Genomic DNA, 117,402 nt, shown 5'->3' on the forward strand with positions numbered 1-117,402 from the left:
GATGGCTCTTGGATAACATAAAATGCACCAGCTAAAGAAACAAAACGTCATTAAAAGAGGACGCTAGCTATTTACAATCGGACTTCCATACAGTTGAATGCATCATAAGATATAGATACAAAAAAAGAAAGGTCAAAATTGAAGCAGCCGGGGCCGAGATATCAGGATTTTTAGTCACTGGTATGAGTCAAGCTCCAAAAACACTGGATCCTACATTTCCCATGATGCAACCAGTAGCATCATTTTGTTTGACCCTTCCTGCCTTGTAAATGCCCATGTCTCATAAACTCCATGAGTGAGTTTGTAAGACATGGGTTAGTAACTTCTTGTCCAAGCCAAAGCCAAGATGACATCACTATGACATCATCAGGTTTATATCTTCACAAAAGTAAAAACCATCATGACGACAAAACTAGACCTATTATACTTAAGTGAACCTCTCCAAATAATGGACCTGAGCTTCATCTAAAATTGAATGGCAATATTTTTATTAAGTTAGGAAATCAACACATTTAAGAAATTTAATTATATACACTGGTTCTACTGTATGGATTAAAAAAAAGACAAAAATAAGCTTGACACACCAAGCTAATACATGTTATAGACTTTGCATTTCACATACCCATAAATAATGATCTTGGTTCAAATTATAATTACAAGTTTATGTCATCCTCATGACTGAGTGGATGATGTGCCGTAACCTCCCAGTATGTATTTGTTCACCTCAGAGAAAGAAAAAAAAAAATCAAAAACACTGTCACTGAACTGTTGTTCTGGTCTTAAATATCATAAAACTACGCTATAAAATACATAAAGCATATCTACCATGTGTTCCATGGGAAACAAAGAAAAGGCAATGGTATAAGAAATCATTTCTCATGAAATATTGGTAAGCCTTAAAATAAACTTTCAAGCGATTTCAGTAAGGTCATTTACAACAGGTAAAAGAGGCAGGGTTTTACCATTAAAGCAGTCAAATAATACTAACATTTGCTACTTTGTTCAAAATATACAGAAAATAACCGGTGCAAAACGCTTCAGTTGGAGCCGCTAGTGGCATGCACCACAGTAAACAACTATACTGAGATTCACAGGGTAACATGGGTATGTTTGACAAGTGCGTAGTTACAGTAGTCGCCACTGTAACACAGTAGTCCAGTGTTTGTGACCTGTAGAGAATGGATGCACAGCTTTGATTACAGTGGCATGAGAATCTTCCTCAGTGCTCCTCCTTGTCGCGGCCTTTCTTCTCCTTCTCGTCCTGCAGGGCGGTGCCCAGCTTCTTGATCAGCACCGACAGCACTTTGTCCAGCGGGTCCATCACTCCCCTCTGCAGCCACTTGGGAATTGTAGTCCTGGCGTGGTGGAAGCCGAGTTTCTGCAGGATGTAGTCCACACCCACTGGGTCGATCTTACGTCCTGTCCAGGAGATGAGCCTGATGATAGGAGATTTTTAGTTGAGTCAGTAATTAATGTATTTCAGAGAGTAGAAGATAATTATTTGAGGATTATTTCAACTAGGTGGAACTAAGATGGAGAAGTGTTTTAAAACAACAAAAACTTGTTATTTTCAAATAATTTCAGTCCAAATGTCCTTAGCACATAGGTACTTGTTTTTCCATTTTCTGTTACTTTATACCCCAATACATATTAGAGGAAACTATTGGCATTTTTATTTGACATCTGTAGTTATTATGTACAAAACCAGTGATGTGCTTATAAAATACAGTTTATTGCTTTCAGTTGATTCTAACTAAGGAGTAATAAAATTTAAATTAAATGCAGGTTACACATCCATGCATGCTTCTAATAATAATTCCATCATATATTAAGTAGAATATAGTAGCGTAGAATATGATAGCGGCAGGAGCCATTTTTCTGCATGTACTTTTACATTTGAAATTTTTAATATTAGTTTTACTGCTACTTAAGCAACATTTTGAATTCAGAACTTTTACTGGTAATGGATTTAAGATGTGGTATTTCTACTTTTTCTTAAAAAAAAAAAGCAAATACTTCTTGTATTAATACTTCTTCCTCAACTTTTCACTGAATAGCTGTCAGACTGCAGTTTGTCAAAACCTTAGTAGACCCTCCAGTGAGGGTTTGAATGCAACATAAAAAAAAAATCACAAACACAAACAACTTAAATGAGATTTCAGTGTGTCCATTCCACTCTAAGTGGAAAGGTTTTAGTGTAGGATTGCTTTCTTTCTTCCCTTTTTTTTATTTTTTTTATTTTAAAAAACTTAATAGTCTTATAAATTGATGCAAGACAGATATTTACAGATTTGCATGTCATGTCTGTGCATCGTTGTAGAAGCTGGTGTGACCATCAGGTCATGAAGAATGACGCTTTTCCAGTGTCGTAAATGCTCTTTTCTATTTTCTCCTCTGTTGGTTTTGAATGAGAATTATTCACGAATGAGCATTCTGACTCAGTTTGACTTCGTCATATGAAAGGGTGTGCGTCAGCTAACACGAAAAAAAAAACAAACAAAAAAAAAACCACACACTCCACATCCACGTCTGTGGTGCGGTGGAGCGTAGCTGACCTGAGAGTGGGCTCCAAGTGCCACGTGTTGCACATGAACTCCCTCCAGTCCACCGTGGTGTAGTTGATCCCGTCGTCGATTTCCTTGTCCTTGTCTGTGGAGCTTTCGTCGTGCAGGGCCGTGGGGCTCTTCTGGCCTGGCCGAGCCGCGAACATCCGCGGGGCGAAAAGGGCTGAGGACACACGGGGAGGGGAGAGAAGCAATAAGGCTGCCGCTCTGCTACCCTCATGTTTTCTTTTTAACTAGACAAACACATTCTTCAACAACAACAACATCCTGAAGTAGAGCACAATAAAAATTCATTAATATCCCTGAAAACGCTGTCGGCACCTTCACAGTATAGATCTAGACTCCATTCACATTCAAATACCCATCTGTCCTACTTCACTTAATCAGGATTAATCAAACACTGATGAAAATCTTCACCGCTCGCCTCTCTGCTCCTTCTACTCAGCTGCAAAATCAACAGAACAAAGTCGTGGCACTATTTTAATTGTCATGAAAAATGCGTGGTTGCTGGCATGAAGAGTGGTAATTTGTTCCCCTGTGACAATAGAAAACCCATTAAAATGCTGCCTGCATTGGGCTCCCTGACCTCCCCACTGTGTGTGAAAATAACACTCAGCTGCCTGCGTTTCATGCTGCTCTCCAAAATGTGTCCAACAGCATACAAACAGCTTTGCAGGTACAGTGGCAGACAGATGTGGTCCATCTTGTTATTTTTCTTTGAATAGTAGGATGAGTCATTTTCTTGACGTGCAGCACAATACCTTGTTTGGCACTTTGAAGGCTATTTTCACTCTTGAATAATAGAGTTGTTGTTGCTACACCTGTTGTAGATGACTCATGAGTTTGTTGATAGTTGAAATGGATCAACATTGTTTGCTGACTGCCTTGTGTGATTGCTGTAAAGACACAAACCTTTCTCCTTCTCCTTCAGGTAAGCTGACACCAGGTCATGAAGGAACATGATGAGCTCAGCGTCCATGGTGACACAGATGTGGTCGGTGAATTCTGTCACAACGCTGCACTCCACCTTGGGTTTGCTGTTGGAGTCTGGATCAAATAAAAACAAAAGACTCAAATTAGCGTCTCGCGGTTGTTTATCTCCACCTACCTGTCGAGGTGCGGCAAATATAGTGACGAGCTCCCGTTCACGAGTTACACAGTTGAAAAAATGGTGTGAAAAAAAGTGTTTTTACAGAACAATATAATGTCACAGGGAAGTTGACCTTAGAGCTGATGTCATCACTTCATTTTAACCTCTTAGACGTTTATGTGAAATTGTGTCATGATGAATATATATATTGTTGAGTTGTCGCCAAAACTGTGTTTTGTGAGGTCACCTTGAACTTCAACCTTTAACCACCAAATTCCAAGTAGTTCATGCTTGAGTCCAAGTGAATACTGCACCAAATTTGAAGAAGTTCCCTTCATCCAAATGGGACGGACGGACGGACAACTTAAAAACATAATGTTTCTGGCTCTGGCTGTCGCTGGTGCGGAGTCATTGCTTCTTTTAATTGATTTGATTTAATCATTTTATTTCGAATGTGTGAAAGAAGAAAAAAACAAACATAAAAAAGAAAAGCACAATGGTCTCACTGAAAACAGTGAACTTACACCTAACACAAAACATGATGCAATGCAATGTCAACCATATCCGAAAGGGAGTGGGAAGAAGTCAACACTTCCCACCCCTACTTCATAAATCAAAACTTGCTAGAATAATAGCTTCCTCATATATATGAAAACATAATCTATATAATAATTATTTCCTATATTAATGCACATAATTCAATTACTAGTTCATACCATCAGCAATTACATTTGAAAGATTGTATTCCAAAAACTTTTCTGGTTGTCCCTTTTTTTCTTTTTACTTTTACTGAGATTATTTATTTGTCAAATGTTGCTTCCTAAATTTCAGCCAGCCAAATGTCATCCAGGCTTTATCTGTTCATGCCCTAGGCTGTTATTTGAGAAATTATTTCAATATCAGCTCTTATATGATAATTTGCAGTATTTCTGTAACATGTCTTTATTTAACAAATTTCTGCATTAAAATGTCCAAAAATGACTAGACCTATAATTTTGTTGAATTGTGTACTTCTGTTTCCATCAGCTAGGGAAATCTGTGATTTTTCATGGTAACGATTTGTTTTATTTGTTCGTCTGTCAATGGTGCCACATTTTTACAATACATTTTTTAGATCTCGGTCGTGTTTAATTATATATTTTAACCGAGTGAAGGCTTTTGTCATTGGACGTCTGGATCATGAGTTCATCAGAGAAACAAGCACTCGGCTGAAACTGCTATATTCAGTGCTTTTAATGGTTATAATCACCAGGTCTGTTTGTTCTGGAGAGGAGGAGATCTCTGCGGATAATTCGGACCTGACTGCAACAATGGCAATGATGGTGACACCAGCTCCCACAATGCCACACTACTTCCCAATGTCACAAAACTCAATCTTTTGCTATTGTTTTGATCCTCGCCGAAAACTACTTATAGTGCGTTTAAAACCAGACAATGTTTTTGAAGAGATGCATGTTTTAAAAATGGTGGATATCCGACTTTGGACATTTCACCATCAGAACAAACTTTCTTTGAACAAATAAAATATTACTGTGCAGTGAATGCGATATGATGATGCTGGGGTCATGTTAGTGAAGGGCACCATATTTACTGACTTACATGATAAAACTATTTAGTTTAAGCTTTAAAACAGTGCATGAAAAGACCTGAGCAGATGACTTATTGGTTTGATGCACCGTTACAATATTGTGTGAAGTACCTGTTAGAGAAGGTTCATCTGGATCTTGTACGTGGATAGACTTGAAGTCCAGCTGCATTCTGGGAAGAGCAAAGATAGTCTCTGTTTCGTGGTTGTAGCTGGAGGAGCTGCGGAAGCTGCTCAGCAGACTGGAGCTCTTGGCAGCCACTCCGCTCTCTTGGTTGTTGGCTTCCACGTTCCTGAGCAAGTTCAGCTCTGAAGCGGGAGATAAGTCGTGTCAAACCTCTTTTGAATTTAAGGTCATGTTCACACTTCTCTGCTTCGTTAAATACTATCTGCACCTATTTTACATTTAAGATAACAAGCAGCGGTGGCAGGGCAGACACAAAGTAGCTCTTTCGGAAAAAATGCTGTCTGTCGTTTTTTAGTCAGAGCTGTTTGAAGATGAGAAAAGTCTGAAGTTTGAAGCCAGCCATTTACACTCAGTTGGCAGTTTATTAGGAACATGTAGGTAAAACTAATGCAGTCTAACACAGCACCCCCATAACAAATCCTACCTTCATTAAAGTTATAATGTTCAGCTTTTGTTGATACTCTTAAAAGACTGAACTTGTACTTACAGAGTTCTTTCCAATATGTCTTCCACCGCATTTATATGATTTAGGGTGGTGTATATTTACTGCATCTTTTTTTATCCCCCATCTCTTCATTTTACTAAAGACTTGAAAAAAATGTGAACTTATCCTTTAATACAGTTTATTTTTCAGCTGCCGTGGCAAACCCCGACCTAAACATGATCCAAATGAGCTCCACACAGTGAGATTCACAGATTTTACATCTGGGTAAAGAGGACTCTGGTCCCAGCTCAATGCTCACATTTGACAGATACTATGAGTTAAGGTGTTGGAATAAATATGGTGTAGCCCTGAGTGTGATTACATTAGGACATAATAAAATAATATTAATAAATAATAAATAAATAATTGGTTACCTTCGTTCCTCATGGCAGTAACGTAGTTGAACCATTCTTTGACAGTGGCAACACCATGTGGAGGATTCTCGTGCCGCCGGCGGGTTATTTTGGTTATGGTGGCCATTGGGCTTTCGAGTGCACCACATGGTTTTGTTACCATAGTGTTATGACCGAGATGGAAATCCAGTGTCTGAACAATGTAGGTAGAATCATCTTTGGAACCTGCATATAACAAAAACAAATGTCTGTTATTAAAAAGTGATTACAGTGTAAACTATTCATAATGATGATTTGTGGTTTGTTTGGTGGCTATTTTTCAGTTGAATATTTAGTCTGAATAATTCCCCTAAAATAATGCACGTCTCTGAAATCAACGTTTTGTTCTCACCGTCCTCCCAGATCTTCTGAGCCTCTGTCCAGAAGGCGATGTTGGGCTCTTCCAGGTGGAACAGAGCCCACGATTTGGAGCGGAAGTTAGGCCCGTGGAAGCAGGCCAGGGTCATGTGATTGCCATGGAGGCTCATTGAACCGCCCAGCTGCACAGCGTCCTCGGGCAGAGGCATCTGGAAGAGGGAGATGTGGCAGCCGGCGATTACCTTCAGCACCCCGGGCCAGTGGCGGTGATGGGCCGCATCCATGTCTGCGTGACAGAGACGGTGCGGAGACACAAAATGAGAAGCGGGGAGGATGTAGGCAGATAAATCAATTCTGACTGGAGAGTGAGGCGTGTTGCTGGTGCTAACCGAATCAGACTTTGTGTATTATATCGTTGTTATCCTTATATAGCCTTCCATCTTTTTAAATCTATGCTGCTCGAGCTTCTTGTTGTTTTTTAATCATCTAATGAGCATGTTTGATTGCATTCAGTTGCCGAACAACCTTGTCAACTGTTTGAAAAAGTGGTATACAAATTAAACTTATTAGAATTACAAATCATTTTCACTTCCTACAACCAGCGGGGCTGCCGAAGACACTCACTGTGCATACCTCATTACGCATTAAATATTTCACGCAGCAGTATGGAAAGAGGTGTGCTTACAAAGCTCAGCAGCTCCTTTCTCAGTGTTGATGACAGGCGTTTTTGGGGGCAGGTAGGGCCCAGGGCCCCAGGTGGAAAGGGCGCGCTTGCTGGTGTCGAACTGCTGAGTGAAAAACTCCTGCAGCTTCATGCCGATCTTGATGAGGTCTGGTGTGGTAGAGCGTGAAATGATCACCTGGAAAATGTCCCACTGCAAGTCCCCGTGGACAAAGATCTCACTGGAAGGAGAGGGAGGGGTGGAGGGGTGGGGGTGGAGAACAGGGAAACCAAGTGATTGAGTAGATGGTTAAAATTGCAGGAAAGAAAGGAGGGCAAATGAAGCAGAGAGACATTATGTGGCTTAAATAAAACTGCATCACAAATGGCCATGAACACCACATCTAATCTGGTGTAATTTCACCATTCTGGTATTCACACATAAACACATGCATTCCAGTCCAGGCATCAATTTGTTATGCTGCCTGCCATGCATTGTCATTTGTCCATTTCTCTTCATAAACTCTGATGTTTTTCTGTGTTTTGTGTGGTTTCTATCTCCACCCTTAAATAACTTGTGTAACTCTAATGGAGAGGACACCTGCTCTTTCTAGTACTCCCAATGCAGATATAGAGTTTAAATAGATTGATAGACAAAATATGACTAATGTGAGATTTCCATCTATGACAATCCACCAAGTGACCCACTAATACATTTGGTAATATGCTTAAGCTCAAGTGTTGTGCTGCTTGATAAACTTCAGCTGACATCATTTCATACCTCTTCTCTGATAGGCTGGTGTCAACAGTGCACAGGTTGACCTTCCACTCGTCCTGCAGCTGCAGGTCAGCGTTACTGAACACTCCCATCAGGATACTGGAGCCCATGTAGTCCACTCGCGCCTCCGTAGAGCCCATGGTGATCTGGATCTTATGGCTGGGTTGTTGGTTAGGGTGTTCAGAGATGTGGGCTAGAAAACAGACGGTAAGTGGTTAACACTGCGGCATTGAGTGACTGCTTATACAGTAAAATCTCAGACGGAATGACAGTAAAACTTTTGGGGAGAATGTTGAAAAGGGGAATAGGGTTTATTCAAAATGAACTAGCAGTATATTTAGGATCAGAACATATAGTGGATTGCAAAACTATTTCCCCCTTGTAAGTTTAAAAAAAAAAAAAAATAATATCACATTTAAATAAAACAAAATTTCTAAGATTTTAAATTGAAATAAACAAAAGATTTAAATAGTAAAGGGTCTCCAATTGCACCCCTTTTTGTCTAATACTGTGTATTATAGACTCTGTGGAGGTTGCACAGTAAAAGTAAAAAGACAAACATATTCACACTCATGTCTTTTGTCATGCAGATATGACTCATTCTGAAATGACATGGTTATTTTAGCAGTTTTGCTTCAATTGTTTAAATTCCATTAACCTCATTATGAATCTTTAGCTCACTTCAGTGTCAAGGACTGTCCTGGGCAAAAAATCTAATATATCATTTTCAATAAGCTTGACAAAAAACTGTAAAACTGCTGTTAACAGAGTGCAAACACTCTGCTACATAAAGTAAAACTGTATTGAAAAAAAAAAAGCATTTTAATTACAGTAACATGAACCCAAACCCACATGTATATTTCAATAGAAATACTGACTTTTAAATATATTCTTTTTACAAATGTGTGCAACATGTAAATGTGCCCTGTATTTGATTATTTAAACACCAAATGCAAAATATTAGTGCAAAAAGTGAGAGTAAAATGTGAAAGTGTTTATTATGTCTCTACATTATCCCAGTGCTGTGCAAGCACTCTGCACCTAACTCTGGCTCGGCTCCATATCCACAGTTTTTAGTCTGCTAGAACAAGAGCTGCTAACGAGTTGCAGAAAAACACCAGATGTCTGAGAAGTCGGTGCTTTGTTTACTTACAGACCATCTCCAGGGTGTTCACGTCTATATTGCCACCCACCACCCCGCCCTTGGAGTCGAGTTTGGAGCGGCCGAGGCCAACAGACATGCTGATCTCTCGGTCCCGGTTGCTGCCGACAGACAGTCGGCCCTGACTCTTCAGCCCACTGGTTGTCCAGCTGCAGGGGCAAACACAAACTGTGAGCGCTCCTGAAACGCTGCTGAATAATGTAGAATTGCTCTCTATCAAACATACATGACTCATTGCAAGGACTTGCCCAGATATAAACACAGGTAACTGAAAAGGAAAAGACCAGACAACCTCAAGCACTGAGTGTTAATATGTGGTTATGTATTTCAGCCAGTATGTCATTATGTATGTGTTATTGTTAAACCATTTGTTAAAGTCTAAGTATGGCTTTTAGGTTGACCTTTTTTCTTCCTTCCTTGTTTTAGACAAAAACTCCACCTGAGCGTAAATGATGTTTTGTCGGAAGAATATTCTGAAGTCATAAATAATGTAATTAGAGCTGAAGAGGCAGGACACGTGTGTGTTGCTCAGGGAGCCACACATTTCCAGAGTGGATGTTTTTTTTAAACTTTATGATGACAGAGCTCATAAAAACAGTACTGCCTTAGTTATGAGGGTGTTGAGTGTGTCACTGATTCAGCAGGATTTTCCTGCACTTTCTACCTCAACTGTAGAGACAAAAGTTTTAATGACTGCATATTGTGGTGACCAGTAAAATACAAGTGAACACGACATGAATTGAGCTCATAAGAGTGGGGCGATAAATTGCCATAAAAGCTAGAAAATCAGATGTTGAATGGATGTCCTGCAAGAGATAAAAGTCTAAATTGCAGGAGACACTCCAGAGACATGTTTGTACGACACTGTAGAAATGTAAATGTAAATAAATGATGCTCACAATGTTGAGCATTGGTTGCTCTGATTATACGCTTTGATTTTCACCTGTACTTCCTCCACAGACACACACCACACACACACCAAAGCAGTGTTTTTCTAGCTAGTGTTTCTAGCTAGCGTTCTATATATATGTGTGTATATATATATATATATATATATATATATATATATATATATATATATATATATATATATATATATATATAGTGATCAATCTTCACAAAAAGAACAGATTCTAGGTCTTTCTTCTTTCACAGCCTTCCTGACTGACACGACTCCCTCCTGGACTCATTTGCCAGAATTTTTACTTCCATGTTTAAGTTTGAGGCCAATTTTCAGCAACACCCAGAGGATTTATCTCATACAAGCCCTGAGAGAGGAAATGATATATGTCTAAATATTTATAAACTATGGCATCATCTGTTCTGTGTTAGCAGAGAAGGAACTGAATATTTGTTTTCATCAGGGATGAACTGGGTAAAACAGGGTTACTTCGTATCAGTTTATCTGCCATAAAAATAACAACTAATATATTTTGTAAATACTTATTAAAATAAAATATAAAATATCTCTGGACAAATAAGCAAAACCTCTGAAAAAATTCTGAATGCTCGGCCATAACACGCTTATTCACCCACTTGCCAAGAGTTAGATGAGAAGACTGATGCCACTCTTATGTCTGATTACAGCTGTTTTCAGTCTCTATGCTAAGCTAAGCTAACCGTCTCATAGCCATACCTTCACATTTATTGTACAGACATTAGCAAAGTATCCATCTTCTTATCCAACGGTCAACAATAAAGAAAATCAGTGCTTTTCCACAAAATGTCAGTGTTAAAATCATTTCAGTTACATCTCTGACATGGAGGGGAAAGTATCTACAGGAAAAGGTGCTACAGTTACTTACGTATTGTTTCCCATCACGTTGCTCATGTTCATTTGGACGGTGAGCTGTTTCAAGTTGATGGCAAACACCACCAGCGTCTCCCACGGCGCCCCCTGCTGACCTGCTGCTTTCCCATTTTTACCGAATGAAGGAGTGGATGTTTTTGTCACCGAATCTGGACAAGAAAGAATAAAGAAAAGTCAGTTTGGAGCATTTCGTAATTTCTCACTTTTCATTTGTTGATTTTGGACATTGCTGTTAAAAGGTATCAGAGGTACGCAAACAGGTGGATTCAGAAACTGTGCCTTAAAATGAGCCGATAAGACTTTTATCATTTTGTGATGTTGCAAAGAAACAGTTGTGTTTATGGATATCAAGATAAGACAGTGTAAAATATGGGACCTTTAACATCTGAATTGTGCTTCTCTATCAAGACTCACTCTGACTTTACAGCACAAGGCATTTTTACATCACAGTCTGTATTTTGAGGAGTGCTGGTAATCACCTCTCCTAGGAGCCGAAGAATCAGACACACTCCTGGTGCGACCGGGTGCGGGAGACTTGAGGTGGCCCACGCCACCCGGGGACATGTTGCTTCCAGTGGAGTGCTCTGAAAAGACGTTGGGGGACTGGGGCATGTGCTGAGTCCCGGTGCTGCCATCCCATGTCCTCCAGTAAGCTTTCCGGCTGGACTCAGGGGACAGATGTTGGGTGACGTTTTCGGCCGAGTCGGGGGTGGCGGGGCCGGAGGCTGAAACAAGGTAAAGGTTGAGAGATGTAAGTAAAGGACAGCCTGGGAAATGTCAACACGGAGCAGGAGGAGGAATTGTTGTCCGAAGGAAGGTCAGCATGATGGGATATTAAATATGAACACTAGCGCAACCGGCGGAGGTTTGTAGACAGAGAAAGGCTGCCGTGTTTAAAAAAATCATGAATTTACTTGCAGTGAAAACTTTTCCTTCCATTATTTTGGCAATATTTGCTATTTTACTTGCTGTCATGTTAGCATTATTCAGGTTTTTACAAAGATTTAGCACTACTTTCATACAAAAGTCAACAATGGACAGACAGAAAGCCGTCACTTTGGAACGAAAAAGCAGCTAAGACTAATTGAAGAAATAGGGAGCAAGGTCGGAAGCATAGAAAAGATCCCTGTTCATTGTTCCGGATGTTACATAAAAGCTGAAATTTACAACTAAAGAGCTGAAAAAAAAAAAAAAACAGCAGAGTGGTATAAACATACCATACTTATGCAACACTCAACCAACCAACCAACCAACCAACAGAGAACAAAAACCATTGAGCAGTCACCTGGCAGGTTGATTGTCTGGTCTCCAAGGAAGAGGCGCCTGGCGATACTTCGCCGGTACCAGGCTCTGGGGAATGCCAGGATCTCGCTCAGTCGTCTCATATCGTACTTGAAGGAAGCTGAGCCAATGTCGCACACAGCTAGGGGGGAGAAGATTGCATTTGTTCATGTATGAGACAGTGGTCGAAAAATTCCTGAAGCTCTTAAGTTGAAACTGAAGTTCCTGATGAAATGCTGAGAGCGCTGAGCTCTGACATGTTGATTTTCTATCTTATAAGACTTTTAGGCCTGTGACATCATCATCATCAACCTAATTGATGCAAATGAGCATCAGCTGACATACCTGCTTTTTATTTGCTGTTGTTTCCTAACAACTCCACCTGCTCCTGATCATGGTTTTACAGTGAAACTCTACTCTTACACAAACCTAATAAAATAACTTTAACAAATCTATATTGTAATACACATTTAAATAAACTCATTTGTGAATTTGCCTTGCATTCCCATCTTTTGCTGTGGTTTCATCAAATTCCCTGACTTCCCCTGCTGGAAATAAACCTTTATAAATTCAATTCATATTTTCCAGAATGTCCTAATGCAGCAAGAAAATGAACCCTGCATAGACTAAACAGGAACAGTAATATAATCTAATGTATGAGGCCATCTTCACCCAGGGCTGACGATGTACCTGAGATGTTGATGAGGGTGGTGTCCATTTTGCCACCTTTGGCAGGAATGAAGCTTTCAATGAATGTGGGGCATCCAGTTCGCCTCATCCTGGACAAGCTGACCTTCACAAACTCCAGGTTGATGCTCAGAGAGTCTTTTCTTCCTGTTACGGAGGACGGCTCCTCGTCTACTGTTCCTTCAGGAAAAAGAGCGATAATGATGATGATCATTAAACTTTAGTCTAAGTGTCCTTTCACACATTAACAACTAGTGGAATGAGGGTACTGGATATTTTATAGTAGGCTGTCATGGTTATTCCCTTCTACACTAGACCTAGCATATGTTTGTACATGTTTATTTAACACACCGTGTATCCACAGAGTAATAGCATAATAAGTCTTCTTCAGCGGTAACATTAGACATCCTGTATCATTATCACATGAGAGAATTACAGCAAGTTTTCCCTCTTCCCATACCTAATGGCCCTGGGCCCGGAGGCAACCCTGTGACAGCAGATTTCTGCTTCCCGGCGCCGTAGGGGTGGAAGACGTAGAGGGAGAAGTCAGACATGCAGGCAGTGAAGCTGAGGCCCGAGGAGTTACTTGGGGGGCCTGTGAGGTCGGACTGGCTGCTGCTGTGGCGGCTCCTGCCCAGAGGGCTCCCCAGCAACGGAGATGCTGGAAGGAGGCAGATGAGAGAGGATGAGGTAAGACGGAGCAGTCGCATACAGTAGGAATAAATTAACTAAAAATATGACTGTCAACAATGGGAGTGAGTCTGACTCCTATCAGTATTCTGTTTTTGACACAAATGATAAAGTCTGCAGCAAAGTTAATGCATCACTTACATATTAATGGAATACTGTAATATTAATACACAGCCATTTCCCTTTTGGCTATAGAGCAAACTGTACTGTATTTACTGTACATGTGACAGGTCTAAATAAAAAATTAAGACTTGAGACACACTGAGGGAAAAAAAATAAATAAAAAAACATGGCAGAACTTGCGTTGAGCATTCTGGTGTAAAGACAGACTGGAGAGCAAAGTAATGAATGCAAGGGAACAAGCTGTTTAAAACCACACAGGTCTCAGACAAGGCACAGAGTGACTGTTAACAGATACGCTAACAGTCTGTGACAGACTGTAAAAGACTGCTAATAATTCAAATCTTTTGTTCTGCAAACATTAGAGCAGCATTATGCTACTAAAACAAAATGCCAAGTCGTTTTCAGACCTTTGCTGGGAGGCGGTTTGGGGATGTGTTGCCCTGGCGGTGTGGAGGAAGGTGGGTGTGATCCATCGGTGGGGTGGGCTCCTGTTGGGGTCTCCAATTCTCCACGGTTAGAGGAGAAGACCAGGTCTAAAGAGGGTAGCTTGAGCATACACTCCACCCTGGACATGGGCAGGCAGCTGAAGCGGATCTGAGAAGGCTGGAGACACAAATGATAACTGATGTTTTAGCTGGAAACAAACAGGGACTGAAGATACTGAATAAATATGCTGAAAGATAACAACTACAAACAAATATCATCCATATCCATTTTTTGTGGAAAGATTCAGATGTTAATGACCTGCAATAGTTACAGTCAAGGTCAAGAGGAAGCAGTTACACAGCACATCAGACTCATTCGATGTAGATCACTCACAGATTTTAATGGAAATGTCAGAAAATAACCGTGTTTTGGGAAAAGGAATGTCAAGCTACAACACACACTAAGATATACGGTCCCTATTAGTTGTAAGGACTCTCTGTATTTTCTCTGATGAAGGTGTAACTGGAAACAACAAATAGGATTTAACTATTTTATTTTTTAACTGTCTTTTTTATGGAAAAGGTGACATGTATTTTGAGGGACCAAAAGCGTAACCAGAAGAAAAATGTACATTATACAAGATGTAAAACAGCGATCCATCAATAGGACTGCATAAATGATGGAAAATATGTGTATCAATTTCCCAAACAGTTTTTTTGGTTACTGTTATTATCTAATGATGCGAATGAGAACAATTAAAGTTTTAATGGGATAAAGTTGCTCTGGAGAAAGTGAGCTTTAAGAATAACAGTCAGGTGTTCAGTACCTGGACTCTGACATAGACGACCACGTCCACAGGGAAGGAAGAGTAGGCCGACGTGGAGGAGGAGACCAGGGAGGTGGTGGATTCCTCCAGCTGTTCCACCGTATCGAACTGACCCATGTCCTCCTCCTGGGAAGCTACAGCTGATTGAGGAACACAAAAACACAAGTGAAGACATCCACAGAGAGTTTTCAATAAATGTCAGTAAGTATGTGCTATACGAGAAGTATCCTTAAAGGTCAGTGAATGCCACAAACCGACCTGCACAGTTCCTCTCCACAGGAGTGATGGGAATGGTCTCTAGTGCTTTTTCCAGGAAGTCCAGCAGACAGGGGCTGATGACCATCTCCTCTGGCAGAGTCTGGAGGGCCACCCAGGCATACAGCTTGGCTGTCTTTACCCCTCCACTGCCCTTACCTTTGGCTGCAGAGACACATGGGAGTTAAAGTCATTTGTAGTTCCTTTTCGTAAACTTTAAATTAACTGGAATCACATTAACAGTCGTTTCTTAAAACTGTCTTTGGTGTCTTCCCCTCTGTGGTTGCATATCAATATGCATGAGCCCATTTGATCAAAGGTGCCCTCTGGATTCATGCCTTAAAATAAAGGATGAAATCACATGCATTTGATTCGCTGGGTCCACGTGTGCATGTAAATCATCAGATCGGAGAAGACGTGGCACTCTAGTTTCGGTGATTACGGAGGGTGCTAGGGCATGCAATTAAAAATGAGGGAATGCTCAGTACCTGATGGAATAGGTGGGGGCGGGGGAGGTAGGAGCGAGTTAGTCTTGCTTTGGACTGCATTGGGAGGGTTGGGAGGGCCGATATCTTTCATACCATACAGCTTCGACTCTTTGGAGAGAGTGCGGGGGAGAGAGGATCCACGTGAGGCATTGGGTGACTCCGTCTTCAGGGTCTTGGAGTTGTAATGCAGCTGGGGGAAAGAATGAATCATTTAAAGCACAAAAAATAAACAATCCTGAGCAGAAACTTGGGGACAATTTGGATGCTGAGGGAGAAGCTGACCTTAACGTCTACTCCTGGAATGTAGAATACTGTTGTCTCCATGTCATTAGACTTGGTCTGCAGAGAGGAGGGACATTTCTTTCCGGCTAAGAGATGGGTGGTGGAGGTGTAGGTGGGCTGCAGCTTCTTCTTCTTGGGGGGAGACTCCTGGTCCAGACTCCTGAGGCTGCGCTCACAGCTCCTACAAAACCCACAGGGAGAAGAGTCTTGTCATATGAAGAAAGAAGGTGGGCTTATGCCTTATTCCGTTTGGTTAGCTGAATATAGAAAGCTGTACTATCCACCGAGAACAAGCTGTCACCGCTGTTCCAGGCCCCACATAAAACTTTATCTTGCAAATCATTCAAGTGGATTCCATGTAGATTTTGATTTGACTTTTTATGAGTCGTTATTTCAAAAATGACTCACAGCAGGAAACCTCAAGCAGACTTTAAATTATATTGTGTAATTTTCAGAATGAGCAACATGCATTTGATCGCACCTCCTGAAGGAAATGTCCTCGTGCTCGGGCTGCTGAGTAGTCGGGTGAAGGACACACTTCCCGCTGTCAATCTCCACACGGACGTCCAGCTCAAAGTCAATGTTTCTTTCAGTTGCCGGGCCGCTGAAGCTGCGGTTGGCCGCCGTGCTCGGCCAGCGCTCGCTGAACAGCTGACTCACAGCAGAAAAGCCCGAAGACTTCCTGTGAGACGCTTGGCTGAGAACAAACGGTAAACAGGACTGTTTATTGATTTCTGAAGACATAAATCATAAACACAAAGCTTTCATGTAGATATAATGTGAGATTAATGGTGCTTCCCGTCATCTAACATTATCACAATAATGCCTGACTCGAATAAAAACAACTCACAACGGCCTTCGATAGCTCTGCGGTCTCTCGCGTTCAAATTCGTCCTCCTTCTCGGAGTCTTCGGAGGAGGAAGAGGACAGGTCGTCGCGCCTCATGTCGTCGTGCTGGAAGGGAATTGTGGGTGAGAAGACAGCAGGGGTGCCGGGGGCACTGAAAGCTGAGTGCTGGCCCTCAGAAACGGATGAAGAATGAAGATGAAGGTGATGATGAAGATGGGATGGCTCGTCAATGGTGACTGACAACAGGTCCACCTCTGTCTCCTCAGGAAACTTCAGAGAAGGGCAGAAAGTCAAACTCACACAGGGAGACAGGTTTTATGTCTGCATAAAGCTCTTCCTGCTTAGAGACATCGATCCAACAATCTTGCTAATGCAGCTGATGTCTTAAGTAGGAAGGCAGCCAAGGAATCATAACTTTAAAGAAGATAGTGTTCTGTAGACTGGACCGTGTTTTTCTTTTTCTTTAATTTATTACCGTTTAGTGTTTACTTCAGTTTTATGACCACATGTCCAGGGACAGAACACTACCAGCTTACAACTGTTCTCAGAGGAGCTGAGAGGTCATGCACTTTCTGAGAAAAGGAATGAAAGAGAGACAGAGTGTGACAAAGAGGAAGATGAGGAGAAGACGTGACATCCCGACAGGAGAAAAGGTGAAGCACATTCTCAAGTGGGTGAACATGGAAAAATGCCCAAGAGAATCTGCTAGTAGACAAGTTTGCTGCCCTAAAAGCCCAGCTGTCAATAGTAAAAACAGATCCCCTAGACAGGTATCGACAGAGGCCGTCTGCTGCTGAGCATTGATAAAAGTCTACCGGTTGAAGATGTTTGACAAAAGCAAACAACATCTGAGACTAGTAAAGACTGGTGACCAGTCTGAGAGTCAGCTCAACAACATTATTTGTCTTGATTTGTTTGGTTATTTCTGTGCCTTTTAGTTGTGAAAATCACTCGCACTTTATCAGTCTAATCACAAGTCTGTTAATAAGTCAGTGGCCGAGGGAAGTAAGTGGGTGGTTAAGGCCAAATGACCACAGAGGGATTGACAAGTGAAGTAAACTCATTGATACAGCCTTCAACAGAGTCTGCCTGGGTCTGTCATCATTAAAGGACGATTGAAGGAAATGAGAAAGATTTGATTATTTACACCAAGCAGGAAAATACCACTGCAGATGGATTCAACATTCAATCTCGGCACAGGGCAAATAAAACCTTCAAAGATGAATTAACAATAAATTTTGAATTATTCAATAAAAAGATATGCATTTCCTCTAAAACTTTTCTGGGTTAAAATCAGTTTTGTGTGAAGTCAGTCCAAAGGTCTGAAGTGGATTCTGGTCACCGATTAGTTTGCAATATTTTAAAAGGAATAGTTTGTGTTTCCTGGAGCCTCTGCTTTGATTTTGGGTCTGTCTCCGTGCCAACACTTGCAGTATTAGTGAGCAGTCAAGTGGCTACTTGTGTGACGTATTTCCAGTAATTGGCACAGAGGCCAAGTGCCTGTTAAGACCGTAAGCGTGTGGAGGTTTATCAGAACACACTGGGACACACTTGATTAATGAGGAAATCCCATCACTATCTTCTTCTCTCTCTCTCTCTCTCTCTCTCTCTCTCTACATGTATTTATATCACAGTGCTGCTTGTCATTAACTTTGTTTCTTCTCTCTTGTAGTTTGCACTTCTCCTCTCCGTCTCTCTCTCTCTGTCTCTCTCTCTCTGTCCTCATTCTGCAGGTATCTATGACTCTGGAGCTGCAGGATCTGGATCTGCTGCTACTACTCAACACTCATCACCATCAGTATTAATTTCATTCTTATTCTTATTAACTGCTACTGCTGCTGCTGTTATTGTAAAAAAAAAACATTACTACACCTACATGTATCTCTGTTATTGTTATCATTATAACAACCAGTCTGACAGTGCTTGAATACAATAGTATATAAAGCTATTCCTAGTGCTGCTCATGGTGGGAGCTGTTGGATTTCTCTCTATAATACTGAATGGTCTTGACCTTACTTTCTAAAGTACCTTGTGATAATTTATATTATAAAAAATAAAAATAGAAATATTATAATATAAATATAAAAATATAATATAAAAATATTAACTAAAAAATATTCTAGTTATCTAGAAGCACACTGAACTACTGTACATGAAAGAGACATAACATACAATTTATCCCATTTCTCAAAGTCTTTGATAAAAGACCATCTTCTATTGTTGTTAACAGTGTATGAATTATTATTGTTGTCTGTCTCAGAGGAATAGCTTGGTATGGTTAGAATTTCTGCCATGTTTTTGGTGCTTGGACCATACGTTTGGAATAATAATTTTTATTCTGAATCCAACATGTCTTCAACTTCCACTTCTTCATGTCTGTTGATTAATGTCAGTCCTAAAACCAGCTTATAGGCACACTACCACCAACAACCGGACTGGTGTTGTGCAGTAGACTGTGGTGAACTGTGGGAAATGTTTAGCTCTGAATACTGCTTCAAAGCAGCGTTAGCGAAACGGAAACACACACTCAAGTGCTCAAGACAACAAGTGTGGATATTGGGACAGACCATTTGTTACCTTCAGACAGTGCCAGGCTAGCTGTTTCCCCCTGTTTCCAGTCCTTATTTTACGCTAAGCTAACTGGCTGCTGGCTTTAGCTTCACATTTAACAGTCATATAAGATAATGCTAACTCCTGACAACAAGGCAAATAAGCTTATAAATAAAATGTCAAATTATTTGATTAAGCCTTAGAAGAAAGTTTAGACTCATCTAATGATGTCATATGGAGCAATTTGGCATCAATAAAGCTAAAGCTAAATTGTCATATACAATTGTAATTACCTTGAACAAATTTGACAATTGCTAAGAGGACTGTGATCATCTTTTATGGCAGGTGACACTGTTTAAGTCAAACTGTCAAGGAGGAAACATTTTTCCATTCTGCTTGTGTTATTTATATCAAATATTCATAACTTGTTTATATTACTGATATTAGACGTGGTCCCTCAATATGTGAGAGGGCCTATTGTTCTGACAAACAGCAGCTGACAGACTGTGGTTCAGAGGCTTACCATGCATAGTTGTTAGAAATCAGTCCATTTATTAAGGTTGAAGAAAAGCTGATTTGGATTTTTATGCTGTTTCAAGACAGGATGAGAATTTGCCATAGGAACATTTCAACCATAAACTCACATCTACAGACGAGTCCTTTGGTTGTAAAAGCCCACTGATTTCTTAAAACATGCTTCCTCTGAGGTTATTCAAATAAAATCAGGGACAAACTGTTATTTCACATGTTTCTGTAGCTGATTGAACATCACTGATGTTTTATCAACAGAGAAATAATAAAGACTGTGGAACTGTAATTTTCGTTGCCACATTTGATGATCTCTGTACTCCAGGAATAAATCATAATGCAACTAGGGACACAAAGTGCAAGATAACAGTAAGCGATTCTGCAAATTAGCACAATGCTGGTCAATATAACAATGTTGTATATCTATATAGCAGAAGCTAGTATTTCATCATCCTGTGTTGAATTTGCATATTCAAAATCCTATCAGTGCCTTCAAGGTAATCACAGAGGAGAAGAGGAAACAGAAGTAGTATTTATTGGTGTTGGTTAAGTATTTTAATTTGTTAAATTGAAATTCTTTGAACCATATACCTTGAATACCTCTCCTGGACTGACTGGTGAATTTGCAGAGTCCAAGGCCTGATTATTAATCTTCAATTGAACAAAAGAGTTATTAAAAAAGGAGCTCAGCCAACGAATAACAAAATTCCTCAGAGCACAATGGTCACTCGCTTTGAGCCGCCTTCAGAATGTGTAACCCGGGATCATATGACATCATATGAGCTATGGCATCATGTAAATATCATGTGGTATGGAGATCCAGTACAGTCACAAACACACTTAGAAATGGAAGATGAGATGATGATATTCAAACTGTCAACATAAAATGGCAAAACACTAAAATAAATGTATCTATATTTTATCATTGTCTTAAATATTGATTTGATTAGAACAAATGTGTCAACAACACAATTTACAGAGATAATATATTATAGATTTCTCTGTTCTGTGAGCGTATGAGATAGGGAAGATATGTCTGCAGTCTGTAAAAGTCTGTAAAGAGAAGTTTACCGTGTCCTGGATGTTGAAGGTGACCCGAGGTCCAGGAGAGGAAGCATCCACACGGATATCTGGTAAATCATCCACATCCCCTATTCTGGAACTACGGACACAGGGAAAAGGACATGCACGAGATGCACAAATAAGTCATGTTTTAAGCTACACTGGAACAATATAAATTTGCTTACAGTTAGCTTGAGCATAAACTTTTTCTTTGTTATTCATCAGATTCGTTTCCAGTTGTTTTGACTTATTCATTTTACGCCAGAGTTATTGGTTTCCATTACTAAAGGTCTTGCAATGTTTAAAGTGATCTAATATCATTACTACATTAATTTAGTAGATATTTGCATAATTACTATAAACAAACGAAATCAACACTTGCTCTCCTCTACACTTCTTCTAATTTGTGAGAAGGTTACTGGGTAATGTGTTTCAAAAACACATAACACCAACAGAAGTGGGATCTGAGACAGAGGTTACTCGGTCTTGTTTGTTACCAGTAAATACTAGACGAAGCAGCCTTAATGGTTTCAATGATAATATGATACCAGGGAAAGGGGCCACTCCTGCCATCGTTTGTTACCTTTGTCTGTCCATCCTTTTTAGAGGTGGTCTGCCCGCTGCTGCCGAGATGCTTTTGGAGCGGTTGTAGCTTGGTTTGTAGCCAAGACCCCACTTATCCTTTAGAGAGGCCGCCTGGAGAGGAACAAAAAGTCAAAAACAGGTCCCATAAAAAATATACGAGGCCCACATTCTGTCATTATTTTGTATTATTTTACGCTGACTGTGCTCAAACTGCTGAGGCACATACATTGCTAATTGCGGATGGTAAACAGATGAGCATTTACCCTCATGCTGGAGCGACGCAGTTTCTTTCGCACGTCTCTCCTGATGTCGTTGACGGCCACAGACTCCAGCTGCTGATAGCGCTGGATCTCCTGGTTGATGGTGCCTTCGCTGGCTCCCAACTTCCTGTAGTTATGAAAAGAGGACAGAGATACTTTCAACAGAATAGCAATGAAAAGCAATCAGATGAACAAGTGAATGAAAACAAATCTTACTTGAGGTCGTCGATGACCTTGGCCTGTTCATTCAGCTCTCTGATGTCCACCACCCTCTTGGTGAACTTCCTCCCTCTAGCATCAATAACCTGGTTTCCCATCACCATCTGCCTTCTGGGGTCAATGGTCTCCTGTAAGGTCAGAGCAATGTTACACGCCCAAACACATTAATCTGACAAAACAAACCAGCTGAACAAACCCCAAAACGATTTTGTCTGAAAAATTACCAGGCAGCTGTTGGAAATAACAACACTTCCTTCCCAAACCTGTGATTAGAGGTTAATTGTTTCTATTTTTATGATTCAATCAAAAGAGAGCATAGACACCATGGGTGATAAACAGCAGACACCACCACCACCATCACCATTTCATTTAAAGTAAAAGAGGAAAAACTACAGCTCTACACAGGAGTTGCATATCAGAAATGTATTTCTTGTCACCCGTCATTGAAGCTTAATGAGGAGGGCAGTGAAAGCAAATGCTAAGCAACACTCTTCTCTACTACCGTGCTTTCTAGCTAAAGCATAAAACAGCATTGCCCAGCATTTTGGAATCCACAACCTTCACCTATTAAAAAGGTAGGTGACTGAGATTTAATGCCACCTTGCAAGTGATTTTTTCATCCCAGAGAAGAGTTTAACACGGTGTGTTGCTACATACACAGGCCCAGGAGAGAGGTCTTTGGGCCCTGGCATTGCCTGCTTGGAGGCGTGGCGATGCACAGTTTAAGAAGTCAGCTGGGACAGATACACTCTGAGGCCTGGGACTGAGGCCCAGGATGTGGTTTACCAGACGCTTCTTTAAGGTCAGCCGAGGGCTGAACAGGCTCTCTGGACTCTGTAAACAACGGCAGGGACAGACTGATGGACAGGTGGAAGAGTGGATGACTTTACCATCTGAAGCTTTGGAGTAAGACTGGTAGGACTTCTTCAAATGTACTGATGAAATATTAAAAATGTATCATTTTCAAAATCTTTGTAAAAATACGCTTACTCACTTTCTTCCTGAGAGTTTGATGAGAGATCAATATCATTCTAATAGCTGTACACTAAATATGAAGATACCACAAATGGTTGGTTAGCTTAGCTTAGCAAAAAGACTAGAAACAGTGGGAAACACCTAGCCTGGCTATTTCCAAAGGTTATAAAAATCTGCACCTCTACAGCTCTTTTGTTTAATCCACACAAACACAGAAGAGTAAAAACCACGAGGAGGATTATGTGCAGGAATATTTCTCAGGCAGGCAGTGACTTTCTAGAGTGTCGCTGTAACTGTGAGGTTGCCAGAAATGAAACAGTCCAACACATAACACCCTGTAGGACCACAAATTGTCAGTTTAAAGGTGCAGGTAGGTGGATATTGTGACCTTCAGACAGAGCCAGGCTGTTTCCCCCCCATTTCCAGTGTCTTTGCTAAGCTAAGCTAACTGGTTGCTGGCTGTAGCCTGATATTTAACAGACATTTAACAACATTGAGACATTGGCAAAAAAGCAAATAGATGTATTCCTCTAAATGTCAAACTATTCCTAGAACTTGTGACAACCATCGTTTCAACAACAGTTGAAGTTCACAACTTATGTTCTGTGTCTTTCTTTTATACTTGCAAGTCTAAATCTTCTCTTCTCAGAAATTCCTTATTATAATCATGAAACAGAAACTCCAATCTAACTGCTGACACTTGCATATTTCTCTTAACATTACATTAAAGTGATATAGTGATATAACAGCAACAGGACTAACTAAATCTAGCTCCAGCTCCCTCTTCCTACCACAGGGTAAATGCAAGGATGTACATACACCCTTTAATAACTAACCATGTGGATTGTGGGTGACATGGTGTCAGCCTCGTCCTCGTCTGAAAGGTCCGCCATGTTGACGGAGTTCAGGTCAGCGATGTCGTCGACGTCCTCCTCGCCCGTCAGTGAAGTCAGTGTGTTGCCTAGAGCATTGAGGCGCTTGCCGATGTTGGGATCCATGTGAACGTCAATACCGCACATTTTCCAGAGCACATTGAGAGTCCATGTACCAGCGCTACTGCTCTCTGTTTTGTGGAGGAAGATGCCAGGAGGGAGAGGAAAGGGAGCATAGCAGAGGATGCGGATGAAATTAATGCAAAAGGAAATTTTAGTCATTTTACAGTCATTTTATGCTTATTGTGCAGCTCTGGGGTGTGATCCATATTTTATGGACAATAGCTTAGTTAAAAGAACTTGCCTGCAGAAGGTTGCCCTGTAGTCCTGGAGCATACTTCATACGTACCATCAGGGACGACACCTGTATAAAGAATACATGCAGAAACCATCCAGTCAATATATCTGAGACGCTGCATGAATGGAAAGACACAGGAATTCCGTTTCTACCTACTGAAGCCAGGTAATCAATCACATTATAACAAGCCCATATAGAACAGTTATAAATCATTCTTATCTCTGAAAAAAAAAGACTCAATTCATCTTTGTGTGAAAGTTTAAAAATGCTACCTGCAACACTCAAATTAAATTAACCATCTATGCGCTTAATTTCAAACTTAAATATAACGTGTCACTCACAAGCGTTCATGACCAGATCCCCTCGCACTTCAGGCTTCCAGTCATCCCAGGAGGTCTCGAAGCCCTCCGCGAAGCGGATGCAGAAATTCTTAAAGTGGCCTTTGCTCACCAGGGACTCAGAGGAGCAGGCGGTGATCAGTGTGCTCTCAATGGTCAGGACCAGAGCTGAGCCGGCGTCAAAATCTATGCTGTGGTTGGCCTGGTGGAGGGGCAGGGAGAGGGGTTACATGTGCGTCAAGGTGAAGTACATGGAAAAAGAACCCACTTCCATGTGTTCAGAAAAGGCAGATTTAGTTGGTAACATTTCATTCTGCTGTGCTGAAGAAACCACCATCAAATAAATAAAATTGCAATAATTTTTGTGTGCAGTTAAAAGTAATACTTTGGTTGATTATTTCTAATCAAAACATTGTAGTTTTGCTAAATAATTACGTTTTCTGCTAAATCTGAAAACGACAGACTGTTAACAAGGCCTAGCCCTGGAAATATACCTACAAGTAAAATGTTACCAAGCTTTTCAGTTTGTTAGATTGTGTTTAATTGCAGGATTCGAAGCAATTTGTCCATATTACCTGAATTTCCGGATTAACTCTGCACCGTTCCTAAAATAGCAGCCTGATAATGATCTCAGTCATAACTGGAGGCAGGTAATTGCCTACCCCCTGACTCTCTAATTATTTACTATTATGACTTGGATCAAAATCAGACCACAGTTTTGGGCCAGTTACTGCAGGAATCCAGGTAATTTTCAAATGTCCACATGCTGAGGAGACACTACAGAGCCTGCCATGTGCACCACTGCACTGTCGTTCTCCATCTAGTGTTAGGTATAAAGTTTTATACAATGTCATGACAGTCTCTGGAAGATCAGCCTGAAAAATCGCCCATGTTAACAACAGATAAGCGTCAATCTGGACACCAACTGGCATAACCTCTTTTTTTAGTCATTACACACCCCAAAACACCTCAGACACCAGCTCAAGCTTCATTAGTTGTTATGCCAGCTTTGTGAAGGAAATTTGATTTTTTTTTTTACAAAGTGGTGTGACCTGTTTTTATTTATTTCATACAGAAGAGCGCTTGTGATGCAGTGTGTTTGTGGCATGAGAAGAGTATTGATCACAGTAAGTCATTGTCCCACAACAAGCCATCACAAGAGATGTAAGAAATTGTCGGTTACTTTTCGTGCACTTTTATGGCGGCCAACTGATGGGCTGGCCCCAGCTTCAGAGTTGGTGCCCTCCGTAACTGGTACTTGTCCTCTCTATGGAAATAAGTGTGACATAACAGCTGGTATTTCTCGTCTCGATGGACATGCTGTTAGTATAACAACACAACCGATATGGATCGTTCATTAATATCCAGTGTTTCCCCTAAAAATGTTCTATTAGTGTGTGGAGGGTGTGTTATGATTATTCAAAAAAAAAAAAAAAGAAAAAAAAAAAAGGTGACAGCACCGTGTTCATTGGAAGCCGTATACCAAAGTCTGTCAGATACTAAAGCAGCAGAGAGTACAGGGATGGACTGAACATGAATCACAGATCTAGATCTAAATCTAATCTATGTTGGACATATCTATCGTTTGCCTGGCATCAAAATATGTCATTGTTGAGGTCAATGATGTGTGGTGGAGCAGATTAGAAGGAAGGTTTGCATGTCTAGTGGCCGGCCTGCCTACCAACAGCTACAGCAGGGGAAACACTGATATCAGAGCTGATAACAAAAGAATTGCTCTTCTTAGGAAAATGAAGAACACAGGAAACTGTGCTTCTGAAGGCTTCTGATGAAAGACAAAATGAACATCATGAAACTGGTAATAGCAAATGCTGCCAAGTGCCAGTGGACATGAAAAGAACATGAATTAATACTTTGACTTTTGACTTTAACTAGAATGAGATTCCGAATAAGAGCAAGTGGGGAAAAAAAACTATTTAAAACACTTAAAAATAACTTGCTTTTTTTTTTTTTTTAAAGAAGCAAACCATGGCTTATATGTTGAATTGTAAAAATACTGCTAAAGATTGGATGAGGTAAGATCAAATATGACTGTTCAAAAGATTTTAAAATTTGCAACATCAACATCAAAATGCATATGGAAGTATTCAAATTTTTACTTGAAGCAGACCAATTGTAAACCTGCTGTTGTTTACATATCAGCGAGTACAATTATATGAATGTTCACATCTACACCCAGAAGTTCAAATGTAAACATGTTACATTTCTACAGTATTGACTTTGGAAAATCAAAGCCAAACATAGATGTGTACCTGGGATGTGTTGGTGATGGGCAGGCAGATGCCCAGGTCGTTCACAGTCAGCTGCAGGAAGAGAGTGCTGAAGGCCTGTGCCGAGGTCTGCTGGATGCCTGGCAACTTGTCCACCACCTCTTTTGTGGCCATGTGGATGTCCTTGTTGAGAGCCATGCGCTGCTCATTCCAGTTGTCATACGCTGCCTTGTAATTCAGCCAGAAGAGCACAGCTGCAGGAGGGCACACAGGAGGGTAGACAAAACACAGAGTTCAGGCTCAGAGATGTCAGTGGTTGGTTTTTGTTGTGTGCGAAAATCAGATGCAATTCCATCAACATTTTTTTCTTTTCTTTTTTCTTTTTTTTTTCAGCCAGTGTTGAATGGGAAGAATACTTGATAGAAACTATATTGTCAAAATACAAAACCTCCACGTTACTGCTGTGTCGCTGAACAAACAAGTCCAGTGGGAAATGGTCACAACTTTCATCACACACAACAAAAAACAGCTGATCAGAATAACATTTTATGTCACATTGGACGGAGTAGATCTTTCTATTTTAGTTTGGGGGATGGATAATTATTTAAGAACGTAAAAAGGGAGCATCCATGGTAAAACAGACTTCAATACAAAACTATAGCAACAGTATTTCAAAAAGGTACATAGGACTGGTTTTAACATTTGATATTAGTCGTAATGTCGACAAAAAGTGAAACTGAACCTCTGTCAAATGCCACTGGCTGGGCAAAAACAATTGGTCTGTTGAGCGTGATGAGGACGGCCTCCTTGTCAGAGGAGCCACTGATCTCCTCCTGCAGAGCGTTCCGGAGACCGATCCGAGTACGGAAATACGCCACCTGGTGGAAGTCTGAGCCGGCCTCTTCGTACACCTGTAAAGTGAGAGAAGAAAGTGGGGTCAGAGAGCCATTTGCTATAGATAAAACTGTGGATTCTGTGTCCGCATGTGGGGTAAGACAACCCTGCCTGAAGGCACTTATTTGACCAGTTGTAAGGCCGATTTATACCTGGTGCTTCACTATCTGTCCGAGGGCCAGGTTGAGATCTACTTGACATTTGCCAAACAGTTTGAGGTAGCTGCTGCTGCCGCCGGGCTGAGCCTTGCACTGGATCCTGTTGGATAGCTCCAGCTCGATCAGGCCTGTCTCAAAGCGCACAGCTCGCATGGAAGGAGTGGTTGCTGTCATCTGGATTCCCTGTGAACAAGAAAACGGCATTCAGGAAAATCCTCAAAGCGTAACTGACACTCAAAATACAACAAAAATCTCTTGAGAGAAAAAATGTTACTGGTTTTATGACTTAAAGCAACATGAGGTCTGGACCAAAATCTTCACCTGGTTGCTTCTCCCACTGTGACTGCTATTTTGCAGTTTCATACTGAAAGGAACATGAACTACCTTGAACATGAGGCTGAGTGAATAAAGCAGGATTTTGGGCTTGTCTGCGTCAGTTGAGGTGTCGTGCTCGTTCCACAATGGGATGGGTTGTTCTCCTCCTGCGTGCACAGACAGTATAAAAATCAACCTCACAGGCTCTAATAGACAGTTGTGAAATGCTAGATAATGTGATAGAGTGGGATTATTCTTTCTGAGTCTGTGTGAGGTCTAATATCTGCCGAGGTGTCCCATTGCAACTACATTTAAAGATTTTCCTCCCTGATGTGAATATTTGCCAAATGCTCAGCGGAAAGGCTACACCGTTATTCTTTACCCTAAAATGCCATAAAACTCCCAGTTCTCTCTCTGTTGTGCGATTACATCGATCAAGCTTAGTGAGCTAAACTAATTACTATCAATACTGTTGTGGAAATGAACATGACTGGATTTGTGCCAGTGCCTTGGGCATTGTTCTGAGTGGAAAACGATTTTTTTCAGTGACTTAAGCAGCAGCTGTAGGCTACAGAATACTGTGGGGAACAGTCAGATGTTTAAGATGAGATTAACTTTATTGATCCGAGAGGAAAACAGGGCCATTACAACAGCAAAGAGAAGGATATGGTTCTGTACAGGCTCCGCGGGTATGTGTAGATTTTGTCTTAGATTTTGTAAATGAGCTAAAGTTTGCAGGAAGTGTAACAAATCTATGTGAAAGTTGTGTTGGGCTAAGTTGCAGTACCTGAAACCTTCTGAATGACCTCATTGACCTCCTTCATGAAAACCTTCTGCAGGAACACCAGGTGGTTGAGCAGGTCTGTGGTCAGGTTGTGCTCAAATGAACCAATCTGCACATGAGAGAAGATGAGCATGTGATCCATCTTTGCTTTTACTTTTTGTCCTGCTAATACAAATGTGAAACAATCCGTCAGGATGATCTTACCTCAGCCACACAGCGCAGGTAGTTTCCTTGCAGGTAGTTTCCTTGCTTCGCCGGGAAGTCGTCCGGTGCCCAGCCCTGGTCCGAGTGGCTCTCGTGGTCCTCCATGATGTACTCTCCTGACATGGTGACTGGAGGCAGCGTGAGGCTGGCTGATGGCGGCATGGTGGACATGTCCACAGGGGACACTTTTGACTGGAAGCAAAGCTTGTGGTTGGGCAACTCAAAAGTGAAACTGGTTTGTGCCCCTAAATGGAAGAGAAGTGCAGGAAGGAGAAGGTATAATGTTACAACTTGTTCTTTTGGAGGGACACAGTATATCTCAACAGTGATATCACCGATATCATATTATATTATATATATTATATATTGATATTTTTGCATTCAGTTTTTCCATTAATAGGACATTTTAAGAATAAAAAAAGAACATATAAGGAGGAAAACAAGCTCACTTATGATTTTTTTTAAATGGAAATGAATACCAGACATCTTCTCACACAAACCTGTCATGCCATGGCTCTTCATTCGACCCATTTTGTACTCTGCTTTAAGTGAGGGCAGGAGGGCAGCCCCGATCGTGATGCCATCCATCATGGCGCTGAACTTGAGGACAATGGGCTTCTTCTCCAGGCCTTCGGGAAGCTGGGGGAATTCGTTGGCCTCCACAGGCGTCTGATTGATGCTGGAGGCTTTGTCGGAGAGTTGTGGGGTGGGGGTGTCCTCTCTGTTCGGAGGCTGACTGTGAGGAGAGAAAAAAAAACAAAAAAACATTCGCTCGGTCAGGACTGGCTCATTAACTACTTAAGCAGTGATGTGGGATATGTGAAGCAACTGCACTATCAACACATTTTTTCTATGTTAATGGTTTGACTGAATTTAGCCTCTAGTATCTCAAAATTTCCATCACACCAATCCCAAACTTGTGGGGCAATCTGTTGTCAAACTATAAACTATCAAAACTGTGTCCTACTGCTTTGATTTAGTTACGAGTGTGTTATTATGCAGAGCTTTGCAGATACTGGTTTCTATTCCAGTGAATATCAAATTATGGAAAGTTGTTTAATATCCTAAGCACACCTACAACTCTATAAATATATTAACATAATTCAGAATTACCATGGAAACAGACCACAGGCAGGCTTTGAAAAGAGTCAACCGTGTGGGCACGCTGTAGTAACCTGTCACTTATGTAGATGAAAGCCGTCTTATGAGGATTTTATTAAGTATAGATTACAATCTACTGGCATTAGCTGTTGAATGACAGAAATGAAGTAGCTGCTATATTTAACATTTTTTAAGTAAAGCTCGTTTATTTTCAAGGCCATAAATGAGTGTTTGTTAAATAGAGACACAGATGAGCAGACATACATGTTGGAGGGTTGGCGGATGAGGTCAGAGATCTGCTTGGAGAGCTGGTGGGAGCTGCGGACCATCATGCTGTGCAAAGTAGCCGGGTGCTGGGGTATGTTGATCATGATGGCTCCCACTTTGAAGACAGCTGCGTTGTTTGTCTTCAGTCCCCGCTGGGCGCTGTATAAGGCCTGGGATTTGGCGATGTTGCATTTGACCACGGTTCTGAAAGACAAAGTGAACTGGGATGAGCAACAGGACTGAAAAAATTTGTTGTTTTTTTTTTTTTTACCCCAGTTGACGTGGACGGATGAATGAATGTGCAACATAGGTGGAAATACTGAGAGGACATCAATCAGTGAAACACCATGCAGATTCAGGAGAGCATTCAGTTTTCTGGGCACAGGTAGAATGAGAAATCATGACACCGACACATGTTGCACTATGAATGAATAAGGGAATGAATTGTCCACTTTAACAGCTGATGTCTGGTCTATTATCTAGCTTCAGTAGCAAATACAACAGTTCTTACCAGTGCAGGTGGCTTATGAATGTATTAATCAACTGAAACTGGAATACAAAGCCGAAATATCAGACAGACTACGAGATATTTCAGCATCGTTTTAAACTGAAAAGAGCAAGAGAACTACTGACATGAAATTCACAACTGACTTCAAAAAAAGTAAAACTGGCTTTCTGCTTTCATAAAAATCACCATCAGGAATGGATTCCCTTAGGGAATATGTAACCAGTGAAAGTGGCTTCACTCACACACTCTTAACAAGGAACGTCTTCACTGAAAATACATGTGGCAGACAGGCGACTCAGACAGATGAAGGATGTACAGTTAGGGCAATTGTGTTTTTTGATGTACTGATGCATGTGGGCTCTAAATGGTAGTAATAACATACAGAAACTCTTGTTTAGCTGTGCTGGTGGGAGATGTTGGGAAATCCTCCAGTCTATGCAAGTAGTTGGAAGAGAAAGCCAAGGAAAAGTTAGAGAGCAGAAAAAAAAGTGTGAAACAGTTCTGAGGCACCATAAGGTGAGAGCACAGTTTTCCACAAGCAACAACACTGAGGAGACACTTAAAGTGATCATGTGGTCATCTCTGAGGGTCTGTTTTTGTTTTAGATGCTCGAACTCCATTTACGATAACAAGTCTCTGGGTTCATCAAGTATTTAAGATGCTGGGGGAAAGCTTAGCCATCACAAAGGACCATATTACTGTTATAATTAATGGAAGACGATCTGCTGACAATCTGCTAATATGGTAAACACCACGCTTTAGTTTTGACCCACTACTTCTGCACTGGGGCCTGCTGTATGTTGTGGCTCAATTTATGGCCCACTGCATGCTGGGTTCATTTGAATCAGACAGACAAGTTGGGAAATATGTGAGTGGCATTGTAATCATTCCTACTTATATGTGAACGCTGGGCAATTCCACGCATCAACGATGAATACAAAGTGCCAAGTTGTCTCGCGTACGCAAATTTAAACGCATAGGCACAGTTTGGGGCGTACTGTATGAAAACGGGATTAAGTTTCAGTTTTTATTTTCACTGCGGGAGCATCTGTTAAATAGAATGAGATGAGAAAAACACTTTGCTGAAGTGGCAGCACAAGTTCTAAACTGAATCAAAGCAGCGTGCAGATATATCAGCCTGTCTGAATGCACGACTACAAGGCTTGTAACCTGATTAGAGTGGTTATGTTTTGAGGAAATTGCTTTCAGTAAAAAAAAAAAAAAAAAAAAAAAAAAAAAAAAAAAAACGGCTGTTAAAAATTACCTAGCTGGAAAGGAGTCACTGAACACCAGCGCTTAGAAATACTGCACTCAATTTTGGTTGGAACTCAGGGATTGTAAAAAGGTATTTGTTCACTTAGCATTTAAGTATTCATGTGCAAATTCTGCTTCACATGTTGGAGCAATACACAAATACATAACCCTTCTGGCCAAGCTGTAATTCTTATGAATTGCTTGTTACATATGAGCAACCACAGTTAAATCTAATAATCAACCGTAAAAACACAAAGAATGAATTAGACTGAATTAAAGCACCAACAATCATTAATTAGCTATCATTAAAAAGCAAATTCATTACAAATTTCAAACTAATTTCAGAAGCATTGCTGCGTGCACACAACAAAACCTCATTCAACAAATCATCATCCAGAGAGACAGATGGGATAAACAGACTCTGTTATAAATGTTAGCTCCACTTTGTTAACTGGCTGCAGTGAAGGAGAATCTGTACTTACTGGATGTCGGGGGTTATGCCCTCCAGGAGGACAATGTTTACCCCTCCTATATGAGCCGACGCACATGTCTCAGTCATTTTCTGGTGCAGGATATCTGTGGATAAAAGACCATAAAAAGAAAGATTAGATCAAACAGAACAAATTTTTAACCACCATAGGGTTGCTCTCTTGAACCAATCATTAAATGAAGACACAAGAGTTTTATCTTGTATTGTTAAAATTTAAAAGTCTTAAATTGAAGAACAGAGGAGGTTTCAGGACTGCAAATGTTATAATTAAAAATAAATTTATCAACCGAAGACTAGCTTTAATGCTTGAATAATTTTAGACCTTTACGAATACCACTGTAGTGATGTTTATTTCCATAATGAAGTACGGAAAGAAAGGTCAACACACCAACCCATTAATATTAACACAGATCTCTGCCTCACCTTTCATCTTCTCCTTCAGAGTGAAACTTCCGTGGATCTTCTTGAGCTCGGCCTCCATGGTCAGCCCGCCGATGTCAGCCTCCAGGTGGGTGCGGTTCACCATGCCGATGCCGAACACTATAAGTGTGACGTGCTGGGGCTCGGAGCTCACCAGGCTACGCCGCCTCCCGCCCGCACCCGGGGGCTTGTTGGGCGTGGTGGGGTCCTGCTGTTCGTTCTCAAAGATCACTTTGCAGAGCGGCTCCGAGGGCCGACGCCCACCCTCTGCCGAAAGAACACATGTAGAAGAGCTGATGTCATATTTACACATTACAAAAAATACCATCGTTACCTATTTCTTAGTAGAGCTTATGTAAAGACTAGACATTATTTGTGGAGAATAATTGTAGTGCACTATGTTTCAGTCTTTGTTGTACTGCAGGTTTTAAAATAATGGCATATCTGAATGACCTAAATTTGGCTTGTGATGACAACTACACCAAAAATTTAAAAAGGACTGAGCAAAGTTTTACTCCCTGAGGATCCCAATCCTCCACTGAAACAAGGTGTGCACTGTTGAAACACTAAAAGCTTCTGTCTTACACTTAATGAACTCCTCAAGGGAACGTGGGGTAAAAACAGCAGAAAGAGGTAACACAGGGATAAACTGACGTGAAACAAATAAATATTACAGCAATTAAATATGACACATCAGAGAAGTACTGCATTATGATGTAATGACTAGGATTACATAATTAAAGATGAATAAAATATATGAACAACAGCAAGTTGTAACTGTGCAAAAGTAAGTTTGTGTGGGTGGGATGCAGACAATGTATTGAGAAAATGCACAATGTATGCGATACATATGTGAATAAAGATCACTAAAACATGCACATACGATGGATTAACCTGAAATAAAACAGTTAAGACAAAAAGATGTGCGCTTCAGGTCAAGATGGAAGAAAGGTAGGAAGCAAAAAAAAAAAAAGCCTGTTAAATGTCAAGAAACAGTGCAGGATGTAAGAAGGGCTTGTAAGAAGCAGAGGCTGCAGATGTAAATAAGGACTGTGCAGAGGAAGGAAAAAATGGAAATCGCCAAGACAGAAAGAAAAAAGAAAGTACAGCAAGCAGAAACTGTATGGAAGGTAAAAGTGGAAAGAGAAGCAGGAAGCAAGTGAAGAGGTTTGAAAAGAGGACAAAAATAAAGAAGTGAGTGACTGCTGGAAGCGGATTCCCACCTGAGAGGCAGTTCTCTGGGGAGCTTTTCTCCAGGATGCCGGTGGGATCAGAGATGAGGGAGTAGAAGTTGAGCAGCTTGTACATGTTCTGCCAACATTCTGCTGATGGCTCGCTCTGCTCTGACACCGTGATGGAGTCTGAGTCGTCCATCTGGATTGCCATGTGGTCCGCCACGTCACGGGAGCCCTTCCTCGACACCTGAAGACGCGATAAAATATTCCACATTATGAAATAAATAGAAAAAACGTCACGGAATGCATCGCGGGGCTGAAGCCTGGCTGACTTGTTTCTTATTTCTTTTATCGCTGTGCTGTTTACTGTAACAGGTATGAGGATGAAATCTGTCAGCTGGCTACAGATACTTGAAATGTGAAATGAGCTTCAGTATGCAGGAAGCTAACTCAGCCATGTCAACGCACACAGGTTCCCAAGAGACCCGTTTTATATAATACCTGTGGAAGGTGCTTGAAGTGTGTCGTGAGTCCCTCTGATGCATTTTTCCTTTAATAAAAACCTCTTCTCTTCACAGAGCGTTCAGCTTTTCACTGAGAAGAGGTGGCGTTTCCCCTGCCACGGCGAAGTCGCTTTTCTTGTAATAACTAACCAGCTAGAAAAGTTTCCAGAGAAGGTTCTACCACTTCTGATGTTCTGCCTTAAACATGTGGCCTGAGCAGAGGCTAGTCTCAGTGCAAGTTACCTGTTGTGAGAGGCTTCTGTAATCCACTGGCTCCCTCTAGGGTTTATGTCGAGAAAGTGAATGAATTTTGTGATTTTACTATTCATATTTAAAGGTCCAGATGGTTGTGCCAATAAAAAATATTAGAGACCTTTAAACACCCTTTAAGCTACATCATAAACTGAAGTCCCAGGCGACACCCAGCTCTAAGTGCACCTGGTGATCCATGCATTGTTTGCACCGAGTATATAAAACCCTGGAAGGCAAAAAGCTTCCTTCAGCTAAACTAGAATAAAATTGAGGTCCTAATCTTCAGCCCTGCAGACTACCACAATCAATACCCCTCCATTCCACCTAATTAAAATCCGAAGGTGATTGAGCCTTTTCCTTTGTTGGCCCTAAATTGCAGAACAGTTTGCACCTCACTGATAAATCTCCCCCCTCCACTGATATCTTTAAAACCTGTCTAAAGACCCATCTCTTTCCTTTAGCCTTTAATAGTCTTCATGAAGACACGACTCAACACACTCTGTCTTCTGTTTGTATCTTACTTGTTCTCTGTGAAATTCTGTTATATTTGTGATTTTATCCAGATTGATAGACATAACCTTGAAGTCATCAGGCAGGTACCGGCTGTTCAATGTTGTAGATTGAAAAAAAAAGAAAAAAAAAAGGCTGTTCTAAAGGCAACATCTGGACTTTGAAATGGTCGTCTGAAAAATCTCAGCTGTTGCATCTGAGAAGTTTCCTGACCTTTTCAAATGTGAAAACATAAACATTCTGAATGGGTTCTAAGTTTATTTCCTGTTGCAGCGTTTGCCGATGTCAATATCTGTTGGTAAAACAAACTTCGACCCATTCAGAGCGTTTATGGTGTTAAGCTAGAAAAGGTCTATATATTTTGAAGTCTGAGCATAAGCCCATGCCAAGCAATCTAACTGCACTCAAGAGTTTTATATTCTTTTAAATGATTTTTTAAACTTATATACAGAACAAATGACCAGACATAATGTACTTTTATTAAAGTTTCTGTCCATATAATGATTCTTTTTTCTTATCTTGTGTTTCTAGCTTGTGCTGTTATGTGAGCGTGTCGACATTCTGCCCTCAACCAGCACTCTGTGTCAGCATTTTTAAGTGAAGTGCTACCTCAGTAATAGTTCTTTCACAACAACAATTCCTTCCCATGTCTCTCTCGGGGATTCAGCCCCCTGCATATCCCTGGTGAGATATCACTTCTCAAAGAACCTGGGTTATGCATACGCAAGTAACTTTGAGTTATTATTGTTACCTTAGAGGTGCGTCGCTCTGAACGTCCGAGGGAGCTGCGTCCTCGAGGCTCCCTTCTCCCCAGCGTGTCCATGCCTGACGGAGGTCCATTAGCAGGTAAAGTACCAGTAACCCCTGCTCCTCCTCCACTTCCTCCTCCCCCTCCACCAGCCCCTCTCTTGCTCTTCAGTGTTTGGGTTCCACTGCGGCCTGCCCCATTCAGGCTGCCCCGGGAGCTGCGGCTGAAGTCTGACGACCTGAAGTGGCGGTAGGGCCGCGCCTTGAAGGTGGGCGTCGGCGACGCGGAGCCGGCGGTGTAGCGGCTCAGCTTGATGTCGGTCTGCGTGGCCTTGATGTCGTCGATCATGGTGCTGAACTGGTGGATGAGGCGCACCAGGGCCATGTCGACGCGCTGGCTGATGGCCTGGCAGGCTGTGGTGAAGTCGCAGTGGAACGTGTTGAAGTGGCGGCGGTTGAGGTCGTGGAAGGAAAGCGGGGCCGCGGTGGGGCCCTGCGGTGCACTGCTCGACTTCTCCATCACCACTGCATTCAGACTGAATGTCTCAATCAGCAGTGCTGGCTTGAACTCCAGAGGAGGGAGGTTCACCATGCCTTGTCTATAGACAGAGGGAGGCACAGACAAATGGTTATGTGTGTAGTTTGCAGTATATACGACAAAAAAACATGTTAACAAGTATGGAAATCAACAGAAATGAATTTCTTAGCTGTTGTAATATCGGTCTGTTATGGTTCAGAATTATTTCACCTCTTGGATTTTTTGTTCTTGCGCTCTTTGGAGGTGTCAGAGTCGACGATGTCTGCTCTGAGACACTCGAGGTTGCCAGAAAAAGACAGGTGCTCTCCAAAATACATCTTGTAACTAAGAGGGGTGGTGTCTTGAGCCTGGATGCCTGTGTAGCTCAGCAAAGGCTTGAAAACAACCTGAGGGGGGAAAAAAACAACATCAAGGCACAAAAATGAAAACAGGGTTTTTGTACTAAACTGGGCTTCCAACATCGACATGTGAAGATAAAAAATCGTAAGAAAAGACACAGTCTAATCTGAGACACAGGAATGTAAAACACCCAGGCTAAATACTTTCCCACTGTTTAATCTACTATTCAGCTGGGCGTAGTTGACACAACGACACTATCTCTGAGTTTTATTACCACAGGATGATGACTCATAACAATAAAGCAGACTATTTGGATAAGCCTCTTTCTCTCCCTCAATTAACACATTTGCCTGCTTCCACACAGTAAACACAAATAAAAAGGCTCAGTCTCTAAATCTATTCAAAAATCACATCTTTAAGGATTTACCAGTGAGCTGCAGATATTGTGTTAATTCTTAGATAGTAAAGTACAATATGTCAACAAATAACGAAATGCAGATAGACATAATCACAATACCTGAGCGTCTGCCAGTTGAACTGCAGCTGGACACTGGTTGCCCTCCTCGATGTCGGCCATGTCGTCCTGGCTGGTGCTATGCTGGGAATGCTGGGAGTGGGTCCCATCCAGGGTGTTCTGGTCGCTGGAGAGCACTGTGTTGAAGTCTGACGCTGAGGGAATTGTGGGCAGGTTACACGTCCCACCTGAGGGAGGCGGTGGAAGAGAGGTTTGAGATACGAGATGCGCTTTAACATCAGGCGGGCCTTGGAGGCTTACTGGTGCTTTTTCTCACCAGAGGGTGTAACCAGTGGCAGTGTGAGCCGGGCCGTGAACATATACACAGCTGTGAGTGCTGGAGGGGGAAACACTTTACCACTCCAGCTCCTCATAACAAAGATGTTAGACAGAACTAAATAGAAGGCAACAACCACATTACAGGGAGTGTTGAGGGGAACTTTATAGTCATTTTATGCACAATTTGGAAATCTAAACAGCCTCATCACATTCACTTAATTTGTTTTGTGAGGAACTGCCTGGCTAATTCGCTGTGCTTGTCATTGACTGACACCTGGGTGAGTAGATAACGACAAAGCTTATCGTCTCGGGCAGAAATCCAGCCATTGCACACACATAATTGTTCCCACACAATCAAAAGCGCTCTGCTAAATTGTCAAAGTAAGAGATATCTTTCCATGCGGCTGATTCTAAATGATGAGCTTCTTTTGAGTGAGGCTGTTTGTAACTCAGAGGACGAGTGGGAGTTCAGAGGAACAGAGGGTGGGAAAGAGCAGCTCTGTGAGGGATGAACAAAATATCAGGACTCTCAACTCTTCTAACAATGCTCTGGCTCTCACAGTGTGTTTGGCAGGAAGGTACCAGCGGGGAAACAACATGACTTTGCCTATTCATCAAAACAGCACTGCTGCAGTTACATGGGATTCAAGAGAGTCTAACAGAGTGAAACTACCGTTTAACTCTAATGATATCAACGGCATTCATTCAGCCGGATTTTACAGGCCTGTGATTAGGCTGCTGTACTACTAATAGACTATGAGGTAAACAGATTTAATCAAAGGAAAAAAGAGCCCTGATATTGGATCAGCGCTCAGTGCTGGCCAGTAATCCAACACTAAGGATATCTTAGTTAATGAGTGGCAGTGGGAAAGAAAAAAAATGTTATCCTTGCATTCCAGCTTCAGTGCTAACATAAGCTGAGGTCTGCACAGTTGGCTTAAACTGCTGTGACCTCTTCAGAAAGGTAAAGCCCACCTATAGAGCGCTCCATGAAGGCTTGCAAATAAAAACTGCTCAGGTTCTTATTTTTTTAAAAGGCACCGTGTGGAGGATTTGAAAATTCTGACAATGGTGGTATAAAAAACAGACCGTGTGTCAAACAATCGTTGAGCATCAAAAAGGTAAAAAAAAAAAAAAAAAGTGCTCTCTTGATATATGCTATAATGACATAATAACATCTACATGTAATGGTTTAAACGTTATGCAGTATTTATTGTTACAGTTCTGTCTATGTCTTTGCTGCTGTAACAAACAAACATTCCTCCAAAATGGATGACAATCATCTAGTCTTTTTCACACACCAACAACATTCCTGTTTGCAGATTTTTCAGCAGGATATATTGACAGAGTTCTACATGTAGGTGTCTATTAGGCTACATCCACACTACTATGATTTAGTTTTAAAACTCATCACTTTTGCAGTGTTTATGTCGGACGTCCACACCACTACAGGAGGTTTTCCGAGCCCCTAAAACAGAGACTTTTGGAAACGCTGCTGGACCCGTTTTAGTTTGAAAGCGAAGGGGTAGCATTGTAGTCTGGACGGACGGGAAACAGAGACCTTTGGAAGCAATGACGTAGACACCTACAGTCGCTCCCGGATTGGGTCTTATCAGCCTCGACTACCAGTGCTAAATGCAGCATGGATAATGAAATACAAGTGTTACTGACCTTTCTAAACTGTTTTTTTTTAACATTTTCAGGTGTGTCACTGTGAACGGAGATTATTTCTTATCCGGAGCTAAAACGCTTATCTGAACAGAGATTGTTTTCGTAGTAGTAGTAGTAGTAGTAGTGTGGATGTAGCCTTTTACTAACACAGGAGACAAACTAATTTCATCAGTTAGCTAGCTAGTTAGTTCACCAACACCATCAGCACAACACTGAGCTACAATCCCTGACCTCCTTCTGGGCTGTTAACTGTTGCCAGTGGTTTATACTGGTAGTGGTTGACAGGAGAATCCTCAGCTACTGCAGCAGAAGTTTGAAGGTGTTAGTGATTAATATTTATTCTAGCAGCATTATAACACAAGATTTAATAGCAAAAAAAAAAAAGCAGAATTTCTGCCATGAAGGCTCCAAAGAAATGAATTCATTTTAATGACCTGAAACCCCAAATTTTTTGGAGGAGTCTATCCATAAAAATTACATTTTTAGAATAACCATGATGTCTGACCTGTCTGTAGGCTGTTGTGCTGGGAGCGGTTGACCGGGGACTCCTGGTTTCCAGCTCCAGTCCTGTTGCCCACAGCGTTGGACATCCAGTTGTAAAAACTGACGGAGGAGGGCTCCGACAGCAGCGGGTGCTCCGTCAGCATATCTGTCCCTAAACTGTTCCCTGAGGCCAAGAAGGAAGAGATTGAGAAGACGTTACATCATTGTACAGACTACAAAAAAAATGGACATCACGTAATTACCGACTGCTCCTCCATGATCATCTTGCATCATAGAGGCACATGAGGTTAATGTATTCAATTTGGGGATCACAAAAGTTATGACAAGGACAGGGTTTGTAGAGTTTTCAAGCTCTTACATTACACACATATTCTTGTAGATAGTCATTGTCTTACACTGCAATTCGGATTCAAAACATGTAGGTGTTTTTCTTTTCCTCCATTTATTTTGAACTCCGCTGTGTTTTGTTTGAAAGTCAGTGTTCCATTTGAAGCTTAAATGTAGTATTTTTACTTTAATGAAGCAAGGTGACATCAGCAGGGGTCACTGATTGTTACAGAGTGAAACAAAGTAAATAACTCATAGCTCACTGACTCTGCATGTTTGTTCACAGTGGGCAAGAGCCTGAGGAGGGACCAAGCTGTGAGTCTATTTTGGTTTGTTATTATTCACATAACTGACCGGTAGATGTCAGCATTGCAGCAAAAATGACAAGTAGACCATCGCATAATAAAAATCAAGTTCACACCTGTGATCACTGGTTGCCAGAAACTTCCACACACTATATAAGACAGCAGTGGCTCAGGCATGAGTACCTGTGCGAGTGAGGGAGCTGCTCTTGGCTGCGGCGGCAGCAGAAGGCTCGTTCCTCTGAGGCGTGCCCTCCAGCAGGTTGTGCAGACTCCGAAAGCTGCCCGTCAGATTGCTCAGGAGACTCTCCTTCCTCGGGCTGTCCTTGGCTGGCAGGCCTGCGCGGCTCACGTGGGCGGGTGAGTCAGCTGCTGTGTCACCGCTGGTGTAGCTCAGTGACTGGTATGGATGGGAGCCCTGGGTATGATAAATGTACATATGACTGAGAGGAGGTCATGTTCACACTGTATCACTTTTCATAAGCTGCCAGTGGCTTTTTTATTTGAACGACCAGTGGGACACATTGTGTCTGGCACCATTATGGAAACACTTCAAAGGTGAAGTAATATTGTTTTGATAAAAGAGCTTGAAAGCCTCATTACAATACCGGTGTTACCAATTATACTATTTAACAAGAAAAGACGTGTGTCTGCTCAATATCTGTAGATCAGTTGTGTGTTACCTCCAGATGCTGCCACCTTCACTAAAGTTTGCAGGTTGCCTCATTAATATTTTTAGATTCCCTTTTTTGCATTGGCTTTAAAGCCAAAATATCATCAAGACCTCCGCCATCGTCTTGTTGGACAACTCTCCTCTCATCATGCAATAAGACTCTGCTACTCTGTGATACAATTCTGCTATACTGCTGCATGGAGCAGATCTTTTCAGTTCATAAGTGTAGCATACGACACTTGATAACTAGTATTTATATTACAAGTTAACGTTTTTTATTTGATGAATGTGGGCATTACCGCTGATATATAATCATGTAAAAAACTCAACGTTTAACACCAGTAACACTGGCTACCCTGCTCAATAGATCCTAAGATGGTATACAAATGTCACAATTTAATTTGACAGATGGAGGAAAATGTCATATCTGCACCCAGCTCTGATCCCTCCTGGCTTTCCAACAGTGGCATCCTCTTGACACCAATGTCATTTCCTTAATGAATTTTAAGAAAATTATTCCAGAGCCTGAGGTAACATCTTCAAATTGTCCAACCAACAGTCCAAATGACAAAAGGTATTAAATGTATTTAAGAAAAACAGCATTTTATGGAAATGTGTATCCTCATGTATAAATTACATTATTAGGTAACTGAATATAACTGGGACACTCATTTTCAAAGTGGTACCTTTATCCTGAGTGCAGACTCGCTGTGTGTGTGGGACTTGGACAGTTTCCTCATGATCTCCACTCCGCTGACAGGACCGGAGTTCGCTTCTTTAGGTGGAGGACGACTGCACGCTCCCTCCAGCAACATGGTGTGTTCACTCACTGTGGCTTCACAATAATTATATAAAATAAAACTCCAGAAAGACCCATGTGACCGCTATGAAATTACATTTGAAGATTCACACTCAGTCATTCATCTCTACTTCTGCTTTCTGCTAACAGGTGACAGTCTATTTATTTCTGTGAAAACACTGAAGAAGTCAAGGTTAAGAGTCTACTCCATGTTTAACACTCCATCTGTTGCTACAGATGGAGTGTTAAACATAATATCATAACATAATATAACATAACACAGGAAGTTGTGAGTTCCCACCTGCGTCAAATTCAAATTCAGCTCCATCAGCACTGGTGTCACTCTGCAGGGCAGCTCCATTGTCCAGGCCCAGGATGGTCTCACCCAGGCTCTGCTGAGGTTCCTTGGGTTTAGTAAGCTGATTGGGCCTCATCAGACCGATAGCCTTGAAGCCCTGAGTTACCACAATGAATTTCATCCATTGTCTGGCCAGAGCTACCAGCCCTTTCTTTAGAGTCACAAGGGCTGGGACCCCATCATTCTGCGGTGGGAAGGAGAGGAGGAAAGAAGTGGATTACTGCCACTGTTTCACACTGATAACAGTTTAATTAAATTTCTGAAGGGGAGCCAAGAGCACTTAAGACCCCTTACAAATACAGCCAGTTGTTTTGTTTTTTGTAAAGTTGGGTCCAAATGAGACCATATAGCTTTATTCCACGAGCCATTTAACTCTTTGTGGTCAAGTTAAAAGAGCTTTGTAAAATGGAAGCAATAAAAAAGTGTGAGCCTTGTACTAACCATGGTGGCCTCCTCTATGATGGAGTAGTCGGCCTGTTGCAGATAGCGGTGCAGGATATTACATAGCATACAGGAGGGATTCTCATGCAGGTAGCGAGCTCGCTTGGTCACGCGGTTGTACTTGCTCCGGATCGGGATGTGGATGCTCTTTTTCTATTGTCACAATGCAGAGAAGAAAAGTTAAAACTGCACACTTGAAAAAAAAAAATCAAGAGTTTTATTCTATTAAAAAGCCAAAAAGCCGAAAAGGTAGTTTGATAAAAATGTTACTTCATACATCAAACCAGAGGATACTGTCCAGTGTATTTATTTGTGTCTACAGATAAATACTACAGATAACAGCTGACCTCAAGAGCTTCTGTCATGATGCAACCCATGACAGCACACACACGCAGTGTGCCCTCCATGTCCAGTTTGCGCAGAGAAGATTTGAGCTGGTCGATGGGAACCAACCAGGCTCCGATGGCCGGCGTGGCTGTGCTGAGCAGATTCAACTGCCTGTGAACACAACGGAGGCATAAAAGCTTTAATCACCTTATCATAACTGTTCATTCATTTATTCTTTCCTGCTTTTTCTTATGGTTGAGAGGCAATGCCAATAGCTGTAATGCATGTATATGATGTCAACATTTTTCTCTCTCTTGCAGTGGTTAAGAATTTTTTTTTCCCTTTATTCTCAGCTGCAGACACCATGTACATGGTGCACTACCTGCCGGTGGACCCTTTCAGTTTGATGGCCTCTGAAGCTGACAGGCCTGACAACCACTGACAACTGTTGCCAGGGGCAAACAAGAGAGAAGGTTTTTCATAAAAACCTCCTCCAGCAGATTATATAGTACTTGTGATACAATCCTGCTGCCACGCTGCTGACACTAAAAGCAAACGACTAGTGAGCTTCCTCAGCTTCGGTAAGATGAGGCTGAAGTGTGGCTTTTATTCTGAACTCAACTTTACACCTACATACCTATATGTGTAGTTTAAGCACAAATCATTGAAGTCCAGTGACAATGTGAAGACATTTATATGACAAGGTCCATAAACGTGGGCGCAGTCGTACCTGGAGATGGCCTGCGAAGGTGAACGCACATTAGTGGGAGCAGCAAAACTGAACCAGATCTCTCTGATGGTCAGCTTCATGCTGCTGGAGTCAGGCGGTGGGGGCATGAGGGGGAGGTCTTTCTTCAGGTCGTCTGACTCGACCCCTTCATCCTACAGAGCAGAAGAGAACAGGTTTAACAGTTGGGAAGAGACTATTTGCTATCATGACTTATTTTTGAGAATAAAGTTGATCTATTTTGATGACTTGAATTTTTTTTTTTATGCATATCTGACCCAGTCTTAGAGTACTAATCTTGTGTGAAGCATAAAATTATTCAGTGACATTTGTATGTTCGGAGAAAATGGAGGAAAAATGATGAATGTTCAACGATTTTAGACTGAGATGACCCGACATCAACCTTTTGTTTCAAATTTGATTTTCTTTGCACGTCCACCTGCACTTTATGTGACATTTGGGGGCTTGTTAGTTCGCCTTAGATTCATTTTAAAACAGGATGCTAATGGGTGCAAATATTGGTTATATATTTTGTTTTCTCACCGAGGGAAATTTTGAGTCATAAGACCGCTCTGACATTACCATCACAAGCACTAGATATACAAAGGTTGACCTTGAGAAAAATTGGCAAAAGAACATGTGGAGCTCAACTCTGCATTGGGTTATAGCACTCAAATACTGCAGTAAAATATGAATATTTATTGGGTTGGAGCTCATGAAATACAGCAGAGTTTAAAATTTGGGTGTTTTGTTTGGTTTTGGGGCTGCATGGTGGTGCAGTGGTTAGCGCTGTCGCCTCACAGCAAGAAGGTTCCGGGTTCGAGTCCCGGCTCGGCCGTGGGATCTTTCTGTGTGGAGTTTGCATGTTCCCGTGCAAGTGTGGGTTCTCTCCGGGTACTCCGGCTTCCTCCCACAGTCCAAAGACATGCAAAATGGGGACTAGGCTAATCGGATACTCTAAATTGACCATAGGTGTGGCTGTGAGTGTGAATGGTTGTCTGTCTCTATGTGTTTGCCCTGCGATGGACTGGCGACCTGTCCAGGGCGTACCCCGCCTCTCGCCCGAAAAGATGCTGGGATAGGCTCCAGCCCCCCCGCGACCCTACTAGAGGATAAGCGGTAGAAAATGAATGAATGTTTGGTTTTGTGTTTCGTATTTGTTTGGGCCGCAAAAAAAAAAAAAAAAGAAGAAAATCTCATCCGAATATTTTCCAGTGTCTTACTTGGTCGTCTGAGTCCGAATGTTCGTTGACATCAGAAGCAGGGCTGACAGCATCATGTGCCAGGTTGTCATCAGAGACGTCAGTGCTGTAACCACTTCCTGTCTGCGAGCCTGTCGACCCATTAGACTTAGATATTCCCGTTTTCCCCCCAGCGTCCGAGCGTCCCATCACACCAAATGCGTTGTAAAGAATGGCTCCAGACTGGCGGCCCCCTGTCGCACAAAGTGTTACACATCCAAAAATATGAATACAAGCTCCCTTCACCTTTATATAAGAATCATCTTTAAATTTCTCAAATCTCTAGGCTTAAATTAAGGGAGGACTGTTGTGGGATGGTTTACCTTTGACTGTGAGGTTCTCGATGCCACATTCAAACATGATCCAGCCCCATTTCTCAAGAGAGGTTGTGGAACGGCCCAGATCACCCGAGGTGGCCTGGGCATCCGTCTCATCTACTAGTGAAAATTCCTCCATTTCCTCCAGGCCAAACAGCACTTTGGACTTCTCAAAGGGGATTGCTGTGATGGCACATGTGCCGATGTCTACAGAAGGAGAAGGGACTGTTAGAAATTCCACGTTTTTAGACACCTGCCTGCAATTTTTAAAGAAATTTCCAGCGGAAAGTGCTTGGGGAGAAGAAGAAGAAAAAAAATCAGAAAAACGCACAGTTACGCACAAAATGTACTAAAAGTCAAAAGGTCTAAACACTTCTGCCTGGTAGTGTGGGACAGCTCGTACAGCATATTAACCAAGAGGCTGAAGGTCATGTAAAAGTCCAGAATCCAACTTCAAAAGAGGATCAAACTGGGCTGTCATTTTACAGAACCGACCTGTGGAGTCGAGGCCTCGGAGCTGACTGTGGATACGGTGGACGTTGAGCCTTGCGGCGATCTCTTTGCCTTTCTCGATGCCGGCGTTGGAGCGCAGAGAGCCAGATGACTGGGGCTGCATCTTGGTGGCTGAGGCGTACTTCTCCAGCATGACGGAGGGTCGGCCATGTTCTGTGGTGTTGGGAGTCTCTTCTACGATGCCCCTGTAAGAAGCAGGAAGCAAATGTGTGTCTATATCTGAGCTTGACTGTTGTCAGATATGAGGGAGAAAGAACAATATAGATTTTTTGTCATTTTTTTGTGCTCATTACTTATGCAGGAAAAAAAAAATCACCACCTCTACTGGGTCAGATTATGATAGGTAAAGCATAATTGTATGAGGTGTATTAGCCCTGTGGACATGCTTCAAAAAAGCTTAGTCAGTCTACACACACAGACACAGACACAGACACAGACACAGACACAGACACAGACACAGACACAGACACACACACAGACACACACACACACACACACACACACACACACACACACACACACACACACACACACACACACACACACACAATGACACGAGGTGTAGTCGAGGCATTACCTGTTCATTCTGAACTGGGTGGCAATCCTGTCGAAGCACAGCGCCACCAGAGACACATGTGTGACACACTTACTGGAGCAAGAAGGGGACCCCTCCTCTACAGAAGCCTGCAGGAGGCAAAGGTTCACCTGCACAGAGAGAACACAACAAAAAGGCACCTAAACCAAGCTGAACTAAAGTACTGTGCTGCAAAAAAATAACTCACACATTAATATAGAAAAGAGAGCGATGCCCACAACAACCATTAATGTCTCACAGATTAGTCATACTGTGTGTGAGGCTACCTTTTACCAAATATAATGATACACTATAATGTTCTGGTCCTCACTATATGAAGATACACAGGGGGGAAAAAGCAAAATCAATACTGAAATAGCTGCAAATGAAAGTAATCTATGTGTCCAGTCCAACATTCAGTAAAAGCACATTTTATCTCCCACTCAGTGGAGCAGAAAAAGAAAGTCTGAGGAGTTTTTGTATTTTATTACTGATATAGTTGATAACAAAGACTATTTTCAGAAGGGTAACTTATGTTTTTAAATCCACATTTTAAAAAGCTTCATGAGATAACCGCTCATTCCAGTGATCATATATTAACCCCTAAAAAAATGTCAAGTGATGTACAGTAACGCTCGTGATTCTGTCCCTGCTCTGGAACTTCTCTTGGTGAGAGCTGGCCTCTCATTATTCGGGGTCACGGGTCTCACCTTGGGGATGGAGACGTTGGCTTGGAGGCCCTTGATTTTCACATTATCTGGTTTGACGGACAGGTCCGTTTGGCCGTGGGAGATGTTGATGGAGCCAGGGGTCGTGCCCTCTGTCTTGGACAGCTTGTGCTCCTGCTTGCCTGTTTGGCTCTGTGTGGATCCAGATCCAAAACAGTGGGACATCAGTCGTTGGACACAAAAGTGAGCTTCAATTCAATAAATGTTTGTCAAATCTCAGACCAATTAGAATAGAAACACTTATTTCACACTGTTTTCTTTGACTCCTTTTACTCACAGACTCAGTGACGGTGGACTTGCTGATCTGATAAGCCTCATTGAGGACTTTCCCATGAAGGTCGTCCAGAATTGCCGCAGGGTGTCGAATACTAGCAAAGTGGACCATGGACTCAATATACCTGGAACAGAGCAAGCACACACCGTGTTTCACCGTGTTAGAAATATAGTAAAAACACAAAGATTTGACAAACTTAATCAAATGTAATCAGATTTACTATGTCACTACATCTTCAACCTTCTAGCTACAGTTCATCAATCTCCACACTTTTCTAGCCAGGAGCTACATGCATGTAAGAACACTGTTAGCCCAGCTCTGTTAGCCTTTGGCAAACTAAAGATTTAGACTGGTACACCAACCAAGAACGAGACCAGACTCTGAAGGACTGTTAGAATTTCAGAGCAAAGATGCAGTGTGCATGGTGATTAAATTGACTTAAGGTCAAATCATAGCCTCAGGCTAAAAATAACCCTTAACTAAGAATGTGCAGTGTGAGAAAGACTTTGAGTCATTAAACACCAAGGTTTTTTTAATCAGGATTTTCAAAATGAGATTAAAAAATCCAGTGTTAAGTAGGGTGTGGTCAAAAAAGCAGAGATGACATACAAGGTTTCAGAACAAGGTTGCAGAACGATGATAAACAGTATTTCAAAGACATTAAGACATAATGAGAGCTGAGAGGACACATGTAAAAAATTGGTTGCTACCTGTCCAGGGATTCAGCCACAAGGGGCGTGAGCACCACATTGATGGCCCCCTTCACCTCCACGATGGCAGTGGTCCTGGTCTGAGCTAAAGGCTGCTCCAGAGTCCAGTCATCTGTTGTTGTGTCCTCATCTGTGTTGTCCATGGCTCTCTTGTCCAGCGGGGTATATGGTGTACTGTGGAAAAACAAAAATGTTGAAGTAGCGATCACAGCACAGGTTGGACAGTGTGAAGCAATTCATCATTTGACTGAGTGAACAAATTCAAAAAACACATTTAACTGAGTTGGAGTGTGGTTTTATTATAAATTTTAAAAGATGAGATGGAGAAAAAAATGTGGCTTTAATACCTGTTATTCTCTCCCATCAGCTGAACTCCTCTGTCCAGGAGAGAACTGGCCGACAGGCCCTGCTTTATCACCTAAAGTGTAAAAGAAAATGTTATGTCTTAAAACTGAAGCACTGGGTGTATTGGTTGTGTTGAGATAAAATCTTTTAAACAGCCAATACCAACACAAAAGTCTTAAGTTTCTGATAAATGTTATATAAAATACACAAGACATTCAGTCATTAGTGACAGACCTTAAAGCTGGGGACAGAGAGCTGGTCAAAGGAGGCAGAGCTCTCCTCACTGGTGGGCGTGTCCAGATCTAAGGGGCGGTGCAGGGAAGACTTGGAGGTCCTCTTATTGGTGGGCTGCTTCACAGACCAATTTGAGACCTGGCAGTTGTGAAGTAGAAATATGTGTAATGAAAAAAGTCACCACAGAGACAATAAAACTGGTTATGTAATCATTACATGTGTCGCCACAAAATATATGTATTTTATACTATGGGGCAATAATATGGGGCAGTTGGGTAGTGACAAATAATCTAAGCAACTGTCTTTCTGTGGTGCTGTGGATCTTCTGAACCAAACAAAACAAGATAAAACTGAGGAGATATGGGAAGCTGTAATTGAGAACTCCTGCCTGTGCAGAGGAATGGTGCAAAGTGTGCTAACAAGCATTTTGCATGTGCTGATATTAGTATGAACCCAGTATTTGCATGGATATGGACCAAAAGTGAGATATTTGACCTGGTAGTGGGCCAGGTAGCTCTGGTAGCATGCCATGACGTGGGGCTGTCGGGTGACCGGTCCAGGTTCAGCTGTCTTCTCCGCCTCCACTGAGCTCTCTTCCTCCATGGCCAGGGCTGAGACGAAGGAGGCCTGGGATGTGTGGCTGGGCAGAGGCTGAGGCGGGAGAGGGGGCAGCGTTGGTGGCATCGGCAGGGGGCGTGGCTCGGTGATTAACTCCCCATTGAGAACGTACGTGAGGGGACCCTCAACGCTGTGGTAGATGGAGCTCCGGCTGGGGGAGGTCGAAATATTTAAATATGGGCATCAAAAATATCAATCGAATATCATCAAAATGACGTTATTTTGCACTTGAATGACAGGCATTTGTTACATAATACAGCTGATTATGATTAAACAATGTAGAAATCAACCATGCTTGAAAAACACCTTCCTTTTTAGCAGCATTCGAGCCAAAATCTCCGATACCTCTGCTCTGTATCTGCTTTACTGTTCTTGATTTCAGCCTTACGTTTGGGTGGGCTTACGCCAGTAGAAACTTATCATAAGGCTGAATGGATTCTTTGTTTTTGTGTGGAGGCTATATCAATCAAAAACCGTGCTGAAATCAATGTGAGAACATTTGGGGTAATATGAAAATGACAAGGCAGTTGCATAACAAGGCTGAAATCCAATTTGCAAAAAACACACCAGCAGTAAGTGGCTGCCCATGGATCAAACATCTCATTTGCTACAACCTCCTCCACATCACATCCATCCATGCATGATCGAATCAAAGTAATAAATGAAAACTGCAACGTGTTTCACCTCAGGGCGAGTTGCTTTACACGATAAAATTCAAAACTCGTTGGGTATTAAACATAAAAATGTCATGACACCGTTAATGTATTCCTGTATAATGTGCCATTAAGACATATTTCAAAATCATTGCAAAGCTGTCAGTGTGAATCATCAGAAATTATTTGAGGCAAGTGTTTACTGCTTTCTCATTCCAATCTGCAGTGGTTTCCAATACATTACTTTTTGTTTTCAAATTGCAAAAAGGTTTCTATAGTATTTTCCTCCAACACCAGCTGTAATGAAACTCAAATTCTATCGCTCTGTTAAAGTAAAGTTTGGCTGTAGAGCATCTGTTTTATTAAAATCCTGAAAATGTGATTTTTTTTCATAAAACTATAAAAAATAAAAATTTCACAGCAACATCCCTAAATAAGAACTGACTAAGTGGGGGGGGGAATCAAATACGTGCACTCATCATAATCGTAAAATGTAAATCATAAAGGGTAGGATCCCCCGAGAATGGTCCTTTAACATAATTCATAAGGGGTAACACTTAAAGCAATCTGGCAGGGTCAGAACTTGTGAGACAGGTCATTAATTCATCTGCCCTTCAGATGAGAAATAAGAAACTCTTTGATATTACTGTGAGCCGCCTTGAATCTATCGTCACCTTAATCCCATACTTAACCTTGATCTGGCCCTACAAACAGTCTCCTCTCAAATTTTTGAAACTTTGAACCTTGAGAACTTTTGTGAGCTCCGCTGAAGCTGAGCAGAATATTCTCCGTCCCATCTTATATATTAAGTTATCGCCTCAGCTGACCTGTAGTTTTCCATGTGATACGGGGGCTGCTGTGGCTGCTGCATCTGCTGCCTCCTCTTCTTCTTGCGGCCTGGGTATGTCCCCGGACCCTCATCAGCGCTGCTAATTGGCTCAAAGTCCTCGGCGGCGGAGAAGTAGGCCTCGCTGTCGGCCACGGACATGCTTGAGTCGGCAGAACGGTACTGATGGAAGGTGTTGGAGTCCGCTGAGGGAGTGAAGGGAAAGGAGCCGTAGCTTCTGCGCTGGCGAGGTGAATCCAGGACGTTCTCGTCGCTGCGGGAAACCTCGCTGCTGAACTGTACGCCTCCTGAGAGCACAGGAGGAGGTTTGTCGGTAAAAACGGCCGCCGAGAGGCTCTTGGTGCTGCCCAGGCGACCTGAGTGAACCGAGGACTGGCGCTTGAGAGGGGAGCAGAGGGGTGAGCGCACAGATGAGCGGTCCTGGGAGCTGTTGGGTGAGACTGGTGAGACCTCTGGGACTTCCCCTAGGGTGCTGCAAAGTAACCAGAAAGAAAAAATTACTGACATTAAAAATCAATTATAATAATTAAATATTAACTACACCCAGGCTGAAAAATCTGATTTAATGCCAAAAAGTGGTTCCTACTTGACCTGCCTGCTTAGAATTCAACATATTTTTCCTGTTAAATCACATTTTACAGTTAGTCGAGTGCAGACAATAATAAAAGCAGTGAGTCATTCTGTTTGTTACTCACTCAGCAGGGCTTTTGCCGTTCATGGGGAACATGCGCTCCTCTGTGCTTGGCGAGGGGGTGTCCCTCTCCCCAGCCAGCAGGGGCAACGCCGCGCTGGACGAACTATTTTCCTCAGAGGAGGAGGCCGAGCTGTGGGAGCGTTGGGGCACCTGGAGACTGAGGTGCTGTTGACCCCGCCTCTCAGGCAGCTCAGGAGGCAGGCAAGGCGAGTGTGTGTCTGTTTTCAGCCCGACAACTCTCCCTATGAAAAACATGGAGGGAACACCTGTTAAATAAATTTTATGGCGTCATCTTGGGTGTTTTATTTATGTTATCATGTCTTGCATTATCAACATTTAAGTTTACACATAAAATCATTTCTGTTTCGTGTAGATACATTTAGCAGACAATGATAGAAAAGGATCAAAAATCTTACTCCTGTTGTTTTAGTATTGAATTAAAACATTGTGGATGTAACTAATTCTTGATTTTCCTTGAGATTCACAAGAAACCCCTAAAGCGATTCCTGGAGGAGCACAAGTCCTCTACAGGATATCAGGCAATGTAGAATAAATCACAGCAAATCCATACCATCCACTTTGGGTGTTTCCTTTGTAATGATCCACTCCCCAGGCTGTAGCAAGGACTGGCCGTAACACATGTCTGACTCGGAGCCAGTGGTGGAGAACGCCGATGAGGAAGACGGCGTCAGCTCTTCCAGCCTGAAGAAGTCCAGGCCCATGTTGGTGCCGCCGAAGAACCTGCAGCCTCCGAGGCAGCCGCAGCGGTTCCTGCTGCGCTTGTTCCGAACGCCAGCCTCTTCTGGCCACAGGAACCAGAGTCTGAGGAGACGAGGGGGAAAAAAGTAAGAAAGATTAGTAGGTAGTGGGAGCCGTTGTCAGTCATTTATTACCTCCTTTGTTCTGTTAAGTTTCCCTTTCTCATCACATGCAGTCCATTCAGCTACAGTAATAAGAAATGTCATGTCCAACTACAACCTAGAAAAGAAACATCTGTACCGATAATGGTTCCCTGCAGACCTTTCATGAGATTCTAAATGATGGTAAATGTATTATCGCAGAGGGTGGCCAATCTCCTGGCTAATTATCACATATTATGGCCTGGATCACTGTATATGACAGGATATGAATCGACATTGTTTCTGTTCAAATATATCTACTTTACATTATGAGCTGAACCTCACCATGAAAGTCGGTGACTCATTCTACGGAGGTGTGATAAAGAGAATTAGTCATTGCTACTTTGCAAAGAATTTTCAGTTGTGATAAATGGTGTTTTTATGAATACTCTTTTAAACTTGAGAGGGCTGCTACCTCTGAGCAAATTCAAAAATGAAATAAAAGGTGAACAATAGTGGCTGGTGATCTAAACAAAGACTAACACAAAGTTGAAAAGATGCTCACACAATGTGGGGAAGCGCTTGGAAAAGCAAACAACAGATGACACTGTGTGTTTTCTACCTTTTGGTCTGAGCATCGTGTAGTTCCAGAAAATGCCTCTGGACTTCACATTTGGCTGGGTGGTCCGCGGCCAAGGCAATGTCTGCCGTGATGAGGTTCAGGTTGAGTGAACCCGCCTCCAGCCAGACAGAGCGTCGCAGCAAAGGGGGCTGACCGAGACCTAACGGTTGACCCGGACCTTGACCCTGTCCAGCCGGCTGCAGCCTGGTCGCCTCGCTGTGCTGCTGCTGTTCAATGTACTGCCGGATGTTTATGTCCTGCACCACAGCACTGATGCCCTCTCCCACTGCCTGGTTGTGCAGGTTGCAGTTGGCTACGCGAATAATCCCCGTCTAAGGAGGAAGAGAGAAAGGGAAATTTAAAGGATCTAAACACATATGGAGGAAAAAAAAAAAATCAACCATATATTTTTAAACTGACATAGAGTTAAACTATCATGACTTTGGTGCTAATTACCTTGATACTGGCAGCACAGCCGTGCTCCACAATGAAGAGGTCAACTCCGTCCATGGCCAGTCGGGTCATGGTGTACTTCAGCTCCTCTGATGTGCGGCAGTGACCTGGCAGGCAGCTCAGCTGAAAGAAAGCGACCATTTAGCACCAAGTTACAAGGAAGCCATCTCCAATTTAGTCTGACTGAGCTTTACGCACCGCTACGTAGCCTGTAGCCAGAGATACTCGGCTGTCAGAAACTAATGAGGGCTCTCAGGCAGAGATTTTAAAAATATCCTTGTTTGCATTTGCATAAGAAAACAAGACATCTTGTGTGAGACACTTGTTTTCTCTCAGCTTCATTCCATACATCATAGCGTTGTCGACATATGCTATGTATGGCTGCTGTGATTACATCAATAGTTTTATGTTACAGGCTGTTGTTCCATTTCTCCAACTGTGTAAAAGTGTGCTCTCAGAGTCATGCATCGTTAGAGAAAATGCCACAGTGTTCTCCCCTTATTATCTGATGTCATTTGCACATTTCCTCTAACACGGTACAGTTCTGACCAACATTGAAATCTGATATAAAAAAAAAAAAAGGCTTAATGAGCTGATTTAGTAGCTCTGGTCAGGGTTCAGACACACAAAGCTGCTCACTAGTTCAAAACAATGCTGGACTGTTACAGGAGAGGGAGTGAGAGTGTGATAAGAAATGAAGCTCCCATCTTGTGCAGCATTTTTGTGTAGCGTTTGTACCTTTGCATCACAGATACGACGGTCAACACCGTGCTGGCAGATGACGGAGGGCTTGGGCTGTTCCAGCTGGAACTCTCGGGACACCACGTGGAAAACAAAGGTTTCACCCCACTCTATCATGCTGGCCAGCTAATAATCACAAACACACAGACATATTAGCACTTCAAAACATCAATTAATACACTGACTGCAAGGGAAAATGCACAGAGTAAAAAACAAGACTAAAACAAATGCAGTCATTGTGTGGGTGTACAAAGCAGAAAGAAAACCTCACACAATTATAAGCGACAAAATCTCAACTCTATAAATTCACCACAGCAGTATTTGTGGCAGGGCTATTTTTGGATAGCATTATATTAGACAGGTGGTTCATACAAGCAAGAAAAGTTCCTGACTCCAGTCACACACACACACACACACACACACACACACACACACACATATATAATTGCCCACACACACTACCACTCACACACTCAGCTGACCTAAACAGCTATACATATCATAATCATAGCATAAGGCTGCACATATATAATACATGACCGCCCACATTATACACACACACACACACACACACACACACACACACACACACACACACACACACACACACACACACCTGTGGTACAGTGACCCTGCCAGTAAGCCCCCCGGCCTGCATGTCAATGAGCCAGGCGTACTCCAGCGTGTCACTGCCCAGAGGAAGGCCCTGAGCAGAGAACATGGCATGTGCCCTCATCTGCAGGCCAGACAGACTCAGGTGGCCATCCCTCAAGACCCCGTCTGATGTGGGACGCTGTGGGCAAAAGAACGGATTCATTTATTTTTTACCTTAAAATCATTGCCTTAAGGTGCAGGTCAAATGACAGAAAGTGGAAAAAAAAACAACCTCAAAGTGATTTGCTGGTGCTAAAAGCAATCTCTAGCTGAAGTGAAATATGTGATTTTTTTTTTTTTTTTTTTTCCCATAATAACCTGACACGTGCCATAAGAAGAGCTTGTTATCCCACCAGAGGAGAAAGATGAGGGCCACAGGGGATTAAGGAAAGTTATTCACTCTGAGCAGGAAATAGGATCCAACTCGTGGCTAAAGCTTAGAAATTCTGAGAGATTATACAATATGCAGCTGCTTATGCAAACATGTGGCTGGTGCAAGCATGTTTCACATTATGCAACACTTATTGCAGCTTTATTCAGGGCGTTTTCTAAGGGGCTGAGTCACCCTTTCAGTTACCAGATTAAAGGGTAGTTGTTTGTGTGATAATTGTTTATTCTACAAAACATATAAACCCACATAGCTGAATGTTTTTAACGGTAAAACGCAGGCACTAATGTCATTTTGTGCCTGTACTGCTGTCATTTATCTTTTACTAAAAGCTTTCATAAAAATAAACTAAAACAATGTCTGCACAGTATGGAGCCGAAACAAAACAGTAGCTTGCAGCTGTGTAGTTGTGTTTCGTACCTGGTAGTTGTCACTGATGAAGATGTGCATGGGAGACAGGAGCAGCTGAAGCATCGTCTCCTTGTAACCCTTTTTCATTTCAAAACACAGCCGCTCCAAGAAGCCGGATGGACCTTCGGGACCCTCGCTGCTGCAGTGCTGGAGGCACCCGCGAAAGTGAGCAAACAGATGGAATCGTGCGTCAAGTCGTTTTCACAAACAAAAACACACGTCAACTTTAAAAAGCATGATTTGCAGGTTTAGATCAAAAAAAAATTCTTTAATAAATACAGTGGGTTTCAATTTAGATCTGCACACTTTATTTTCTCATATGTTCGTTTTTATATATTGCAAACAATATCTTGATATTTTTCATACTTATATACTTCAAATTTAAAATATTCATATTACTTTTATGTCTGTCTCTACGGATTATCTAGCATGCATACCGTGCACATTTTCATCAGATCTATTTCGCACTGAAGTGGTGGAATTATTTCATTATCTTTTAAAGAACCCTACTTGCTCTACTACACTGATCTCTCCGTCTCGCTCTTTTATTCTTCACCTTTCTTTTTTAAGCCAAACTGGGGTATTGGGAGTCATTAGTCTTACCATGGGCAGTCGGCCGTGGACTTTGTAAAGGTTGATGAGCACAGTGATGTCCCAGGGGCGCAGGTCCAGCGGATGGAGGTCTGAGGTTTCTTTCTGTTCACTGTCCTCCATGCCCAGAGGAGACCAGCCGAGGCCCGAGGAGGTCGAGGTGGATAACACGGGGCTGGACACCGCCTCCTCAAAGTCTGTGTACATGTCATCCTCCCCAAAATAGTTTTCCTGTGGGAACAGCAGCAGGGGAGGTCTGCAGGCTTTCTGGTGGATTGAAAACTTAACCTTTCCTATACCAGCGCTTTCCTGTTTTCACTAAAAGTGTGTTTGTTACTGAAACAAAGCAATGACAACCTACTTAACAAAATTAGAAAAAAAAAAAAAAAACATTATAAGATTATTACATAATAATTCAAGGACGTCTCTTTACCTTGATGGAAATCAGTGCTCGGAGCAAAGGCCCATAGAGGATGATTTGAGAATCTGGAGACATTTCCATCTCCACGTGAAGTCTGTCAGGGGGGAGCTCCGAGGGGTCAGCGGGCACCCTGCTGTGAGCAGCTGAGGAAGATGTGGCGAAGCGTGGCGGGGCATTATGGGGTACAGATGTGTGTTCTGGGGGACGCAGCGCTGACAGCATTGATTCCTCCATTTCAGACACTAGGTAAGGAAGCAAGCACATTAGATAAGATTATGTCAAACACTGATAAGGTGACCGAGAGAAGATTTTAAAGAAATTCCTTTTCACGGATCATAGTCTTATAGTTTAGAAAGATCAGCATTGATCCTATAGCAGCGCGCTTACGTGACTGTTTGAGCTGCTCATCAGCCTTCTGGGGATAAATGGGATGCCAGGTGTAGTCAATGATGAGCAAGAAGTTGGGTACACTCCAGCAATCCACCCAACCAGCCCTGATATAAGGAAGAAAAATATACAGTCATGATGCCGAAATTTATCGTCGTTTCAAGTGGATTTTCCAGTTCATCGTTTGCTTTATGAAGCGTTCAACTCGAGGACATACAGTACAGGCAAGACACGGTAAATGTGCTGCGCTTGATTTCTCTGCAGCCCAGAGTGCGCCGATCCAGACAGAATTTGATCATACCCTCCCAGGGGGGCGGGGGGTGAGTGGGTCTCTCGCAGGGTTACATCAGTATAGTCTGGCTATGGGCTATACATAATAAATGATCTCGATGTTGAGTTATCATGTTCAGAGTGCACAATGCCTGCTTCTATAGCACCTGTTTGAACTTTTGCCGACCTTTTTATGGTGGTGTTTACAATATGGAAATAGAGGCTGATTTCTCCAACCAGGGGTGCAGACTAAGATGGATGCAGACTAGTTTTATACATAATTAAGGGTGTAAATGGACCGATTTGAGCTCATCTCATCTCTACCTCAAATGAGGGATACCTTAACATTATTACGTAATACATACATACATAATTGAGGATGCTATATAGAAAGATGTCCAAACAGCCCCATTAAACAGCCTATTACCTCTCTCTTAAAACCAGCAGACAGCAACTACTCAAGCAACCAAAGCATGAAAAGGTTAGTGGTGCATTTACTTGAAATTACCAGCTACCACCTTGGCAACCTTTCCTTTCTACCTGAGCACTGATGTGAGTCAGTGTTACAACGGTGAGTCACCCTACTCTTTTGCTAACATGCTCACTTTTTGCCCACAACTAGAAAGAAACCATTTGCAGGTTTAACTCACTCTGCGTGGGTGATGTTCCTCCAGCAAGACTTGCTGGGTTTGGGAGGGGGAGCGCCTTGATTCTCCCCCGGCATGAACATGTCCGGAGGGAGCTTGACGTTCTGGTAGTCTTTGGCCAGGGTGAGGAGGGGGTAGCGGCTCGGGTGGCACTCTGGCAGGGACAGTCGCATGTCTGTATCCTCCGCCTGAGGCGGGCAAAACACATAAACGTTCATGCACCCACACATATTCATAGCTGGTGTCAAAGTTTTCCCATCTGTGGGCGCATAGAGTCTTTAAAAAAAAATGTAAATATACAGTATGTGCAGTCAGCTGTAGATATATTTTCCCAAAAACAGGAGAAAACATTGCAAATTAAACTCAAATAAAATATGAACATTTACTTTTGGAATTAATCACATTCACTTAAGGCATGACTCACCTTCAAGCTGAAGCGGGTATGGCAGGTGGTTGGAACAAACTCATTGAAAGGCAAAGTGAAGTCTATATTAAGCGTCTCACCACACGCTGCCAGGTACACTAGAAAAGATCAATAACGCAACTGATTAGTCTGCGCTGCTCTGGGATTAAGTGGAGTATACGCTGCGCTATATATGAAGACAGATATAGAGTAACAGAGTCACAGTGTCCTGTCATGGGCAGGAGCTTCCGGGGTTAAAGAGGCATTATGATGCTTTCATGGCTGGATTTGTTTTTTTGTTTTTTTTTCCATTTTTTGCAATAGTGCTAAAGCTATGCTTGCTTATTGAGGAAATAAAGACAGGATAAATGAGTTCTCCCTTTTACCATTTTCTATTCTTCACTGTCACAGAAATATCTGAACATACAGTCTGTGTCTTACAAGAGCTGGCATTGTGGTCTGACTCGACATGTTTGCACATTGTTACAGAAATCTGCTGTAGATATTAACGACCATTAATGTAGAAAAATAAGCATCTGACTGAACAAATCTGCACATTCTGTAACCTAACACCTCTGTCTTACTTGCTGAACATTGAACTTGTCAACTGTATAAAATAGTTCACCAAAGTCAAATATATTAGTTAAATACTTTCTTTCACTATGTGCATGTGCATTTTGGCAAAAACATCAAGTCATAAGAAATCTTGCTGTCGAGTAAAAGATATGAATCTCTAAACAATGAATGTATCATATATATATATATATATCATATTTTTATGAATGTATCGTCGAATCTATCTGCATCTAGAAGAGCATCTCTCTCACCATTCTCTTGCTGCTTGGTGGAACAGTCGATCCAGTTGTGCTGATTTGCCGCCCAGATCATCTCAAACTGGTGGAAAAGGATCTTGAATTTCCAGGAATACGGCACAAAGGAGTAGATGTCTGGGGCGCTGTCACTCGCCCAGTCCTGGATCAAATCTAAAGAGAGAGAAGGAACAGTGATGAAATGGAAAAATGGGAAGTTTCATACATTTTACTATTGAAGTGCTAAGCGCTAAATGCTAATAACCTGATTATAAAACCTCAGAATATTCAGATTATCAACAACAATTTGTGTTTGCTGGAGGACTCACCAGTGAAAAAGTTTTTCTGGGCGTAGATGAAGTGGTAGGTGGCCTTGTACACCTCAATCTCACACTGCCACGACTGAGGCATGTTCCACACCCGAGGGTAACTGGCTATCACATGGAACTGAGATAAAGGCAGAGGCAGGAAACAATTTCACTCCCGGCAGAGCGATTGCTATTTTTCAGGTTTGACATGGCATTTGCTAAAGTCTCCCTTGCATTACTAGCCAGCTAACAGGTGGCAATTTTTTTTTTCCAAATTTCTCCTTAGAGCTCCGTGTGTAATCGCCTGCCACTTACAGCTAACATCTCAGCCTCCAGAAGCGTCCTGTACTGCATGCTGCTGGTGGTGTCCACGTGAAGCAGCTGACCTTTGATGGTGGGAGAGTAGCCTGAGGGCAGGAGACGGAGGCAGAAAAGCAGCGACATCAATCCTCAAAACCCAAAGCTACAGCTAAGTTCCTGCAAATAATGACATTTACCAGCCACATCTCAAAAGCTACTTATGTTAACTACATTTCTGGGAGCAGAGGAGAGCATTGACTGATGACTGACCAAATATTATCTGCTCAGGGTGATAAATTATTACACATTGGTACAACTGCGGCTGTTCCCTGAGTTCAGTCGTATTATTCTGGATATCAAGTTAAACTGAATGATGGTTATTGATGGTTTTACTTGATCTTTGGTCTATAATGTGGGGAGAACCTTAGTATTGAATTTAAGCTCAGTTGCCCACATACACAATGGAACTATCAAGAAAGTGTGATCTCAAGACATCCTAGATAAATAATAATAATAATAATAATAAGTAAATTATGATTTATTATGTAAGTTAATGGGAAGAAAGAAAGGCTCATGATGCATTTCGATACATTTCAATGGAAATAAATACAGTGGTCTCCAAAAGTCTGAGACCACTGTCCCATTCACTTGAATGGTAAAATGATTTGATCCACATTAGCCAGGATTAGGCTGAAAAGTCTTTCATTTCATTTTATTTAATTTGGTATACTAGCATGTGTTCATCCTGACTTTTGAGTAAAGTGCCATGCGTTAATCAGTGTGTTAGTGTATTATCATCAAATGACTGGGAAACTGTTGATTTCACATGCGCTTCTATCTGAACAACAATTTGTCCTCGAAACAGTGGGACATCAACTGATCAGAGTTCTTCCATTTTAGTCTACTGATCTTATTTCTGTGAAACACACACTTACCGTTCTCTCCTACAGTCATGGGGATGTTGACTTCCAAGTAAGAGCCTGCACCTACATTCACATGGATGGCATTGGTTTCCTAGTAACAGAGATGAAGACAGAGCAGGGAGGGGGTTGGGTCGTACATGCTGTCAGAATATTAGAGAGGGAGCCTGACTGCTTTAAAAATGAAAGAAAGGCACCTAATCTGAACAAAAATAGGTTCAAAAGAGGTAATAAAATGACAGTCTTCCCTGACTCAAGCCATTTCATGTTTTAATTCAATGTGCATTCATGTTGTTATTTAGTATTCACTCCACATACTTTGCTCTGTGGAATTCCCTGCACTGCTCTAGGATGGAAATTTGAAAAGTATAAAACATGAACCAATATCAATATCTTAAACATGGTGAAGCATAAAGACAAGGACAAGGGGAGCGGCAGAGAAAGGACGAAAGATCAAAGGGGCTGGCAAGAGAGAGAGCACATGAGAGAGAAAGTAAGAGTCACCCTGTTTTTGGTGAAAAGCAGATCGATGGTGGCGTCAGCAATGATGTTCATGCGGAGCTCGAATGCCTGGATCTGTCTGGGTTTTCCTGGCTGGGCGACCTCTGTGACTTTCATGGCCTGGTAGTCGGCCGGGATGAAGAACTTCCACAGACAGTCCCTGAGACACATTTAGAGTGTGCGCATGTAAACGCAAGACCATGTTTGTAAAGCCCAAATCTGAAGCCTTCAAAGTTTGAGCCATGACCTTTCAACAACAGTCTAAAACAGCACTCATCTTACACTTTTTACATATATACTGTAGCTGTATCTGCTGGTGTAATACACCCAAAAGATTGTGCTATGTCTTCAAACTTATGTAATTTATAGATTTTACCATTGCAGGGAAACTGGTTGGTTTGTAACTGCCAAAGTCAGTCCTCAGAGAACTGGCTCTAACTGCTCAAATTACAAAAGCAATTGTGGCATTTTTGTGCTGAATCTTCGGTTTAATATTTGGTAAGATTTTAAACAACATTTATAGCCACGCTTTTAATGTCAGCAAATGCTTTTTATAATGCTGAGATTGACTAATGAATGTATCATTTCTGCATGCTTGTTTCACACCTCTGCCGATCCGCCCAAGGCCCGTAGTTGAAGTCGGTTCCTTTCCCACAGACGATATCCAGACCCCAACACGGGGGCAAATCCTGGAGCTTATCACCCTCACTGCACGTCTCTGCCTCCTCCCCATTCTCCTGCTCCACAGGGACCAGACCTGCAAACACACGCACGCTCATGTATCTTCTGCTAGTAATGAAGTGCAGAGATAAATACAGCATGTCCAAATCTCTCAATGTGAAACAATTCTGTGCATTTCTTTCAGGGAAAAGACATGTATTTTTTGGTATTGTTGCTGCACTGCTGGTTTTGCTGGTTCACAGTTTCAAACTGTCTGTGTGTGTGAGTGCGTTTGTAAATACCGGGTTCATCCTGGTAGTAATAGATGTCAACGTCATTGGACTGCATCACCACAAAACCTTCACCCATCAGTCTGGGAGGTCTAGAAAACAAATCCACAGAGTCAGTGTTTACAGATAAAATCAATGGTCACAGCAGGTCAGCAGGTCCATCAAAGGTCCCAAAGCATTATACAATTAAATATTCTGTGTTAAAGCTTTATACTGGCATGAAGACACTTCATTTTAATTTTCTAAATGCACTGGCTTTCCTCTTACACATTTTTACTTGATCTCGCTGTCATTCCAATAAAGCGTCAAGGACTGCTGGAGGTTTTTCTATGCCAAGATGCCGAGAGTGAGTCTTTAACTTTGACGCAATTTTACTTTCAAAGTCGTTTCATTCAGTTTAAGTGGGGATAATGGTTTATGGCACTCAAGCTTATTACGCAGTTCAGCTAAAGCTGCCAGGTGAAACATTCACACGGCAACATTTTTGGTATTTGGTCTTTATTCTATATCCAACAGCTTTAACCTTTAAGAAGGCTGCAGCTCCTACACTCAGCAAAGTAAAAGCAGTTGCACATTAAATGCAGTGATAAGTAATCAAAGCAAAAAACTCTTAAATGTGGCACAAAAAGTTTATTTTCTGTTTTTATAGAGTGACTCTTGGCTGTGTTTAACATTCATACCATACATTTACATATTGCAATGAGAGTGGTGCACAGAATTATCCAATGTTAACTGTATAATGATCTAATTCTCTACAGTTATTATGGCATGCTTTAAAAAATGACTGACACAGGATATTTTGAGGATCAGACAAGAGCTTTATCTCTAAAAACATTTTGGAGAAAAAAAGTCTTATTACTGACAACGACAAGTAGAAATATGACGATGGCTACACGTTGCTTTGAATAAATAAATACTGAATTTTAAGTTTCATTTCTTTTATATGGATTTCACCCTTGAACTTAAACAGCAAAACCTCTTCAACTACAAGCCTTCGACACCAGGTGATTTTACACAGAGAGAAGTACATGACTTGGACTTACTCATCATTCTGCATGCCCAAGTAGCGCGGACTAGGAACCAGCATGACACGCACATTTTCCAGCGAGCCTTTGACGATGTGCATGTACTGGTCCAGGTGGCTGGATGGAGGCTTGGTGGCGTACGTCAGGAAGGCGTCCTCAAAGTTCACACACAGAGTCTGTGGGAGGTAGTGGTTCCCAAACGCCAAGCGACCCTACAGGACAGCAAACACACATGCAGTTAAAGAACGAGGCCGAAACGCTCTTACATTCTTCACCAGCTCCTTTTCAAAACATTACTCTCAAGCTATTTCTACAGCTGATATTTTAGTTTTTTTGTTTTTTTTAGACCATCAACTAAATTCTGTGAAATTTCTGTTGAATTTCAGAGGTACTCACGGTGCTGATGTTAACTTTGATAACAGGAATGAGGGAGCGCCACGACGACGAAGGGTCTGGACTCTCTGCTTTGATGTTCACACTACACAACGAGCAGAAGACATTTCAGTCTTAGAACGGTTTAGTGGTGCTACGTTTCCAGCATCAAATCAAGGTCAGTGACACTTTAAACAAGACTAATATTTAATAACGTGAAAATCTGCTTGATCAGGCCTCGGATGTACCTGTCCAGGGTTTTGTTTCTGTCCTCTCGTCCCCTCTCTTCATCTTTTTTGGGTGTTATGAGTGTGGGTTCCAGTCCGAAGGTCTCCTGTAGGCGGGCGTAGAGGTCGGTTCGGTTGTAGACGTGGAACTCAAAGCCGTTGACTGTCACGTAAAGCCTGGTCTCTGCCTTGGGGTCTGATGACAAAGACAAGAGAGACATCTCAAAGGTCACCATCCAGGAATCTGACTTTCTTCCATCTAGGTTCATGTTTCCTTCCATCAACAGAAAGAAATAAGAGCTCTTTAAAATTTACACTGGGGCTGTAACTAAGAATTATTGTCATAATCTGACAGTCAGTTTCTTACTTAAATTGTGTCATCGTTTGACCTGTAGGTATGTTTAATGTATGTCTAATATTGAGAAATGCATAACAATATCTCAAAGCCCATGTTGTCATGTTCTTACTTTGTCCAAACAATAGTTCAAAACCCAGAAATGTTCCGCTTGCTATCTTAGAAGCAAAAGAAATCTGTGCTCATATATGTGACAAACTGAGAGAGAGAATTTTTTGTCATTTTTGCTTATAAAGAACTTTTAACTGATAATCAAAATTGTTGCAGCTCTAATTGACACTATTTTCTGCAGGTGACTGATGAAATAATTTGCTGAATGATCAACAAAATAAAAACTTTATCCAAGAAAAGGTCATTAAAGCTTATCCTGCAGGCTAATTACAAACTCCTGAGTTGGGTTAATCAGTGAACAATTTAACAATTCATTAGCAAGAAACTAAAAACAACAGAAAGTTTTCTTCGGAATTTCTTTTTTCTTTATTGTCCAGAGGACAGACACAGTTGACTCACCATGCTGTTTCTGTTTTGGGTTATACATTTTCCACCAGCGAAATATGAGGAAGCCATCCTGTATCCTTTTACACAGAAAAGAAAGAAAAAAATCAATCAATTGGGTGTAAGCTATGAGGTTATAAAGCTGAAAACACACCAGCGCCGCGGCGCCTCATATTATGCGTGTCAAGTGCCGGTTCTAGCACCAATAGGAAGCATCGCGCTGCAACGTGCCATCAACATAAAGACCACATACAGAGGACAACGTGTATCAACTTCAAATCATGTGTGGTCACTGGACACCCACCAGACCTATGGTTCCCCAGGCAACATCTTTTTCTGCCACTGCCTGATGTGTGAACATGATTGTGGGTCCTAAAGCTCCTTATGTTTCTCAACGTCAACAAGTAGTCTCTCCTTATCCATTGTACACACACAAGAGGCAACAGAGAGAGGGAGAGCGAGAAGTGAGGAGAGGGAAGACGAACTGCTACAGTAGCCGGGAAATACAAAACAGCCTTTTCTCTGGACAAACAATGCGTTTTTTCAGGGGTAACGAGGCTGGAAATGTAACAGTGGCGTCGAGTGTCGCCGAGCAGTGCGTCAATGTGCACACATAGCTGTGGGGTTGCACACAAAAAATCACTGAGGCAGCTGTTTTGATGCGCACTGTTCGGCGGCCGTGTGTGTAGGCCTTAAGATAGAAGAACACGGGAGAGGTCACCTGATGGACATGTCTTGGTTGATGTAATAGACGTCTCTGAACATGACTTTCCCCGACAGCACAGAGAAGGAGAAGGAGCCTGTGGAGAAGTGGACAGACACAGATTGTTAGCATAACACTTTCATTAACAATAATAGTAGCTTTCATCATACTGAGTGAAATAATTTAATATGATCAGTTTCCAAAAGTCTAAAAATGTTTGATCACGGTGGTGTGAATTCAAGTTAATAAAGGAGCTAATTAATATGTTAAACAAAAGATGTAATTAGATAGTTCTGTAAACCCTGGTAAAAATAAAAACTCTGTGTGTTGCTGAGATATTTAATCACCTTGTCTCTTCTCTTATCATTGAGAAAAAATAATCTTAATTAGCATCTAATCGTACAAGTAGGTCACAGGCTGTCACTGAGCAAGAAAGATGAGCTGAAAACTGAACATGATTTTCTGTCATTAATCCTTTTTGGCTCATAACGTCTTCCTCTGTTTTAATTATTTCATGCTAAATTTCAGCGCCTCAGTGGTTCAACTCTAATCATCCCAGTCCTGTTTGTGGTATTTTTGACTTTTCTGACTCAAGACAGGATATGCAACTTGCCCAAGACCAAATCACCAGGACGCTTGTTTTGGTCAGTGCTTCCGACGTACATCTACAGCTTTTACCCGACTCAATCCTGGCCTATGAAAAGACACACCTTAAAGCACGTTCGAACCTGCTAAGCAGAAAACAAGTTTTGTCTGTAAAGTGAGAAGTATCAGAACTGTGCTGTTTGTTATGAAGATTTGTTTATTTGTTTATTTCCAAAAGCTGGTGCCATTACGATGCAACTAAGCCATGCGCTCCTCATAAAATGTTAATTCTGCCTTGGTAATCATTCTTGTGCTTCCTATTTGCTCACAGACAGTGAGCTGCAGATTCCTGTCCACATACACTGCTGTGATGCTAAGTAAATATAAGATTTTGCAAGTTCATTAGGCATGACTAAGACATGCTCTGGCTTCTTTTTTGGTTAATTACATGGCTGTAATTAGAGTCGTATTTCAGAGCAGATGGACCTGACAAGATCTACTCTTTAGTAAAGATGCTGATGTTTTTGTAAAAACCTATTCACTTGCTAACAAATAATTGAGACTTAAGTTACACTTGAATTCATGCATTTATAAATTAATTCCTGCGTCATTTATGTAGAGAAATTCAATCTGGTGTTGGTTGCAGTTTGCTGTTCATGCTCTGTGGAGATAATCACTGAGAGAACCTGGCTCATCATGAAATATTCAGCAGCCTGAGCTAACGCCTTGAACTGAGAGCTTTGGCAGTGTTCCTCCCGCCTATTCATCACAGTGTGATGCTCCTGATGAACACACCGATGTGAATGTAGCCATCCTTGTAGAGTCTGTTGATGATGAGGGTGAGGATGAGGCCAATGTTGCGGGAGTTGTAATAAGTTAAATAGATGATCCATCCACAGGACAGAATGGTAGCTGTGGAAAAACAGAAAATGGTCTCAGTCAGTAAAAGATGATGAATTCTCAAGCCAACTAAAGCTTTAATTAGAATTCCTGATATCACTCTCATATTGATACAGTAAGTTTGTTAATACGAGAAATCATAATAACATTTTTAATGTTTTCTGATGCTTGGAAATGTTTGCTTCCATCTTCCATTTTCAAATATAAATCACTGATGCTGATTTCGCCTCTGTTAAGTCAAATTCTTTAATTATACATGTGAATGACCGTGTTATTTATAAGGTCAACAGACCGTGTGTGAATGCAATGTGCCAAATGCTACTTTTTCTGACAAGACAAAGACCCGTTCACACAAATTCATTTCTAGACTTTATTGTCTAAAGAATATAGCAATGCCAGTGGAATTCATATAGAAACTCCTTATCCTTTCATAGCTGGGTTCGACTGCTGCACTCAAGGCTCTTTTTTCTTATTCCTGAAAGAGTTTTTTTTTTTTTTTTTCTTCCCAGGTTGAAGATGTTGCAGTGATACAAAGGAAACAGCATCTGTGAGTCCTGTAATATCATTGGCCTACTGAGAGCTGCACCTGAACTGAGCAGTAATTGGAAACTATCTTTTGTCATACTTTAACTGAATTAAATCACAATGAAGTGAAGATGCAGCCAGGACAACTACGTGATTAAAAGCAAATATAAATTAAAATTTTTCATAAGATGAGATATAAAGCACATTAGGGAATAATGCAGAGGCTTATCATACTTTTAACCGTTCGGCTTGATGCAATACACCTCAGTTTATTTAACAGTATTTCACATATTTTAAAAAACCTTATGAAATGATACTGAAATGATCTCTTGTGCTTACCACATTATTACATTTGTTCTTATCAGAGGCCAGTACACTCACATAAGGTGTAAGGGACTGAAATTATTACTCCTCCAAATAGTCATTATTTGTACCTAACAGGATTACATGTTAACAAACCTCTGTTTAATAAATGAGGTACAAATAAAAGTAGTAAAAGAATTTCCACTATAGCTTAGACCAAATGATGCACTAGCACATCTTAAATGAAACTGCTGCTCCACTAACAGGAAACCTGAAAGTGCTGACAGGTTTGCACTTTACATGTGACAGATTATATGAGGTCTCATAAAAATATCCATTGATCAGGGTATTTTCCCAACAGTGCAGATACAGAGCACTCACCAACGAGGAGCCAGATGAAATTCGAGTTGTGCTTGGTAAGAAAGTCATCCAGATCCACGAAGCTGGGGAAGGTGCTTTCATTGTTTTTGGCAACATGCCCATCCATGGCTACAGGCTCTCAGTCTGACGTCTAAAACTGAAAACGGTCAGATGTCAGATTGCTGCCATGGTACAGTGACAAAACAAAGAGTAAAAAAAACATGAACACAAAAGAGCAAGTAGAATAAAGCAAAGAAAGACAAAGAGGGAAAGAAAAATTTTTTTTTTTTTAATGAAGCAATTGGTACTGCAACGCAAAGAAAGCTAACTGAAGCTAAAGTCTTGAATGGGAATGGTGGCAGATGGAATTGCAAGACATGCGAATCCAGGGTTTCTGGCAGGTTCCCCAAATTAAATGAATGACTTTTTAAGACCTTTTTAATACCACATATAATGCAATTTCATGCCTGTTTTACCAACCAAAGTATGAAAGGTATCACTGAAAACCAATAACTTTAGAATTATTTACCAAGTGCATTAATTTATTGACATTAAGATCACATTTTTCAGTACTTCCAGGTTGTCAATAACATTAATTCCTATTATTAACATTAATTAATTATAACATAACCTGGATGAGCAGCAGATGGATAAATGCACTGAACCACTTAAAAAATAGTATTGTACAGTTGTTGTTTAAGACTTCAGTTCATTTGTATAGTACCCACCCTTCATAAGAGCGGAGCACTGGGAATATAAACAACAATGCCAGCTATGCATAACACATGATCATAACTGGCTATATGTGAACCTGCTTTGCTTGTCATGAGGACACTGGCTGTATTGATTGTCGTGAACTTTGCTTTTACAGGAAGGATTTAATTTGTTGTTGTAATTTTAATTTGTTTGTGTGTGGCACAGGGTTAGTAGCAGGGTGTTGCATGTGTGTGTGTGGCTACAAGTGTATGCTGTAAGTAAACCCATTCTTAGGGGTCAAAAGCTTGAATTAAAGACACAAACAGACTAACACACAAACACATAAATCCTCATCTAATCCACCTTAAATGACGTTAGCAGTAAAACCACTGAGATGTAACCAAAACCAGCTCTCTCTCTTACAGAAAACGCTGTCTTCAAGTTTCTCTTTTTGACAGATAATTTATTTTACAATACATCTGTTGACTGTTGTACATTCTGCCATATGAGAGCAGATCTGAATCTCACAGGGGATTTAACACTAGCTACCTGCCTAACTAACTAATCCAATTCTGTTTACACACTACCCTGATTCAATCCATCTGAATGGACGACAGCACTGATATTCCTGTAAGGCAAGTTAAGATTTTAAATAATGCCCTTCATGAGTTATGAGATGCGAGAACAGATTATGCTGCCATCACAGAGAGATCTCTGCTGTCGGTGACTCATCACATTTACCGAAGATTTTTCACTTTTGGTTTACACCGTCAGGCACAGCAACTACATATCTATTTTCAGTTAGCTACCACAGCTGGGCCCAAACTGTTGTCATGTGAGCATCCCAACAGATACTGTCTACATCAGACTAAACATCACTCCTATCAACAAACCTATATAAAAATCATTTGGGGAAGCAACTGTATATATCATAGTAACAAACAGGTAAACACACAATATGTCAAAACAGCCACTACTAGACTCACACTACTTAATACTGCACAATAAGTTTGGCAACCACTGCACAAGACGCATATGTGATCACAAACCACTTCACAGTTACACAAGCTAACCATCAAGACCGTTGTGCTGTTGCTGTTGTTGCTATATCCACCAATTCAATAAGTATGTAGCTGTCTGTAGCAAAAATGTCTGACAGATTTAACTAAACTGCCATGAAAATCTGCCAGTTTACTTACACCTGACCTTGCCCACAGATTTGGGCACGGATTTCAAATCCGGGGTGTTCCTTATTTATCAGCAAAATAGACACACACACACACCAAAACACCATACACCCTTAAAAATGACCTCAGACTTTTTAGGAACTGATGAGGACGCTTACAAGTCACAGAGGGGTTTCACAGAGTATCGGTTCATCCAAATAACTTTGGTGGCTTTCGTTGCTGTTTGGGTGTTATATGTTGCATGAATCGACGAGGACGACAAGAGAACAGAGAGCAGTAACTTATAGTGGCTACTCTGGCTTTGTTTACATATTGAACTGGTAAAGCTATCATCGACACAGTTCTCTATTTTGACATAAGGCTATATGTAAAGCTCAAGTTCAACATGACCAGATCGCTAAATTAATAATTCACATGACTTCAGATAAGATCTTGGGTCCAGAGCCATACCTGAAACTAACTAACAACACACCTAGCTAATCCTAGGTCTTGAGTTATTTCCTGAGCATTAACCTCAGCACCAGTAACAACGACGAACTGTCGCCTAACGTGTTTTCTTTTTTAACGTTTGTATCATTACAACAAGAGGCTGCTGACCCGTCGAGTACCAGACAGCGTCTTGGTTAATGACGTTTTAGCTTGTGGATAATGCAGTTATTAAGCTAGCCGCTAAATATCATAACGTTAGCACCCGGTTTAGCTAGCAAGCTAATGACAGCAGGCCGCACCCTGTAACTTCTCCAAATTCAAACTGTGAAAACAAGTATCTTAATGATCGTGAAATACCTTAATGTCCCCGATAAAGCACGTGGTTTCATCTTTACTCCAGTTATTCAGGAGTTGCTGTCCTTTTGTCGTGTCAGACACTGGCATAGCTAGCATCCTCTGTTGAATATTTACCTGGCAGACGGCCAGTTAACATCTCTTCCTGTTCTGTCGAGAGCGGTCATAAAATTGACCAATAGGAAAAACGGAGAGTGAGAGACTGACCAATCAGAGGAAAGCGTGAGCGAGGCCACGCACACAGATGACAGACAGTTTTCACTACCTATCAACATGAATGTTTTCATAGTAGTGGGGTCCTCTCGGCGTTGTTTTGGTGCTGTGTTAGTACCATAAAGCAGAGGGAGATCACCTCCCATGCAGATTGTAGACCAAGCTCTTTTCTGCATAAAGCAAGAGGGGATTAATTTGACCATATTTTTCCAACATGTTCAGAATGATGTAACATGCTGAAATATTTCCTTTATTCTGTGAATATGATGCAGAAAGGTTGTAGATTTCCATCAGTGAAACAAAGCCTCTGACCAGTAGGTTGATGGTTAAAGACTACAGTTTCAGTTTATGAAGCAGTGACCACCCCATGCTTACATGTCTCAGAGTCCTTAACTTGGTAATTGTAGTTGGTGGACAATATTTTATACAGACTGTTCCACATTCTGTTGTTATAAATGTTTAATTTAAATCGTATGTTAAGGTTCATGTCAAACCATTTTTATCTGACAAGATTTTATTTTACTAAAGTGTATTGTTTAATAAAAAATACAACAATTACTCCTTCTTTTATCTTCCATTTTAATAGTTGTGTTTGTTAGTTTTGTAAATAGTCCTAACATTACTCAACAATGTTCTTTCATCATATGCCTGCAAAAAATATGTTTAATATATACAAGAATTAGACTATGCGCTGCTTTCATACAGCAAGGATACATTCAGTTTGCCACCAAGTTCATATGTTAACGTAGGACATTTTAATTTTAATCTTTGTCTGTTAAAACAAGACCAAAATCTACTGCCATAGCAGCTGTGTGAGGCAGTGTGAGGCTGTACTCTGTGGTGCTTTGGACTAAATGCTAACGCTAGCAAGGCATGCTCACAAGTACAGCTTTCACTGCAGGAATTTTCCCAGGGACCCAAGAATCTTCTGAGTAACTCATGAACTAAACTGCGTCATTCATAAAACAAGGAAACACTCTAGTATTGATATTTGTCGTGGACAAGACTCGCCGTTAATTTATGTTCAAAACATTGTTAGACTTTGCTGTCATCTTCCAGACTCATTTGTGTGCTAACATGCTGATGTTCAGCTGGTTGCTTTATTTAACAGACTGTAATGTTTCATGTTCACCATCTTAGTTTAAGGTATTAACATGTTAAATTTGGCTAATCAGCACTGACAAAGTACAGTGTACAGGCTGATATAAATGTCATTAGGTTGGTAAAGACACTCTTGTTCCTCTCAGGATGAATAATACACCTTGGTGACCCTTTCACTTTTCATTTAGCACCATCATAAGATCATGTAAATGTGTCCAACACATTGTTGTGATTTATGACAAAATACTTCAGAAATTTCATGGAAGTCTATCCAATAGTTGTTGAGGTATTCAAAATAACAAACGTCAACCTCATCCTTTCCTCTGTAAGAGAAGTCAGGGGATCTCCAAAGTCATTAAGAATCATCCTCTGGGAAATGTGAATGTTCTCAATTTTGTGTCAGTCCATCCAGTAGATGTTGAGATATTTCACAAAATAAATAAAAAAGTAGTGAAGCTAGAGGAAAAGGCAGGGGTTCGCTAGAGATATTAGGATTCATCCTCTAGGTATCATGGGTAATAGTTGTCAGCATATTTTTATTACAAAAAATAAAAATGTCAGTCTCATGACGACACTAGGCAATTGTTCCTCTGGAGACAATGACTATGCAAAATGTCATGGCATCAAATAGTTGTTGAGATGTTTCAGTCTGGGCCAAAGCAGCTGTGCCACTAGAAATGCCATCACGGGAATTGGAGCTCTGCTTTCTCAATCCATTTGAGCCATTTTGACAAACAACTTCACCCCTGCTATTATGGTTTTGTGAATTCTTAGCCTTACTCCTAAAGGGCTCAACTTAACACAAACTAGATAATAATGTGGTTTTAATCTTAAGTAGTTGAAAAGACACAGCAAGACACAGGGGATCATTTGATTTTCTATCTGTTCAAAAACAATCTAATGTCAAAGCGCCAGAAACAGTTAAAACAGGGGAAAACATTACGTTTGTGTTATCTCTAAGAAATGGAACAAACTCTAGGGTACTGGTTAATGTAAGAAGTTGTTGTCATGCTTTCCGCCAGTCACAACAAAGCCTCCCTAAAGAACACGTAGGAGTCGTTTTACTGAAAAGGTGCCAAACATCAGGCTAAGAGCTTTTCCTTGCCAATCAAGCCTTCCCCTCAAGACCAGCCTATTTCGGTTGTGATTTTAAAAGAAACCTCTCACATTAATTCCTTTTCCTGTCTTCTGAATGTTATTTCAACTAAATTCCTGCAGGAGGTCCTCAGTACAGTCGCTACAGATATTCTATTAGTAATTAACACCTCCTTCACTTTTGGTTCATTCCCCCCTTGTTTTAAATATGCAGCAGTTCAAGGCCCTCCAGAGGACACCTAATTATAATTTTATTGCTTGAGGCAATTATTAGCAGACTACAATCTTTAAGCTGCCTTTTTTTTCATGCAGTGGTTTAGAGAAAGCAGTTTCTTCATCAAGACATTTCAGAGAAACTGCAGACCTGTTTTGAAGGACTTCCCGGAACACGAACTGCCTCAATTAGGTTTCTAATTATTTCTGCCTCACTGATAAATTCACGGTTTTACTTAAATCTCTATACTGTCTGACCCCACAAAATGTTAATTGATGTTATTCAGATACATCTCGAAAAGGTGGGTAGAGTCAAAGATGCAGCTCCCGAATGGACCTGATGGTGTGTGTGTGTGTGTATCCGATTGATTGATCTGATACATGGTGTATCCTCAAGGTTGATTTGGGCCCAGTGCTGCTTTCGATGCTTACTGCATACCTTCACTTGGTCTCAACAGGATGTCTATTTCCACTGTGACACACATGCTTTGCCAGATGCTATGACATGATTTATCAACCCCTTTACGTCAAAACACCAAGTACTGAAGGTACTAAAAAACGTTCTGCAGTAAAATTCAAAAATATATATATATATATATATAGTACATTTGGAACACCCAGTTGCATTAACCTTGTCGAGCACTGTCTTGGGTCAGCCAAGATTGGGCTTGCCAGTAGAAATCAGAGAATGTTGTTTGAGCAAGATTTACATTTTCATCTTCATTGCTTTAAAAGTTGGTGTCTGTGGATCCAGCTGGAGAGGACGGACGTTAAAATTCCAGTTAGTGCGGGCCAAACCATGATCTTGTCCCTCAAGGCGACGTACAGTATAGTCTATAGCCATGGTAACAGCTGTACAAATCACACCAGTGTTTTGATCTAAATGCTAATGGCAGTGTTACCATGGTGAGGTCTAGCAGGCATCATGACCATAAGTTGTCTTTGTTAAATAGAAAGAAGACATTATGAAATAAATAATCATATGAATAAGTAAAGAGAAAATATGTAACCTAACCATTAATGTACCTTCCCACAACAGCAATTTCCCAATACCACAAGGCCAGTTATCAAGACCAAATAGGGCAGGGTGAGTTTCTGTGATTGGCTGCTTCTTCCATCTGAATGAGCAGACAGAGACAGAGTTTGAGAATAAAAAAATAACTGCCAATTGGATAAATGTCATTGTGACATCAAAAACTGCTGGAATTTAATTAAAAAAATGACCAGCAATAAGCACTTTTGTTGTGAAAAGAGGCAGGATGAATAAAATTTCATAATAATGAGCTGGGTTTTTAGTTTTAGGGTTTTGTTTATTGAACTCAATATATACATACTTCCCCCAAGGTAAAATATTGATGAAAATGTAAAAAAAAGAAAGAAAAGAAGAAGCCCTATCTCACAATGTTAAGTGAGAAAAACTGACATGTAAACTGACATGGGTTAAAACATAACCTCTTTGGCAGAGGTAGTAATGAACATGTTGAGTCTGGTCTCATGCTTCCTTCTTAGAGCTTTTTAACCTCATATGAGTCAGAGATAAGCTTGATATCTGAAGGTGACTGGATCTTTGTTATCACGGCCCCTTTAACTTTTTTCAGTTCTGTTCTGACTTCATCCTTAGAATAACTTCGATCCATGTATCAGTTTTGATTTTAAAGGAATTCAAACCAGTGTGAAAGATTTGAGGTTTATTACTGCAAAGTTTATTATGCATTGCTCTCTCTGAACAATTAGACAAAGTTCACTATGAAAACAAAGTAAATCAGTCAATAAAGTAAAAAGAAAGTAGGCAACGTGTCTGGCATTTGCTGCATGTGTCATTAACATGTTATGATAAACATCCCCAAGTGGAAAAAATGCTCCATTTACAAAACTGTTTGTAAATGCAGTAAAAATGTATGGCACAACATTATCAGCTCAACACATTACAATGTCAAAATAATTTGCATTTTTGGAAGAAGTGCTTAAAGCAAATAAACAAAATAGATTGCCTTTAAGATGCAAATTTCCTCATAATCCTAACAGCAAACAGCTGCATTGTTGCCGTGGGAGAAAAAAAAAAATCAGTGCAAATCCATTTAATACGCGACCCGGTAAAGGTATTTAATGATGACACTCACGGTCTGCTATATAAAGGAGGGATTGTGATAAGATTTCATTTACAATGCTTTTGTATTTTCTTTAATGAAATCCACCTGCTTTGTGATTACTCACAACCTTTTAGTAATGTCACCCGATCTGCACTATTCACATTCAGCATCACGGCTATTAATTGAATATTTTTAAAAAGGCAACCCACGAGTTCAGATGGTTGAGGGGGCCAACTGAGGTTGATGTATAACACAAGCAGTGAATACGCTATTAACTCATGTTTTCATAAATATAATTTAAATTAAATTGCAAATGTCCTGGTGGGCACCTCAGCCAATTTTAACAACATAAATTAATACAGACCCTCGATTAACAGAAGGCATGGAATACATGAATAATTCATCCCGCAGAGAATAATTTAAGTCTTCTAAAAACATTAAACTCACATTATGCTTACAGTTTATCAAGGCAATATATCAAAACTTTAACTCTAATGGCTCATAACAGCAGCAACGATCAGTCTTTGAAATCCTGCCTTTTACAGGTCAAGACACAAAAGGAAGGCAGAATGTTCTTTTCATTTCAGCAAAGCACAAACAAATAATCAGACTAATGGTTGTGTCATGAACACACAATCGCATGCTTTCATGTAACATTTAAAGAAATCAAAAACAATACCACAAAACCTTCTGTTTTCATTAACCGTCTCATAAATAAAGTGCAGGTGAAGAATAAGAGTCAAAAGCTCATGAGTACGTCTCGCTCCTGCATGCTGGTGTAGAATGGCTTCCCGAACACAAACGAGTGGAGTCCCGCCCTCAGCTTCTCGGCGAAGGCCATTACAATGTTTAGGTCTCCCTCCACCGTCAGATCCAGATCCGACTTTAAATTGCGCAGGGATCGAAACGGCTTCTGTCCTTTTTGCCTGTGAAGGAAGGCCGGGAAGACATTGTAACTGTAGTGTAAACTGTTAACAACCTACAATACTCGGGGTCAGAGGATTTGCATTAGCATCTAGTTGGGTTGCAGCTGTGCACAGGAATGCCATACCACGATGAATTATGTATGCTGCTACAGGATGGCAACTGAGCATAAACAATCTTGTCAAGGCACCTGTAAAATAACACGCCCTTAGACCTCAGGCTGTTAGCAATACCATAAACAAGACCGCCTTTATGCTTTCACACGACCACACAAATAATGGTTTCGCTTGTATAGTTAGTGTTATCTCTGGTGTAAGATATGTTCAAGGTTTTACTATATAGTGGGAAAGAATGGCACTCAAAACATCTCTGCTGGAACAATTTTAAGCATTTTTGATGCAAGTAAAAAATGAGATCAAAGTAAGGTTTTGTGGTGTCATAGTAACATTTCTTGTATTTAGTCAGAAAAAAATCAGTTGAATGTCTGTATTATAACATTATTATCATATGAATTAATAAATTACAGCATATGCAACTTTAAGAAATCCCCAAAAGAATTTAGTCTGATGTATTGATTCTAAGGTAAAACATCTGTATTGTACTGTTTCTCTAGTTTCCTTTCCTCCTGAATTTCCGCTTCAGAGAAACCTCCTCTTTGCGAACTTAAGACTGTGCTTCTACTCTTGGGTATCAACCACCATTTATGAGTAAATCTTTTTGAAAAATTTGAGCTTCACATCTACTGTTTCTAGAAATTTCAAGGTTTGAAATGTAGCAGAGAGAATTTAAGAGTTGGCGAGATTCCATGCAAAGTCGATGGAAAGATGCGATTAGGCACGACGATTTTGCCTGGGGCTGCGTGTATTGAAAATGTTTAAACTTGAGCAAAAAAGGTTTTCGCGTGTGCCCCGGGGTTTTATGAATCTGTGTAATACATGTGCAGAGATGAGAAGAAAAAGGAGAGAAATGGGAGAGAAATAACAGAAAGGAGAGTCTCTGATGAGGTCTGAGTTCAGGGTTACATACAAACATTAAACGGTCTGTAGTTGTATTAGTGTAAACGACTTTCTGTCTGACCACACCTTAATAGTATTTGCAGTAGACTTCCTGCGTTAAGTGATTTTTGTCACTTGAAGGCAGCAAGACAAGCTATGAACACAACATTGACATATTAACACCTCATAATAATATTTGATATAGGTAACATGTTAGCAAACAGTTGCTAATTTTCACATCCAGATACAAAGTGATATTCATTTGGAGTTGTGTTTGTGTCTGGCTGCTAAATGCTCCACTGTGCTCTCTAGCTTGTAGCTAACTCTTTAAGCCTGCTGTCTTGGTGCTGGGCAGGTAGTGTACAGTGAGCTGAAAACAGCTGCCTGTTGCAACTGAAAATGATGCTGCTGAGAGCTGTAAGAGAGAATGAAAAACAGTGAAGTTCGGGGCCATAAAACCAAAACAATGAGCTGAAAGAGACTAAAATGCTCTTTAGAGCTGAGGGGAATGGCAAAGTTGGGTGATCCTTTTCCATAGGTTTGTCACTATAAGTAACATTTCTCACACTACACTGTATATAGCCATTTCATCTAAAAAAAAAATCTTCATTAGTACAACATTAACATTTCTGACATGGTGACACAAAATGAAAGACCAGGATACAAAAACTGATACAGCCAAATTTCTTGTGTGTAATTCTAGTTGTATAAGCAGTTTGTGTGTGCGCACACACTTTTCGGCCTTTACTGATGCAACAATTCAAGCACTTTTGTCAAGCCCAGTGTAACATTTACTATGTAACTAATTAGCACTATGCAGTGTTCAAACTCACTGTGTGCAATTGATTGCAAAAGGTTTTAGAATTTTAGAATCCTTGGTTTTTTTTTTCTTAGAGCCAGGGTCACTGACAACTGAATACTAACATTTACAGAATGTAATATGTCATATATATTTGTGTTGCACATACACACATACAGCGACTTTCACATTGACCTTACTGCTGTTGAACTTTGTTGCTATTTATCCATGCTGATATACCTTGTATGGCAAATATGCACATATACTGTATGAATGTAATATCGTTTTTTTTGCACTAAGATTATCTTCTCATCCAGCTAATTTTTTTAATCAATATATGTACAGTCAGTTAGTCAGTTATTTATGTGTACAGTTATTTATTTGCACTAGTAATGTCATTCTCCAATGTTCTCATTATAATATTACAGGTTATCTTTTTGCACCGCTGTTAATTTTTTTTTTTTTGCACAGATGTTTTTTCACTCATTGTTGTTGTTTTACATCGTTTACCTTAATGTGTACAGTTTTGCACTAGTTGTGTGTTCTTTTTTGTGTATTCCATACATTTTAAATGTCTACTCTATGTGCCCTTTAAATTGCCCGCTGGAGACAAAAAAAGTTTCTTTCAAAAGTCATTTGCCAACAAGAATCAAACAAGATTGTGTAGAACTAGAAGATTAAATGGGAGTGACTGCTATCCTAAAATGAGAGGGAAGGTCAGTCCACTGATGGGGAGCATGGAAGGAGATGAGTCAGGCCCAGATGGAGCGATGACCAGGTCACCACAGGGAGGGCGACATGAAAAAATTTGGGGAAGCTAAAGACATGGTAGGCTGCGGAGACTCTGATGAATTGTCGGGGTTTAAGAGGGTGCTTCTGGAGCTGAGCCAGAAGGTGGTTACTGTAATCCTGATGGGACCAGAGCGTGACAGGACATACAATTATTCCTAGCTCTTCTAGTCCTAAGAGAGGGGGAGAATTCAATGGATTTATTAGAGTGTAAAGCTACAGTACTGGTTTCTAACTTGTTTTATCGTTGAGTGAATGTTCTGGTAACTGCCTAAATTAAAGGAGTATTAACGCGAACTGCGGTGTGAGGCCATCAAAAGCCACCAGGTCACCTTGCAGGCTGGCATACAGTCTCATTTCTGTGCTTGAGGGGGGGGGGGCGGAGAAATGAGAATTTCTCTGTCAGTGATCAAATGACGATCATAAAAACATCACTTAGAGTTTTGATGATGATGATGATGGTGGGGGGGGGGTGACGACGACGACATTGCTGGCCCTACTCCAGAGTGCTTTACATCATTTTCTTACTCAACACATTATTCACTTCATTCATGCCATGTTGATGGGGAAGCTGCCAGCCACTCTTGGGTGATGCTGAGAATTCATCATCCTGTGTAGGTAGACCACCAGCCGCTTCTTCCCAACATGAATCCTTTGCTCATTTTTTTCCTTCATACAAACTAGTGCTGGAATGATTTTCCTCATTTATGAGTCTGCTAATTTTGTAATTAACTGTTTCTTCTATAAAATCAAAGAAAAACAAACTGAAAAGTGCCAGTCATAAGTTACCACAGCCAAAGGTAACATCCAGTCCCAAATCTATTCAACTTAAATCAATATAAAACTGACAAAAACTGCATATCCTCAATTTGGAAATGTGTGAAGTGTGTAGTGTTCAGAATTGATAACTGACTTTAATGATCGATCACCAAAATAATTGTTGATTACTTTCTCTCGATCATTCTACAAGCCTAATTCTGCTCAGCAGATTGTCAGTGATTAAAAAAAAAAAAAAGCTACTGATTACAATCAACCAATGATCAGTGGCTTTAAAAGTTTACAGTTTTGTTAATCTTTTTTTTTTGCACCTCGCACCTTCCTGTCTTGTACTACTCTTTTGGAAAGCTTTACTATTCATATTTTCAGTTGTGCCAAGGGTACCACACTTCTACAGTCCTTCACCCCTGAATGTAATACTTGCAGTGTATTCATATGTTTGTTTTCTATACACTAAGGCCCGGCTCTACTAAAGGTCTTCCACGGAGCAAATGTCCTCAAACGTAAGTCTTTTTTTCTGTATTATTATCAAATTGTAAATCCAATTTCCTGCTGTTAAACTCAAGGACAGACTTTTTGTGCTCTGCACCACATACACATACATTATGAGGATTGTCCTTTTTTGAAGGATAAAATTGGATCTAGGGAAATAATGACGTTATTCAAATGCCCAAACTTCTTTTACCAGACAGGAAACTTCATCTCTGATTGTGTGTGATGTTAGACCTATCCTGATAAATCATGTCTTTATTTTTTCAAGTGTGAACATGTCAGCTATTCTGGTGTTACACAGCAGCAAAAAGTCTGATTATGACTGAGACTGCCGGTTGCGCTTTGGTATGTATTTTCTACATCAGACACAATCTGACACTGGTGGAAAAAAAGAAGAAAAAAAACAAAAAAATCAAGAAACAAAATTGCTTCGACTTCCTTCTGTTTGGGAGGTAACCATGTCCAAGTTTTAGAATTACAGTTCTCATAATTTGGGAGCTTTTGGGGGCTGTAAACAGGATGTTTAGTGTAGTGTAGTGGAGTGGAGGCAGCAAGTTAGCTGGGGGCAAAAAGTAAAGCTCCATTAGCCTATATTCATTCACATTTTGGCAAATTGGTACCAACAGTATGCTTAATTAGCTATTAGCAGTTACTGTAGTTACAAGAAGCATTTTTTCTGTGATTTCTAAGCGCATTTATGGAAGTTTATTCGCAATGGACATCAGAAGTAATGATGTACTTGTGAAGTGCAAGTCATACTGAATCTAAAAATAAGTATGTCATGTCTGTGTTTTCAGATGCCTTCAGACTTATATGAACAAATTAGCATTGTAGATTTCCGCGTGTATTTCCGCATGTATATATTTGGTGTAATAAACTGATTCAAATATTCATCTCTTGTAGATTTTTCATTCAAAACATCATGGCTATAGATTCAGAACAAAGCGAGGGTTCCTACTGCTCAGCAGAGAGGTGCCTGAGTTCTTTGCACTACTTCTCTTGCGAAAAGTATCCAGACCATATGTTTCACTTTCTCTGTGTCTGACATACTGCTCTTCATCTTCATCTGGTCATCTAGCGTCTGCTTTACACCTCCAGTCAACTGAATCAGAGTAGCTTTCCCATATTCCCACACAATTCGATGCAGTGCACAGATATTGAAAGTAAAAAGATGCACCTCTCTGCACTGCACCTCTGAGACTCTCACTCTGCATAAGTGTGTTCCTGTCTTACAGATGTTTCTTAACTGGAATTAATGTTGTCTGTTCCCTATCATTCTGTGTTTGGTAATTTGTCCCTCAGGGGTTGCCATATCCTCCCCATGTACATCAAAACCCTTGGGGGTAATATGAACAGATTTAGAAATTACTGACAGGACTATTTTGGCTCCAAACACCAGAAAGTGTGTTACATCAGGCAACAGACCACAGGGCTTAAAGTTATTTCTGGCAGTGTGTCCTATGGGGGACCAGTGGTGATCAGTGGTGATGTCACTGTCCAAGCAAGGGCAGTGGCTGCAGAGCACTAGTGTGAAGCAAAACAATGACATAAAACAAGTGAAATATCAGGTCTGGTATTTTGATTTTCCGCGGGGCCGTAACAGAGGGTCCGGCCCTATAATCACAAATGTCCATGACTAACTGACTGACTGAGTGATCATAATTCCATCATTGGTCAGTCGAATGCCACATAACTGAGTTGGAGTTTCCCCAATGGGGGTTGCTCTTTCAAAATGAATTGGCGCAAACAGGTTCTATTAGCGGGGCATTTACATAAGTGTTACCAACTTAGCGCATTTGTCACAAACATAATACACATCCTGCAGAGAAAGCAGGAATGTGGGAGGGAGAGAGAGAAGTTACCGGTAACTGCTAAAGACACTCGCAGATCTGAATAGCATGTTAACAGAAACACCAGCAACCTGAAATGATACAATACACTTACTGCAGCACAGCAATAAAACTCCTGTTAAGAAATAAGGGGGTTTTGTCCACTGAATTGCTAGAGGACTTTTAATTTGAAACAATTTCAGGAAGTGTTGAATTTGTATTAACAGGGGTGAAAGAATACTAAAATATCATGTGGTTCAGACATACACTATGTTTTGACCCAGTCTTGTTTTGTTTCTTTCTGTAGTGTGGTGCATGTGTGTGTGTGTGTGTGAGTGTGTGTGTGTGTGTGTAATGGTTTAACGCCACACATTAATCCCTTTTGTTATTTGGATTAAAGTCTTATTAGTGACAGCTCTTACGTTTCGTCCTCGATGTACTTGAGCAGTGTGAGGGCCTTCCTGTGGAGCAGCAGCAGGAACTGGGCCAGGTAGGTGCTCCGCAGGGACAGGCCCGGCTTCAGCATGAACACCTGGGTACAACACAGGATGTCAATTAGTAGTCCAGGCTACAACTTGACTGGAAAAGCTTGGAATAATACACCCCCCCCCCTTTGTGCTAACCTTGAGAAAGAAACATATTGCTGTTGTTATGAGAAAAACTTGTAACCTCATCTGTGGGAGCACTTTCATTGGACCGGATGATGGGTTGTGACCCTTGAGAATAAATCCTAATGTCTTATATCTATGGGCTCTAATGATTACATCAGTGGAATCACATATTTCAAGTATGTGGCACAAATCAGTGTCTGTTTGAGGACTGCAAACAAAGTATGACTGTGAATCTACAACTTTCAACTTCACAATGCTACACACTGCTGTGAAAAGTCACAGATAACAAGAACCCAAATCCACTTTCACATTAACAGCCCTTAACAAGCAGCAGCTGGTTGAATCCTCACTTAAGAGTTGACAAACTGTAATTATAGAAATGCATATAAAACATAGCAGTTTATAAACAACGTTTTTCTTCAGTATCACTTTGACTAATTTGTCACTTTAAACTCCAAAGAGTTTCCTTTGAGAAGAGACTGGATACATGAGTGTAACCATGAGGGATTAAAGACAGTAACCGCAGCTTTATGTTAGGTCAGTTTTATACTTGTGCACAAAGAAAAAGGTGGTGGTTAATGGTTCAAACAATACTATTTTTTTTAAATTACAAATTAATCAGTCTTTATTCTTTGCTCGAAGGTTTTTAAGATAAGAAGGTTTCATAAAGACAGTGTGGTTGTTTTTCCTTTTGTGAACATAGAAGTAACTTTTCTTTGTTGCACTGTGTTGTCATATTTTTCTTCTAAATTACGTGAATAATAAATATGACTGTTTTTATTAGGTTTATTATTTTGCTTTTGTTGTTAGGTTATTATTTTATTTTATTCCTGACTATAGTAAATGTATTTCTTTATTTGTTTACTTTCTCTTTTCTTACTTCTTTTGACTTTTGACTTTAGGAGTTTTTTTCTCTCTATATAAACAATAAAAAAAAGTTTTACAAAAAGTAAAGAATTGATGCTATATTCTTACCTCATCTATAAATGACTTCACCAACGTGTCTTTATGCATGACGTCCTGAAATATATTCCTAAAACAAGAAAAAGGCACAGTAGTTATGATATTTAATGTGACAGGAAAAAAATGGAAACAGTGTAGAAAATAAATTGTGTATTCAAAATGTAGAACCATTACTTTCATGTAACACAGAAATACAAGGGATGAGTGCGTGGCTTACAGGTCAGGCGTGAAGGTTTCATCAGTGTGAATGACTGTGTCTGGGGGTATGTCCTCCTCGCTGTCTGTCTTCCAGAGCGTGCTTAGCTCAGACCGCATATAGCGCCGCTGGTTGTATGTGTGCTCGTGGCACGGCGGCATCTGCTTCACCGTGTTAATGTCGACGTCGATGTGAGTGGTTGGGTACGGTGAGTAGAGCACCTGGCGGAAGGGCAGGACAAAGCTACCTGTGGAGTCCTGGGAATAAAAAAAAAACACAAGGGGGGGAAGCCCATACTGACAAGCTGCCAACTCTAGGCTAATCTTACCACCTGGTACAATTATTTTTTTATGTGATGTGTGATAGCATGTTCATATTATTCATTTCAATTCATGTCCCAAGAGCAGACAGCACAGAATAGACTATGTGTAAATAAGAAGAAAGAACAATAGGAAGAAAAGCAAAAAAGCAAGTACATACATAGAAATATGACAATGGGTGAACATCAAAGTAGCTTTACAGAAATATCCTACATCCATGTCTTATGTGTGCAACAAAGCGTTAATAAATCATTACACATTTTGCAAACATGGAGCTTCCAATATCCTTTTTTATTGTTTCTCCCTGGGCCAGGCTTTCTTGTTTCACACTGCATTTTACAGGGAAATCTAAAATAAGATCCTGCAGGAGCTCCACAACACAGCTAGTGTGTATCATACTGACTCTCTCTGAATGAAATAACAAGCTCTACCAAGCTTTCTGTTGCTTCTTTTGCTGTTCTCATTCTGCTCATGTCGATGAGCATTGTCCCCTCCCTGCCTCGCAGAGTGGTGGTAAATTCTGTGACAACTTCTCTAAAATCTTAAACTTTGCCGACAGTCAGTTCTCTGTTCTGCACTTGACCTCAAGTAATAGTACAAAACTTGTTTTGCCTGTTTAAGCTGAACAGAGAAGAGCAACAAAACCAAACCAGTTTGCACACTGCAGTTGCCTGAGTAAAAATAAAACTCTTCAAGTTTGAACCACATTAAAAAGCTCCATATAACACAATAAACAAGAATCATCTGCAGTGTAGTATTAAGAAATCGCACTGCAACAATTTCAGGTCTAAAAAAGAAATCAGGTCAGAGCAACAGACTGGGCAAGATCAAACAAGCAGACAAAACAAAGAGCAATAACCAGGCTCTTAATGAAATCACATTAATCACATTGTGCTGTACAGTGAGAGGGAACTAGTGGCTACCTTGAGCAGACCCTGAACAAACAGGCCGGTATCGTATTTGAAGGAAGAGTCCGCCTTGCAGAGGCGAGAGCACTTCCTCTCAGCCGAGGTGAGGAAGAGGCAGAGAGTCCGCACAATCTGCAAGAAAACAGATTTGTCAAAGAAACACATTTACACATTAACAAAGATTACATAGATGACATAGACCAATAGATTTCAAGTGAAAGAAAAACAGGTTTGGGAATATTTTGGAACAAACCAAATTACACCTTAAACTCTTTCCCATGATGAGGGTGACATGGGCAGGAAATAAATTGACTTTTGCTGGTTAAGATTTTTAAAAAGGGAATTACTGCACAATCAGGACAAAATTTACTAAAGAAGCCATATTTTCATTATAGACTGTAATCTGGCATCAGGTTTGAGGCTAGTTGTTAGATACAGATAAGAGTGTTGATTTAATTGGTGCTAAATTCAGGCCTCAAGCCAATAAAAATACAAATTAAAACTGTGTAGGCTTTTGGTATTCATGGGACAAACTGTTTGTGGCTTCTGTCTACTGTAGGCTGCTGCAAACAGCACATGATGTGCAATATCAGTTTTCTTTCTTGCTTACTGTGCCCAAACTGCGTCTTCTTTTAAGTCAGAAATCTGCAACCACCAGCATCTTACATGCTTTTACATTCGACTTCTAAAAGCTGCAACAGTAACTCTGCAGCCAAGCCCAAAGTGACATTCAATACACTGACACAGGCAGTATCAGGCTGGAAAAGTGCATGAAGGCCTCATTAAACTCACAACAACAACACTCATCAAAACATGTTACGTTATGTAGATGATCCAAATTTTGTGTGTGTGCAGCCACTAATATGGCAAATTTACCTTATTGACTTTCTCTGGGTTGCTTCCAACTACTATTGAACAGCCGCAAGTCTGCAGATGAGAGCTGATGGCCCTGAACCAAAGAGACAAAGACATGCAAATTAGAGCCAATTAGCTTCATTAGCGTTACTCTTATTATTATTGACAGCTTTTAGGAATAATGATTGAGGCAGTGGAACTGATTAGTCTGAAAAACATTTATGAGTCTAAAGGAGGAATAAAGTTGTTAAGTCGCTCTGGGTAAGTTACATCAGCCTATTCATTCATTCATTAGCTACACCGCTTATCCCCCCAGGGTTGCGAAGGGGGGCTGTAGCTAATCCCAGCTGACACTGGGCGAGGGCAGGGTACATCCTGGACAGGCTGCCAGCCTATCACATGGCTGACACATAGAAACAAAAACAATCATTCACGCTCACATTCACACCTATGGGCAATTTAGAGTCACCAGTTAACCTGCATGTATTTGGATTGTGGGAGGAAGGTGGAGGAAACCCACGCAGGCTCCAAGAGAACATGCAAACTTCACCAGCTGCCTAGCAGGTTCAAACACAGAACCTTCCTGCTGTAACAGTGCCAACCACTGCACCACCTTGCTGCCTAGTAATCCTTAAATTTACCTTTTTACTTAATTTAATGATTTGACTGATCACAAAGAGAGCTATTTTGCCTGATTACTTTGATTACCTCAAATACTATGAGTACAGTACGGCTGTCATTATATTCCTATTAAGAATCTCAGACATCAGCTGTAAATATGCTTTAAATCCAAGTAAATAAATTCCAGTTTGCAGACACTTTGTCATCTCCACAGGATGCTGAACTAATCCTGTTCAGCTCTGAGCTACTGGGAGCTTCGTTGCTAAAATGGACTTTCTGGACTCTCAACACTAAACAGCAATTTAGCTTTCATCCTTTCTCTGGAGGAAACTGTGGCTAAGTGGAGAGCCATTACTCATCATTGGAAGGTTGATGTGTGTTAAATGGGCATTGTTCATCATCTGTCTCCATTTGCCTGTACAGGAGTGCTTACTTGTGGAGGAAATCCTCGTGGCAGCTGTCCCCGATGTCATCATCATTTAGAACGGTGTCTTTTATCTGCTCAGCAGGAGTAAAACAAATGAGTCATTTCTAACATTGGTCTCAACAAAAAACAGAAGTGCTGATGGACACATTTGCAGTTATTCCCATGAAAATAAGATGCAAAGAAAAAAAAAAAAAGAGAGAAAAAGGTGCACCGTCGTGTAGGAAACAGAAAGAAGGATTCTGGGGAGCTTCTTTGTGCTACTATTTTTTGCTGCATTTGCATATCAGACGGGAACAAATCTGTCAAATCACTCTGGGTGGTAATCCAGGCAGAGAACCTGGATAATTCAAACCTCTTGGAAATAGAGAGTGAAAGAATAAAACCAGGGGAATTTACCAAAGTTAGAGAGAAAGGTTTTGTTCAGAAATGTGTTTCAAAATGCAACCCAGCTCCTTTCATGTTCCTGCCACCATGATGTCTACATAACACGCTCTTAACACTTCCTTCACTTCAAAAAAGTTAGGTGGTAAGATATATGACAGCCTTTGGACTAAATAGTGAGTGCTAACAATAGCAGTCACCATTATTTTCTTTAATCATAAATTTAAACATTAATCACTAGCATGGTAAGTAGCTAAGGATGAGAATATATGTGTGTGTGAGTGTGTGTGCTACTCACATCTATATCTTCTGGCACACTGTGTGTCTTCATAGACGCCAAGAGCTCCATGATAGGGACAATCTCCAAGCTCAACACTGAGATGATGTTGTAGCCCTGAAGTTGAAGGAAAGAAGAAACAGTGAAGTGAAGCGCTGCACAAATACTGAAGCCAGAGGAGTGAGAGGACCTCTGATGTTCTTCTTCATCATTGCTGGATTTCATCTCTCATTTGTGTACCTGGTACTGTATTGTACGCGAGAGATGCCTCATTCCCCAAATAAGGAAAAACAACTGGTAGAAGGGGTAATGTTAGTCACAATTTGTGCTCAAAAAGCAAATTTAATGTCAAAACACTTGTTTATGTTATGTATTATATGTGTATATGTACACTATGCAAAAAAAACAAACAAAAAAAATAAAAACACTTCAGCTCTTAAAAAAATGATCAAACACTCCTAAAACTGTTTGTTAGATAAGGACGGTCAGGGTTTGACTTTGTCTGTACGTTTTAGCACCAATATGCTATAATCGTACTGATGCCTTTAACCAGGTACTGGTATCTATACCAAAACAATCCTTTTGTTGTTACATTAAGAAATATTACATGTTTTTCTACAATACCCATGTTTATTTCACAACAGAAATCCAGCTTCCCAAAGAAGCTGTACAAGAGCTGACATTTCCTCAGCTCCGAAATAGTACTGAGGATGGATACTCAGCACAGTGAGTAGTATTCTCCAGCCATAAGAGCTCTGGCAACCAGGACTATGATATATATCATTTTTCAAAGCAACACAGCTAACAGAGCACCAGAAGGGGCAAACAGCAGGTGTATCAGGCATAACAAAAACCTACTAAAATATTTATACAGGCTATGTAAGTCTGACTAGAGGAGCACAATAAAACTAACACCTTGGATGTGATAAACATATGCAAAACATAAATAGGCCTATACAGCAGTGTCTGCAATGTGATGCATTTTGAACTGGTCTGTGTCACATTATTTTGTTTACCTGCCACTAGCTTTCTCTGTAGGAGCGCTCAGACCTAATTAGCTAACTTACTCCTCTGTGTTGGGAGACTGCAACTTTATTATTCTGCCAATATTGTTGCAGTCCCAAATGGATGAAACATAGGTGATATATTACTTAATACCCCCTTTGAAATCAAGTATTTAGGCTACATAAGGTTTTAAAGTACCTCCTATGAGTGTAAAGAGCAATAATTTGTTAATTCTCGTGTGAATACTCAGACTATGTGCAGGAGTGAGAAGTCAAGGGATCGGCAGGTACCTTCTGCATCCAAATGCGCCCTTTGCGGATTACATGTTTCAGCCTCTCCACACAGATGGTGTGCAGAGGCAGGTAGAAGGCCAGCTCTGTCTGAGGTAGGATGATGGACAAGGCACATGTGTTCTTGTCTCCCTTCAGCTCGCCATCAAAGATGAGAGACACAATAATGACGCCCTTTTCTGCCAGGACAAAGAACTTCACATCCACGGCACCACACTCAGCGCTACGCAGAATCTCCCCATTAAGTGTATGATTGGCCAAAAAGGTGACCTCTCCATCACTGAGGAACATAGATTGGTCACCCTTTGGTGCCCAGATGTGGCGCACTCGTGGACCAAGGATGTTGTCCCAGTAGGCGAAGGTGGCAGCCAGCAATGGGCATTCTCCCTCTACTGCTACTTCAGACTTTGCCACGGCAGGTGACTGGGGTGGACAGCCAGAAGACATTGGAGTGATTTGGAAATGTCACTGTCTTCTGTAAGGCTGAGTGATATTCAACCTACATCAACACAGAAAAAACAACTGTTGTGTTTATGGAAGCACTAAATGACACGATTGTCAAAGTAGTTAAGTGTAGATAGGTAAAAGCCATATTCTGGAATAGAATAATAATCAGCTAAAGTAAAGTGAAAATGAAAGTATTTTGAACTTTTAGTCAGCTGATAGCTCTTTAATATTTAATATTTTATCAATTTTCTACAAAATATACATCCATTCGAAACTTACCCAAAAGCCCATGATAAGGCTTGTCGTCATCTGTCAAATTCGGCATATATAATTCATATATTACAATTGTATTACTGTAAAACATTTCTTTTTATATTCACTTATCAAGCTGCTTCCTGAATTGAATTGTTAGGCGTTATATCTGAAGGCTTTAAAGAGCAGGCGTAACAAACACATGTAAATGACGATAAATACAGCTGCTGGATTGACCATATATATTCTGAATTTACCAGGATCCCGTAGTTATTCAGGATTTATAGTTGTCTTGTTACCAGGTATCTAGGTTTGTCAGCAGCGAGCAATGAGACTTTATTTTGACAGTTTATGAATATGGAATTACATATTTTCAATTATATTTTTTATATTTTTCAGTTTTGTAAAGTAAACAAGAATAGAGGCTCGGCTACAGCTTAATGACAGAATCGGTAGGGAGTAGGAAACGATGTAACGTTCATGTTACTGTCAGTCAATATTTTGAAGTAACGGTATCTCAGGGTTTGGGAAACAGGCAAGCTTGCTAACTAATGTTAGCCAAACTAGCAGTGACAGGAAACATTTGAATAACATCGCTATGACTTACTTGTTCGGTCTTTTTTTTTTTGGTGCTGAGTCGCCACACCACAGAGTTTCTAGAGGAAGCGTTTCAAATGCTGCTGTTTAGTCATCATTATGGTGTTTCTGTTACTGGCATGTAACACTTAAACGGTGGTTCGCAAGCTGCAGTTTTTGTTGTCTTCCAGACACTTCCTTGAACGTCAGTCCTACGTCAACAAATGACAGGCGTGCACAGGGCCCTCTAGCGAACGAGACACGGAATTGGACAGTGAGTCAATGATGTCATTTTTATTCCAGGCGGCCACCTGCAGAAAATTAGTTATTTAAATTCATCTAGATGAAGCCTTCCCACACAAATGGTTGTATCCGCAGGCAAAACTTTGTGTTTGCCTTTTAATCTCATAGTTCTGAGGGTACTGTGAGACCTAATTAATGGTACCCCACTGCAATTCTGGAGACCTAATACTGTTTCTCTCTTTTTGATTTTGAAATCATATCACACATCAAGACATCGCCCAAGAGCATCTGACTGCAGACCTCCACCAGGGGAAACTCAAGACAAGTGTTAATGTGATTGAGTTATTTCATTAAGGATGTATCTGTATATTTTAAACAGTTATCCAGCTATCCAGTGACCCCAGCCCCCCAACCCCTCCATCCCTTCATCCCCCTCCTCACAGAAACTTTGTTACACTGTTTATTTATCTACACTCTTTATACACACTTGAGCTTACACCTAATTCACAATATTATGCCCAATGTTCTCAGCAAGACACTAATGAGACGCCTGACGCTGTTTTCTCTAATGGCTCATCAGCAATTCAGACAGTGAACTGCTCCCGCAAACAGTCAGCCTTAATTATGGAACACAATTACACCTTGCTGGCGAAAATGGTTAACTCAGCTGTGCTACCATGGTGTCCTCAGTCCTGGATAGTTTTTAGATTTTGGCCCACAGCCAGTGTCCATTCTCCTCAGTCAGTCTTTTGCTCCACTTTCTTCTGAGGTCTCTTGTGGCCTGTTGTAATCAAGCGGCTACCTCTCAACCACAAAAATGAGGCCAACAAAGAGTGCTAAAAACTGCATTTCCTCGAATGGCCACTTGAGGCTGGCTCCAAAAGCGAGTCAATTGTTATAGATTAAAATATTATAACTTTACAGCAGAAATAAAAATGTTTACTGTCTGGTACAAAAAACAGTTTTAGTCTCTAAAGCTAATTTTGCTCTTCGTGATAACTATTTAGGGGTGATTTTTTTATACAACTAACTTGTTTTTTTTTATTAAGGCTTGAAGTTATGCATAATCAAGGCCGTTGTCACTTTGAGTGATAGGTGGGTACGGTCACAGGTGGCTAGTCGCTAGCTGTCTGCCCAGCATCTAAGCTTATTCAAGTCAATGATGATCTATTGTGGTGATCTGATGTGGTATTGTGGTGTTGGTGCCTTTTGGAGGACTTTTCATGCCAATATTTGACAAATAATATGATTTACTTACTGTGCAGTTAACTGACTAACAGAATGTGAGGAAGTCTGTGCTGCTGCTTTTTGGAGTGGCTGAAATTCTTATTTTATTTATATGCTAACTCTAAATAGCCTAATTATCTTTGCTCACTATACCTGGCTTGTTACCTTAGCTCTTTAACCAGCTAATTAGCCAAATGAAATAGCCTTGGGTTAGCCTTGGAGCAAGCCCAGACGCCCAGCTGTGCTAACAAAGCTAATAGGAGTCCACACATGCCCCACCTTTTTGCCCATTTTTGGATTAGCCAGGAGTTAGATGGAGTCAGGCACTGCCAAGATGGCTACAGCAAAGCAGCCCACTCTGAGCTTCAGAGGCTCACAGAGCCCATGTCCATCTGTACATACTGGTCGTTATCCAGGACTTCAAATCTCATTGGGTGAACTAGTGGTGATGGGGTACAAATACCAAGCAGCTATTTTCTTTCCAACCTTTTCTGTTCATCTTAATCCTTTCATAAACCTCCTTTAGATTATATCATCCCTTTAAAATAACCCAAACATAACACCCGGAAGACTGCAAATTGTCACATGTTAATAAGTCAACTTTAGCAGGCTACAGGATGCAGCCTAATATTTAACAGAAAGACATGAGAGTGGTATCTATCCTTTCCTGTAACTCTCAGCAAGAAAGCTAAGAAGCATTCTTCTCAAAATGTCAATCTCTTCCTATAAAGATTTTCAACCTTAAACTGATATCAAGGCATGTGTTAATGTAGAGACCATACCGTCCTCAAACAGGACTAATTCATATAATTTATATTACACTAGTTATAGTGTAATATATAGAACATATGAAAACTTTCTCAGAATTATACTGACTATTCTTCGACATCATATTCTTTCTATCATATCCTTCTATGTTTCCTTCCTTCTGCCCTTTCTCGGTGCTTGAGGCATTCTTTACCTAACCTTTTCTGTGTCCTGTCAATGTTGTTGCTCCATTGCCAGCCCTTCTCTCAATGATTGACTGTCCATGAGCCCCATGAACATAAGCCACTGAAAGTCCTTTTTGTTTTTTCTATAGAGCTCAGCAACAGCAAACGCGGACAATGTGTGGACGGTCAGCCAGCCAGTCCGCTGAAAAAAAGTTGGCTCCTGCTAAAGTTTTCAAAGTCACTGACTGTCTGTCATCCACTCCAAATTGTGTACCTCCTGGCCAGCCCACTGATGTGACTGCACTCTGAGAACAGCACTGCAGGCTCGCTACTGCATAAGAGGTGAGAGGCTGATCTCAGTCAAGTCTTCCCATATTTTTCTGAGACAAAAAGGGAGAAAATGCTCAACAATTACAGATGACATATTTATAGAGCGATTTTAATGCATTTCTAATATTAATGTGACATGTCATTTGGTTGTTTTTTTTGTTTTTTTCATAATTTATTCTTGGTGACTTGTCTACACATCAAATCAGGTCTTATTAATATGTCTGTAATTATCTCTGCCCTGATAAAGATCCTGCGAACTAGAAAGTGGTCTACAAATTCAACCATAATCATGCCAGATTAAAAGGATTTTAATGTACCTCATCACCTTGCTTTACATAAAAGTGCCTCAAGATTTTTTCCATTCCTGTTATAATTCTTTTCATCTTTAAAATCACCTTAAGGTTCATAGATCATTTGGAGAACAATTACCTCCATTATTTGGGTCAAGAACAAGATAAGAATACATTTTATTTTTTCAGTTTATTTGGGATTAATGCCACTTTATTAGCACTTGCCAGCCACTTACTGTATGTTGGTAACATGATGATAGGGTGGCAAAAATATATTACATGGATTACATTTGCCTTTTCAGGCACTTTGTGGCTGGAAACCACCACAAAGATGCAACCAGACTCTCTAACTACCCACAGTTGGAACAGGCTCAACCAATAACCTATTTACTGGCAGTGTTAGCACAATGTAATGGTATTACTTTCTTGCTTGCAGGTTTTCTTTGCACTGGGACTGAGGCTTGTACAATTATGTATGTCACCCACAATATCCTTGTGTTTCTAAGTACAACTTTTCTTAGAGGTCTGTTACTTCTCAGTGGCTTGAGGTCGTAACTGCAGTATTAAAGTCACAAATGTGGACTCTTTGTCATTATATTAAATGGATGTAAACACAAGAACTCTCTAACTGTATAACAGTGCTGAATAATACATGGTCCACTGCTATTTTGTAGCTTCTCTCTCAACGGGAAACCTTTAGGAGTTAAAGGAATAGTGTGACCACACAAAACTCCCGTAAAACCACAACATCATTTTTACATTTCAGTTTTTGTACAGATGAAACAAATGAGATGTTATATGTTAAATGTTGTCCTTTAAAGATGTAGGCAGATTTTCTGTTTTTAACTGTTAACAAAGCCAGGCTAGCTGTTTCCCCCATTCCCCTTATTTATGCTAGGCTAAGCTAACTCTACAATATCTACATATTTACTGTACAAGCATGTGAGATCTTTTAGTCTAACTCTCAGCAGGAAAACAAAGCAACTGTATTTCCCGAAATGTCAACATGTCCCTTTAACAAATCTGCATTTTGAAAGCTGATGCTAATAATAAATTAATAATAAATTAATTTCTTGCATTAAAGCTACTAATTTCCAATAATCTGATATTTACTGTCTCTGTTTCCATGTACTAACAGTCAAATGACTGTTTACATTATGAATACAACTCTGTAAAACCATGTGTAAACTTTATTATATTGCATGTAAACAGTCATTTGTTTAAATGCAATTAAATAATAAGAGGCAAATAGTTGTGTGATGCATATATGGGCAAAATGACATCAGTCTTACTCTGCTTCCAAACCTGTATCTACAACTATAGTATACGTGGTGTTATCAGCCTTTAGCCACTTTCAACATCCTCCCACGTCCTGTCTTAACTCCTAGATTTACTCTTCGCCTTTTTGATACTACTGTTGTCAACCTTTCAGCCTCTCTGATTTTGTTAAACATGTGCCTTTGTGAATGTAGACTCTGCTCTTTTTTGGCAGCACAAATCTGCTTTCTCTCGGTTGTCATTTCATCCACACGTGTCTTAATGAGTGGGAGGCAAACGTGTCTGCTCTGCCTTTTTGCCATTCACAACCCACTTTGAGGAGTGTGAAAAATTACTGGTCATTTATCTAACCATCAGTAACTCTGGCCCCACATTATGCCACTTTTTTTTTTGTCATGATAATGACTCACTACATGAAACCTTCCATTTCACAGCTTTACACATTATTAGTTGCAAATGCACTGACCTGCATGCTAATGACTATAAGAAGTTTCAGCCTGCAGTACATTTGACCCAGCACTGACCACATACTCCTGCAGTTGATGTAGGTTATACTAAATTAGTGAAAAGTGTGTGGGTTATAAGATGAACAAACTATTGCTTCACTCACCATACACATATTGCGAATGGCTGTCCTGCTGATTGCCTGCAACACTTTGCAACACTAGCAGCATGACTCTTTGGAGATGCAATATCGGTCCATTGGTTTGTGAGTCTTGTTGAAATGATTTTGGTGATCCACTGACTTTTCCCAATTTTACTTTTGAGTGAAATGTTTCAACAAATTAAGGTCAGATTGCTATTAAATTTGATTAATTGATAGATTTAAGAAGTGTACCTCATGTTTAGTGCTAATTTGAAAAATTTACCATGTTAACATGCTAAACTAAAATGTTTACCAAGGTTAAACAGCACACCTGCTAAACAGCATGCTGATGTTAGCATTAGCTCCGATGTGCCTCACAGAGCTGTTAGCCCGTCTGCAGACTTTTAGACTTTAACTGGCATTCTCTTTTTTTCTTTTGACTAAGATGCAAAAGCCTTGTTAAAACACTCAATGACATTTCAGGTTAATTGTTATTTATCACTTTAAATTTAATTTAATTACTTTACTGTTCACTGAGGTTTAAGGTAAGAATGTTAATTTTCCAGTCTTGATGATAGTCTAGTCACTTAACAGCATCTCGGTAAGTCATTTCAAATGAATCTGTAATGTGTTTGGCACAGTAAATACCTTATGAATTGCTAATACAATTAATTGGGGATTTTAAGTACAAAGAGCTAAATTGGATGACTGAGCAGTGATCTGTGCTAAAAGCTCTGAGGTTATGGAGTCTGTGACTGTGTCTGTGTATCTGTGGTTCACTTCATTAGCGTCACTGTTTTTGCTTGGGGAGACGTAATTGAGAGTAGTGACAGCACAGCATCTCTTTTCATCTGACATTAGACAGACGGACGGGCTCCTGTTTCCGGCCCAGGCCGGCAGCCTGATGCCTACCGCCAACATCCATTAGGATCGGTTTAGGATCAGTCCATTCCCCACTAACCTACATGGCCACAAGAAATGGGGCAAAACTGCCCTCAGAGCAGCCTCCAGGGCCTCCATGAATCCTCGCTTCCCTCATTCTGCCACACGACTCCAATCTCTTTGTGAAATAACCTCCTGTTTTCCTGGGTTACATCTGAAACTATCGCACGTGTCGGTGGCAAAGTTAGGCATGCTGAGTACAGGCTGTGCTGGGATGAAATATAAGATTGGGTAATATAAAACACTGACATGAATGCACATGGCAGACAGAGTGGGTAGAAGAACAGAAATGATCCTGATGAATCATAGAAGTATGATCACGAAGATCCAAAGCCTGTCACGCTCATGATCACGCTCAGTAAAAGGTTGATCCTGCCAATTCCAATAACTCCTCAATTTTTTAAAAAACTAAGCAAAGTATGGGCAGGCTACTGGGCCATAATAAACCTGGTCCCTTTGTGTGGTTTCAAAGCATTCTCCAGGTTTGAAACAAGGCACAACAACAACGATCTGTGTTGCCATTCAAAAGGGGGAACTTCAAAGAACCTCATTTTCTCTTGCCCAGCTGCACTGTGGCTCGCTGCCACAGGCCAATCATTATAATGAGATAAAAAAAAAAGTACTTTGCAATAGACAGCTAAACAGACTCACACTGTAACCTACTGCACAGAACGTCTCAAACGCCCTTTCAAAGACTGATCATGAGATGTTATGATGATCAATGAGAAGAGCTTTAATAGTTTGTGTACCTGCTTTCTGAGTAGCAATAGTAGTAGCTTTCAATAGGTGCATATTGGTCCAGAGATAGAATAATACAAAATGAAAATTAAGGCACAGTATTAGGAACAATGAAAAGAATCCCAGGTTGCTAAATGTTAATTGTCAGAGACGTGATAAATGCATCTAACAATATCTGATTATTAATTTTTACATGAGACATTAAAAACTTGGTGTTGCTCCTATTAATGTGTTTCACAAACATTTGGAGTGTATCAATACCGATTACCTGGGACGTTCGTATAAATAGCCGCTCAATAGCCCAAGATCATGCCAGGCAGGGTTTGAGAGCAAACTTTAAAAGCCTTTATTCTGCACTGACAATCTGAATAATTAAAACTTTGTGACACATTTCACCTTGAACAAGGTTTCATCAGGGTGACGAGCTATGACGACAGTGTAGGTCGGACCTTCTTTGATTTTCAATGCATCGCTTCAGGTTTGATCAGTTCCCACTTCAAATGCACACAGACGTCATGTACACACCTCTGACTGAAGGGGATTTTCATGGGCTTCCATACTGTCAAACATATTTTTGCGTCTTTGTGTTTTGGCTGCTGTTGTGTCTTTTTAATATGAGCATTTGTTGCAGCAGTTCCTGCATTCCTGGCTCCAGTTACTGTCCGGTCCAGCCATGTCGGCTGTGTTTGTGTAGGGATTTCATGCCTCACTTGTGCTCATCATGCTTTATTTGTCATGTCGTGAGCCGTGAGTCCTTTAAATACCTGACTCTGCTGTACCATTTTGCTGTGATTATATCATTTGTTGATACTGGTGTTTTCCGCTCACCCTCCTGCGCAAATATGCATTTGTATGCTAAGCTAAGTATCGACAGCTAACGTTTGCTTATTCTCTCTGACTGAGCGTGATGATGCATGATGAAAAGGACATGCACATGCTCTTTTCAGATGATTTCAAAGCTGCCATCTCTGGCTGTGCATCCCAAACTCAGCATTAGAAATGAATGAGGATGCAATTACATTTGATCAAAAATTTCCTGGGACATATTCTGTCTTTACAGCCCTGCAGCAACAGCTGCTACAGTAGCTCAGCGTTCAGTATCTAAGCCTCTCCTGCTCATGTGTGGTTTAATGCTTCTTCCCATGGCACACAGAACTCTACAACAAAGTTCTCAAAGTTTTACCCGTCCTTCCCCTGTCTCTGCTTGAGAATCTCTTTTAACACACCTTGCCAAGTCCTTCTTCCAATACACCACCTTTACGAGCAACCTACTATTTTCTGAGGGTGTTTCTTTGTCCCTCGCAGGTTTTCTTAGGTCAAGACCAAAGCCTTGCCAATCCCTTTGAACTTGTTTTCAATTCCCTATGTGTAAGTGCCAGTGGCAAATGGTGGGGCGGCTTTACTCAGAACTCAGGCCTGTGCGCTCCGGCACAGAATTCACTGCAGTTCTGTAGAATTTGGCAGAAATGTCCATTTGGGTGAAAGGTCAAGGTCATTGTGACCTCACGAAACAAGTTATTGGCCGCTTGAATGTGATACCTCAAGTCTGCTTTGAGGGAATTTCTACAGAATTAGCACAAACATTCACTTGGACTGAAAGATGAACTGATTAGATATTGGTGGTTCAAGTTCAAGGTCATTGTTACCTCACAAAACATGCTAACATGCCATAACTCAAGGATTTATATGCTAATTATGACACAACTTAACTTAAATGTCTAATAGGATAAAACGATGAAGTGATGAAATTTTACTTTGAAATGGTCAAAGGTCAACTTCACTATGACATCATCGTTTTGCAAAAACACTTCTGGCCTTTATTCAAAGCTGTAACTTTGTGACCATATTTCCTGCAACTTGCCTAGTTGTCTTAGTTCTTTCTGTTATTGATGTGTCTTTCTGTTCCTAATATATAGTATCTTTCTGTTGCTATAGACAACAACACAGTGTGGTCCTATTTCACATGTAGATTTTATATTTTATCAGCCCAAGAATAACGGCCAAGCTTGGATGATTTGATGATTCACAATTTTACATCCAATGCCAAGATTCATTGTGGAGTTTTGGTTGGTTTACCTTTTTATTTGCCTCTTTTCCCATAACCACAATCTTTCCCCCGAGCTTTAATTGGCAGATTTCCTCACACAGCGTCATGGCGTTGCTGACAACATTGCTGGTTTGTGAGTAATGTACAATCTGCTAGAGGTTTCACACCCTGAAATCTGACTGTGCACCGCGCTGCCATGTGGTTTAGATGGGAATTGAAAAACTGCAATTCCATGCAGCTTTTTGCCATTCACACTGATCGGAAGACATCAAAACTAGGACATGTGAAGAAAAAAAAAAAAACCTCAGAATTGGGACACTTTGAGCTGCAGTGTGTATGCAGCCTAAATAGCTTGTGAGCAAGCAAACATGCCACATTACATGACCTGACAGCCGGTTAAGGTGAAAACCTACATGATCTACCTAAGGTCATATCAATATATCCTCACCCAGGCCACATGCTTCACTGAAAACAGTTTTGAACAGCTGCCTTCCTCACTGCCTCACCTGACAATCAGATAAAAGGAAATGCTAATTTGGCATCCTGCTCTAACCAAAGCTTCTTTTTTCAGGCGGCACTTGATGCTATCATGCTAATTGTAAAAGGAATTTCTGTCTTTTGTGTGCGAAAGCTCACAGGGAATATTCAGGCTGCCGCTATGGTCTTTTACAAGATCAAAGTCCCTCCGGTAGGCTTTTATTATTTTCGGTGCAGTTCCCCTTTTACCAAGACAGTGGGGTAAACAATGGAGAGGAAATGTAGTGAATGTATTACAGTCTAGCTTCCCTGCATCTCTCCTCTCATAGATGGAGGATTTCTGAGTCAGTTCTTTAATGTTCAAGAGCTTATACAAGCGAGCAGCGAATGTAAAAGATTCCCCTGCTCAGTGATCTGGCAAAGAAACACCGTGTCATTAGCTTTGTTTTACACCTGTGATTAAATCCTGAACCATCATGTACTGCAGTAAATATATCATACCAGGACTTCAAGTGAATTAAGACACTGGATTGGTGGAGCTCAAGTAGAGACGTTCACTCTCAGGGCCATGCACACCTAAATGAATAATTTCACACATCATAAAGGATCTTCATAAAGAATCTGTCACAACCTCATAGCTACATCAAAGAGCACGAGTCAAAGTAAAACAGAGTCACGGAGCCTGGCAGTGGCATCGGTGTAGAGTGTAGGGGAGGGGAGCTTTGCCACACTACACATACGGGTTTCCGGGCCATCACAAATTGGGATCTTTGACCTGGTGGACGGTCATGCCCAGTGATCCACATTATGGCTGGATGGGGAAAAAAAATGTAATAGTGAGAAATGTATTGTATTGTAGACTATACTTAGAGAAAAATGCAAAAGAAATATCACTCTTATTAGATGAGCTCCACACAGTTATCTGAAAATACATTATTCACTCAGCTTAGTTGTTTAAAATAAAAAACTGTCTGCTGTACTGTTTGACATTAAACTTAAATTTACATTAAATAGCTATAGAAAATACACTAATACTCACTTATATGTGTGGGTGCACATGTCGTGATGGCTCTCAGCTCTCAGTAATATTGCTTATCCTAAACGAGACAGAAAGAATAATTCCAATAGATGCTTTGACGCCCGTCATCAGCAATGAAATGAACACGGTGATGAAAACATTGGCAGCGTGCACAGCTCCAAATCCTAAACTAAACACTGTATCGTGTGCACGGTCTTAGCTGACTCAACAAGATAAAGTAAATGCTGGCACTCACAGTTAAATTGTTTTATTACATAATATGTGGAATCAGTGAACAGCTATAAGCTATTATCAGTGCAACTTCATTAGATAAGCTTATTTCCATCAGCTGATCTACTCCTAAATGAACATTATACGTTAACTGTAATAACGTTATCGTTCTGTTATGGTTAATGAATTGTGACCTACAGAAAACATTGTTACAGCCTCTACAGTCCATGGTTACACCTAATAGCTAACTATTGTGTTAATACTCACGAAGACTTAACATAAACCTGTTACCTACCAGTACCTGTTTTTCTTTTTTTTTTTATGAAAGAGACCATGTACAGCTTTCAGGATAAATGTTACCATTTCATGCCCCACACCAGATTGTAGCTTCAAGCTAATTCTTATCTGCAGTCCCCAGAGTAGTTAATGTTGTGTTTTGTGTTTTGTGTGATTGTTGTTTTTTGTTATCTGCCATTGTGTCTTGAGTTGTTGTTGTTGTGATTCCCTATTTGCCGTTGTGTTTTCCTGTTTGCCATCGTGTTTTGTGAGTTCTTGTTGGGATTCCCTCTTTACCATTGCCTTTTGTTATCTGCCGATGTGATTCCCTATTTGTTGTTGTGGTTTTGCACTTCAGGGCCACCGTATCATCCTGTCTTATGAGATCATCTTTCTTCCAAAGCCAACTTTACTTCGTTACTTCCTACCTCCAAAAACCTGAGCTGACAGGAACTGACTGATTATACTGTGTATTAACTGTGAGTCATAGAGAGACTAAGAGATAAATGATATGCCGCCTTTAGCTCCCTCCTAACAAATAAACAGGGGGGTATCTGTATTCTGAGGGGTTTAGAGTACTTGGAAGGAATTTACATTATACTATTGAAAACAGCATGAGAGTGAGAAAAACTAATATGAGACTGACTTTATACTTCCATGAAGGAAAATACTATTTACAGAAAATTCAAATGTAAGGCTTAAGTGAATAAACAAGATGTGAAGAATGCAACATTTTCTTTTTATTTTCTTTTTCTCTTTTCTTCTTTTTCCAGCTTGTGCATGTCAAATTAAATTTTCGAGCAAGGAGCGGGTTGCACTCAGGGGACTAAATTTCATATAAAATCCATTCAAGATTTAGTTTATTTACCGTGAACCAGATTTCAATTTATCTCAACTTCCATCCTTGACCTATCTTTTGAAGACAGTGCTCTTTTTCCAAACTTCTCCTGCCTTAGCTGTGTTACCAATCACTTTCACTGCTACATTTCACTTTGTGGTTCCTCCAGACGTCGGTGCTGGTTGATGCACGTCTCACAGAAAACCAAATCGATAAAAAATATTGGAGTTTGGTGCAGTGGCTCTTCCCAGTGCCCTGGGGCTGGCTGATGATGTACAGACAATAATGAAAGGTCAGTCGCTAATCGAGCTTGGCCTGCAGCGATGGCAGGTTCATGCCACCCAGGACCCTAGAAGGCCTTCAGAGAGGGGCTGTAAAAGTGTAATGTTATTGCCTGTTGGTTTTCATGGTGCTGGCACTGTAGTGCTGTAATAGAGGCTGCTGCTCTGTGGCCACACAGTCGCTCTGGAGCCTCCTTTGCATTTACAGTAAATTACTGCAGATTCAGGGGGTACATTAATCACTGTTCTCCTCACTCTTTATAAAAGCTACAACAGATTAGATACTCCAGTTATTAATCTATCAGCTCATAAACAAGATAGAGCAAGAAAAGACATTTTGAAACTTATTTCACTGATTGTTCTCAATGCCATTTTGACAAAAATAGGCCCCATATTCACGCCAGAAGTAATCTTCCGCTTAATGGTGTAAAACTAAGACAAGTAAAACAGATGGAGCTCCAGTTTTATAATTGTGTTTACAGCTCACGAAGTGGCAGCTTGGCATCTTTCACAGAGTTGGAGGTTTCTTCATCTGCGGCATCCACAGATAAATCTCCACAGCACTGAATATCAGAAGGAACAAAGTATCAAGTGTCTCATCGTTATGTGAATAAGATGAAAACATTCACATTGCTTTTATGTGACATTTGACAGAAGAAGTAACACATTATTTATCTTACAGATAAAAAGCTACATTTATAAACAATATAGCTCTTAAATACAAGGATTTTGCTACTGCAGCTTCTTGGTCTGAGCAGCAACTTAGTGGCTAATAGTAGCCTAGCTAATTGTGATTAAATTTTATTAGTCTGTTTGCTCTTTACTTGTGTAAGTGTTAATGTGTGTTCAGACCAAATGGGAAGTTAATGTTTCCACTTATGTCAAGCATAAAAACCTTTCCACCAATTTCACTCAGGTTTTTTTTTATTTTTGTGCAAATTGCGCATAAAAACAGGTGGATGTAAATAAAACATACTTTGGAACATTAGTGCAGCTATTTTCTTTTTCAGCGGAAAATTTAATTACGTTTCATGCTGGAGTGCTCTTGCTTTTTATATGCCGACTGTCAGTGATGGTTCAAGCCTCACTCGCCGTCAGCTCCTCCATTTAACCCTGCACCGGTCAAAGTCGAGCACCACTCATCTCATCTCTGTGGAACTGGCCCATTAAAACACAGCTTGTGGCGAGTGTCGGCGAGAGGTGCGGTGTGAAAGATGAGAGCAATAACAGAAAAGAAGCACATCAAATCGCACCAGTAGTCGACCCCTGGGGTGTGGATTGAATTGGTGCGTCGTCCGAAGCTCTGGAAGGAGAAAAGGCTTCAACGTGACGTCACTTTACAGACTTCTCCCCTGAGTTGTATTATGGGAGCTTATGAAGACACCCTTCCCTTGCAGAACGTTACATGTGTATAACAAAAAAAAAAAAAAAAAAATTACAGCTGGGTGCCTGGAGGCATGCAGTGTGATTTGTGCTGAGGCCATGGAGAATTATAGTCACATTAGAGATGTCCTCTGGGCTTCACTTGCACGCTCTGTGAACACTAGCCCTGTAGGCAGCTAAGTGTTCGAGCCGGCGTACGCTCAGCAGCACCGCAGTGTTGCGCTTAAAAAAAACCCAGAGCAATAAGTCTATTTTGAAGGAGAAAGTACATGGAGACGCATGTCATTTACACATCAGTGTATCTTATCAGTGCACGTCAATTCATTTTTTACTTTTGTACCGAGGTTAGCCAGCCAGCGAGATCAATGATTATAAATGATTAATTTGTGAGTTATGACTCGCTGCCCTGTTTCCTCCCGCAGACACTAAATCACAGAGGGGGAAAAGCAAACCTAGGTGCTGATTAATTCAAACATTAATTCTCCTTACAACAAGCCTCCCAGTCAGCTTTAAATAGGCCCATTGTTCAACTGAAATTCGCTCTCACAAGGCGCAGTCGCCTTTTCATAGTAGTGTTCTTGTCAGTGAGACACCAATTAATTTGGTGCATTCTTGAGGACTGGCCGATGGCAGTAAGTTGCGCACCAATCACACGTATTGCAAGTTTATTCAAACACGAAGATTTGACCTACATGCAGTCTGCGTGGACAACAAATCTGATCACTGCATGTAATCAATTAATTTCAGATCAATTAAAACTCATTTTTGAAAACTGCAACTAACACCTTTTTCTAATTGCATGTGTTGGCCCGAGAAGGATCCTTCCTCCGTTTAGCGCTGGTTGCATGTCAGCCAGCAGTCAAAGTGATGAGGCAGAAGTCAGCGCCTTTACCGGATGAAGAGGTCACGGCCATGCTTAGAGGGTCAGGAGAGCTAATTAGACAGAATGAATGACGGGGACCTGAGGGGCTAAATGCAATTACCAACAGCGTGAAAGGCATAAGTAGAGGAGATAAACCCTTGAGATATCAGCTGATGAAAGTTTAAATTCTTTAACTTTAAGCCCTGAAATACCTGAAGTTAGAATCAAATATATGCAGTGCTGTTACTATACGTGGGTAGAGCTTGGAGATAGCGGGAAGCTCGCCACACAAACAGCTTATTGCTCATTACTACACAGCACACACTTCAGTAAATGTTAATGCATCAGAGGTATTTGCAGGGATGAATATGTCTCCCTTCTGTCAGCGTATTTATTGACAATATGACAACTACAATGACTATGTAAAAATTTGCCTGCCTGCCAAATTAAATGATGAGCTATGAAGCCGCGGTGAACCGGGGTAACAAGGATCACCTGCTCCTAAATATATACATCCCCGTCTCAGCAGTCGCTGCAAGATGATTTGGACTGAGCCTGCAGACGGCAGAATGTCACTTCAAGCACGTCTGGAGAGTGAAGCAGCCTGAATAATCATTATAGCCTGTTCAGCTCTTCCCCCCCCCAAAAAAGAGGAGCAATAAGCAGAAGAAGTGGCGGTGCTGCGTTTTTCATGTTGTCTGTTTGATTGTTTGATCCAGGATTAAAGATGCACGGGAAACCCAGATGGCTGTCTCCGCTTGGTCTGCTTCCAAAGACTGTCACCGTTGGAAACAACTGGGACTCCCTTAATATCTTGGCAGTGTATAGGAAGGATGTCTAGAGGAATTTAAATCTGCAGAAATAAGACCGGGGTAGACACTTAAGCAGTGTCTGAAGGCACAATGGTAACAAGGGCAACAGGGCATAAATGAACCCCTAAAGAAAAATCTCAAAATCAAGAACATTTGCTCATAGTCAGCTTGTCTGGTTTGTGATATAAACCACACTGACATTCAAACAATAAAAAATGACAAAACTTGAATGGATACCATGCTTATCCCACACAAGACTGTTGACAGTGTTGTCTGTTTCTGTGCATGGCTCATTAAATCCAAACTAGAACACTTGCACTGTGTGGGAAAGACACTGGAGAGGTGTAAGAGAGGGGAAGTCTTATGCTACTACAATCTACAGCCATGCTAGTAGCTCTCTGAGGCTGCACCAAGATGGGAAACCACACTGGCTGTGGGTGTGGTATAATAACGTGGCACAGAGCATCGTGTCCTCTTCACTATTAGATATTTCTCACACATTCCCAACAGATAGATCAAGTGGACGACCCACACATTAAAGGATTTGAGGGAAAATCCTCTAACACAGTTAATAATTCATATAAAATGATTAACTAGAGCAGTTATGTTTGCATTAATATTCATGAAAATATATAATCTATTACATGTGATATATTTTGGCAAGAGGTTGGCTTGTTTCGAGCCCTCAGCTTTTTCGTAACTCTTGTTTTTACATTAGAAAATTAAAGCATTGTTTGATTCACTGTTTATCATGACTAAATAAAAGGATATGATGAAAGAATAAAGAAATGCTTCAGGATGGCAAACAAGCTTTGGCCTAATGTGCTTTTTTATCTTTTCTGTGCGGAGAATTACAGCTCAAGTAGACAAGCTAGCAAGGCTAGCGAAAACTAGTATACAGATAGCTGTGGCTGTATCCGCTGACCACATGACCCTCACATTGCAGGTCATAGGGACATGCTTTGAGCTGAATGCTAATGTCAGCATGTTAACGTACTTGCAGTGCTAATATATATATATATATATATATATATATATATATATAATGTTTACCATGTTCATAGTGTTAGTTTTTGTGTGTTAGCATGCTAAGATTAGCTAATTAGCACTAGGCACAAAGTACAGTTGAGGCTGACGGGAATGCCATTCGTTTATTTGGTCATAAAACAAAATCTTGGACAAATTCAAATTTTAACCTGTATAATGAACATACTGTAGTGTTCAGGCTCGACGAGTGCATTGATACCTGTAAGAGCTAACTAGTATAAGCCCTTTTACCCTTTCGGACAGGACACACGGAGTCAGCTGTAAAAACAGCAAGGAGGAAACATAAATAGACATATCAAATGTTCCCCATATTATATTGACCACATAAGGGAAAAAGCCATTAACCCAATGAGTAGCTACAACAAAATGTTTACTTTATGACATTGTTGTTATGATATAAAAGGAAAAAACCAGGGCAAAGTCAGTAAAGTCAGGACTGTACTGTATTAACACAATACTTAGTGACAGAGAAATATAATTAGTTACTTTAGGGATATTTTTCATGGTGATATTAGAATTAGAATGGTATAATAATACTATAATATAGAAATGATTTAAAACATATTCAGGTCACTGTAAAGCCACTAAACAAAATTTTAACTACTGGAACTACAATCTTAGGGGTATGATTAAGATTTATTTCAATTTGAAAATATACCCATAAATTTGTCATATGAAAACAATTATACAACCTTGAACATTTTTATCACAACAGGATCACACAAGTTGAACACCCACATCCCTGCAATACAAAGAATTGCCCTCAATTTACTTTTTTTTCTAAACATTTAAAACATTTTTCAACAAAAAAACTAAACAATACAAGATTCCACTACAACTTTCAAATTGCCATCTATTAAATACCCAGAACCCCTCGGTGCCCCAGGGAAGAACCCGCACACGCTAGCTTGAAGTGGTGCGATCAAAGAAAAATGCAAGGGGGGAGAAATTCAACCTATAAATCTGTGAAGCTCAACTTTGTCTTGTCCCAAAGAGGGCACCGGCCAGTAAATCTTTGCCATTGTGTCTGGTCACCGACTCTTTTATATCATATCAAGGGATTTGTCTGGCAGGAAAATCTGCCCATGATTTATTATGTTATAAAATGGGTTTAACATGCCATTTCTATAGCTGGAAGCCTTTCCGGAGTAATAACACCACAGACCACTGCTATTTCACAGGAAAGTGAGCTCTGTTGTAAAGACAAAGCTCTGGCTTCACACTGTAACTACTGTGTTTGTGTGTGTGTGTGTGTGTGTGTGTGTGTGTGTGTTTAACATTTCCTTGAGTTTTGAAAAATCCCCATCTAATGTCAGAGTCATTCCAAGGGGGACGTTGACCTATTTCAAAATTTATGCAGCATTTCTCTTGAATATGATAATTGTGATTTTGCATACAAACATAGATCATCCTCTGTTTTACTCAACAGCGACAACACTGTTGTTACAGTGATCGAACAAGAACAAAGGCCTGGAAAAAACGCTTTGGACCCTATCATTCATTTTAATTGTTCCGTCCAACAAGAAAGGCAATGCGTGCACATGCACAAAGAAACACACGAATGCAACATGCGCACACTGATGCACACACACATACACACATGCGCGCACACATGAACACGACACACGCCTTTCATACTGCAGCTAAGATGGGTATTAGACAATTTAGTCCTGACATGTTGCAGCGATGATAGCTCTACTGCCACGCAAAGGCGTCCCCTGTCACTCCCAGCGGCTCCCTCCTCCACCTTGATGTCATGGTGAGTCGACAACATCATTACTCATCACATCACCACTGAAACACATGCCTAGTGCAGCACTATCACTCTCATATTGATATGTTGGTTATAGTATTATATTCAATGTACTGTATGAGAACATTATTTCATATAAACACGTCCACAGTTTCATATATCACTTTTATATTCACATGTCCACTTTATCACTAGATCACCGTCATATTGACACCCACTATAATAGTACATCACTTTCTTTTGTCACAAATCCACTGTGTCATAGAAAAAAAAAAATTTCAGCTGATATGTGTGCACTGTGTTGTTGACGTTGTTATCATGTACGTCAGTCTGCATCCTTTTCAAATCATTTTCATGTTGACCCGTCTTGGGCCACTTGTTTCTGTCACCTCGGCCGCTGCCCCGTTTGATTTGCGAGGGACATATTCAATATCAAAGTTGCTCTTATGACGTCCTTTCCCTCGGCTCCAGGCGAACAGAAGCAGGAAGCAGAATATGACCACACCTAGGAAGGACAGGCAGCCCATGGCTGTAGATATAATGATAGTCTTAATGTCTATGGGGACTGTCATGTTGTACAGTACTGTCCCATTCCCCCATGTGCTGTTAGAGTCTGTCAGATAGTTTGAGCTCCTGTTGCTATAGTGAGATCTGTCCCCAATGCCCAGGCTCTTCACAGCTAAAGATGCTGACAGGCTAGCGTTGCCAGCAGGGTTACTGGCAATACACAAGTACACCCCGCTGTCATGCAGCTCCGCTGCCTTGATCTCCAGGGTGCCATCTGGTTGGACTTCCACCCTACCACTGCTCTTGGCTGTGATGTAGCGTCTGTGAGGTGTAATCCAGACCACAGAGGGCCGAGGCGCTCCCTCTGCCATGCAGCTCAAGCGGGCGGGCTGACCCTCATCAGCCATCAGCAGCTGTGTCGTGTTGGGTCCAATTCGTGGCCTGGTGCAGGTCATGTACCTAGACACCAGAGGCTCCCTGAGGTCACGCAGAGTTTTCCCCAGGAGGTGCTCGGGGGCACTGCACTCAGGCTGGACATCCAGAATCTGCAAAGAGGGGGGCTTGTGGCTATTGAGGAGCCAAAGCAATCTGCAGTCGCACACTAATGGATTTCCTCCAAGACAAAGCCTCTGGAGGCTGTCTGGTGAGGCAAACACTCCCCTCTCCAGAGAGTCCAGACGGTTCCGTGACACATCCAGTAGTTGCAAGGATTTGAGACCCACAAAAGCAAAGGGCTCGATAGAGACCAGCTGAGCCCCTTGTAGGCGGAGCTCCACCAGGTGTGGGAGTTGGCCTAGCTCTCCCTGATGGATGTGCTGGATGCGGCAGTAGGACAAGTTGAGATGTGTGAGGTAGGGCAGGTTGCGCAGCACTGCGCCAGGGAAGGCAGACAGGTTAGTGTTGGTTATGAACAACATTGTGAGGTTGAGTCCGTGCAGTGAGAGGGGAGGCAGTGTGTCCAGCCAGGGCCAGTAATCAATCTCCAGTTGGCGGAGACGAGATAACCTTTTAAAGGAGAAAGGCTTTAGAAAACTAATACTCAGGTAGCGCATGCGCAGTTCGACCAGACTGTGCAGATGTGCCAGAGCATCAGTGGGGACCACGGTCAGATTGGACCGTTCCAGGGTCAGACTCTGGAGTCCCAGTAATCCTGTAAAAGCCCGCTGAGAGATGAAAACTAGTTCATTATCACCCACCTCCAGAGATGACAACCTGCGCAGATCTTGGAAGGCATGATCCAAGAGGACCACCAGTCGGTTGTGGCTGAGGTCAAGGCGGGTGAGGTTGGTCAGACCTGACAGCACACCAGCAGGAACCAGCTGAAGCAAGTTGCTGCGGAAGTTGAGCGAGCGGAGAGCGAGCTGAGAGCGAAATGAGCCCGGCTCGACCACGCTGATGAGGTTGTCGCTGAGATCCAGGTCCTCCAGCTGCTGGAATGAGGAGAAGTTGTCCGGCGTGATGATGCGTAGTTTGTTCTTACTGAGGTCCAGGACGCGCGTCTCGATGGGGATGCCTTCAGGGATGGTGGGCAGGCGCTTGCGGTGGCAACTGACCGACTTGCTTTGGGCAGAGCACTCACATCGGGCGGGGCAGCTCAGAGCTGAGCTGGCCAGGAGAAGCAGCAAGGCCCCGCCCAGGAAGAGGTGGCAGTGATGCGGGGCTGGGTGTCGCATGTCTCTTTTACCCACGTTGCCCTCTGTCATGGCACAGCTTCTTGTCCATACAGAGCACCATCACGAACAAGCCCTGCAAGACACAACACATGAACGAGGAAATGTGTTAGAATACGTCACACTAAACTCAACTCAGACTGTCTCACCCCCCCCCCCTCCCCTCCCTTTCATTTTCAACCTTGTGCACTTCATGTCTGCTTAAACTGCCAAGTCTTTTCTCTCTTAATGAACTGTCCCTTTTCCTGGCACGGAGGATATAATGGAATTAAACTCACAGCAGGGCAAGACACAGCAAGAGAAATATCAGCTGCAGAAAAATGAGAACGTTCATTGCTGTGCTAACACAAAAGGTTGCAGGCTAACTGGAGATGCTTTATGAGGATGGAAGATGTTTTGTCTGGACGGCGAGAAATGACCCTCGTTAGAGTGCAGGGAGGCCAAATGCCCGTGTGGATTTGTTGTGTCTGTGTATTTTACATCCCAGATAATGTCGTGCACGGTATATGTATATGTGTGTGTGTGTGTGTGTGTGTGTGTGTGTGTGGGGGGGGGGGGCAAGTATTCAAACTAAAACACAAACTAAATAGGAAATGAAATGTCAGCTTGTGTTTGCTTCTACAAGTCAGTCCACAGAGATTACAGCAGCATTTGCCAGCCACACATAACCCGGCAGGATGAATGGAAACAAATATATATGACTCCTTACTAAGTAATCAGCATCGTCTCACTGGCTCATTGTCTCATGTTGCACTGAAAACACTGAGTTTCTTTATTTATCACAAAGATTAGGCATCTACAGTACGTATCAATATGCATTAACATGTTTAATATTTCATAGTCAATAGGAAAAAAAAAACAAGTGATAAACACAGAAACTCTGAAGAATAACAAATGCATACATTTACATAATCATCACAACAGTTTCTATTTGCTTCATCCCTTTATTGCTCCTCTAGTTTCCATTCTGCTGCTTGTTATTGCAAATGAAAGCTACTTCATAATCTATATATTTGGATTACTTTTGTCCCTGAAAGTTTACAACAGAAATCAGTCACGTTGTATGTTGTTTGTAGCTGTTTTCAACATTACTCACAGGCTAAATCCCGGTCTGGAGGAACACTACTGCACTCACTGCTCTCTCTGTATGACGATGGAAAGAAAAAAAAAAGAAAAAGTGTACTGTTGTGGCAGCACTTTTAGCTCCACATAATATGATAACTGCACTTTATATGTGAAAACTAACTTTGTGGCTCATTAGATTCCCCGAGTAGATTGAAGACTTCTTTGAATATGAAGAAAGGAATCAATACAGTGTTTTTTTATGATTTACTCATTTCTCTCTCATTCAGTTAACTTTATTCATGGGTGTTGTAATTTATTTTTTACATTTTCTTCGTACACAAGAAATGTGGTTCCAGCTCCCAGCCGCTGTACTTGGGGAAGGGGGTGGGTGGTGGTGGTGGTGGTGGGGTGTTACAGAGAGAAGAGATAACGACAGGGTAATGAGGGAGAGAGTACAACTGTAAAACATTTTGTTCTCCGAGAGCCATGCCTCTCCACAGCTCGGGATGGCACAGCCCTTGACAGGAAAAAAAAAAAGAGCAGAAAACCACCTCCTCGCAGCCACAGGTTGTTGAATTGACAGATGGCTATGCAGACAGAGTGGCTGACCATAATTGCCTCATTACCAGTTGTATCTGTATTCTGCTCATGGCTATCTTTGCCAATTAGGTGTGTAAAACATAAGTCACATCTGTGAATGGTGGAAATTTGAATGCACTATCATAAAAGGTGCAGAAAAATGCCAGAAATATGAAAGACGCCTTTTATAAAAAAAAAAAAAAAGAAAAAGAAAAAAAGGAAAAGGCTTTTCTGACTGCTTTGAAGAGCTCTGTCAATCACTGCTTAGCAAAATCCTGCCAAGGTAAGCAGATGATGAGCACACAGACAGACACACACCTTACTTTGATAGTGAAGTGAGTGACATTCAGAAAATAGCCGAGATGAGGTGGAAGGAGCCATAGAGAGCACGCGCACACACACACATACACACACACACACACACACACACACACACACAAACACACACACACACTACCTTTCCCACAGCACTCACCCCTCCGCCCGGCTCAGCAGCTGCACTACTCGCATCTCCGTATCTCTCCTCTTTTTTTCCCCCCTTTTCTTTCTACCGCTGTTTTATCTCTCCGTCCTCCTGTTCACACATCTTCCGCCTAACTCCTTTTCTCTCCCCGAGTCCTGCATAAGCCCCAGTCCGTTCATCAGTCCCGGCAGGCTGGGCTTTTATCGATCGCAGCGCAGACACATCAGATGCCAGGAATGTAGCCTTTAACAAAGAGCAGGCCGTTGCCACAGCAACTACAAACCCTTACTCCGATCCGCTCTATGTAGTCTGCCAATCAAATTAATGAAAAAAAAAAGAGGGGAAGAAATAGAGTAAGGAGGGTGACATTTCTTCATATTCCTTTAGTCCTCGCATGGAGAGAACACGCAAATTGAATACATTCCTGGAAATTCAGTTTCATTGGTACAGCGGAGCCTAGTTTAAGGTGTTTCCAAGCTGTCATCCTCACCGCCTTGCTATTTGTCGACCTGTCTTGTTGCCCATCCATCTGGTGCTCTGGTAACTATCTCTGTCCGTCTACCTTATTATCCGTCTACAAGCCTGCTTCTGTCTTTGTGTATTTATCAGTCTGCCTTTACCCGTCAGCCTCTGTTCCTCCCTGCCTCTCTGTTTAATAATTACAGTCCAGTTGTCTGTTGCTGCAGCGGGGAACTGGGCTGGTGATCTGTCGGAGAGTTGTGTGGCACTCAGCGTGCAGTCTTAACATGGCTCTGCGCAGAGAAAACACCACAGCCTCGTAACTTATTTAAGCTCATAGCAGAAAAAAAAAGAAAAGAAAAAAGTAGGCTACATGATAAAACTGCTATTGCTGTGCTGGAGGATTTCTTTTGCTTCTCAGTTCAACTTTAAAAAAAATGTAAAATAAGTTTAGCTTCCCTGACAGGCCAATAAGAATTCTCATTCTGAGCTGTAAATAGATTAGATTTGTCTTTCTGCATTTTAAAGCCTCCTATAAAAAAAACTGACACATTTAGATTAAATATCATAAATTAAAATCTGTCCTGATCCAGATTTTCACAATGCAAATAAAAAATAAAAAAAAGAAGATGATTCCTCAAAGACTGTAAACTGTGTCCTTGGATTAAAAGACTATTTCAGCACTCGTACAAGTGGATAACCTTGAAAAATGATGTAGCTTTGATTCTGCTGAAGACCAGACATCTGTTTGATGTCCCAATCCATGTAGCACACAGAGCACACTGTCCTCCCACTGCTTTCTTTCTTTGGGCTTTCAGTTGTTTGCCTTTAAGACATGTTTCTACGTCCTCACAATGACCCAGTGATAGCTGATGACAGTTGACAGTATGTAATATAATATAATATAATGTGTGATCCATCAAGTGTGTGTGTATAGGTCAGTGGTTTATTATGGGGAAACAAATATCCAAGAAATAGTAGTTTGATAATTGCGAATCCCTAAACTGTAACTAGAATTTTAGCAAGACTTAGTCACTTCTTCAAACATTGGTCGGATTAAAAGAAATAATCTCAGGTCACTGCTGTAAAAATTGCTTTGGCTTAGTTCTTCTACTCTCTGTTATGTATTGTCTGGCACCTGGTCAGAATTAGCTGGAGATTAACTAGCTTGTTTTGACTAGAGCTCTGTTTTTCAAGCAAAACGGAGCTAAATCTTTTCAGGCTTTCTGGCAATGACAGGTGGTGGAAGGAGTGAGAGGCAGATGGGGACAAAAATCACTTCCAACATTTTAGGCAGTAAGAGCAGGAAGCTGCTAGCTCACGGGAAATGTGGTCCCAAATTCAAGAAACTACCGTATAACATCGAATAGCAGATATTTGAATGTGTCACATTTCAAAGGTGCGACATTTTATATAACTATGCAGAAAGTAACAGGTGTTGGTTGTGGGGACAAACCAACAGGTAATTACAGTAATTACAACATGTAAAAATTCTCTGTGCATCAACATCGTTTTCCAGCCACAACAGGAAGCTATTTACTGCAAAAATATTCAGCTAAACTCCCTGTACGCTACCTTCCCAGCAACAAACACATTCATAGCATAGCATCTGAAGAGACAGGCCTTTTGCTGAGTAGTTGATGGAGACCAAAACAAAGCTACTAGATATTGGACTTAGATTGGCTAGAGCACCAGAAGACTTAATGTTAATTAATGTCCATGCTCTATGCCTGCTGGATAAGTACATAATCTTTTCGCTAATATGTTCACAATATCAACATTATATGGTGATGGTATTACATCGTCAAAAATGATTAATGCAATGTACAGACTTGAAGTTTGTCCATGGCACATCACCGCCATATGACTCTACACCCTGACTGGCCTATTTGTATACAGCCATGGCTCTGACAGCCTGACCCAGGCTGACCTAGGTGGCACACATACTGTACTGTAGTGGCCATATCTACTCTCCCTTTGAGCTCTACCATATTTTTAGAAACACTCGGAGCCAAGCGTGTCATGGGCAAGATGGAAAACATACAGGATCCCACAGAATTCTGGGTAAATGGTAATGGTGAGGAGGGTCATTGAGAAGGGCAGCCGTTTTGGGCATTTTGGGATTTGGTTCTGAATTGGATTAGAGTCAAAGTGAAACTGTAGAAAATCTGACAGCCGAAAAGGAGCTGTAGGGTGATGCATGAGTCACTGTGAGAGTGAGAGCGAGAAGAGGGAAAAATAAGAGAGCAGAGTATAAGATAAAGCAGAAATACATGAAGAAATGAGGAAAGCCACGCTTACGAGATTTGATAAAACCCTTGTTTGCTTGGGTTGACTGTGATTTCTAATGTGATTTTAAACAAGTAAAGCTTGAGAAACTGATTACAGCTCTTCCAGGAGATCTCCATAATACTTAAGCAATGCTCTGTGCGCATGTTGATTTTAATCTGTGGGCATATCTGTCAAGATGAGCGCCATTAAATCCCTGTTCATTATCACGCCACTTTCTAAACCTGTGGCCTTTGACAGGAGCAGAGCAAATAAACGTTGGACTGAGGAGGACGTGAATTTTATTGACAGAATCGTGCTCGACACTTTTATTTTCCTTCAGCGTCCATTAAATGAGAGCTTTTGTGAGAAGTCCTATCTGCAGTGCTGCAACATTAAGATAACGTTATTAGCACAGTTGCCCCAATATGTGTGGATAGAGGTTTAAAAGCATGGGTCATTTTTGTGGTTAGGGTGCATAATAATCTCTACTATAAATCCTCTCTCCTCTTCGCACAGCCTTGCAAATATGTGGCTTTGAATTCATTTACGTGGCTGCAATTATTTCCCACTCAGCTCCTTGGAAAGGAGCCATTATTATTTATAACACAAATCTCACTACAACCTCTGCAAAGAAGTTTAGTGCACATTTTACACTTGTTTGTTCATTTTAAAAAAAGCGTACATTTCTCCTAAGTTTTCATTTGGATCACTGGACTCATAAAAACTGTAAAGTACTCATTCATCCTTGTTTTCCCCTGAAATATTAAACACGAGCGCGACTGTTTGGCTTCGCTCATTTCCAGATATAGTATAGTGGCATGAATAATGAAATTATTTCACATGAGAGAGTTCACATGTAGCCGATTATTGCCTCAGTGTGAGCATATAACATAACATACTCTGCATGATAATTGACCTGAAAGGACGTATCATTAAACCAATCGTTCTTTTTGCCTCTGCGTATTTATGCGGAAACAAATGTGTGTGTGTAAATTGCGTTTACGACACACTAGCAGTGTTTTACATGGAATTTGATGGGAGCTTGTCGTGATACAGTGAATTAACAAAACACAAGGGATATGTATCTATTCATCAAATTATCTCATGGAAAAAAAAAATCCCTTTTGATTCCCCCCTTCTTTTTTTTTTTTTTTTTTTTTTAAATGTCCATACCATTGTGGAAGATGTAGAGGAAAAAGAAGCAGAGGAGCTACTTGACTTAATCTTTAAGACCACAGAAATGTAAATTGTGCAAAAGCACCCGAAAGGCTTTCCTAATACTTTGTACTTTCTGTGTAGCCTGAGCTCAATTTAATGATAATTCACTGTGTATTCAAAACAAATACTAACAAGCCAAATGCATTTTCTATTCTGTGAATTATGGCGTGCTGCACACCCGCTGACCACCCTGCAGAGTGCAAAATGTCAGCGGAGTTTTCAGGATGCTCTTGGGATTCGGAAGTTGAACCGTGTTCTTCTCGGCTAATTAGTGCTTGTGCATTCAAACTCTGCCAATTAAACAGCTCCTTTCTGCACCACTGGCCATGTTTCCTCTGAAGCGATGCCTTGTTGAGCCATCAACAGTGTATCCTGTCTTCCACCATGTGGCTTGTTGTATGTCTGCTGTGCTGCGGGCTCACAAGGGATGTTGCTTTACCCTGCAGTCTCTGGATTTAGAAAAGTCCAGTTAATACTTAGACAGTGTTTGCTCATACTGATAGAAAGAGGGAGAGGCGGCGTGGTGCTTCCACACCGCAGCCTTCAGTACTGAAACAAAAAGCATAAACACTGACACAGGCTGTGACACAGCATCCACGCTGTGGACATGAATAATGTGAACATTACGTTCCTCCACCAGCTGAATTATGTCACAACAGCTTGTGCCAGTATATCCTGCTGGTCACATTAAATTGTTGCAATCTGAATTTAAGGCCCCTTTCAGACATGCTCCTTGTTACATAGATGTGATAGCAATTTTACATGCTGGTCTCACGAATAGGTCACTTAACAGAAAGGTTGTGATGGCATTAGGTCAGACCTAGTAACATTTACCAAACACGTTCAGCGCAGCACAAGTCTGAACTGAATGCCATAGATTAAGGGATTTAAAGCTGCTCTATTAGATGTTTTCACATCAACAATGGATGAAATTACTACATGTAATACAGAGGGGCTTGT

At 41.0% G+C, this 117,402-nt stretch overlaps 3 protein-coding genes across 17 annotated transcripts in view; all 3 read right to left on the minus strand.

Moving 5' to 3' along the window:
* Positions 1 to 466: 466 nt before the first annotated feature.
* Positions 467 to 71,304, minus strand: kiaa1109 (KIAA1109 ortholog). 12 transcript variants are annotated; one of them, XM_056392815.1, is made up of 91 exons: positions 71,177 to 71,304; positions 68,529 to 68,664; positions 67,215 to 67,331; positions 65,853 to 65,931; positions 65,147 to 65,211; positions 64,303 to 64,477; positions 64,079 to 64,160; positions 63,701 to 63,894; positions 62,670 to 62,749; positions 62,314 to 62,464; positions 61,711 to 61,867; positions 61,222 to 61,300; positions 60,302 to 60,393; positions 60,008 to 60,125; positions 59,697 to 59,852; positions 58,891 to 58,988; positions 58,470 to 58,654; positions 57,550 to 57,656; positions 57,175 to 57,404; positions 56,754 to 56,972; positions 56,160 to 56,297; positions 55,314 to 55,490; positions 54,695 to 54,823; positions 53,960 to 54,079; positions 53,504 to 53,835; positions 52,614 to 52,864; positions 52,044 to 52,284; positions 51,329 to 51,820; positions 49,726 to 49,999; positions 49,231 to 49,368; positions 48,999 to 49,069; positions 48,652 to 48,825; positions 47,945 to 48,065; positions 47,650 to 47,799; positions 46,943 to 47,070; positions 46,348 to 46,550; positions 45,859 to 46,059; positions 45,518 to 45,729; positions 44,298 to 44,449; positions 43,588 to 43,738; positions 43,241 to 43,393; positions 42,743 to 42,983; positions 42,329 to 42,471; positions 41,156 to 41,387; positions 40,342 to 40,503; positions 37,890 to 38,074; positions 37,244 to 37,419; positions 36,500 to 37,094; positions 34,532 to 34,730; positions 33,312 to 33,575; positions 32,881 to 32,974; positions 31,527 to 31,577; positions 30,634 to 30,840; positions 29,769 to 30,004; positions 29,269 to 29,513; positions 29,068 to 29,173; positions 28,350 to 28,447; positions 27,960 to 28,148; positions 27,656 to 27,824; positions 26,956 to 27,167; positions 25,869 to 25,952; positions 24,689 to 24,887; positions 24,354 to 24,413; positions 23,954 to 24,180; positions 22,800 to 22,976; positions 22,140 to 22,270; positions 21,927 to 22,050; positions 21,662 to 21,774; positions 21,088 to 21,178; positions 20,608 to 20,667; positions 16,940 to 17,208; positions 16,571 to 16,786; positions 16,090 to 16,270; positions 15,808 to 15,997; positions 15,323 to 15,484; positions 15,065 to 15,204; positions 14,220 to 14,415; positions 13,460 to 13,660; positions 13,003 to 13,179; positions 12,317 to 12,454; positions 11,511 to 11,756; positions 11,027 to 11,180; positions 9,213 to 9,370; positions 8,063 to 8,252; positions 7,306 to 7,523; positions 6,655 to 6,906; positions 6,285 to 6,488; positions 5,354 to 5,548; positions 3,477 to 3,611; positions 2,556 to 2,727; positions 467 to 1,436 (listed from the first exon to the last, which is right to left on the minus strand). In XM_056392815.1, the coding sequence occupies exons 2-91, from the start codon at positions 68,632 to 68,634 to the stop codon at positions 1,220 to 1,222; spliced, it is 15,579 nt and encodes a 5,192-aa protein (XP_056248790.1). In that variant the 5' UTR covers positions 68,635 to 68,664; positions 71,177 to 71,304; the 3' UTR covers positions 467 to 1,219. The 12 variants fall into 12 exon arrangements, with proteins under 12 accessions (XP_056248790.1, XP_056248797.1, XP_056248796.1 ...); XM_056392822.1 differs by having other exon boundaries at positions 16,940 to 17,043; positions 42,329 to 42,477; XM_056392821.1 differs by having other exon boundaries at positions 15,901 to 15,997; positions 42,329 to 42,477.
* A 4,162-nt stretch (positions 71,305 to 75,466) lies between these two features.
* Positions 75,467 to 90,814, minus strand: c9orf72 (C9orf72-SMCR8 complex subunit). Its single transcript, XM_056394005.1, has 10 exons — positions 90,651 to 90,814; positions 89,345 to 89,843; positions 88,071 to 88,166; positions 87,398 to 87,462; positions 86,365 to 86,437; positions 85,504 to 85,620; positions 84,282 to 84,517; positions 84,077 to 84,134; positions 82,913 to 83,022; positions 75,467 to 76,811 (listed from the first exon to the last, which is right to left on the minus strand). The coding sequence occupies exons 2-10, from the start codon at positions 89,789 to 89,791 to the stop codon at positions 76,625 to 76,627; spliced, it is 1,389 nt and encodes a 462-aa protein (XP_056249980.1). The 5' UTR covers positions 89,792 to 89,843; positions 90,651 to 90,814; the 3' UTR covers positions 75,467 to 76,624.
* Positions 90,815 to 106,530: 15,716 nt separating this feature from the next.
* lingo2b (leucine rich repeat and Ig domain containing 2b) overlaps positions 106,531 to 117,402 on the minus strand; it is a 32,989-nt gene continuing 22,117 nt past the window's right edge. For 2 of the 4 annotated variants that reach the window (XM_056394428.1, XM_056394432.1), the window contains exon 2: positions 106,531 to 110,463. In XM_056394428.1, coding sequence (XP_056250403.1) covers positions 108,552 to 110,420 — 1,869 coding nt within the window. In that variant the 5' untranslated portion in view covers positions 110,421 to 110,463 and the 3' untranslated portion in view covers positions 106,531 to 108,551. The other 2 variants (XM_056394431.1, XM_056394429.1) reach the window with 2 other exon arrangements.

Source organism: Seriola aureovittata, chromosome 13 (assembly GCF_021018895.1).
Source record: "Seriola aureovittata isolate HTS-2021-v1 ecotype China chromosome 13, ASM2101889v1, whole genome shotgun sequence".
Classification (NCBI taxonomy): domain Eukaryota; kingdom Metazoa; phylum Chordata; class Actinopteri; order Carangiformes; family Carangidae; genus Seriola; species Seriola aureovittata.

Excerpts from the sequence above, each read along its gene's own strand:
- kiaa1109 (XM_056392814.1), bottom strand. The coding sequence starts at position 68,634 with ATGGATGGGCATGTTGCCAAAAACAATGAAAGCACCTTCCCCAGCTTC. Across the intron at positions 65,212-65,852 it reads AACCAAGACATGTCCATCAG|GATACAGGATGGCTTCCTCA; the intron begins GTGACCTCTCCC and ends TCTGTGTAAAAG. Across the intron at positions 44,450-45,517 it reads ATTCGGACTCAGACGACCAA|GATGAAGGGGTCGAGTCAGA; the intron begins GTAAGACACTGG and ends TCTGCTCTGTAG.
- c9orf72 (XM_056394005.1), bottom strand. The coding sequence starts at position 89,791 with ATGTCTTCTGGCTGTCCACCCCAGTCACCTGCCGTGGCAAAGTCTGAA. Across the intron at positions 87,463-88,070 it reads GTGTGCCAGAAGATATAGAT|ATAAAAGACACCGTTCTAAA; the intron begins GTGAGTAGCACA and ends CCTGCTGAGCAG. Across the intron at positions 86,438-87,397 it reads CACGAGGATTTCCTCCACAA|GGCCATCAGCTCTCATCTGC; the intron begins GTAAGCACTCCT and ends TCTTTGGTTCAG.